Here is a 144,179-nt window from a genome sequence, read left to right as displayed (position 1 = left end):
GAGGCAGGAGAGTTGCTTGAACCCGGGAGGTGGAGGTTGCAGTGAGTCAAGATCATACCATTGCACTCTAGTGTGGGTGACAAAAGTGAAAAGAAAAAGAAAGAGAGGAAGGAAAGAAGGAAGGAAGGAAGGAAGGAAGGAAGGAAGGAAGGAAGGAAGGAAGGAAGGAAGGAAAAGGAAAGAAAGAAAGAGAGAGAGAGAAAGAAAGAAAAAAGAGAGAAAAGAAAGAAAGAAAGAAAGAAAGAAAGAAAGAAAGAAAGAAAGAAAGAAAGAAAGAAAGAAAGAAAGAAAGAAAGAAAGAAAGAGGGAAGGAAGGAAGGAAGGAATGGAGGAAGGGAGGGAGGAAAAGAAAGGCATAGAATAATTAGAGTATCTAAAACTGCAAAATTATAGAGCTGAAATAATTCTAAATATTTTAGTAGTCTTCATAAATGTAAATGCCCCAGCTCTTCAGTGGAAAGACAAGATTGTCAGATTGGAATTTTAGAAAAAGTTAGGCATATACAACACAAAATGGACTTGTAAAATATTGAAATATTAACCAAAAGAAAGTCAATATGGCTATTTTATTCTCAGAAAGGAAATAGACTTAAATGGAAAAAAATACCATGTAACAATAAAAATAAAGAATAATCTTTTAAGAAAGTAAAGGAAATCCACTGAGACTGGGAACAAAGTGAAAGTACAATTTTAGGGAGGTAAGCAAGCCCAGAATCTGTTAGTTTCCATATTAATTTGGGATGGTAAGGACTTTGATAAATCAAATAGATGAAAGCATGCAATTGACTCAGGATACTAGGCCCTGGGCTCATCTAGGATGGGAAGTTGGATCACTGATGCCTTAGGAAGCTGAATAACACAATGGACTGTACATATAGGAGTGAAAGGATAAACTAAAAATATGCTTACCTCAATCTTTGGTCTGAATGGGTGGAAAATAATTTTATCTCCCAGGAATTCCTAACTCAAGAATTAGGGACTCTCACCCCAACCTAATTCAAGATTGAGGCCCAAATTCAATATTTGTGAGATCCTGAAAGCTTCAAACCTGTAACTTAATTTATAATGGATTCACTATGCAGATAGCGGAAGCAAAATATAAATGCTTTCTGGAAGCATATGCTTTCAGCTGGGGTCTCAGAAAAGTCCCACAGATAAAGTTTCAGTGAGCATGCGCTCACAATCAAAAATCACAATAAACATAAGAAAAAGGCTATATAAAAATCAACAAGTGTAGGAAGGCAGAATTATGTCCACATAAACATCAAGGATGAATTAGAAAGTGAACTCTGCATACTCTGGGCATTTAGTTTATGAAATATGTGGCAATTCAGGTGAGTTGGAAATGGATAGACTAGTCAGTGAATTAGTACTTAGGCAATAGTCTGTCTTTAGAAGAAAAATTCAATCTTGTCTTTCATTATATACACAATTTATTCCAAATAGTTTAAAAGCTAAGTATAAAAATCCCAAACTGAAAACTACAAGAAATATTAGAAAAGATATGGGAAATATTTATGACTTCAGAGGAAGAAATATAATATATTAAAGTATTTATAGTATTATGATTGGCACACCTATATTCTTTTTTTTATTATTATTATACTTTAAGTTCTAGGGTACATGTGCATAACATGCAAGTTTGTTACATATGTATACTTGTGCCATGTTGGTGTGCTGCACCCATCAACTCGTCATTTACATCAGGTATAACTCCCAGTGCAATCCCTCCCCGCTCCCCCCTCCCCACAATAGGCCCCAGTGTGTGACGTTTCCGATCCCGAGTCCAAGTGATCTCATTGCTGAGTTCCCACCTATGAGTGAGAACATGCGGTGTTTGGTTTTCTGTTCTTGTGATAGTTTGCTGAGAATGATGGTTTCCAGCTGCATCCATGTCCCTACAAAGGACACAAACTCATCCTTTTTTATGGCTGCATAGTATTCCATGGTGTATATGTGCCACATTTTCTTAATCCAGTCTGTCACTGATGGACATTTGGGTTGATTCCAAGTCTTTGCTGTTGTGAATATGCACACCTATATTCTTAAGAATTGTTAAGCTGTAAAAAGTCAGGTTTAAATGTAGTATTGCAATATAAACTATCATATTAAAATATAGTGATTTAGGCAGTGAAACTAGCCTTTTGTTGGATATTTAATTTCATGTATTTTAGAAATTATTGTTATCTCAATTTCTTTTTAATTTAGTGGAAATTTGCAAGAGACTTGCAAGTTTAAAAATATTAGTGAATAGAGTATTTACGGAAAGGTTAACATAAAATCCTGCAACTTCAAAAATCCTGTTTTGAGATTTAGCTCAATTTAGCATATTTCACCACCTGAAGAGCAAAGTCTAGATTCTTCTACAGGTTTGCAAAGAAATGAATTCAATGTTTGTTCATAGTACTACTAAGCAATCTGTATTGGGTCCCAGTTACCATAGATTTTGCCTGAATTGTTTGCATTCCATCAGGCTTATAGGATGCAATTCAGATATCTTAAGTGATGTTGGAAGTTGTTAATGGCAAAAAGAAGGCTTTTATTAAGTATTAATGGGCTGAATTCCTATGGAGGCCAGGCCATAGAATAGAATAAGAAATAATAGGAAATAAATTCTGGGGCACAAAAAGGCTAAATAAAAGCCCAGACATCCCACTACACAACATATCCATGTAACAAAACTGTACTTTTACCCCCTAGATTTGTTTTTTAAAACACACCAAAAAAAAGATGATAGGAAAATATTCTCTAAGGAGCATAGTCATCTCAATTCTAAGGGAGGATGTTAACACCAGTTATATGTATGGCATTGGCACTGACAATGCAACCATGCATAAAACATCCTCTATGAATTCCCAACTTTTATGGTCTGGCCCAGAGCTGCTCAAATCATCCTCTTAGTATGAATGTTAAAATGCAGATTTCTTAGTGCAAGCTGTAGTTCAAAACGAAAAGAAGCTTACTTCAAAATGTGGTTTCTGCACATATAGGGCTTACGTTCTGGCTAAGAATGCAGACAATAATTACATAAACCTTAATGAAATAGGCAATTGCAAATTGTGGGACTGAAGGAAAAAAACTGGGTGCATGGATGTTGCTATGGGATTACTAGGGACAAAGGAACCATTTCACTATTTTTTTTTTTTTAATTGAATTTCTTACCAGATTTCAAAGGAATTAGCTCTTAAGCCTGACAAGATGTTTTCTGAGCTATTTGTGTGTTAGTAAGGTGTCAAGTGATTGCAGAGGTAATATCAATTCACTTTTTCTGTTGTCAAATTTGTAACTCAACTTCAATAATTCTCGAAGTAAGTTACATGTGACTGGCAGTTCTCTCTGTAAGAGAAATGTCCCAACTGTGTGCTTGGGTTTCAGATGGATTCAGTACATGCTACCCTAACATATGACACCCCAGCATATTGAATATTTTAAGCTGAAGGAATTTGAGAAACAGCATGTGCAGCAAGCATTGTCTGACCTTCTGTTCTGAAATAGGTCATGAAAACTCCACATGAGATGTGTGCTCCCCATACCAAAAGGAGAAGAGCATCCCTTGGAGTCTCCAAAGATACAGGAACACAGAGAGGAATCTAGAACAGATTTTGCTGCCCCCTGCCCCCAGTTTACTGCACTCAGCTTATACCTTTGTGCTGTTAGTTCTCTACAATTTTCCATTCTCCTCAAACCAAGCATAAAAACACTCACATTCAACCAATTCTTTGAGTCTTCATTTCCTTATAAAGTCTCCTGTGTCACATAAAACTTATATTAAATCCATTTGTATGCTTTGCTCATGTTAATATGTCTTTTGTTACAGAGGTCCCAGGCGTGAACCTGGGATAGGTAGAAAGAAAAAAAATATTTACTATCTCTTATTTCCTCAAGACAATAGATTTGATGGCTTTTATACCCAATATAATCCAGACTTGAAGAACAAGAAGATAGACCAAATAATAATTAATCAGGACCAGAAAAACAGTATAACAAAAACCTCAATGCTAGACAGGTGAGCAGTCATTACAATAAGAGAACAGAAGTCCATCGAGAACTGTTCTCCACTTTAACTCCCTGACTCCACCACTCCAAGTAATCAGTGTGAGAAGCACAGGATTCTACAAAATAGAAAATTCTTAGGTGTCTTTTTTAAAAGGTGGGTATTCTGTACCACTGGTATTAAAGTCACAGATAAAATGACCCCACATTTTCCTCTTTGGCTGCTCCCCCAAATGCAAACTTTCCCCTATTTCACAGGCAACTTCTGTGTGTATCTATGTGTTTATTTTGGTATGTTTCACTCTGTGTTATGATTTATTTGTTTGCCTTATTCATAATTACATAGCCATATGTGCCCTCTGTGGAATGTGCTTCAAAATATTTGTTGAATGATTCAATTAATTGATTCATTTTACCACAACCAAGAAAAATACTAAGAATCATTAAGCATAGTTTTAATTTGTGAATATAGCAGAGTATGCACTTTCGTATAGAGACTCAATATGATACTATAGTTGAGTGTGAATTGTGGTGATAGGCAAACCCAAAATTAAATCCTGTATTGAGCATGTACAAGTTATGCAACACTGAAAATGTTACTTAACCACTTTAAGCTTCGGTGTCTCACTCTTTAAAATAGTAAAATTAATGATAGCAACCACTTAGGCATGTTGTGGGCATTACCTGGAATACTGCATGAAAATAACTTATCACACTGCATAGCACTCAAAATGGCACTAGTTTTAACATCAATCTAAAACACAGGTTTAATTTGCCAGCTAGGGAAAGTGCATTCTTAGAACACTTCTGTAAGATATATCTATAGTTAAGGTGAATTATTTTAAAGTATTTATAATGTTTCCAAGTTTTTCAAATTATCAGATGCAAGACAAATTGTACTTGCACACTCAGTGCCTAGTAGACATTCAGTGATTACCATTTGAGTGAATATATGATTTCCCATTTTAACAACAATATAATTGGATACAGATTATGCTTCACAGGCATAAATTTAAATGATAAGCTCTGCAAAACATTGTATCAAATAGAGTTTGCCATATCCTTATTTTTATGACTTGTTGACAGAATACATTTTTAAAATGATTGAGACTTGAAGAGTATGAGAAGCTGACCTATCAACCTGAAATGATAATTGAAGCAAAGTATGAATGGCTTTTTAGTCAGTTAAAAAAATGGATGAGGCAGTAGACACTTTCCAGTCAAACTGCAAGGATAGTTCAGTAGCCTTTTCTGGGTTTCCCTCTTCCAAGCCCCATTGAACTTTGATTTATTTCTTTCATTTTTTTAAAAATCAATTTCAAAATAACCATCTTAAATCATCCTCATACATTTTTCCAGTTCCCACTACAAACTAATGAAATGTTGCTTAGAGATACGTACTATGCTTTTTAAACTTAAAACAATAAAATGCCTTGAGTGCACTAAAATCATGGAAACAAGCATTGTCAATAGACACTCAACACAGTTTATGACATTGAAATAATGTTCTTGAAAGAAGTGGTTGTCATGAGAGAGCTCAGTGTTCTTAGTTATACACTGCTGATTTGTCCCTCACATCCTCTCAATTTTCAGGAATTCATTCATTCAAGCATTCACTTATTTATTTACTAACTGATCTATCTATTTGTTTATGCAGTGTTTCATAAAACAAAGTGCTTTTGATAAAATTCACTATTCTTGCTTGGGATAACATTTGATCCTAGTATGTTCTAGGGATGTTCCTAGATCTCAAAGTCATTATCTGCTTTATACAGATGTTGTTCTTTATTTATATGAACCAGAGGGGAGAAGCATGTGCACTTAAACACTGTATAAGTATGCATGTATAATAGCTTGGAGGCTACCCTTTGTCTCCATTTATTCTAGAACCACCAAATAGATATACACATCACACACACACGCACACACACATGAAGTTCACTAAAAATAAGTGCTTTTAGCAAAAGTATGAGGAATCCAGAATGCTTGCCTTCCTTCCCCCTACAATCAAAGCAGCTTGTGAGGTGTTATCAATTTTATGCACTTACAAAGAAAACAGTGAAGTTCCTTGACAATGCTGCTGGAGATCATTATGAAAAATGTTGCGGTAGGAGGGAAAAACAGTGTATGAGGATACAAGCCCATGCACTGATACAAGAAGAAAAGATTTTATAGCTTCATCTTGGCCATAGCAACACGTTTTAGCTTGATAACTATCTAGAATTTTTGGAGAAAATATTGTAGGAGAGAATATTAAGGGTGAAAAAAAAAAGTCTATGACAGCTGTTCCTCTTCTCCACTGAAAATAAAAGGCATTAAATATGAAGTTATTTATCCACTTTAAAACAGCGTTCTAGTTGTGCCGTAACATTAGCAGAGCTTGCCATCAGAACTTACATTTTGCACTTAAAGATAACAAAAGAAGAATTGAAGTAAATTACATGTGTCTTCTCAGATTACAAAGAGTACATATCCTTACAAAATCCAACTGAAAATAGCTAATTGGAATATCATGCCAAAGTTTTAGCTTCTGAGACTATATGGTTTTATACATATTTTCTATTATTTCTCATTTACAACTAAAAATGTGTTTGAGGGAAGATTCTAGAAAATTTGGGGATGCAATTGAAAGATATTCAGTATATTTTTATCACATAATATTTACATTTTGCAAATTTGAAAACTCTAGATTTTTTATGCAACATTTCGAAATTTAATTCACATGGACTTAAATACAAAAGAGGTAATGTAGATATGTTTATGCATCAGTTAATCAAAACAACATTTATCAAGCCCCTCAAAGAACCAAGCTCCTGTGGGAGGCACTGGCCTCCCAGGAATATTGGGATAGAAATGGCTCCATCTTCACAGAGTTTACCATGTAACTTACCTTTCTACTGTGCTTTCACAGTATAGAAAGCATGTTTACAAACATGGTGTTGCCTCTGGCTTATTATTTGAGATACATGTTATTATTCCTAGCAAATGAAATTATTGAAACTTGTAAATTTTAAGATTGAGATGTTCAATAACCATTTCAAATACATACACATGATATTTAACCATGAAAATAACCATTTAGATTTTATTGCACTTAATAGTTTTATCAGTAAGATTCCAATCTGTAGCCAGGAACCACACAGTTATTTGAACAGGGAAAGTATTTTTAAAATAATTACTAACTATAATAGGAGATTGGAGTAATAGAGTATTGGCTACAAAGGGGTAAAGAAAACTCTAAGGAATACAGAAATAGCAGAGAGAAACATGTGTGTTCCCTCCTCGTTTTTTGTTCTATGGATGTACATGCACGTAAGCATATAGAAATATACATTGTTGAAAACTGGCGTTATACTGATTAACCAGTTTATTAGTCCGCTTTCATGCTGCTAATAAAGACATACCCGAGACTGGCCAATTTACAAAAGAAACAGGTGTAAAACTTACAGTTCCACGTGGTGGGGGAAGTCTCAAAATCATGGCAGACAGTGAAAGGCACATCTCACATGGCAACAGACAAGAGAATGGAGCTTGTGCAGGGAAATTCCTCCCCTTTTTAAAACCATCAGATCTCGTGAGACTCACTATCATGAGAACAGCATAGGAAAGACTTGCCCCCATGATTCAATTGCCTCCCACCTGTTTCCTCTCACACCACATGAGAATTCAAGATGAGATTTGGGTGGGGACATAGCCAAACCATATCATTCCATCCTTGGCCCCACCCAAATCTCATGTCCTCACATTTCAAAACCAATCATGCCTTCCCAACACTTCCCCAAAGTCTTAACTATTTCAACATTAACTCAAAAGTCCACAGTACAAAGTCTCATCTGAGACAAGGCAACTTCCTTCCACCTGTGAGCCTGCAAAATCAAAAGCAAGAGAGTTACTTCCTAGATACAATGGGGGTACAGGTATTGGGTAAATACCGCCATTCCAAATAGGAGAAATTGGCCAAAACAAAGGGGCTATCAGCCCCAGGCAAGTCCAAAATCCAGCAGGGCAGTCAAGTCTTAAAGCTCCAAAAGGATCTCCTTTGACTCCCTGTCTCACATCCAGGTCATGCTGGTGCAAGAGGTAGGTTCCCTTGGTCTTGGGCGGCTCCACATCTGTGGCTTTGCAGGGTACAGCCTCCCTGTCTCACATCCAGGTCATGCTGGTGCAAGAGGTAGGTTCCCTTGGTCTTGGGCGGCTCCACATCTGTGGCTTTGCAGGGTACAGCCTCCCTCCCAGCTGCCTTCACAGGCTGGGATCAAGTGTCTGTGGGTTTTCTAGGCGAACAATGCAAGCTGTCAGTGGATATACCATTCTCGAGTCTGAAGGATGGTGGCCTTCTTCTCACAGCTCCACTAGGTGGTGCTCCAGTAGGGGCTCTCCGTGGGTGCTCTAATCCCACATTTCCCTTCTGCTCTGCCCTAGCAAAGGTTCTGCGTGAGAGCCCTGCCCCTGCAGCAAACTTCTGCCTGGACATCCAGGTGTTTTCATACATCCTCTGAAATCTAGGCAAAGGTTTCCAAACCCAATTCTTGACTTGTGTGCACTGGCAGGCTCAAAACCACATGGAAGCTGCTAAAGCTTGGGACTTGCACCCTCTGAAGCCATGGCCCAGGCTGTACATTGGCCCCTTCCAGCCCCATAGCTGGAGTAGCTGGGACACAGGGCACCAAGCCCCTAGGCTGCACACAGCAGGGGAACTCTGACCCAGGCCCAAGAAACCACTTTTTCCTCCTGCACCTCTGGGGCTGTAAAGGGAAGAGCTGCCTTGAAGACCTCTGACATGTCTTGGAGACATTTGCCCCATTGTTTGGGGATTAACATTTAGTTCCTCATTACTTATGCAAATTTCTGCTGCCAGATTGAACTTCTTCTCAGAAAATGGGATTTTCTTTTCTATTGCATTGTCAGGATGCAAATTTTCCAAACTCTTATGCTCTGCTTTCCTTATAAAATGTAATGCCTTTAACAGCACCCATGTCACCTCTTGAATGGTTTGCTGCTTAGAAATTTCTTCCACCAGATACCCTAAATCATCTCTCTCAAGTTCAAAGTTTCACAAATCTCTAGGACAGGGGCAAAATGCTCCAGTCTCTCTGTTAAATGATAACAAAGGTCACCTTTGCAGCAGTTCCCAACAAGTTTCTCATCTACATCTGAGACCACCTCAGCCTGGATTCATTGTCTATATCATTATCAGCATTTCAGTCAAAGCCATTCAACAAGTCTCTAGGGAGTTCCAAACTTTCCCACATTTTCCTGTCTTCTTCTGAACCCTCCAAACTGTTCCAACCTCTGCCTGTTACCCAGTTCCAAAGTCGCTTCCACATTTTCAGGTATCTACAGCAGCACCCCACTCTACTGGTACCAGTTTGCTGTATTAGTCTATTCTCATGCTGCTGATAAAGACATATCTGAGACCGGGCAATTTACAAAAGAAAGAAGTTTAGTGGACTTATAGTTCCACATGGTTGGGGAAGCCTCACAATCATGGCAGAAGGTAGAAGACATATATCACACGGTGAGAGGCAAGAGAAGAGAGCTTGTGCAGGGAAACTCCCCTTTTAAAAAACATCAGATCTCATGAGACCCATTCACTATCATGAGAACAGCATGGGAAAGGCCTGCCCACATGATTCAAGTATCTCCCACTGGGTCCCTCCCACAGCACATAAGAATTCAAGATGAGATTTGGGTGGGGACACAGCCAAACCATATCAACCAGTTTAATATTCTGCTTTTCGAAAGTATTGGTATTTTCATATATTTTTATTGAGGTATAATTTACACAGAATAAAATACACAACTCTTAAGTATACATTCCCATCTGTGTTGACATCCATCCATGTTCATCACCACAGAGTGCTCCCTTGTTGCCATCCCAGTTAGTCACTCCCAGCCCAGAAGTCCGGAAGTAACCACAATCTGATTGTAACCATATATCTTAGGTTTGCTTATTCTAGAACTTTCTAAAATTCAATCATACACTCTGTACTCTTTTGCTTTCTTCTCCTTTTACTCAGTGTATTTTTTGCAGTTCTTCCATGTTGATAAATATTGTTTATATCAGAAAGTTTTTCTCCCCTTTTTTATGGATGATTACTATTCCATTATGTGAACAATTGCAATTGATACATTTATTATCTTCTTTACAGACAGCTAGGCTATTTCTAGTTTGGGGCTATTAAGACTAAAATTGCTGTAAACCATCTTGCAGAGGCTAATTGTGGACATATAGTTTCACTTTACTGGATGAATACCTGGGAGTGGACCTATGTTAAGTCATTAATTAAACTTTTAAGAAACCATCAAACTGTTTCCCATAGCGTTTTGACCATTTTACACTCTAATCAGCAATGTGTGAGAATTTCAGCTTTTCTGTGTCTTCCCCACAATTTATGATCATCCTTATTTCAATTTCAGCCATTCAAGTGGAGATGAGTTGTATTTCCTTGTAGTTTTAATTAGCATTTTCCTGATGATTGATGATATTGAACATTTTTCATGTGTTTTGGGGCATATTTATCTTATGAAGTGTCTATTCAACTACTTGCCCATTTTTTTAATTGAATGCTTGTCTTTTTATTATCTTGTTGTAGGTGTTCTTTACATATCAAAGGCATAAAAATCCTTTGTCAGTTTACGTGTTGCAAATATTTCTTCCCAGTCTAAGTTTTGCCCATTTATTTTTATTAGTCTTGTTAAATGAGCAGAAGTTGTTAATTTTTATCAAATCCAATTTATCATGTTGTTTTTTTTAATGGTTAAGGCTTTCTGTGATCTCTGAACCTCTTTCTACTCTAGAATTGCAAAGATATTTCTATGCTTTCCTCTTGAAGTGTTACTGTTTTAGGTTTTACGTGTAAATCTATGATCTATGTTGAATTCATTTGTATGTATAATGTAATGTAAAAGTCAAGGTTTTTTTATTTCCATGTGGATGACCAATTGTTCCAGTACCATTTTTTGAAAGGACTTTTTCTTAAAGCATTGCTTTGGTGCTGTTGTCAAAATAATTTCAGCATAAACGTATGGGCATATTTCTGGACCCTGTATTCTGTTTTATTGACTTAATGTTTTATTCTTTCATCAATATCACATTGTCTTGGTTACTATAGCTTTATAGTAAACATTAAAGTCATTTAGAGTATGTCTTCCAAGTGCGATCTCCTTTTCCAAAGTCCTCTTGGCTACAGTGCCAAAAGAATATATTGTTTTCCATATTCCTTTAGAATTAACTTGTGAAGTTTTTAGGAAACCAAGAAATCTTACTAGAGTTTTTATTGTAATATTACAAATTCTATAGATCAATTTGAGGAGAATTGACATCATAGTAACATTAAGTCCTCCAATATTTTAACATGGTGTATCTTCTCTTTTATTGGAGATACCTCAAATTTGCTCCATGAATATTTTATAGTTTTCAGTGTAGAGTTCATGCACACATTTTATTATATTTATCTCCAGTATATTATGCTTTTAGATTTTTAATAGACAATATTTTTAATCAATTTTAGGTTCACAGAAAAATTAAACAGTAGTTATGAAGATTTGCCATACATACCCCTTGCCCTACCAATTCATAGCTTCCCCATTAACAATATTTCCCACCATAGTGGTACATTTGTTACCTAAGTCCATAGATACTCTTTGTAAACCCTAATAGAGTTAGAGTGTTGAACATTTTATGTGTTTGGTCAAATATAAAACAATATCCACAATTGGAGCAACACTGCCCTAAAAATTATTTGTATCCTGCCTGTTTATTCTTCCTTCCTCCCTTCCTCCCAATAACTCCTGTCAACCACTGATGTTTTTATTGCCTCCATAGCTTTGGCTTTTCTAGAATGTCATATAATTAGAATCATACAAAAGGTAGCCTTTTCAGACTAGCTTTTTTCATTTAGTAATATGCATTTAGGTTTCCCCCATGTATTTTCATGCATTGATAGCTCATTTTCTTTTACATTGAATAAACTTCATTGTCTGGATATACCACAGCTTTTTGTCCATTCACCTACTGAAGAACATTTTGGTTGCTTTCAAGTTTTGGCAATCATATGTAAACCTGCTATGAACATCTGCATGTAGGTATTTATGTAGACATTAGTTTTTAACTTTTGGGGGTAAATACCAAGGATAGTGATTGCTCAATCATATGATAAAAGTGTGTTTAGTTTTATAAGACACCACTAGGCAGCCTTCCATGGTGGCTGTACAGTTTTGCATTTCCACCAGCAATGAATGACAGTTCCTGTTGAGCCACATCTCCACCAGCATTTGATGTTGTCGGTTGCTGGAGTTTGACCATTCTATTGGGTGTATAGTGGTCTCTCATTGTTGTTTTAACTTGAACTTCTTTGACGATGATGTGGAGCATCTTTTCAAGTGCTTATTTGCTATCTGCATATCCTTTTTGGTGAGGTGTCTGTTAAAATGTTTGGCCTGTTATTTAGTTGGGTTATTTGTTTTCTTATCGTTGAGTTGGAGGCGTTCTTTGTACATTTTGGATAACAGTCCCTTATCAGATATGTCTTTTGCAAATTATTTTCTCCCAGGCCATGGCTTGCCTTTTTATTCTCTTGATGCTGTCTTTCATGGAGCAGAAATTTCTAATTTTAATGAATTCCAGCTTAGTTGTTCTTTCATGGATTATGTTATTGATGTTATATCTAAAAAGTCATCACTAAACCCTAGGTGATCTAGATTTTGTTTTATCTTATCTTCTAGGAGTTTTGTAGTTTTGCACTTTACATTTAGGTCTATGATCCATTAGAATCTTTTTATAAAACATGTTAGGTTTATGTCTAACTTAATTTTTGTATATGGATGTCCACTTGTTCTGGTACCATTTGTTGAAAAGTCACTCTCCATTGTATTGCCTATGCCTGTTTGTCTAAAATCAGTTGGCTACAAATTTTGATAAGTTGTATTTCTATTTTCATTTAGCTCAAAATATTTTAAATATTTTGAGGTTTTTTCTTTGATGCATGTCACACTTTCTAGTAGTATGTTGCTTAATATCCATATATTTGGGAATTTTCTCATTTTGTTCTGTTATTAATTTCTAGCTTAATTCCATTGTAGTCTAAGGACAGACATTGTATGATTTCTATTCTTTTAAATTTAGAAATGTCTATTTCGTGGTCTAGAATGTGTTCTATCTTACTGAGTGTTCCATGTGAACTTGAAAAGAACGTGTATTGTGCTGTTTTTGCATAAAGTAGTCTATAGATATCCATCATATACAGTTGATTGATGGTTGTGTTCGTCTGTTTTTGGATTGCTATGAAGAAGTTCCTGACCCTGGATAATTTATAAAGAAAAGTGGTTATTTGGGCTTGCACCTGCTTCTGATGAGGCCTCAGGACACTTACAATCATGGCAGAAGGCAAAGAGGGATCAGGCAAGTCACGTGGCAAGAGACAGCAAGGCAGGGAGGTGCGGCACTCTTTTAAACAATCAGATCTCATGTGAACTCACAGCAAGAACTCACTCATCACCAATGGGATGTCACTAAGCCATTCATGAGGGATCTGCCCCGATAATCCAAACACCTCCCATAAGGCCTCAACACCAACATTGAGGATTATGTCTCAACATGAGATTTGGGAGGGACAAACATCCAAATTATATCAATGGTGTTGTTGGATTCAACTATGTTCTTTCTGATTTTCTGCCTGCTGGATCTGTCCATTTGTTACGGGAGTGTTGAAGTTTCCAACCATAAAAATACATGTATCTATTTCTCCTAAGACTTCTATCAGTTTGTGCCTCTCATAGTTTGATGCTCTATTTTTAAGTATATACACATTAAATATTGTTGTATTGGATAAGGATAATTGCATCCTTTGTTAATATGCAATACCCCTCTTATCCCTAATAAATTTCCTTGCTCTCAAGTTTGCTCCATTTGAAAATAATATAGCTATTCCTGCTTTCTTTTAATTAATGTTAACATGGTATACCTTTCTTTACCCATTTACTTTTATTCTATATATCTCTTTGTATTTAAAGTGGGTTTCTACCAGATAAGTCAGGTCTTATTTTTTTGATCTACTCTGACAATCTCTGTATTTAATTGGTATATTGAGACCACTGACATTCAAAGTGATTACTAATATAGTTAGATTAATATTTTTCTTATTTGTTACTTTTTATATCAGTTGCTCCTGTTCTTTGTTTTTGTCTTCCACCATTCCTTTTATGCTTTTTGTTATATTAATTGAGCATTTAGTGTGATTTTATTTTTCTCCAGTCTTAGCATATTGTACTTTTTAAAAACTTTTTTTTATTTGTTGTTCTCAAACTTGCAATATATACTTACAACTAATCCAAATCCACTTTCTAAAAGCTCTGGACCACTTCATGGGTAGTGCAGGTAGTGCAAGTACCTTATAATCCTAATTCCTCCCTCCTGTCCCTTGTATCATTGCTGTCATTTCACTTACATATAGACATACATAAGCATATAGGTACATACATAAGCATATATATAATGAAATACATGATTGCTATTATTATTTTGAATAATTATGTTAGATCAATTAAGAATAAGAAAAATAAAGATTTTTATTTAATTTTCATTCATTCCTTTCTTGGTGCTTATTCTTTCTTATGTAGATCCAACTTTTTGACCTACATCATTTTTCTTCTTTCTAAATGACTTATTTTAACATTTCTTCCAACACAATTCTACTGGCAACAAATTTCCTCATTTTTAAAAAAATCAGAGAAAGTATTTCCTCTTGACTTTTGAAGTACAGGATACATAATTCTAGTTGGTGATATTTTTCTCTCAACACTTGTCTATTTCACTTCACTCTCTTCTTGCTTGCAGGGTTTCTGAAGACAAGTCAAATATAATTCTTATCTATGCTACTCATTAGGTGAGCTTGTCTGTTTCTGTTTTTAATTGCAGCTTCTTTCAGGATTTTTTCTTTAATCTTGATTTTCTGTAGTTTACAAATAATATGACTACGTGTAGACTTTCTGACATTTACCTTGTTCGGTGCTCTCTGCGCTTTCTGGGTTTGTGGTTTGGTATCTAACATTACTTTGGGGGAAATTCTCAGTCATTGTTTCAAATTATTTTTTCTGTTTCTTTCTCTGTCTTCTCCTTCTGAGAGTCCCATTACGTCGTTGTGGTTTTTTTTTTTTTTTTTTTTTTGTAAGTTGTCTTACGGTTCTGGAATAGTCTGTCCTGGTTTTTTGTTTGTTTGTTTGTTTTTTGTTGTTTGTTTTTTTTTAATTTGGGACATTTCTATTGAGATATTCTCAACTGTATTCAGTATTCTGTATTCTTTAAAGAACTGTATTCTTTCCTCAGCTGTATTCAGTCTATTAATAAGCCCATCAAATACATTCTTCAGTTCTGTTATAGTTTTTGAATCTCTAGCATCCCTTTTTGGTTCTTTCTTATTTTTTGTTTGTTTGTTTTTGTTTTTGTTTTTTTGAGACGGAGTCTCACTCTGTCGCCCAAGCTGGAGTGCAGTGGTGCGATCTCCGCTCACTGCAAGCTCCGCCTCCCGGGTTCACGCTGTTCTCTTGCCTCAGCCTCCCGAGTAGCTGGGACTACAGGCGCCCGCCACCACTGCTGGCTAACTTTTTTTTTTTTTTTTTTATACTTTAAGTTCTAGGGTACATGTGCATAACGTGCAGGTTTGTTACATATGTATATTTGTGCCATGTTGGTGTGCTGCACCCATCAACTCGTCAGCACCCATCAACTCGTCATTTACATCAGGTATAACTCCCAGTGCAATCCCTCCCCGCTCCCCCCTCCCCATAATAGGCCCCAGTGTGTGATGTTCCCCTTCCCGAGTCCAGGTGATCTCATTGTTCAGTTCCCACCTATGAGTGAGAACATGCGGTGTTTGGTTTTCTGTTCTTGTGATAGTTTGCTGAGAATGATGGTTTCCAGCTGCATCCATGTCCCTACAAAGGATGCAAACTCATCCTTTTTATGGCTGCATAATATTCCATGGTGTATATGTGCCACATTTTCTTAATCCAGTCTGTCACAGATGGACATTTGGGTTGATTCCAAGTCTTTGCTATTGTGAATAGTGCCGCAATAAACATACGTGTGCAAGTGTCTTTATAGCAGCATGATTTATAATTCTTTGAGTATATACCCAGTAGTGGGATGGCTGGGTCATATGGTACTTCTAGTTGTAGATCCTTGAGGAATTGCCATACTGTTTTCCATAATGGTTGAACTAGTTTACAATCCCACCAACAGTGTAAAAGTGTTCCTATTTCTCCACATCCTCTCCAGCACCTGTTGTTTCCTGACTTTTTAATGATTGCCATTCTAACTGGTGTGAGATGGTATCTCATTGTGGTTTTGATTTGCATTTCTCTGATGGCCAGTGATGATGAGCATTTTTTCATGTGTCTGTTGGCTGTATGAATGTCTTCTTTTGAGAAATGTCTGCTCATATCCTTTGCCCACTTTTTGATGGGGTTGTTTGTTTTTTTCTTGTAAATTTGTTTGAGTTCTTTGTAGATTCTGGATATTAGCCCTTTGTCAGATGAGTAGATTGCAAAAATTTTCTCCCATTCTGTAGGTTGCCTGTTCACTCTGATGGTAGTTTCTTTTGCTGTGCAGAAGCTCTTTAGTTTAATTAGATCCCATTTGTCAATTTTGGCTTTTGTTGCCATTGCTTTTGGTGTTTTAGACATGAAGTCCTTGCCCATGCCTATGTCCTGAATGGTACTACCTAGGTTTTCTTCTAGGGTTTTTATGGTATTAGGTCTAACATTTAAGTCTCTAATCCATCTTGAATTAATTTTCGTAATTTTTTGTATTTTTAATAGAGACGGGGTTTCACTGTGTTGGCCAGGATGATCTCGAACTCCTGACCCTGTGATCTGCCCGCCTCGGCCTCCCAAAGTGCATTACCCATCTGATCTTGCATGCTCTCTTTTTTATCCATTAGGACCCTTAGCATATTAATCACAGTTATTTTAAAGTTCCGGTCGACAATTCCAACATCCCTGCCATATCTGAGTCTGACTTTGAGTTTGTCTCTTCAAACTATATTGTTTGCCTTTTATTCATAGTCAGACATGATATACTAGGTAAAAGGAACTGCTGTAAATGAGCCTTTAGTAGTATAATGGCAAGGTGTGGGGGGAGAGGAAGCCTTTTATAGTCCTATGATTAGGCTCTGGTTAAACAGTTTCTCCTTGACGGCAGACTGTTCAGAACATAATTCTCTAGTTTATTTCAAAATGATTCTTTTTTCCCTCTCTGACACCAAAAACATGAAGTGACTTTTTATTATATTTGTTGTGAAGACCAGGTAGTGCTCCTGAAGGCAAAACTTACAAAAATGTAGGTGCTCTCCTATGACTGGGTTGCCCTGGGGTTTTTACGTCCCAGAGTAGTCCACACTGAGCCTCCAATAACTCTTCAAGTACAGCTCACTTTTGCCTTCCCCAGCACTGGTTCTGGTAGAGGTTACTGTTTAGAGTTTCTGCTCTGGTAAGTTTTGGTTCTCTGTATTTACCTATAAGTATCTCCAATCTTGACAGCAGTTTGCCCTGTGACCTCACTTTTCTGATGGATCTAAAAAGAGTTAATTTTTCAATTAGTGCAGCTTTTGACTTCTTAAGACTGAGTGAGTGGTAAACACCAAGCTTCTTACATATTGGACCGGAAACTGGTAGTCTCCTTTTAAATGCTTTTAAGTGGTAAAGTTTCTTTAATTGTATTTTCTGATTCTTTGCAGCTAGTATTTAGAAACAGTATTAATTTGGGTATGTTGAACACCTTGTGAGCTTGCCGTATCTACTGGATGTATAGCTGTGTTTGTGGTTTTATTAGTTATAGTAATTTTTGGACATTGTTGAATATATGGTTATGACTGAATAATGAGAGCTCTACTTCTTCGTTGCTGATCATTTTGTCTTATATTTATTTTTCTTGCCCTATTATACTTGTAAGGTACTCTAATATACCAAGTGCAAGAGGTGAGAGTAGACATCATCATCTCGTTCTTAATGTAGAAAAAGCATTCATTTGATTGTGTGACATTAGCTTTAAGGAATTTTGTACATGCTCTTTGTTGAGTTTAAAGAGTTTCATATTAGTCTTTGTTGAGAGTGTTAATCATAAGTGAGTATTGAAAGCTGTCAAGTATGTTTCTTCAGATATTGCAGTGATAAAGAACTGTTTTTAAAAATTTTAAGTGATCTCTTTACTATATTGCTATACTTAAGTTTCTAATATGTTGAGATTTTTTAGTTTATGCTCAGGAAAAATATTAGTCTTTAACTTCTCTTTCTTTTAATTCCCTTGCCTGATGTTAGTATCAGGGTTAGGTAGGCTTCAAAAAAGTATGTCAGGAAATGTTTCTTCCCTCTATTTTTTTGAAAAATTTTAGGTAATGTTGGTATTATTTCTTTATTACATCTTTGATAGAATTTACCAATGAAGTAATATATACTTGAAATGTTTTAAGTGTGGAGATAATTTAAATCAAAATTATAATTCATTTACTGAATATAGAGTTATTTGTATATTTTATTTCTTGTGTTGCTTTTGATAAATGGTATCTTTTCAAAGAATTTATTCACATCATCTGAGGTTGTCTATTTACTGACAAAAATTGATTATCAATACTCTCTTATTTTTCCTTTTAAAATCTGCAGTATCTGTAGTGACATTCAGTATTTCAATCCTATGACGGATAATTTCTATTTTCTCCTCTATTTTAAGCAATCTTGCTAGATGTTATCAATTTTATTAATTAATAATACAATTAGTTTTGCTTTATCTTTATGGTATGTTTCTATTATATGGATATCTAATCTTATTTTTCCTGTTTCCATTCTTCAACTTCTTTTCAGTTTATTTTACTCTTCTTTTTCCAGCTGCTAAGGTAAAACTTCTCTTTTTGCCTTTCGTCTTTTTTTTTCTTTTTTTGGGGGGTGGAGAAGAGTCTTGTTCTGTTGCCCAAGCTGGAGTGCAGTGGCATGATCTCAGCTCACTGCACCCTCTGCCTCCAGGGTTCAAGTGATTCTCCTGCCTCAGCCTCCTGAGTAGCTGGGATTACAAGTGCACACTACCACGCCCAGCTAATTTTTGTATTTTTAGTAGAGAGGTAGTTTCGCCATGTTGACCAGGCTGGTCTTGAACTCCTGACCTCAGGTGATCTGTCCACCTCAGCCTCCCAAAGTGCTGGGATTACAGGCCTGAGCCATTGCACCCAGCCTCTTTCTTTATTTTAATAAATGCATTCAGCGCTATAAATGTCTGACTAGTTACTGCTACAACTGCATTCTATAATTTTAACATGTTGTTAGCATTATCATTCACTTAAAATTTTATTTTAATTGTTTTTCTGATTTATTCTTCTACTCATGGGGTACTATGAAATGGTTTGTTTTATTTAGAAATATTTGGAACATTTTTAGGTATCTTATTATTGATTTCTACTTTAATGGAATTGTGCTCAAGGAACATACTGTGTAGGAATTACTAGTTTGCTATATAGAGAGATGGTTTTTTAAATAATTATTTTATGTTCACTTGAGAAGAATATGCATTCTGTTATTAGGTTGGTGTTTTATACATGTCAGCCTAGTCAAACAGATGATAGTGTTTTTGAGTTTTCGACATATTCGCTGACATTAGTCTACTTATTCTGTCAAGTATGGAAAGAGATGTTAAAGCTTCCAACTATGATTGTGAATTTATTTCTTCCTTAGTTTGAATTTTTTAATTCAAGTGTTTAGGAGTTTTATTATTAGGTATATATGGATTTAAGAATCCTATGTCTTCTTCATAAATTGGTTCTTTTTAATTATTGTGGCATGCCCCATTTTACATCCTACACATTCTTAACCTCAAAGTCTACTTTTTCTGACATCAATATAGCCACGTTACTTTTCCCATTCTTAGTGTCTTCATGACACACGTTTTAAATGTACTTTTTATTTTTAATTGTTGTGAGCATAAAATGGATGTATATATTTATTGGGTACATGAGATATTTTGGTACAGGCATGCAATGCGTAGTAATCACATCATGGAAAATTGCGTATCCATTCCCTCAAGCATTTATCCTTTGTGTTACAAACAACCCAATTATGCTCTTTTATTTTCAAATGTACAATTAAATTATTATTGACTACAGTCCCCCTGTTGTGCTATCAAATAGTTCTTATTCATTCTTTCTAACTTATTCTGGACCCATTAACCATCTTCACTTCCCTCTCCCACAATACCACACTATGCCTCTCAGCCTCTGATAACCATCCTTCTACTGTCTATATCCATGAATTCAATGGTTTGGTGTTTAGATCCCACAAACAAGTGACAATATGCGGAGTTTGTCTTTCTGTACCTGGCTTATTTCACTTCACGTAGTGACCTCCATTTTCATCCATGTTGTTGCAAATGACAGAATCTCATTCATTTTCATGGCTGAATACTACTCCATTGTGTGTAAGTACCACATTTTCTTTATCCATTTATCTGTTGATGGACACTTAGATTGCTTCCCAATCTTGGCTATTGTGAAGAGGGCTGCAATAAACATGAGAGTGCAGATATCTCTCCAATACATTGATTTCCCTTTTTTGAGGAAATATACCCAGCAGTGGGATTGTTGGATAGTATGGTAGCTCTATTTTTAGTTTTTCAAGGAACCCAAACTGTTCTCCATAGTAAATATACTAATTTACATATTTACTTACAGTGTACTAGGGTTCTCTTTTCTCCACAACCTCACCAGCATTTATTAATGCCAGGCTTTTGGATAAAAGCCATATTAACTTGGGTGACATGATATCTCATTGTGGTTCTGATTTGCATTTCTCTGATGATCAGTGATGTTGAGCACTTTTTCATATGCCTGTTTGCTATTTGATACGGTTTGGCTGTGTCAACCATACGTTGAACCAGCCTTGCATCCCAGGGATGAAGCCAACTTGATCATAGTGGATAAGCTTTTTGATGTGCTGCTGGATTCGATTTGCCAGTGTTTTGTTGAGGATTTTCATGTCGGTGTTCATCAGGAATATGAGCCTGAAACTTTCGTTTTTGGTTGTTTCTCTGCCAGGTTTCGGCATCAGGATGATTCTGGCATCATAAAATGAGTTAGGGAGGAGTCCCTTTTTTATATTGTTTGCAATAGTTTCAGAAGGAACGGTACCAGCTCCTGTTTGTACCTCTGGTAGAATCTGGCTGTGAATCTGTCTGGTCCTGGGCTTGCTTTGGTTGGTAGGCTATTAGTTACTGCCTCAATTTCAGAATTTGCTTTTGGTCTGTTCAGGGATTCAACTTCTTCCTGGTTTAGTCTTGGGAGGGTGTATGTGTCCAGCAATTTGTCCATTTCTTCTAGATTTTTTTTATTTTGTTTGCCGAGGGATGTTTATAGCATTCTCTGATGGTAGCTTGTATTTCTGTGGGATCAGTGGCGATCTTCCCTTTATCATTTTTTTGTGTGTCTATTTGATTCTTCTCTCTTTTCTTCTTTATTAGGCTGGCTAGCAATCTATCTATTTTGTTAATCTTTTCAAAAAACAAGCTGTTGGATTCATTGATTTTTTGAAGGGTTTTTCGTGTCTCTATCTCCTTCAGTTCTGCTCTGATCTTAGTTATTTCTTGTCTTCTGCTAGCTTTTGAATTTGTTTGCTCTGGCTTCTCTAGTTATTTTAATTGTGATGTTAGGGTATCGACTTTAGTGCTGTAAATTTCCCTCTAAAGACTGCTTTATCTGTGCCCCAGAGATTCTGGTACATTGTGTCTTTGTTCTCATTGGTTTCAAAGAGCTTATTTATCTCTGCCTTAATTTTGTTATATACCCAGTAGTCATTCAGGATCAGGTTGTTCCGTTTCCATGTAGTTGTGTGGTTTTGAGTGAGTTTTTTAATCTTGAGTTCTAATTTGATTGCACTGTGGTCTGACAGACTGTTTGTTATGATTTCCATTCTTTTGCATTTGCTGAGTAGTGTTTTACTTCTAATTATGTGGTCAGTTTCAGAATAAGGGTGATGTGGTGCTGAGAATGTATATACTGTTGATTTGGGGTGGAGAGTTCTGTAGATGTCTATTAGGTCTGCTTTGTCCAGAGTTGAGTTCAAGTCCTGAATATCCTTGTTAACTTTGTGTCTCGTTGATCTGTCTACTATTGACAGTGGGTGCTAAATTCTCCCACTGTTATTGTGTGGGAGTCTAAGACTCTTTAGAACTTCCTTTTTGAGGCCGGGTGTGGTGGCTCAAGCCTGTAATCCCAGCACTTTGGGAGGCCAAGACGGGCAGATCACAAGGTCGGGAGATTGAGACCATCCTGGCTAACCCGGTGAAACCCCATCTCTACTAAAAAATACAAAAAACTAGCCAGGCGAGGTGGCGGGCGCCTGTAGTCCCAGCTACTCAGGAGGCTGAGGCAGGAGAATGGCATAAACCCAGGAGGCAGAGCTTACAGTGAGCTGAGATCCGGCCACTGCACTCCAGCTCCAGCCTGGGCGACAGAGCGAGACTCTGTCTCAAAAAAAAAAAAAAAAAAAGAACTTGCTTTATGAATCTGGGTGCTCCTGTATTGCATTCATACTTGTTTAGGATAGTTAGCTCTTCGATAAGCAACTTCAGCAAAGTCTCAGGATACAAAATTAATGTGCAAAAATCACAAGCATTCTTATACACCAGTAACACAAACAGAGAGCCAAATCATGAATGAACTTCCATTCAGAATTGCTTCAAAGAGAATAAAATACCTAGGAATCCAACTTACAAGGGATGTAAAGGACCTCTTCAAGGAGAACTACAAACCACTGCTCGGTGAAATAAAATAGGACACAAACAAATGGAAGAACATACCATGCTCATGGATAGGAAGAATCAATATCATGAAAATGGCCATACTGCCCAAGGTTATTTATAGATTCAATGCCATCCCCATCAAACTACCAATGAGTTTCTTCACAGAATTGGAAAAAACTGCTTTAAAGTTCATATGCAACCAAAAAAGAGCCCACATTGCCAAGACAATCCTAAGTCAAAAGGACAAAGCTGGAGGCATCACGCTACCTGACTTCAAACTATACTACAAGGCTACAGTAACCAAAACAGCATGGTACTGGTACCAAAACAGAGATATAGACCAATGGAACAGAACAGAGTCCTCAGAAATAATACCACACATCTACAGCCATCTGATCTTTGACAAACCTGAGAGAAACAAGAAATGGGGAAAGGATTCCCTATTTAATAAATGGGGCTGGGAAAATTGGCTAGCCATAAGTAGAAAGCTGAAACTGGATCCTTTCCTTACTCCTTATACGAAGATTAATTCAAGATGGATTAGAGACTTAAATGTTAGACCTAATACCATAAAAACCCTAGAAGAAAACCTAGGTAATACCATTCAGGACATAGGCATGGGCAAGGACTTCATGTCTAAAACACCAAAAGCAACGGCAACAAAAGCCAAAGTTGACAAATGGGATCTCATTAAACTAAAGAGCTTCTGCACAGCAAAAGAAACTACCATCAGAGTGAACAGGCAACCTACAGAATGGGAGAAAATTTTTGCAATCTACTCATCTGACAAAGGGCTAATATCCAGAACGTACAAAGAACTCAAACAAATTTACAAGAAAAAAACAAACAACCCCATCAAAAAATGGGCAAAGGATATGAACAGACATTTCTCAAAAGAAGACATTCATACAGCCAACAGACACATGAAAAAATGCTCATCATCACTCGCCATCAGAGAAATGCAAATCAAAACCACGATGAGATACCATCTCACACCAGTTAGAATGGCAATCATTAAAAAGTCAGGAAACAACAGGTGCTGGAGAGGATGTGGAGAAATAGGAACACTTTTACACTGTTGGTGGGATTGTAAACTAGTTCAACCATTATGGAAAACAGTATGGCAATTCCTCAAGGATCTACAACTAGATGTACCATATGAACCAGCCATCCCACTACTGGGTATATACCCAAAGGATTATAAATCATGCTGCTATAAAGACACATGCACACGTATGTTTATTGCGGCACTATTCACAATAGCAAAGACTTGGAATCAACCCAAATGTCCATCTGTGACAGACTGGATTAAGAAAATGTGGCACATATACACCATGGAATATTATGCAGCCATAAAAAAGGATGAGTTTGCGTCCTTTGTAGGGACATGGATGCAGCTGGAAACCATCATTCTCAGCAAACTATCACAAGAACAGAAAACCAAACACCGCATGTTCTCACTCATAGGTGGGAACTGAACAATGAGATCACTTGGACTCGGGAAGGGGAACATCACACATCGGGGCCTATCATGGGGAGGGAGGAGGGGGGAGGGATTGCATTGGGAGTTATACCTGATATAAATGACGAATTGATGGGTGCTGACGAGTTGATGGGTGCAGCACACCAACATGGCACAAGTATACATATGTAACAAACCTGCACATTATGCACATGTACTCTAGAACTTAAAGTATAATAAAAAATAAATAAATAGCCGGGCGCGGTGGCTCAAGCCTGTAATCCCAGCACTTTGGGAGGCCGAGACGGGCGGATCACGAGGTCAGGAGATCGAGACCACCCTGGCTAATACGGTGAAACCCCGTCTCTACTAAAGAATACAAAAAACTAGCCAGGCGACGAGGCGGGCGCCTGTAGTCCCAGCTACTTGGGAGGCGGAGGCAGGAGAATGGCGTAAACCCGGGAGGCGGAGCTTGCAGTGAGCTGAGATCCGGCCACCGCACTCCAGCCTGGGCGACAGAGCCAGACTCCGTCTCAAAAAAAAATAATAATAAATAAATAAATAAATAAATAAATAAATAAATAAATAAAAGGATAGTTAGCTCTTCTTGTTGAATTGATCCCTTTATCATCATGTAGTGGATGTCCTTTTTGTTGATGTTGATGCTATTTCTTTCTGTTTGTTAGTTTTCCTTCTAACAGTCAGGACCTTCTGCTGCCAGGTGTGCTGGAGTTTGCTGGAGGTCCACTCCAGCCCCGGTTTGCCTAGGTATCACCAGTGGAGGGTGCAGAACAGCAAAGCTGCTTCATCCCAGAGGTGCACCTGCCAGATGCCAGCTGGAGCTATCCTGTATGAGGTGTCTGTCCACCCCTGCTGGGAGGTATCTCCCAGTCAGTAGGCATGGGGTTCAGGGAACCACTTGAAGAGGCAGTCTTTCCCTTAGCAGAGCTCGAACGCTGTCCTGGGAGATCCGCTACTCTCTTCAGAGCCAGCAGTCAGGAGTGTTTAAGTCTGCTGAAGCTGTGCTCCTTCCCCCAGGTGTTCTGTTCCAGGGAGTTAGGGGTTTTATCTGTAAGCCCCTGACTGGGGCTGCTGCCTTTCTTTCAGAAATGCCCTGCCCAGAAAGGAGGAATCTGGAGAGGCAGTCTGGCTACAGCAGCTTTGCCTAGCTGTGGTACCCAGCAGCTTTGTTTACCCTATGAGGGGAAAACCACCTACTCAAGCCTCAGTAATGGTGGACGTCCCTCCCCTTACCAAGCTTGAGCATCCCAAGTTGACTTCAGACTGCTGTGCTGGCAGCAAGAATTTCAAGCCAGTGGATCTTACCTTGCTGGGCTCTGTGGGAGGGGGTTCTGCTGAGCTAGACTACTTGGCTCCCTGGCTTCAGCCCCCTTTCCAGGGGAGTGAACAGTTCTGTCTCGTTGGCATTCCAGGTGCCAACTGGGGCATGAAAATAAAACTCCTGCAGCTAGCTCAGTGTCTGCCCAAACAGCTGCCCAGTTTTATGCTTGAAACCCAGGGCCTTCCCTTGGGTAGGGGAGGGAGTTCCTTGACCCCTTACGCTTCCCAGGTGAGGCAATGCCGCACCCTGCTTCTGCTCACCCTCCATGGGCTGCACCCACTGTCTAACCATTCCCAATGAGATGAGCCAGGTACCTCAGTTGGAAATGCAGAAATCACCTGCCTTCTGCATTGATCTCGCTGGGAGCTGCAGACTGGAGCTGTTCCTATTCAACCATCTTGCCAGCCCCCTCTCTACTCTAAAGTTTCTATTGAATAATTTTAACATCTAAGCCATCTTTGCCTCCAGTGCTATTGACTGTGTTTTCTTTTAGTGGTAGGTCACATGTTCTTGCTTCCTTTGGGGCTTCATGATTTTTTAATTGAGTACTTGGACATTTTGTGTAAAGAACAGAACAAGCTGAAATAAATATTATGCCCTCTCAGAAAAGGGCATATTTATTTTGTAAGGTTGTTAGTGTGGGGTAAGTCAATTTAGTCTATAGATTAGCTGTGTATCAGTTCTATGATTGTCTTTGTTATAATTAGTTCACCAGAGGATTTACATTAGTGAGTGGAACTGAAATCATTGTTTAGCAAGTCCTGGTAGTTGAGTTTCTGAATGGCTTGTCTCAGCTCCCCTGCACTCCTTTCAGACTTCCAGAGAACCCAGTCACCTCTATAGGGGAGGGATGTGTCTGTCTGCTCCTCTGTCCATAATTCATTTGTAGATGGTCACTGCCTTGCACTCAGCATAAGGGACCAGGCTGACTGTGAGGTTTCTCTCTTCAATCCTGCCCCCAGTAGATCTCATTGCAGCTGAGCAAACTTCTATGGGAGACAGTTGATGGGCAGGCATAGATCCTCTTTGTGCCTGGGACTTAAAAGAATTTTTAAATGTCACACTAGCCCAAATCTACTTTTAAGAATAATTAATGGCTCAGCTGTTTTTGTTTTATCTACATCTATGGTAGCTTCCTCCTCCCAGTGATGTGCTAAAGATGAAAACAATAGTTGTCTCTAATCTCATAGATAGAGCGTATCATTTCTTTTTCATTTCAGTTCATTAGTTTTCTCCTATAACCTTGGTTTTCAGATGGACTTAAAACAATACTATAATTTTATATTATATTTATGAATGTAGAGTATTCAGCTCATTGTTATTTTAAGAATGTATTCTCTTGCAATTTCCTGCATCCTAAGGGAAATCTGAAGTCGCATTGACATCTAATGTGAACATTTTTCCATGTTATTAAGTATTCTTCAAAAACATTTTATAAAAAAGTCTGTTTGTAATCATTCTATAATGTATACTAATTTGCTTAACAAATTCTCAATTTGTAGGCATTTAGATTGTTTAGGTTTTTGCCCTTATGAGAAAGATGAGTTTATATTTTTAAGATCAGTTAAATATTCATGTATTGCTTTGCCTCACTCCAAATTAATATATTCATATAAATTTAAATAATGAAACACTACACTTATCTATCAGATATGCAAATATCCAAGTGTTTGACAGTACTCTCATGCCAGTGGTAGAAGATTAAATTGACAATAACTGTAATTTAGCCCTTTAGAGGGACATTTGTCAATATCTCTCATATTTATTAGAAGCATGTAGCCCTTAATATGTCAAGCACACACATGCTTGAGATTATTGATTGCATCATTTTTTCTAATAGAAGAATTCTGGAAGCAACCTAAACAACTATGAATAGGAGACTAACTAAATGGAATATGGTATGTCCATACAATGGCCATTAAGATTAATAAGATTTTCTTATGCTAACAGAAATTGATTTGCAACATTATTCAGTAAAAACAACAAAAAAAGCAAATGTGGAGCATTGAGTATATAATTCTCCCATTTGTAGAAAAGTGAAAAGTATTGTTTCATATATATACATGTTATTTATACTTGCATTTTATGCAAATATGAACACATATATGTGCTTATATACAGAGAACATTTCAGGAGACATGAAAAACTTAACAGCAATCAGTTACCTACATTAAAAAGGATTGGGTGCTTTTGTAGAGAGGATGTTTTATGCATAATTTCTTGTACTGTATAAAATGTTGACTAAACATATAGCTCTGAAAAACACATTTCTATTTCTTATACTTACTAATTGCATTGAAACTAAAGTATTTAATTAGTTTGGAATATATTTTGAAATAAAGTACAATGTGAACTAGAAATAAAAAATAATTTATTTCTAGTTACTTAGTTGGGTTTCCAAAGGCTGTTTGACAAATTTCTTCCATTTTGTTACCTTTACTAAACAGTATTGTTTGATTCAGGATGGTTATTTTTATTCCACTAAAAAAATACTGCTCATTTTTCTGCTAGTTCCACAGCATTTAATTAATACAGCTTTGTAAATAGTGATTTCTGTGGGGGCTAGTGAGCCATATTTGTTCATAAGTTTTTTTACTTCACTCCTTTTTTTCTTTTTGTATTTATTCTCCTGATGAAATTTAAAATTTGATGACCACCTTCAGGTGTTTTTTTCCTCACACCACTAATTTCTTCTCCTTCATAAACTTAACCTGTTTTATACACATATATTTGTGTGTTACTAGGGCCAATGAATGTTTTGTTTATCTGTAAACATCATATCTAACACAGCACTTCACACAGAGGTGTTGAATAAACATTTGAAAACTTTCTCAATGAAAGAATGTATGACTGAATGACTGAGTAAATCATCAAGCTCCAAAAAAATTCAGCTAAATTTTATTTCTCCTGCTTTTCTCCACTCTCATATTAAATGACACAGAATATATTTTAATCTAAGACTAGATCCCTGAATCATTACATTATTAACATAATGTTATATATACTAAAGCTGTGTTCTTTTTATATACATTTTCAAGGAATATTTTAATTTTACATCCAATTTTATAACTGCAGTTACAATATTTGATTTTAATGCAAATGTCTTTTTATACAATAAGCTTCCCATTCTTTTACTCTTAACTTGGAATCTTCTCTTGTGAGCTTGCAGATATATTTTACTCGCTTCCCCAGTGAGGACACATTAATCATTTTCTTTTTGTTTTTTTTTTGTTGTTGTTTTTTGTTTTTTTGAGACAAAGTCTCTCCCTGTCTGGAGTGCAAAGGCGCCATCTTGGCTCATTGCAACCTCTGCCTTCCGAGTTCAAGCAATTCTTCTGCCTCCGCCTCTGAGTAGCTGGGATTACAGGGGAGCACCACCACACCCAGCTAATTTTTTGTATCTTTAGTAGTGGCAGGATTTCACAGTATTAGTCAGGCTGCTGTCGAACTCCTGACCTCATGATCTGCCCACTTTGGCCTCCCAAAGTTCTGGGATTACTGGCGTGAGCCACTGTGCCCAGCCTAATCATTTTCTTTATCTGAGAATTTTCTTTCTTTTCTTTTTCTTTTTCTTTTTTTTTCTTTTTTCTTTTTTTTTTTTTTTTTTTTTTTTTTTTTGAGACAGGGTCTTGCTCTGTTGCCCAAGCTGGAGTGCAGTGGCCTGATCACTACTCACTGCAGCCTTGACTTCAGAGCTCAAGGGATCCTCTAACCTCAGCCTCTGGAGTAGCTGGGACTATAGGCACATGCCACCGCACTGGGCTAAATTTTTTTTTAATGTTTTTGTGGAGACAGGGTCTCCCTATGTTATCTAGGCCCTTCTCAAAGTCCTGGGCTCAGGTCATCCTTTCGCCCCACACACCCAAAGTACTGGATTACAAGCATGGGCCACTGCACCTGATCAGAAATTGTTTATGTATTCTAAAGTATGCCTCTATATTCTTCATACATAAATAACAGAAAGTTGTCTAAAAATAATCTATTCAAATCTATGTCCACTACAAAAACAAACTTGAAACACCTTTCACTTAATATTCCACTGTTTCATAGTGCATATCTTACTGAAGAACTCTGCAATCAGTTGTCTTTTTGCTTTATTCATTATTTTTTAATCTTTAAAATTCAAAAATTTATAAGAGCATATCCAGATGTCTTAAGCCTTTGGTTTTGTCATCTCAGATCTTACTTCACCTCAAAAACTTTTTCTTTCCTTTTAAATTTAATATTTATTTCTATGCTATTTTGCTCTTTCCTCCTCTGAAACAGTTATGTTTCTTTGATCATACCTCTTCCTTCATATTAATCCTTTTCTAGGTCTTCATTTTCATCTCTTTGATTTTGCTCCTGTGTTACGGAAAAATTTCTCAAAATTTTCCCTGTTACATTGATTGAATTTCATCTTTATATGTGCTCTTTTCTGTATCAAGTGCCATTTTAATTTTTGTGTTGAATTTTGCAGTCTATTCTATTCTTCACTGTTTTCATTATTTTATTTCATTTTATTGTCTCCTTAATAACAGCTAATCCACTTTCATAGTAGCTTCTCTCCCTGAATCTTTTTCAGCACATCTAGAACATAGCTTGTATCTTTGTGACTTTTTCAGGTATTTTGGAATAAACTGATAAACTTTATCAGTTCTGTGCCTCATCCAGTCACTGTCCCTTACCATTGTTTAGCAGTGCCTCTTTATTCTACCTTGTCTACTTAACTTCACTTGTATTGGGTCTTCATTGACTGAGATCTGCCATTTCCTTTCAATAAGGTGAGTACGTTTTTCTTATTCTGCCATCACTAAATACTTGGATCCTATAATTTCTCCCATCAATTTTTCTTTTCCTTCAGAATTATATCTAAAATCTTGAATTACTGATACTGTGCAAAGTTGCTGAATAGAATTATGACTTCCATCCTATATCTTATAATCCTACCTTGTGTTTTCAGATACAATGTGTAAACTTCCTTTTGTATGGCACAAACCATGAAATATTACAGAGTTCCACCATCCCTTCTCTAAAGCATTATTCCCTTAAAAACCTAACAACCCATCACCATCTTTTCCTTTTGTCCTGAGAGACATGGTGTGTGCATAGGTATGTAATGACAAAGTAGGGGAGTAGCAGAGGCAGGGCTGTGGCTTGGGCTGGTCTAGAAGATGTTTACGTGGAATTGTTGAGCCCACCTAGTTTCAGTCAAAGCAAAACGAGACTGTGGAGTGAGTCCAAGCCTCTCTCTTTTATTTGGGGAAACTGTTTGTTCCCTTCTGACTCAGAGTTTGCCCTATGCAGTATGTCATCCAAAATTGTGATTCATATTTGTTGCTCACAAAGATAACCACAATTGGAAATTCTGTACAAATTTCAGCATATCTCCTCCAACTTCTCTTCTTCTTTATCTTCTTCAAATTCTTGTTTCTCTTCAACTTCTCACTCTCTCATTATTAGTAATTAATGTTATTTTTTGTTGTTTAAATTATTTTAATTGAAGGTTGACAAGAAACCTATCAAGAACATCTAGACCTCCACCGTTTTTTAACCAGGAAGCTTCCTAATTATACCTTACCTTTTTTCCTCTGGAACAAGTATCATTGATTCTCTCTAGTTCTTTCATTCATTCCTGTCTTTATTATAAGGGATATGTCAATCCAAATTATATTTATAGGACAGAGATGATCCTTTAAACACTGACGTAACTAGTAAAGAACATTTTTACTTTTATTTTTTATATTGGGAGCCAGATCATTAGAAATCCTCCTCATTGTGTGCTCCAATGGTGGGTCAAGAGGGTCCACATTTGGCTCATTGGTCAGGTGTTTATGCATCCCTGTTTCCCCTGGACCATCCCAGCTTATGCCATTACGTTGGCATAGTTATTAATGGTGCTTTCTTCACTCCCAAAAGCCCCCTGGCTTTCATGACAAATTTATCATGGTCACTCTGCTTAACACTATGAGATATGATTTAAATATGAGTCATATGCCCAAAGACCTTATTCATACTTTATTAATACCATGATGTAATTTTAATGGAATTAAACTTGGACAAGTGTATAGTTGATTACTTGTATAGTTGGTTACATTTAGATGCAATTCAATTACTAATACTCTAATTATGCTTACATGACACCTGAATGGATCAATGGGTCATGCTACCTGCAAGGGTCAAAGCAGATTGCCAGATCCTCATTGGTGGGCTAGTATTTTGTGTATACTAGCTAATAATATGAAACTTTCATTTTATATGTTTGCTCTTTAATTCTACAAACCTTAGATGGGCCCCATTGGGTCAGGATTGCATATCAGATGACTGAACTACAGTTGTCCCTGCTTTAAAGTTCCCATACCTCCCCTAATAGTTCACTTTGCTACCATGCACAGACAGGACTTTGCCAGAGCCTACCTATTGCAGGCCTACACTAAGAATTTATTATGGGGAAGAGTTGATCCCTCTCAAAACATATCACCCAACATAGTGCTTGGATAGAACTTTTAGATTAAGGTCAGGATAAATAATATCCCAAATAATCCAAACATACAGAGTCAGCAGAAATGAATCCAATTCCCACTTTTGCTGATTGTTAACTTTTGTCCTTGGAGAAGTTGTTTAACTTCACTTATCCTCAGTTTCTTTCTATAAAATGGTGAAAACACTAATATCTTGGGGTTGCTGACAGAATAAAAGAAAATAATAAAGGCAAATCACCTAATTAAATTCCTGGCACAATTTATTTATAAAATATAAATGGTTCTCTTAAAGGAAAATTAAGGAAAGAAAAAAAACATTTACTACTTTTATTGGAAAGTTTTTATATTAATTAAGGAACAAGAAAATAAATGTGAACCAAATCAATGTTGGTCTTTTATGTCAAAGAGAATAGTCTTCACCTAACAAATGGTAACACCAGCAAAAATAGAAAAGGGAGTGAACTCAAAATGTCTCATAACCTAGAAAAGAAGCGCATAGAATTTTGAAATACCCTAACCAGATCAATTTTATTTCAGGTTATCAAGAACACCTACAATTATGGATTCCTAAGTGGACCTAATGTCATATATCAACTTAACCTAAGAGGGAAGTCTTTAGCAGTAGAAGGGCTTTGTATGTATTAGGGGCTCTGTTCTGTTAAATATTTTTCATGTAGACTAGGATAAGATATAGATTGCAAGTTGTGAAGAAAGCAACTATACTAGATGGCAAAAGCAAGCTGTAGTAATGGGGTGGGACTGTTTTCATTCACTTAGCACAAAATGAACAAACATGAGAGAATGTAGATGTAGCTTGTCAAGAACAAATGCAACAAAGGTTTTAATGGAGTGTAGTTATATGATTCAATAATGTCATACTGCTGCTGAAATCTAATGAGTACTTATTGATATTTAATAAAAAATATCCATACCCAACCTTTCTATTGTTTATCCATTTGTCTTCCAGATTAAAAATTTTATATTTTGCTGTCTCCAATCTGCTGTTAAATCTACCATTGATTTCTTAATTTCTTGTATTGTATTTCTCATTTTTGAATGTCTATTTCATTGTTATTTTTTCATTTTAATTTTCTCATGAAATTCTCTATCTTTTCCTATATTTTGTGTGTTATTTCTTATATTTTCTTAAATATATCAATTGTGATTAAAGTCCTTATCTGCCAATTTAAGTATCTACAACACCTGCTTCCTTGAAAAGTTTTTTTTAGTATCAATGACAATATTCTGTCTCTTTGCATGCCTAGTACTTTTATAATTGAAAGGTAAGCAGTGTGTATTCAAAAACAAAGCTGCAGATTGTGACCTTCATCAGAGAGATTAAATCTTTCTGCTGCTGAGCAGCTAGAATGGAGAGCAGAGAGGCACTGACCACCTTAATTTTTTTTTTTTTTTTTTTTTGAGAATCTGAGATCCTTTTCTCCTCAACATGTAGTCTGCAGGAATCTCTGCTCTGTTTTCTGAGGTTTTTCAGCTTGGCTATTTAGCCTCACACCATGTGAAGCTTCCAAATTTGGCAAATGTCTTGAGGAGATTGGCTGTGTTTGAATATACTCGAATCACCAATTTTATCACTCCAAGCCTGATCAAATGCCCAAACCTTTGCTGGTTCATCTGTCTCCCATCTGCTAGGGCCAAGACAGAATTCTCAGCCTCCAGCTAAACCCAGATTATCAAGTCATTTCTAAAGACAGGCAGTTGTTGCACATTATTTTAGAGTCAGTATCCCTGTTATTTGAAGGCTTTCAACTGTTACCAGCCCTCCTCAGAGATACCTGTTTAAGTATCATGAAAATGTAGGCTATTCCACTTTACTTTTCTGTGTTTGGGCTTATGATTGTATCCTACTATCCTGTGAAATTTTGGAATTTAGGAAACATCTTAGAAAGAAAATAGAATTTGAGATCCTTCGCCTCTCCAGTTTTGTCACTCCAGTCCCATGGAATTGCCAAAGGTTCTGCTGTTTTTCTGTTTCCAGCAGCAGTGTTCTCCTTGGACCAAGCCCAGATTCTCAGGCTCTACCTGCATCCAAAATTGACAAAGACCCCCAGGACAGCCTCAGATCCTCAACTTATATTTGTAAGGTTCTTGTCTTTCTTGAATTGTACTGCTTCTGGGTCTCATTGGTTTGGCTGTCTCTGATGCCTAACATATATGATCTCTGTAATTGATGCCACTTTCTAATTGTCTTCCATGACAGCATTGGCCTGATGCTAATTACTACATCATCCCACTACAAGAACTTAAGTAAGTTTCAGTCAAGTACAATACAGGTTTTAATAGGTAGAGGTATCTAGGCACTATCAATATCAGATTAGATAGGGAGTAAAATTTTCCATTTGAATGTATAAGTTTTGTGATACAAGGGATCACCTTGTGAATCTTTCTGCCTTTATACCTGTCTACTATCACCCATCCATCCATCTACCCATCATTCTTCTATCTTGCTTTCATAGTAGTTTCATAGTAATTGATTAAACTGTTATTAAATGAAGAATGAAATTCAGTGTCTAAAGCCACTGTAATAATGAATGGTCAGAATCTAGGTCCTGATGTTTTCATTGTCTTCATGACTAAAATGAATGAACCAAATTATGTGATCACTAATTAATTTTATGACTGAACATTTTTGCTTAAACTTAGGTCAGTTAATTTATGTGTGCTCCCATAGATTTAACATTTATTGCTCTTCATTATTACCAATTATTATACAGTGTTCCACCAAGGTTTCTTTTCCTGACCATTGTTTATCTTAATGTATAATCATTGGGTTTTTGTACTAATATATACATTAGAAAATTTATTATGAGAAAAAAGTGAAAAAATACTATTTAATGTATATGTATTTTTATCAAATACACTTTTGTCCTGAAAAATCAAAAACAGCAAGCTTGAAGAAAAGTTATCATGAGTGAAACTTAAAGAAATATCAATAAAATGGAGAGAGAAAGCAGTGAGTTTTTAATAAGGAGAGAAAGTGAGGAAGCTAGAAGTCAGATCTTTGAATAATTAACAACCTTTAAAAAGAGTAAAATCACCATAAGCGTCATTAGCAACTATCTGCAAATATAATAATAAAATTGACTACGTTTACATTATAGGATCAATCTCCTCATAATTTAAATTGAATTATTGTGATTTCAGATCCAGTACCATTTTCTTTTGCATATAGCAAAGTAAAGTAATAATTATTTATTATGTAAATATTATGTTGGAGTAATAATGTAAGCATAATAATTAATTTATATATATTATTTCATTTCATCTTCACAACACCAATAGAAAGTTGGTCAACTTAGTCCCATTTAGTCACAGTTGAATAAAATAAAGCTTAGACAACTTATGAAACTTGCCCAGATCACAGAGTATATTATTGTCAAAGCTCTGTTGAAATCCTGTGACTTAAATCAGTATTGTCCAATAGATCTTTCTGCAATGTTGGAAACGTTTTATATCTGCACCAATACATAGCTTCTGTCCACATGTGGAGACTGATTGACTTGAAATGTAGCTGAAGAACTGAATTTTTAATTTTACCTAATTTTGATCAATTAAAATTTAAATGGCTACATGTGCCTAATAGCTATCATACTTGGAAGCACAACTCTAAGTTATTAGTCTATACTGGCCCTGAACACTCTTATGGAGTATATAGAACACTATTTCAGAAAGTTGTTCTTAGAGTTAATATGCTGGAATATCACTCCTTGACCTACTTTTAACAGAAACCAATATTGTATATGGAAAAATGTAATATATGTACTAATTTTATTAATGAATGTTATAGTAAACAGCTTATGAATAGGCATATATATGAAATAGAGTATATAGGTCAGGTGTTTCTTTAAGCCAAAGGGCAATTTGCTTTCTTTATTTGAGTTTGTTGTTAGGCCACACCACATTAGGAAAGTCATAGAAGGGAGGAAAGATAAAGGAAGCTGGTTATTTTCTATGTACTCAGAATGTATGAGATGTTGGCATTTTTGAGCTAAATGGCAGTGCTCGTTAGGTTCTGGGTCAGATTGTCAGCATGTGTTTGGTAAGCCCTGGCAGCAAAGGACATTTAATATGATTCTTTCAGGAGCACGTGAGGTGACTCCTTTTCCCTGCCTGCTCTTCCTCATGCCGAATTAAAGCTAATATTGATGAGAAGGACTCACACGGCAGGGGTGCTCTCTATTCTCTCTAGAATTCCTTTCCACCATTCTTCCTTGGCTTTTTTTTTTTTTTTAAGTAAACCAGCACAGCCTTTACTTAAGTCAACACTAGAGTAGTGTTTTGCTTTATACGTGAACCCTCAAGAAACAAACAAATGTTTTACATATCTAAGAACATTTTGTCAAGGAAAGGCAATGTCTCCTCTTCCCGAGAATCCATGTTAATTATTCCACCAGAATAAATGGAAACTTTTCCCACCTGCTTTATTTTCATATTCTTGAGTCTTAAGAGATTGAAAGTATTAAAACAAATGCAAGTAATTCCAGAACTTTAGTCCCTCCTTTTCCTCATCGACACTGGTTCAATTGTAGACTTTATACAGAAATTCAGAGCTGGCTGGTGGTCGTGGCTGCAGAAGGGAGTTTGATTGACTGCACATGTGTTAGAGCCACGCATACATTACTGAGGACACTATGAAGCAGAGTGGCCTCAGAGACACTCTTCTTAAAAGAGTGGTTGACTCAGGCCCCACCTTTACAGAGCTCAGTTCCTAAAAATAGGTGCCAAGTTGCATCCTTTAGACGCTCTGCTAAAATAAATTCAGCCGTCCCATCTATTTGCTTGATAGACCCTTCAGTGGAGCGGGCCTCCACTGCACCTATTGCTTTCAGGGGACTGGGAAATTTGCTGTGCATGAAACAAAGGAGGAAGCTAGTCTGTGAAGAGCTATAAAGATATATGATATTTCCACAAACTTGGAGTTAAACCTAAATATCATAAAAGGTAAGTGTAAAGTAGTCATTGACTATATGTCTGCTTCCTGAATTGTAAAATGCTCTCACTGGTTACTTAAGGTCAATGAAGACCATAGGTCAAATTGTAATCACTGTAAAAGAAAATATCCAGTTGAATTTGACTTTTATGATAATATTTAGCATTGATTTAATAGGATAAAATTTAGAGCTTCATATGTTAATCTGTTTGCAGAATAGCATTTTTCATACTTAATATTGAAGAATAATGAGTCAAACCTGATAAACAGTCATGAGTTAAAATTATACTTCAACTTACAAATAAGAGGGAAAGCAGAGAAAAAATTCGTTTGTCATTTATGAGCAGAAATGTAATTAATATATTAAAAATATAAATTATATTTCTTGGAATTTGTTGAGAGAAAGGAAGAGTTTGCAACATTTTCAACTGTTACAGCTTTCTCAAAGAAATGCATGAAAATTATTCTTTTTCAGTCTTACTTTGCTTTTGTAGTTCTTGCTCCAGCCAGAGTCTCATCTCCTCTGGGAGTATTACTGGAGTAAGATTAAAGAATCAGGTTCTTACATGTTTTGCAGAATTAAGAAAAGCACTGCCAGTTGGATCTGCCAGTCCTAATTATAGTAACTACAACCTTAAACAGAGAAGACTGAGATTTTACTTTAAAGATATCATGCCCTATATACTGTTTCAAATGGATTTTTCTTCTGTCTTCAATTGCCTGTGAACACTTTAATTTGGTCCTGTTGTGCCTTAAATGTTTAGATGTTAGAGACTGAAGTGATTTGGAAGAGACGTGATAACAGAATCTCTTAAGACACCAACTAAACGCAAGGACACTTTAAGATTACATAATACAGGGTTTAAATTTAGCCAGCTGGTGCTGAACCAAAAGATATTTTATTTTTACCAGTGCTCTATTTGGTCACTGACAAGCTGTAGGTTGTTTGAATTATTTAAAATTTTATGTGCAGTGTGCCAAAGGACAGGCAAAATATTTACCTTGGTGACATTCAGAGCTGTGAATGTTAATATGAAAGAGCACCTGTTTTGAGTTGTAGAAGATAAAAGTATTGAGTGGCAAAACGATTAGGTCCGAAATGAGAAAACCCTGAATTCTATGCCTAAGTATTTCTCTGCTCCTCTGCCTCATCTTTGAGTATTTTTTCTTCTTGCTAGCAACATGTAAACTAACAACTAGATCCATTTCTGAAAGTCAGTCCGCATTTCAGATACCTGCACTATGGCCAAGTGTCAGCTGTTTGGGAAAAATGCAGTCTGGAGTTTGGACTAAATGTTTCTGCTTTCATCTAGTGTTGGGCATCTTTTAAGATTTAGCTTCCCTCAACTACTGAAAAATAAAATGAGACATTCTTTAATGAGCTCAGAGGGCTTTACTTGGGAAAATGTTCATGGAAAAATGTCAGTTCGGGCATCATTTCTTCTGTGATTACAGAGGAAGAGGAGAGTGTTGCCTTTCTTCAGCTTTAATTTGAGGTTAAAAGCCCACAAAGTTTATGGATGATGTACTGTTGTTCACAGTTGATAGCTTCCCACTATTCTATGAGTTCCAGCCTCTCGCTTTACCTTTACCATGTTTGAAAAACCTCTCCAGCTTAGTATTCTTTTCACTTACTTGGTAAAATACTACTTATGATGAGGCAATGTGGAGTTGGACACTCCTGGTAACTTCAATACTGGGAACTGATATATTTCTCTCTCTCTCTTTCTCTCTCTCTCACTCGCTCTCTCACACACATACACAAAACTCTGGGTATTAAAAGAGACCATTTTTTGTAAGACTTGTTTGATAGCTAGGAGTCGTGTCTAGATGTATTAATTTATACAGCAGGGCAGACACTTAATAAGTGCCCAGCAGTGTAATTCCAAGATTTTTGATTGAACAATCTGTGAAGACAGAACTTAACGGACATTATATTGTCTTTTTTATTTGCTTCCCACCTCCTCTTATTGAAGTTACACTTTGAAATTTAATTAAATTGTAATGTGTTTCTTCCTGTTTCTGAAACAAGCACTTGCTCATTCACATCACAGGTTCATCCCTCACAGAATGGTTACTTCACCTTTTCTAATTAATTAATGACTTTTTTAGAACACTGATTTATTCCATATAGGTGCATGTTGTTTATATGACTGTGTGGCATGTTGTATTATCTGTTTTCTGACACTAATTCAGATATTAAGTGTTGTGTCTTTTCCAACACCAACCAATTCTCCAATTTGCTGACACCAACTGGCTGTCCTACAGTTCAATTCAGTTCTGACACTAGGTCTAGGATTCGGCAAAGACTCCACAGGTTGAAGGCTCAGTCCCACGAGGCTGCCCACTTCAGAAGACAGCCACTAATGGAGTGCTCAGGCCACCAATCTTTCTGTCCACATGACTAGAGATTAAGGGGTCCCCATAACCCCCTCCTCAGATGATTGGCTAGAATGGCCCACAGAACTCAAAAAGTGTTCCATTTGTTATAACTGGTATATTACAGAGGCTACACTTCAGGAACAGACAAATGAAAGAGATGCATAGGGCAAGGTATGGCATTGAAGGGCAGAAGCACACAGCTACCTTGCTTTCTTCTAACAAGTCATCCCCAGCACTTGGATGTGTTCGCCAATCTGGCAGCTCACCAAACTCTGTCCTTTAGGAGTTGTTATGGCAGATTCATTACAAAAGGCATGAGTGACTAAATCATTGACAATTGCTGATTGAACTCGATCTCCACCTCTCTCTTCTTTTCAGAGGCCAAAGATGGGGTTGAATGTTTTAACCGTCTAATCACTTATTGCTTTTTCTGGCAACCAGCCCCTATCCTGAAACTACTCCCCACCCCTACCCCCCCAACTCCTGGCTGCCAAGAGTCATCCCATTAGCATAAAAAAAGTCATTCTCAGGAGACTACAGAGTTTCTATGCCAGAGACTGGGGACTAAGACCAAAATATGTATTTCTTATTTAACATATATTATTATGACATATATTATTATGTCCACAATATAGTCTTCTCCTTTGACATGCTACCTATGAACTCCAGAGTAAAAATTTCTTACTATTTATTTTCCTAGCCACTGGAATCCATCTCTTACAAATTTAACTAAAGTATTTTTCCATTTGTATGATATAATCAGTAAGAGCACAAAAAACAATGACAATTAGGCAATGAAAAGAGCAGGTTTAGGTTTCTTTAAAAAGTTGAAAGTCAGCAAATGCAATCAATTACTTGTATGAGTTTTTCACAACAATGACAATGTGGCCATATTTAATGACTCTTGGGGCTTTGTAAGCCTACATAATGGCATAAAAATAACCTCCCAGTGAGCAGCACAGTAGATAATCTGCATTCTTGGTAGAATAGTTTTACTTCTTCAAATGTTCCAAAGATAAAAGAAATGTATTGGCCAGACATGGTGGCTCACGCCTGTAACCCCAGCACTTTGGAAGGTTGAGGCAGGCAGGTCACTTGAGCCCAGGAGTTCGAGACCAACCCCATCTCTACAAAAAATTAGCTGGGCATGGTGACATGCATGCCTGCAGTCTCAGCTACTTGGGAGGCTGAGGTAGAAGGATCACCTGAATCCAGGAGGTTGAGGCTGTGATAAACCATGATTGTGCCACTGCACTCCAGCCTGGGTGACACAGTGAGAACCTGTCTCAAAAATAAATAAATAAATAAATAAATAAATAAATAAATAAATAAATAAATAAGAAGGCAATGAAAAGAAATTTATTACACTGGTAACACAAAGACCTCAGTGACTAGTTCATCTAATGCCTTCAAATTCTAGATTAAGAAAACTGAGGCACAGGAAGACTAACTAGTAACTCATACAAGGTTTAAGCGCAGAGAACTAGAAACTAACTCTCTTGATTTTTTTCTGTACTTCATGTCATTTATGTCATTTTGCAAATCTTTGTGCCAAAAGACATCAACCCAACCCCAGTCCACCCCCATGACTCCGGATACATTTCCAAGTATATCTTGCAAGGCCTTATTTTTCTCACAGTAGCTTTTTGTTGCTTTTCATTTTGCATTTCATGTTTCTCTTGAAATTAGGACAAATAGTGGAAAAGGAGACCTGTCTGCATATTCTGTTAAAACTTGAAAAATGATGACTGGTTTATTTTTAAATTTTACAAGGCATGTAAATTTGTTCATCGTTGTTAGCTGGGATTCTGCCCCAAACTCTCACTCTCATCCCTGGACACAACTTTTCACTACTCTTTTTTTGGCAAGCCTTCAAGTAGATCTTTGTCTTTTACATTTTTTGAATTGTATGCAGATTATATCCTTGTTGCCTGGTGAACCTAATGCCTTACATATGTCTCACTGTTCAAAAGTAAGTAATTGCCAAATTGCTCCAGACATACATATGACTTAAAATAAATGTAATACTGAAAGAGTTTATTGTGGGAAGTTTCTCTGTTATTCAAAGATCCAATGCATCTTCCCCTAACATCTGAATATATCTGCATGTATATTTCTTTTTTTTTTTTTTTTTTGAGACGGAGTCTCGCTCTGTCGCCCAGGCTGGAGTGTAGTGTCCGGATCTCAGCTCACTGCAAGCTCCGCCTCCCGGGTTTACGCCATTCTCCTGCCTCAGCCTCCCGAGTAGCTGGGACTACAGGCGCCCGCCACTTCGCCCGGCTAGTTTTTTTTGTATTTTTAGTAGAGACGGGGTTTCACTGTGTTAGCCAGGATGGTCTCGATCTCCTGACCTCGTGATCCGCCCGTCTCGGCCTCCCAAAGTGCTGGGATTACAGGCTTGAGCCACCGCGCCCGGCCTGCATGTATATTTCTAAATGAGTTAATTTGGTAGTTATCAACATAGAAAAGCTTTTTTAAAAAGCACGTAGTAGCATTAATTTTTAAAGCACAGTCTGTCAATATAGTTTCAAAACATTTTCTTGGTGTTTTCCATTTCAATTTTAATGTGGACTGAATATCAAATAATTTTTGAATAGCAATACTGTATTATGTTATATTATTTTTAATTCATAGGAACTTAATTGCATTGAAATAAATTGTAAATATATCTCACATTATAAAGTTACTGGGTTTTTGAAAACAATAAACATTAAGTTTTCATAAGTAGAGTCACATTTCCCCCCATTTAATTGCATTGTAACTTCATGGGTAATTTATCAATATCTCTGTCGTTGATTTTGTGTTTGTTTGCTTTGAGTCAGCACTGCCCTAATAAGTCACCTTTATATTATCTAACCAGTAAACCATTGTGACAAATAATTAGCAGTTTGTAAACAACAATAGAACTAAGTGCTCCTGGGAAACAGTGAACTACGTTTTTGTAAAGCTAAAGATTACTCTTTGGTTTGTGTCTTGTAAGTTGGAGTTTTTTAATCTGGACTCAAGGGTCATATTATCAGATTGGTATATTCTTGGAAAAGGACATAAATAATCATGTTCATATTATTAAAGTTCTGTCCATTCTAGTGACAAGTTTTATTTAAAATCCACCACCTCTGCTTCGGCGGCATCCAGAGCTATTTTCCTGGGCACTGCATAGGATAGAAGTCAGCTACCAGTGTGGGGTCCAGCTGCAGTTTCCAACTGGAACACAGGGAATAGGAAAAGGGAGGCACCGAGGAAAAGCAACTGGCAGCGATCCACAGCTTGATCCCTTCCAGTTTTCCTCTGTAGCATCTCATTTTGCTCAGAGCAAGCACAGAACTTCATTAGAGCCTTGACGTCGCTAGTAGAAAATATGCTAGTCTTCTGAGTCCTAGAGGACTCAAAAACGTTTATTTATAGGAATGAAACTGTACTAGTGCATGCTGGCTTTCAGTCACTGACTCATTCTGGAATGGAAATTATTTCAAGATTCATCATCCCTTTATCATCCAGATCTGGACAACAGCCACAACTTCTACTCTGCAAAATTTCAGGGAAATGAAATTTGGAAGGCATGAGTTTGCATTTAAGTTACACCCTTTTGTTTCTCAAAAGATCTAGTTCAGCTATAGCAGCTGTCAACTCTAAATTACTATTTATAGTTCCTAACACTCCACCTTGTAAATAGAAGCAATAAGTTGCCTCAAACTTCAATTTTCACCTCTTTCATTTACTTCACAATTTCAATCCAACCAGTCACAGCTTATTGACTTTGTCCTTATGTTATGTTATTGCCATTTCTTTCAATTATCCACATATATACACCAATATGTATGTATGTGAATGTGTATGTGTACACGTATATATTCGTTCCTGTAAAGCATAGTGCTGCCTGTGCTTTTATATTGTTCTCCACTTCTTTCATATTCTTGAAGTCCATTCAGATGTTCAAAGAATGATGAATAACTCTCAAATAACAACGAATAACCACAATATCATCCATAATAACATCTCTTTTTACTCTTTGTTAACCATGAGTAGAGAGGCTAGGCATGGTGCCTCACACCTGAAATCCCAGCACTTTGGGAGGCTGAGGCAGGTGGATCCCTTGAGGCTAGGAGTTCAACATCAGTCTGGCCAACATGGTGAAACCCTATCTCTACTAAAAATACAAAAATTGGCCAGCTGTGGTGGTGTGTGCCTGTAATCCCAGCTACTTGGGAGGCTGAGGCAGGAGAATCGCTTGAACCAGGGAGATGGAGGTTGCAGTGAGCCGAGATCATGCCACTGCACTCCAGCCTGGGTGACAGAGTATGAGACTCTGTCTCAAAAAAAAAAAAAAATTTGAGTGAGATACTGACACAGTATCTTGTAACTATTTATATTGAGGAAATGTCAAACTAAATTATCATAATAATAGCACAATTTTATTCTTCCAGGGGTGGATATATAAAAGGAGTTTCAGGGGTTGATATATACATTTTCATTGTTGGTACCATCTTTCCATTTTCTTTCTTTCTTTCTTTCTTTCTTTTTTTTTTTTTTTTTTTGAGGTGGAGTCTCATTCTGTTGCCCAGGCAATGGCACGAACTTGGGTCACTGCAACCTCCATCTCCCTGGTTCAAATGATTCTCCTGCCTCAGCCTCCCTAGTAGCTGGGATTACAGGCATGAACCACCACACCAGCTAATTTTTGTATTTTTCGTAGAGATGAGGTTTCACCATGTTGGGCAGGCTAGTCTGAAACTCAGGTGATCCACCTGCCTCAGCCTCCCAAAGTGCTGGGATTACAGGCGTGAGCTGCCACACCTGGCCCATGTTTACATTTTGATCAATCATTAAAATCAGATAAATTTCACGAATAATGTGCTATTTTTCTCTTTCTCCCTTTCCCCTTCCTTCTTTTATATTTCATTTCTATTAAAGACCTCTGAATTATTTTCTGTAACCCCAGCATTATAACCAGCCTTGAAATGTATGAAGTGTTCTCAGTTCACCAGAATCACAGAAACATCACCTCCCAGAGCCAGAAGAGTTTCTAAATGAACTCCACATAACACTTTACAGGAAAATAGAAAATACTGTCAGGTTAACCCTAACTGGTTGAATGCAGACTTTGGCACCAGACTGCCTGGGTTTGAATTCCATGTCTTACACTTACCTACTGATTGACCTTGGGCAAATTAACAACTCTGTGCCTCATTTCCTCATCTGAAATCAGAGATACTAGTAGTATCTATCTCATAGTCTTATTTCAAGAATTAAACAAATTTATCTGTGTAAAGTTCTAACGCATCAGTCCATGGCACATAGTAAGTACTGTATAAGCTTTTATTATTAATATTATTACTATTATTATTTACTATATGAGTATAATGTAGCATAATAACTATCATCATTATATTCCAGGGATCAAGATAAGAATGTAAAATACCATGTGACTCTATATGCTGAACACTGAAAACTGCAACACACTAAAAACTGTTTAAGAGAGAAACTTGTCTACCTGATTTAATAGGTTGTTCTGTTGTTAAAAACACCCTTATCTTTCACAGATGCACTCTTCAGCTCAAATTAAATTACTGTCCTTTTCTGGAGTTGTAGAAAGCTATTAAGTGCCCCTTCTTATTATAATCCTTCTGACACTTGAAACAAATATACTTTCTGTTATCCTTGGTGATGTCAACATCATATTACTTCAAAAAACTGAATTCTTCAACCATCTCAACCCTAATGACTCCAGTTTCTTTTCTGACAAGGCTACTCACAGTCACATTTTAAACCTTGTCAGTAATTTGACCTAGTTCATAGACTCAAAATACTCTCTCTGATCACAGTTTTCTTTCTTACATTTCTTCCACTCTTTCTTTTCTTTTCTTTTTTTTATTATACCTTAAGTTCTAGGGTACATGTGCACAACGTGCAGGTTTGTTACCTATGTATACATGTGCCATGTTGGTGTGCTGCACCCATTAACTCGTCATTTACATTAGGTATCTCTCCTAATGCTATCCCTCACCCCTCCCCCCTTCCCACAATAGGCCCCAGTGTGTGATGTTCCCCTTCCCCAGTCCAAGTGATCTCATTGTTCAACTCCCACCTATGAGTGAGAACATGCGGTGTTTGGTTTTCTGTTCTTGCGATAGTTTGCTGAGAATGATGGTTTCCAGCTGCATCCATGTCCCTACAAAGGACACAAACTCATCCATTTTTATGGCTGCATAGTATTCCATGGTGTATATGTGCCACATTTTCTTAATCCAGTCTGTCACTGATGGACATTTGGGTTGATTCCAAGTCTTTGCTATTGGGAATAGTGCTGCAATAAACATATGTGGGCATGTGTCTTTATAGCAGCATGATTTATAATCCTTTGGGTATATCCCCAGTAATGGGATGGATGGGTCAAATAGTATTTCTAGTTCTAGATCCTTGAGGAATCGCCACACTGTCTTCCACAATGGTTGAACTAGTTTACAGTCCCACCAACAGTGTAAAAGTGTTCCTATTTCTCCACATCCTCTCCAGCACCTGTCGTTTCCTGATTTTTTTAATGATTGCCATTCTAACTGGTGTGAGATGGTATCTCATTGTGATTTTGATTTGCATTTTTCTGATGGCGAGTAATGATGAGCATTTTTTTATGTGTCTGTCACTCTTTCTTTTCAACTGCAACTGAGCTTGATCTTCGGCATGGTCTCCACATTCTTAGCATGTCCTGCACAGCAGCCCCTTCCACCTTTATTTACGTCATCTCTCCATGTTTTGAATCCACTCACAGCATCTGTGAAAAGATGGAAGAACTCTCACTCAGGAGCGAGGCACTGAAAGATGGGTCTGTGGAGACCAGACTGTTTATCATGGGAATCTAAAGGAAAGAAGGCAAAGAGAACTCAATAGTTGAAGAGGAAGCAAAAAAATCACAAGCCAGTGAAATGGTGCAGTGAATCAGGAAAATCACAAGATCAGAAATCAGTGGGTATAGGGACAAGAAAAGTTGGAGCCTGCAATGGATGAGGGCACACATTTCAAAACAAAGGCCAGAAACAACTCAGATGTGTTGAAAGCATCTGACTCCAGACTGCAAGAGTAGGTTTGAGAGCTTAATGTGGGGAGGCTAGACCTAATGCCCACTCAGTCTGGGCCCTGCGTTAGCAGCAGAGCTTCCATTGACACCTCATATCACTCTGCCTCCAATTCCGGCTAAATCCATCAAACTGAAAACCAATTCAACATTTTCCCATAATGTGCTACTTTTGCTCCCATTCCCAGGCTGCCGTATGTGTGTGTGTATCTTTATGTGTGTGTGAGAGAGAGGGAGAAAGATTCATAGTTCTGCACATAAGCTAATACTCAACATCATTTATTCACCTTTAACTGACTCGTTATTATTATATATTTGTCATTTTTCCTGACAATCCCAAATATTCTCTATGATAATATACAACTTGAAAATTTAAGACTGGAAATAAGTTTGTGGGTAATATTTTTAAGCCATGTTAAATTTTAAAAGTTTGGGCAACATAAGATTAGAGATGAAATAGCTACTAGAGATGTGCATTGGGTGTAATATGGATGAAGCTGAGATCTGATGGAGTGTGTGTGGTAAGACAAAAAAAGGAAGACTGGGGATGGAACCCTGGAGACTATACATGGTTGGGTGTCAGGAATTGTGTGTGTGTGTGTGTGTGTGTGTACAGACTGACCACGATAGATGAGTGCTATTTGTGTGTCTAGTCACTTAACAAGTCTATGCTCAGGTTTGACACTGTAAAGAACAGCACAGAGTGCTTGCAAAGCATCAGCATTTTGTGTTCCTCCTTCTGTGAGGCTTTCTTTAATGGCAACCTAGTGTCAGGCTTAGTGAGGTTTCTGACATTTCCTGTGACCCTGCAATGCTGGTGAATGGGTCCGAGGGCTTCGTGCCACGTCTGCTTTCCTTGGCAGGCTTCCAACTCGAGTACCCTGGGACATCCTGAAAGTCTACTGAAGTCTTCTTCCTAGATCCCACAAAACTAGGAGGATACTGCTTCCGATTCAAGGGTCCTCCAAAGAAAAATGTGGCTTGGGGTGGGTTGGTTGTGTGTAGGTATGTGTGTGGAGTGGGGTGGGTGTTTTCCTGTCCTGTGTGTACTTAGCTCACTGGGCTGGGGAGGCTAGTTCTTTTCTTCTGGACTGAAATATGATGGAGACATGAATGTATTTGGAATTTTTTAGCCGTAACGTTTCTAATTGCTTTGTGCAGCTATATAATAACGAGAGATTTTGGCAGAAATTACATTTGCCAGAAAGCCCAAAATTGACTGGTTTCACTTTCCAAGCAAACATTTTTACACAGTTCTAATTTTCACCTGCTCATGTGGTGCCCTGCTGAGACTTTTGGGTGAAGAGCTGAATTTCACTGTGGGAGACTCACAGGTTTACATGCAAGATATTTATTTTTGCTCCTTCTTGGAAGCTGTAATCCCAAGTTTCACATAACTTCTCAATGTTGCTTAATAACTTCTATTGCAGAATTTACACTTGTTTTCTACACTTCAAAAAAAAATAGGAGAGAGAAAGTAACAAAATCTGCCAACGAGAACCATGAAAAGACAGACATTAACTTTTGCAATATTATTTCAAGGCAAATTCATTCAACAAATGCTTAATGGGTACCCACTGTTTATATGTCAATATGTTAAATGTTAAATACTTATGAAGTTGACTATTTTAATCTCAACCATCAGTTTACTTCTTGGTGATCTAGAAATTTTAGTTCTAGATAAAAACAGAAATTTAATAACCAGTTCTGCAAAAATATTAGGGAAGGCTCTGCCACTCACTATTAGGGAACATGCAAGCATACTATTTTTGAAAATATTTTCTATTTTTCCCACCATTGCATGTAAGGAGCCTAAAACGAGCATTTCTGGCCACTGTGTGGTGGCCAGTCCTCCATATTCACAACTTCTTTAACACCGTGAAAATCTAGTTTCATATGGAATTTTACAAAGAAACCCAATTGCTTTTTACATCCCATCCCAACTTTCCTCCCCCTTATTGTCTACTTTACTTGAGTTTAAATACCATTGGTGTAGGAAGACTTCTGTTTGCAAGTGTTAAATTCTTTGTTGTTAAATTCATCACTGATGTATCTGTCTTAACATGCACGGGAAAAAGCAGGTTTCAATTTGAATAACATTTAATAAAAATAACTTTGCCCTTTAAAAACAGGAGTAAAACAGCATAAATGAGTTCTTCCATGTATGGTGCATTTATAGGATTAGGTTTTGAATCTGAGGGAAAAAAAAACAAATGCCTATGTCAAATTTTTAAAGATAAATAACTGTAAATAAATTAAGGGATGACAATAATGACTAATTATACACTCCATGTGTATCATAAGCAGGGAAGACTATTGAATTACTTCCACCCTTTGGACTGTTCCTAGTACCAGCATATCATTAGGAATCTGACATCATCTCTTTCTTTTGAAATTACGTGCTGCATTCATGGGTAAAGGGTATTTGTGTCATGTTACTGGTTACAGAGGAGAGTAACCCAGCATCTGGTTGCATCAGAGTTTTGATACATTAAAATTATTATAATTTTAATATGTAAACATTCCTGTTCTAAACTGTTTTAAAAAAACTGTTTAAAATGTATGCAACATTATTCACTGTCCTTTAAAATTATGAAAGAGAGGAATCAAAATGCAGTTGTGAAAGTACAAATATATGAACAAGATGCCAATTACCTTTTCATTTAAAGCACATTAGAAAAGCATAAAGCTTTGTTAAGAAAAATGGTGTCCTACATGGATTCTTAACGTTTCTGCTTAACATTAGCCAGTTAAGTAGAAATTTTGTATTCCTACCCAAGATAAAGTAATTAAAAGTTACATTGCTTTGAAAGTTTTCAAGGTTTGAGATACTACTTTTCAAAGCACATCACTGCTCTGAAAGAGTGAATTTACTTCCAGAAGAGTAGGTTATTCACCAAGCCGTGCTGCATTATTTAAGCATTTTCACTTTTCTTCTTGATTGCTTCATTTTCCCAAATAATGTTCAGTAAAGAAAGTGTGTTGAATTAGTGTGGCTTCCTTTCTTTGATCAATTCTATCAGTCATTTAGTTCAAAAGAAAAAATATCAAAGTATGCTGCTGTTCGTGGACTTAGGCAGAAAAAGCATTTTAAACAAAGACTTAAGATCATTGAAAACAGTTTGTGTAAATTCAGGGATTGATTTTTCTAAGACAAAAATTGGATTGAATTAAATACATTTTGTTATTCAAACAAAAAGTGTGATTAATAGGAGAAAAGCTGCTAGAGTGTCATGTATAAGTTGGTGAGAGTTGGATGTGATGATCTGGGCTTTCTTTTAATATCCTTTGTCAAAATAAATTTCAGATGCTAACCTTAAGAGAGGGGTGAAAGTTTGGATGAAGGTGAAGAGAGGAAATTCCTAAAACACATTCAGATACCTCTAGATCCTACAGAATGCTTTTAGCACAAAAATGATTTAAGGTAATAATCGGTAAATGATTAGCATTCCTACCTCTGCGTACATTCAAACAACTTAAATATAAGCCTGCCAGGAAGATACTTTTCAAAGCCACAAATTATTAAAGTTTCATCTCCATTACATTACCTTGGCATACTTTTTGTTCTGTTGAATGCCAACAGCATACTTGGAATTAAACAAAACAGTTCACTACACATGACCTAGCTTCATATGGAATTTTACAAAATCTATGAAAGAAAGAAGTTGATCATTTTAGGAAAAAGATTTTAAGCTAGTAGGCACGTGTCATCCCCATATACCAATGCACTGCTTTGACCCAGAATTAAATCACTTTCTGTGTATTCTGGAGGCCATGATGGTTTTAGGGGCACCAGTGGATATTTTAACCAGTCCCTTAGAGGCACACACGCTTGCTATTAATCATAGACGGAGCCTGCCTACTGTCTCTCCATGGCTGAGGGGTGAGCACATTTGCTTGCTATTTCAAGTTCTCTTTCTAGCTAAGACAACCAGAAAGAAGATGAAATTCTCCCCACAAGGGCACAGACCCCTAGTAACTAAACCACACATAAAAGGAGGATCTGGAAAGCTGAGAATCACAGGGAAGTTTGGAAAAGGAAAAGCACAAATGAAGCGGTAGCAATGAAAAGGGGATACATTCGAAAATCAGGGTCAGAAATAAAAGTTATGTCACAGAGGTAGCAATTCTGTAAGACAGATAATTATGTATGAAATTTTAGGATTTTCTAAAACAGAGACTTTAGAAATAATAGGATAGCAACTAGTTTAAATAGAATGAGTGCTGAAATTAAATAGAAAGGAGATGCATATTCAAACTGACCAAACATAACAATATTTTTAGGGGTTGTCCTCACAATGTTGAGTTTTTCAACACATGGGTACTTAGCACAGTAGCAGTAGAATGAACCATCAATGAAGGATACAGTTTCCTTCTCTTTACCTTTGGTAGGTAACCACCAAGCAGCAGGGACTGAAAGACTGGCCTAGTAATTACCTGGGCTGGTCTGGGTCATGGCCAGTGTTCACCGTGCCAAGCCCATTTCTCAAAGGCCCCATAGGAAATTTTAAAAGTGAGTAACTTTGAATGACGATTTCATGATTTTACCTAAAAAACACAGAGCAGGAAAAAAAAATGAGGAACCGTTAAGGGAGCGGGGTAGAAAGAGCAGATCTGTCTCTATAGTGTGACGTGCTAGGGTGATTTTCATGAACTTTACATTTTCAGTGGACTTTCATGTTGCTTATCGGTGAAAAATTGGTGGTTCTTGACCTAGTGCCAAAACCACATATAAATTAGCACTTTACATGTCATATACATTCATAAAACCGGTTCTATTTATCATTTTAGAAATAAGGTCAGATCAATACTGTATTTCTTGAGAATCTTTCTAGTGTTATTCTTTTTTTTATCTCTTCAAGTGGAGCATGACTGACTATAATGGTGATTAATTTGTCTCCAGCTCTGACAACCGTGCCTACTCGACAGTGGATGGGAAGTAGATGTTTAGAGAATGCATGACTAAAGCCCTAAGAGGAAAATGTACCATATACCTGCCAGGTGTGGTGGCTCACGCCTGGAATCTCAGCACTTGGGGAGGCCAAGACAGCCGGATTACTTGAGGCCAGGAGTTTGAGACCAGCCTGACCAACATGGTGAAACTCTGTGTCTACTAAAAGTACAAAAATTAGCCGGGTGTGGTGGCGGGTGCCTGTAATCCCAGCTACTCCGAAGGCTGAGGCAGGAGAATTGCTTGAAACCGGGATGGGATGCAGAGGTTGCAGTGAGCTGAGATCATGCCACTGCACTCCAACCTAGGCAACAGAGTGAGGCTTTGTCAAGAAAGAAAGAAAGAGAGGGAGGGAGGGCAGAGGGGGGAAGGAGGGAGGGAGGGAGGGAGGCAAGTCAAGGGAAGGAAGGAAGGAAGGAAGGAAGGAAGGAAGGAAGGAAGGAAGGAAGGAAGGAAGGAAGGAAGGAAGGAAGTGCAGGAATGGTACCATATACCTTCAGTATATAGCTGTGATGAAGATTGAGACAAGGGGACATTTGGATGAAAGTGCAACACCACCTCCCATCCCCTGGAGAATAGTAGATCACTCGAAAATGAGACCAGTGGCCCCTGCTTTGCATTTTCCCTTCCTTACAGTCAAGTTTATTCTCTTCTCTGTTCAGTTGGACCTATCCCTAACCCCTTCTCAAGTCTGATGTCTATGGTGACCAAAGCAATATAGCTGAGGGGTTTGCTTTGATTTCTAATTCTAAACTCAAACTTGTAAGAATGAAAAAGAGTAACTGATAGCTGTGGAAATTCAGCTTATTTGCTTCCCTTTGATTTATCCTTAGATTATGCTGAAGTCAATGTCTAGAAAGGATTTATGTGCATATATTTAAGAAGCAGAAAACAAGTTTCATTCCCTTAATTAAAAATTTACCTTGAAATAAAAATGTTTTATTTTAATGAAAATATATTTACATAAGAGACTGTGTAGAGTTTAAAGTTGTATGCAGAAATACTTGAAATCAACTCCAGGCTCAGCTACTTACTATATGATATCTTCTGAGTGTTACTTCCTCATCACTAAAATGGGAATAAACCACCCATCATATGTGGTTGTTATGAGAATTAATGGGATAATACATGTAAAATAATTAACACATTATATTCATTAACTGATAGCTATCATTATTATAATGTAATATAATTCTGAGAGAAATGTCCAACAAGAGACTTATGCTGTAAAAATATGTACCCTCTACAGGCATTTTTAATGATTCTAATTTATTAGACTATTTCAATGAAATTTAAGTCATTTTATTCAATTATTGATTTTTTTAACTGGTTAAATCTCTAAGCTAACCGATTAATTTAAAAATGTTTAATAGCAGTATGATTAGATTTTCATATATGCCCAAACTAGCAACATTTTTATACTAATGATTACCTAACTTCTGATCAAATTTTCTTAATTCATAACTGCTGTAGTACCAGAAGTACTTCCTATGAGATGATACGAGCTGCAAAAGACACGGGACATGTCTATAGAAAGAGAAGTGACAGCAGTTATAAATAACAGTCATATTATTTAGAGAGATTAGAATCTAAATGGACACTTAAACTGAGTCTTATCAGGAAGGCGGACACTTCTTTTTTTGGAACATGAAGAGTAACTTCAGAGATGGCTCCATCACATAGTGGTTTGTATATTTATGTGTCTGCGCAATTTGGGGAGCAGGAACTGAAATATGCATTTAAAAGTATCCAGTATGTAGCAATTTGTGACTTGGACAGACATATGTATGTGTACAGTGAATGCTTGTATCAGTTTCCTGTTGCTGCTGCAAGAAATTACCAAAAAATGCAACAGATTCCAATAGCGCTCATCTATTTTCTTACAGTTCTGGAGGTCTGAAGTCCAAAATGGGTTTCACTGGGAAAAAAGGAAAGTGTTGGCTGTGCCAACCTTCCTCCAGAAGCTGTAGGGGAGAATCTGCTTCTTTGCCTTTCCCAACTTCCAGAAGCTGCCTGTATTCTTTGATTTGTGGACCTTATTCCCATCTTCAAAGCCAGCAGTGTAGAATCTTCAATCTCTTTTCTCTCCCATTTCTGTCATCACATCTCCTGTCTTAATGCTCCTGACTCCCTCTTTCATTTATGAGGACCCTTGTGATTACATTGAACCCACTTGGTTAACCTGGGATAATCTTCCCATCTCAAAATCCTTAACTTCATTATATCTGCAAAATCTCTTTTGCCATGTAAGGTTACATATTCATAGATCCTGGAGATTAGGATGTGAACATCTTTGGGGGACCAATGTTCTGTCTACGACAATGCTAAATTTTGTCTTCTTCCTCTAATAGGCAACTGGATTTAAAGAATCACTTCCAGTATCTGGTGAACCAGGAGAATACTAGCTAGGACAGACTTAGTAAGAAAGCAAGAACTAACCCTTTTTATTACCATGAGAGATCTTCTTTTGTTAATATATAAAGCCCAAATGATCACATAAATGGATGGATTTTTGGGAAGGTGACAAGTACACATACAATAACACAATGCATTTTGGGGGAATAGGATCACAGGGAAGTTAGTTTGGGAAAATGGAATCTGAGTCACTGTGTTCATTTGCTGGAAAAAAATGCTACAAGATGGTTTTTGTGCTTACTTCCACTCATTTTTGTTCCCTCGCCCTTCTTCTCCATGGTTTTTTAAGAACTCTGAATTAATACAGGACTGTGCTGTACACTTGCTTTCATTTTATTCTCCATCTATTTCTTGGTTTTATAATATTCAAATGAGGATAAGAATATATAAAACTCAAATTGATTACAAATTTTACTTGGCAGTAGCATTCTGAATGCTTAAAAGAGATGAATTTTATTATTAGCTGAGGGATTTGCAAATATTAAGAATTATAGAAAAATTTATTCATGCTAATGGCTCTGAGCCTATGATATGTGTATTGGTATGATATCCTGCACACAAATTCAAGCAGGGTTATAGATCATGTATTTAGGTTTGACAGAATTTATCACTCTCCCAATGTAGTTCTAAATCAAGTTTTTTTCAAGAACTAAACAGTTGACTTCTTTATAATGAGCATCCAGAATAAAGTAGCAAAGCTATTGATGTGTCACCTGAAGTGTACTTGCCTTCTTGAAGCTGGTATCTATGATCACTTCAGCTCTGCAGGCTTCCATGGGACTCACCAGCAAACTTTGCCTGGTTCTTAGGTGGGATTACATTGATTTTAGCATATTTCAAAGAAAAAATAATAAATTCAGTTTTTTCTGCTAAACAGTTTAGATTATTGTTAACCTTAGAATTTCTTTTGTGTCACAATAATACACTGGACTAGCCATCTGGGAATATTATGGATATTTTTATTGTATGTGCGATATGAGTCAGTTCCTAACAGTAAAAGGCATCTCTTTGTTGTTTGACTTTTCCTTCATTTGCTTACTGAGCATAGTGATTTTGTTTGTTGTTGAACACCTGTCTTTCTTAATCGGTAGCATAGGTAGCATCAGAATTGGAGCTGTCACAGAGCCTGGGGCCGGATTGCTGAGCTTCCCTTCCCAGCTGTGAAACTCACCAGCTGTCTGAACTGGCACAGGTTTTAGAAACTGTCTGTGTTTCCTTATCTGTAAAATAGAGATAAAAAATAAAATAGCCTCTATCTCCTAGTGTGATTGAGAGTATTAAATGGATTCATATTCTGACACATAGAAAGCACTTTATAAATATTTGCTATGAAGTTTTCACTTGTAAATCATTCTTTGAAGTTCTTTATCCATTATTCAATATTAGCATTTTTTTTCTGGCCCATCAGTGTTCTTTAATGAAAATAAATATGTGTATTTATTATAATTATCCTTTTCTAATTTTTATTTTCTCTTATAAATTTTGCTGAAAATATTTTTTACTTTGAATTTTTATGCTTATAAAGTCCAGTTGAAGCCATTTTATGAACTACTTGTATTTCTCTAAAGATTCATAATTTTTAAAAATATTTAATTCTTTAGCCATCTGGTATTTCACTTGCAATATGCTGTGAGGTGGGGATCTCTTAATGTTTTCCTCAAATCGTTACCCAGTTTTTCTCAGCAAAGTTTGTTAAGAGTGCTGCAGTTTCATCCCCTTTCTGCATCTTTCTCTCTAACACATATTCACATGGCCAACTCCCTCAGGATTCAGTACACATGTTCTACTTTTCAGATGCCTTTCCTGATACCTGCCTCACTAACATACCCAGGTGGATTATGTCCCTCCAACTCAGCTGGAACAAACCCATTACACACTGGCTATAATACCCTGTCTCTCCAACTATACTGAAAGCCCTGAAAGGTAGTGAAAGTATCTTATGCTTTTTGTAGATAATCAATATTTGTTTAGTGAGAATAAATATAAATAAACCTTATCAATTATATAATTAATTATATAAACTTTGTCAATTATATAATTATATAACTAATTATATAATTCAAAATCATTTATTTCTGAGCTTTCATCTGGCAATATGTAGAAAGATATGGTAAAGTCACCCACAGCTATTATTTTCCCATAAAGGTTTCCTTTTCCTTGTTACTAATGGCCTTTTACTGTTGCTGTACTGTGCTAATTAGCATGTAGTGGTCAACACTTTTTCCAGCTTCATAGTGGGATGGTATCTTTTAGCTATGGAATGGTCCTTTATCTCATTTAATATATGAATAATTTGTTTTTAAGGATACTTTGCCTGAAAATAGCATAGTAATGATGACTTTTCTTCATTTATATTTGCCTGGTAATTTATTGTCCAATATATTTTTTAAATTGTATGGTTTGTTTTGCATCTATTTATTGCACATGGTACATCGTTAGGTTGTTTGTTTTCATCCTTCGATGTGAAATTTGACCTCTGAATATTTCTATGATTAATACTTTTAGTTATAAATAAATAAATACAACTATTTTTATGTCTACCTTATTATATTTTGAGGGCCTTCGTTTTCCTTTGGGCTGCCTTTGTTATTACATGGTCTGTTTTTGACTTTTTGTTGCCTTCTCACATGGTTATCAACTTGGACCTATGTAGACCCTGGTTCACAAAACTAAAATTTCAGTAACCAGTAACTGGTTCTGTAATTCCCTTTAGTGTTCAGCATTGTAAAGGAAATATCTAAGGATATCTGAATTTTGTTTCTTTATTATTCTTTATTTATTACTCTTCATGTATCTGGATAACTACAGAATTTTTCTTTTTCCATGAACTTAAAATGTTCACTAGGATTTGCCAATATGTTGGTATGTTTAAATTAACTTTATTCCTGGCTTGTGGTAAATATTTTCAATCTATGCCCCAAATTTCATTTTTGGCAATTTTTTTTCTTCTAGTATATCTTATTTCTTCTACCTACTTCCCCATCCTCACACTGAAATGCCTGTAGTATGGATTTTCCTCTGTTTTCCATCTTTGCCATATTTCATATTGCTGCTAATATGCTATTGATTTTCTTTTCTATAGCATATATTATCCTATTTACTGCCTTCAATGTGTATTTTAATTTTTCAAAATGCTTGAGTATCTTTAGTTCTTTTCTCATCTTTGGCAAATGTCTTGTCTTCTGATTTCACGTTGGCCAAGTCTCTGCTAAAAATCAGACATGGCTCATATCATATCAGCCTCACAACCCAGACACTATCAAGTAGTCTCTGAAAGAAATAAGGAGTTCAAAGTGCTTTCCATTTTATTCTGCAGACTTTTGCATTGTCCACAATGGGAAGGCACAAGGGAAAATAAATGAGATGACTCACACAAATTTAAGCAATGTTTAAGCCACTTTTAAAGTACCTAGTATTAATATATCTCTCATCCAGTATTGTCAATTGTGTTGTTACACAGTCATCCTTTCCATATGACTATCCACAGCTACAATTTAAGAATGTATCTCTCATATTTTGAAAGTAATAGGAAATATTTACATTTATCTGGCTTTAGAAATAAGATTGTGACAAAGATTGTGTCAAATAAGGTTGTGACAATCACAAAATAAGATTGTGAACCCAGACACAGTAGGTGTCTTCTGCATAGTTTTTTTCAGGATCCGACAGTAATTTAGAGCAACACATTGACCCTAGCTCTATGTATCAAGCCATTGAACTTTATTTCCAAATTGTAACTCTATGAAAATTTTAGGATCATATTTATAACTTATTTCAGATTGTTGGATAATTGCTTAATAGGAAATGAGGATAGATTTTTCACTTCTTAATGTTGTAAGAACATATCATTTTTATAAATCACTGAATTCCAAATTTGAAATTTCCTGTACAGCTAGTTTAGGATGATTCATAACAAATCTATCAATGATCCTTTTGAAATATTTCTATATATTAATCTGTGCATATCCGTAAGAATTCTTTCTCTGATTATATAAATTGTAAAAGTAGGAGAAAATTCTAGAATTTATGTTACATTGACTATTCCTCACTGTTTTCTGTCTCTGACATCTTACCAACTTCAAGGAAACACAAAGGGGTTGCTATTCAATCCTTTCTGTTACAGACTGCGGACATGTGAATAATCGTTCAAGAAAGGAAGAGTGTTCTGCCTTATAAATATTGCACCATTGTGTGTTTTTTAAATGTTTTAAACATGGACTCTCCATAGAAAGTAAAATTCAGAAAGGCATAATGAATTTCTATAACCTGGTCAAATTTTATGAATAGATTTAGTTTGTTTTTAAAAACTGCAGAAGAAAAGCATATGTTTGGTGGTTGGGAAAAAATATCTCTAGTCACACAATTTCTCATGATTTAAGAATGTAGAAATGGGCATAAGTTGGATCTATCTATAGTATATGACTTTTTATATTATATCAAAATTAAAATGTAAATCTTTTTTCTAAGAACCTCAAAACCCTTATAAAAGATATTCTTATCCTTGTTATCTAATAGTTGCCATGATAATAGGTTGTATTTTTTAGTGTTTTATTTTCTTTCAAAATGCTTCTCTATATGTTTTTTCTGCTTTGTGGGATGTATTTTACTACAAAAAGAATGAATGTTTTGAATAGATTATAAATTATTTTCTTATATGTGAATAAATGCATGCTTTCTATGTTTAGTGTGCAATGAATTCTAAGCCCAGCTATACCATTAACTCGAGATTTGGGAGAATTCACTGAACTTCTTTGGATTTTGGATTACTCATCTGTACAATAAATTACCTCTAAGCCTCAGAGACAGAAACTCCAACAAAATGATTTTGTGATATTAATATTTATAATGCTTTCTAACAGAAATAGTCATTTGAAAATTTAACTTTTCCCTTCCTCCTTTTCACAGAGTACTTTAGCCTTTTAGTTTGTTCTTTTCTTGTCCGACTTGCACGCTTAATGGTTTTATCATTCCCTATTTTTCCACAAGTGTTGTATGACAATAAGCATCTTTATTTGTTCCTCTAAGTTTCCTTTTTCTTTAAATAATACCGTCAGCTTATTTATACTGCTCTCTAAACTCAATTGCTTCTAAGACATGTGGAATTGAGTATTATGAGGCCAGGCACCTCATGTTCCTCTCTTCTATCCCCCACATCCCTAAAGAAGGGGCTGACTTACGTACCCTAAAAATTTACATCAGGTGTTATCAGCTGCAGGCGCACTGCATTATAGTAGACTGGGCAGGAAGTATCGCCTAATTTTTCATATGAAGAAATTGATAGATATTGACTTAGAAAGTTAGGAAATAATGTGGATACAGCCTATTGGTTCAAGGTAATTTTTCTAATCCGAGACCCTACCTGAGTATGCAGTTACTGATAGGCTGATGGGGAAAGCAGGGCGGCGGTGGGAGTAGTGACAGAGAGAGAGAAAAAAAGAATGAAAGTCTTTTCTATGATCATCCAAAAAGGCCATGAGCAATGGAATCCAAATATGTCAATACTCAGCCCACTGATTTCTTTTTGACGAATAATGTTGGGCATTTTGTCATTAAAAAATGATAAAAATCAAATATTTGAAAGCTAAATACTATTTGTAAATTTTAGCCAAAAAAAAGCCTGAACTACTATTAAGATTACCAAAAGAATGGCTTCTGTTATGGATAACACACAAAATAAAATTTATATTTTAATGTGGAACAACTTTAGGGTATTATGTTCAATAAAATCTATATGACATTCATTCACATCAAAGTAAGAACAGCACAGTTGAATGTAAACTGAATTCATCTGTGCAGATAGATAATCCACAGGGAAAAATAAAGAGCTTTTCCTCGGCATGTGAAAGACTTTCAGTGATTTGTTGGAATCTCTTTTTATCAGAATCAAGTGGAGGAGTCTTTTGTATGGCTATGAGGTTTTGGATGACAGGTGAATTTCAAAGATAACTGGCATTTGTTGTCAATATAATCAGTGTTGTACAATCAGCATTCATATAATACAATGTCTTATTCCTTTATGCTTTGTATCTTTTTGGTAGCATGTTAAGTATTTTTACTATTTTAATTACAATATATGAAAGTGTTTACTGAATAAGAAGTCTCTATGGAAAACCAAATACTCTAGGAAGGTGTCAAAATGAAAATGATTTTTAATTTTTCTAGGCCACAGAAATTGTTCTCAACTGCTGTTGTGTACATAAATCTTAAAAACGCTAATAGAAAAAGCAAGCAATTCAATAAGATGGTTCAACTTGAGGACTGAGAATTGAGGGAGGAGAGAGGAAGAACGGGGCAGGGAGGGAACAGCTTGGCTGTCTTTTACTAGAGGTTATTTGGGCCTTGGTTGGTAGTGATTAAATTATAACAACCCAAATAAAAAGTACTACAAAAAGCCCTACCCCGTAAGCCCCAGAAACTACCAGCCCTAAGAGTGAAGGCAGGAGATGCATAAATGAGTGATGCATATACATAAACTCATATACAAAAGCACATGTATACATACCTATATCATACCCTTGAAATGATTTTGGAATCATAACCATCTAAGAGTGAATAGTAAACCATCAAGCAGAGGGATAACAACAAAAACCACTAGATTAAATAAGAAAAACTAGTTTTGAGAACAGTTCTGGCATACATAAGCTAAATAGCCTTGGAGAATCACAGAACAATGGAGGGTCCTTATGTTCCTTTCACATAAGGAAACAGTCAGGCATATGTTTTCTTCTGCCTAAAAGGAGTTGATTAGATTGGGTTAGGTTCGATGATCTCTAAGATCATTCTGTTTCTAACAACTGCTATTCTGTGATTGTGCAATCAGTCTTTCACACCGTTTCCAGATAAATAATTCCTCCTACCCTGCATTTTTGCCAAGTAGATGGCTTCATGGGTAAATTATCAGGCTCTCTGAAATGGGTGCCTGACAAAGCTGTTTCTAATGATACTATTTCTTCTTTCTTATGTAATACATTCCCCATATGAAGAAAAGAAAAAAAAATCCACAGCCCATAATATTAACAGTATTTGCATATTTTAGCTGGACGTATCTCCTTAAAGGTTGAGGGGTGAGGAGAGAAGAAAGGAGCAACTCTCAGACTTGTTAAAGATTTTGTCAAACCATATTCAAATCTGCCACTTATTAAAGGTGTGATCCTTGGAAAGTTTTTTAATAGCCGTGACTCTCCATTTTCTTATATAAATTTATAGAAAATAATATTACGGTCGGGTGCGGTGGCTCAAGCCTGTAATCCCAGCACTTTGGGAGGCCGAGACGGGCGGATCACGAGGTCAGGAGATCGAGACCATCCTGGCTAACATGGTGAAACCCCTTCTCTACTAAAAGATACAAAAAACTAGCCGGGCGAGGTGGCGGCCGCCTGTAGTCCCAGCTACTCGGGAGGCTGAGGCAGGAGAATGGCGGGAACCCGGGAGGCAGAGCTTGCAGTGAGCTGAGATCCGGCCACTACACTCCAGCCTGGGCGACAGAGCGAGACTCCGTCTCAAAAAAAAAAAAAAAGAAAGAAAAGAAAATAATATTACCTACCTCACAAGATTGTTAGCAAAGTAAATTTGAAAATGCACGTAGAATTTAGCATAAATTCAAAACATAGTTCTTGAGGAATGTTAATTGTTATTATATATCTGTTACTAAATATTTCTCATCACAATAATTGCAAGAGTAGGAGGGGGGATAAATTTTTACTGTTCACCTAACTTTATGCTGTTATACACACATTTTGTAACTTTGCTTGAAAGCTTGAAGGAGATGACCATGAGACATTGAAAATATTGTGAAATGCTACAGTCCATTTTATGAGCTCAAATGTTTTAAATGCTTCATCATTTATAAGATGATGCTGTTTTCTTCTTAAAGCTTAACACACATACCTAAGCACGCTCCATTTGCTTTCAGCGATTGCTGGCCCTACTAAGCCTGAGAGTGGATTTGCAGAAGACAGTGCTGCTCTGGGCGAGGTTGTGTCAGACCTCCACGAAGTGGTCTCCCTGAAGGAGCGGATGGCAAGGTACCAGGCAGCTGTTTCCAGGAGTGACTGCCACAGCTTCTCTGCTAATGTAAGCTGCTTCTAATGGTTTTGCATTAGGCAGTGTGCTTACTGTCTGTCCCAATTCCCCCTTTATATTTGAAATGTAAGAATACTACTGGACAGGGAGCTAAAGTAGAAAGAGTACAAAAATAGTGTGTGAAATAAATCCAGACTATCTGAATTTAATTTCAACTGTGCTACTTATTACTTGCATGAATTTGACTTTTTTTTTTATTTTATTTGAGATGGAGTCTTGCTCTGTCATCCAGGCTGGAGTGCAATGGCTCCGCTCACTGCACCCTCCGCCTCCTGGGTTCAAGTGATTCTCTTGCCTCAGCCTCCCGAGTAACTGGGATTGCAGGAGCATGCCACTGTACTCAGCTAATTTTTCTATTTTTAGTAGAGACGGGGTTATACAATGTTGGCCAGGATGGTCTCGATCTCTTGACCTCATGATCCTCCCACGTCAGCCTCCCAAAGTGCTGGGATTACAGGCGTGAGCCCCTGCGCCTGGCCTTCAACTACTGTCTTAACTTCTCTCTGAGCTTCAGTTTCCTTGGCTGAAAAATGGGGATCATCATTTACCACACAGAGTCTTGGTGAGGAATCAAAGAGACAATTTACGTGAAAGCCATAAGGCGCTGTATAAATCTGTTATTATTATCATCATTATCACTTAACCTGTAGATATTCTCCTCAGGAAGGTTGGGAATTAATTTCAAATTTTAATAATGTGGGTTTGCATGTCATCTTCCTTGGTCTCATATATGGTTCATTGAAATTCGCTGGCAGTATAATTTCTTTGGCTTTTCTCATTTCTCTGTATGTACTAAATCCATTAGGAAAGGTTTAATCAACATAAAAATGAGAGAGATTAGCAATGTAGACACTCTGCTAAACCAGTTATGATTATAGGAAACTGCAGGATTCAGTAAGATCACCAATATTTAGAGCCAATGCATTATAAAGTCATATTCAAAAGAATTTTTGGGTTCTGTATTCTGTGGCCTTCAACTTAATGGAATATAAGAAAGTTCTTTTATAATTATAATCTCCAAATTAGCCTAGTTGTATATGAGAGAGAGAGAGAGAGAGAGAGAGAGAGAGAGAGAGAGAGGCCAAAAAAAAAAGGTAGTGTATTAAAATAGCTACACTTAACACGCTTCTTTACAAATTATTTAGAGACAAGGCTGATTGTGCCAAATTCATTTAAAAAATGCAATTCTAGATGACATTTAAGTTTTCACATAGTCATTAAAATACATTTTAGACACAGCTTAGATTTGGAATGAATGTGCAGAAGTGACAGAAGTATCTAGATCCCTTCCAAAATAAACAGTGGCACTACAGTACCTCCTGCCAGTCTTCTTCGATGGTACCCCCTGCTGGATCATTGAGGAACTTATTCATGTTCTAAATTAGAGAAATGATTCATGAGGAAACAGCTGATTTTGAAAATGCCTAGTTAAAGACTGGTTATTTAGTAAATAATATTTGATTTAGGAAGATTGATCTTGCTCGTTACTATGAGAATATACATTTAAAAAGTGGTATCAGGGCATGATATATATTTATAATGTGTTTTAAAAGGGACTGTTTATATTGGACGCATAAGGAAACTAAATGATCCCATTATTTAATACAAAAGCAAAAACTTTAGGGCTAATCTGAAAACGTCTACATATAAAGAATTTAGTAATCCTCTCTTCCCTGCACACTTTATAGACAAGAAAACCAAGAGAAAGTTACTTATAGGAGATTATAAAATTAGGTAGTGAGGAGGCCAAGCTAGATTCCTAGTCTCTTGACTCTTGTACACTTCTAACTGAATTCAACTTCCTCCTCTTTCCTAAATAAGAAAGTATTTTTAGCCCCCGAAATATGTATTATACTATATGGTTTGGCCCTAAGCAAATACTGTGAGAAAGAAGAGCACATATATTATCTCAGTGGAATCCTGGTAAATATCTAAAGCAAAGCAAAATAATTGTGTATTTAATCATGTGCATGAAATGCTTGTTCAAGCCACCCCCAACACACCAAAAAGATCATGGAAACTGCCTGTGACTACATCTCTTTTTTTTTTTTTTTTTTTTTTTTTTTTTTTTTGCACCAAAATTTTAAGTGCAAAATCTGGAAGTCACAGAATCAGACCCAAACTGAATCTATATTTCAATCATATTTACACATGTAAAGACAATCTATTTTTCCTTGTCTTAGACTCAATCAGATGGCATTTGGTTGTATCTAAATGAAAGTTATGCCTGTGAAACAGTGGTGGTCTGTAGAAGCCCCCTAAGAGAAAGGGAGAAGTAACACTTGTCGCACAATGAATGAAAATGCCAGATTCATTTTCAAGTCTGTGCAATTTTATTCCCTTTACCTTTTTTAATACTCACAATAAATCTGTGAGAAAAATATTTCTAGGCCCAGTTTATAAGAAAGAAACCCGAGTTCAAGAGCTGTAGCCCAAGATTTTAATTGTCAGGGCTGGAATTAGAAGCACTGTCTGTCCAACCCCAAAAATTATATTATTTCTTTTATGCCCTATAAACCAAGAACCATTTTTGTAAAAAGAACTTGAGGATGGTGTAATATATTTACTTAGATTTAACTGTTAGGTGTTCAAATTAACATATTATTATCAGCATACCCATTAGATTCCAAACCTTATTGCTGAGCCAAATAATAAGAAACACAGAATAATAATAAACAAAAAGTTTCAACACAAAGCAATTTCAGTTATGTGGTCAATGATAATAACATTCATTAGTTGGGACATTTAGAGCATGACACTAAATAATGCAAAGTCACAGGAAAGGTCCCCACCTGAGCAAGGAAGCATTACTCCCGGTTATGGCCACAGACTGCTTCTTGGGCAAGTCCTGCCATCTCTCATGTGTAAACTTTCATCTACACGCTGAGTGGAACAAGGAAGCCTTAGCATCACCACTGAACCGTATTTCAGAAGATTTGTCTCACTTGGGTGAATGAGCAGCTGCAGTAGCGTAATGATAGTACCAGGGGTAGTAGGGATGGTATTAGTACTACTATTAAAAATAATCTGCAGTGGCTCACGCCTACAATCCTAGCATTTTGGGAGGCCAAGGTGGGTGGATCACCTGAGGTCAGCAGTTCAAGACCAGTCTGGCCAACATGATGAAACTCCATCTCTACTAAAATACAAAAAAAAAATTGCCAAGCATGATGGCGGGTGCCAGTAATCCCATCTACTAGGGAGGCTGAGACAGGAGAATCGCTTGAACCCAGGAGAGAGTGGTTGCAGTTAGCCGAGATCGTGCCACTGCACTCCAGCCTGGACTGCTGAGTGAGAAGACTCCATCTCAAAAAAAAAAAAAGAAAAATCAACTGTATGAATTTTTCCTTGTGTAATACAGTCTGTTGCTAAAGTGCAGTGCTAAAGGAAAGTAATGGGTGTATCTGTTTTGTTTTGTTTTTTTGAGACAGAGTCTTGCTCTGTTGCCCAGGCTGGAGTGCAGTGGCACAATCTCGGCTCATTGCAACCTCTGCCTCCTAGGTTCAGGCAATTCTCCTGCCTCAGCCTCCCAAGTAGCTGGAATTACAGGCATGTGCCACCATGCCTGGCTAATTTTTGTACTTTTTTAGTAGAGATGGAGTTTCCCACATGTTAGCCAGGCTTGTCTTAAACTCCTGACCTTGTGATCCGCCCACCTTGGCCTCCCAAAGTGCTAGGATTACAGGCGTGAGACACCGCGCCAGGCTGGTATATCTGTTTTTTAATCCATTTTATAGATGAGAGGCAACCTGTCCAGCATAAGAATTGATCTTTTTGTGAAAATGCATTTACCAGGAGAGCATCCAGTTGTAAGCATAATACTAAGGCTTGCCAGATTAATTTGCACATGATTCGGACATCATAATAGTTGTTTGAAACAGCAAGGTTCTTCTTAATAATTACCTTAATGTCTATAATTTAATACTTATATATTATCTATATATACTTTATCCAGGAAAGCCACTTATATAAATTAAATGGCAGAAGGGGTAAAATAAATATTGTGGCCTTAATTCACCCTTCCTGTTTTTCTCTGTATCTTAAATTTCAAAAGGGGTGCTATACATTTGTATGACCTTAACATACATCAACTAGAAGTAATTGATTATGATTTACATTTGAAGTTTGTTGCAGAATTCGATATGATATATACGTAGTTCATAGAAGAGTACAATCATCTCTTCTCAAAGGGCTAGCAGGCATATTCTGAAATATTTGATAGTCCACATAAATGAGGAAACGTTATTAACTTAGTAAGGCAACCACTTGAGTATTTGCTAGTAATTTAGATAATCCTGAATATTAGTTTATAATATTCGGGAGTATGGGAAACCCAAACCTCAAGATAGGCACTACGTTTTTAATATCTATTTGAAAAACTACTTATTTGGGTAAATATCCAGGACCCCAAAGTCCCCAGTCCTTATAGAAATCTCTCAGATCCTGGGCCCTCAGTTACTTTCGAGGTCTTAAGGCATTGAGGGTTATGTCCGGACTGGGTCAGACCTCAGGAGACCTGCTCTGACTTGAAGTGTTGCCAAGTCTTCCAGTTGCAAGGAGACCTAGAATCTTCCTGGAGGAGGGAAGGCTGGCATGGGGCCTGTTTGCTTGAGAGGTATCCCATCTGGGCTTGACTGCCTGCTGGGCTCTGGAGTGTGCTGAATCATCAAAACCAATGAGCCTGAGCTACTTCTGCACTTCCTGAAGGGGTATAGGTCTTACAGGACTACTAAGGTGCTTTTTAAATTGCTTCCAATGATACCTATTGAAATTAGTTTTCTCATTTGTGAAATGACAGTGGTAGACTAGAACCCTTCTAATGTTAAAGTCCCCTGATTCTGACATGCCAGTGCTCAGAGCTGATGCCTGGGGTGTGCTAATCCTGGAGTAGAATAGCTGCTGGTTTTCTGCCTATTCTTTGAGGCCAGTGATGAAGACAGACAGATGTGGATTGAAATTCCAGTGCCAGCACTTCTGTTCTAGCTGTGAGAACATAATAAGCTGTCTTACTTCTCTAAGTCTCAATTTCCTTATTTTAAAATGTGGGTAATAGGTGTCCATATCTCACAGAATATGGAGAAGCATTAAATGACAAAATATGTCATTTAATACATACAAAATCACTTAGGTAGTCTCATTACTCATATTAATATTTTTACATAAGGAATATTCTGAGGCTATTTTGTTCATCCTTAATAATTTAAAAAATTTGGAGTAAAAATGATTTTAAAATTATTCTTAATAATGTGTTCCCTATATAGATGTTTGGGATTTTAATGACAACTTTATTGTGGGTTAAAATTGAGTCCATTATTCTAATATCCACTAGTCTGTATATTACAGGAGAAATACTGTGCAATCTAATAGGTCTTATCTGCAGACATCAAAATTTATCTGAGATTAGGAGAATTACCTAAATACTTTGAAGATTCTTCTGACTTCATATCAAAAGACTGATAAATGAGAAAACAACCCAGGAAGAATATATTTATTAAGGTTTTTGTTAAAGGCATACTGAAATAATGGTGTATGTGAATATCTTTTTAAGATACTGCCTATCAATAAATGTCAACTATTTTAAAAATAGCTTGAGAATCCCATCCTGCACAGCTGTAAAGCTGAATATTCCTTTTTCTTAAATCATCCTAGATGATAGAAGAATCAGAAATGTGCACAGTGCCTGGTGGTTTGGCCAAGGTGAAGAAACAATTTGAGGATGAAATTACTTCTTCCCGTAATACCTTTGCTCAATACCAATATCAACTTCAGAACAGATCTGAGCAGGTAATACTACTACAGGTGATGGGTAAATCAGGCATGGTTGAAATGCTCTCATTTTGGTGCCAATGTAGAAATCTCCTTTCTTTAGTGATACATTTATTTTCATTGCTCATTAACAAACACTGTAACTTTGAAATGTTTTAGAAAATCATCTTTAAGACATATATATGTATTTATTTACTTGAAGTATTTTTGCCAAATTTCTAGAGATCATGCTGGAATATTCTACCTCTCATCTTCTAATGTTTCAGACATAAATGAAAATTAAATAGTCTAGGTTAGTCAACAGGTAAATTGAACTGTTAAGAGCAATGTTTATACTGAGTCTCTGCTTCTAGGTTATAATTCATAATAAACTAGCTGCTGGTTGCTTGCATAGATAAAGTCGGAAGCATTATTCAGCTGTTTATTGTGGTGGGGAGTTTTCTGTTTTCTTTAAAATCCTCAAACACTGAATAGTAGAGCACAGATGTTACATAAAACCACATAATCTGACCTCTAAATGTTATCTTATACGAAAATTTTTCCCATTTCATTGATTTCATTATTTCATTATTATATATTACAAAATACTGTCATGAGATTTAATGATTTTTGAATGTGAGAATCTTAGTAATAAACCTCATCAGACTTGAAAATTTTTAATAGTTGTTACACTGTAAACAGCTGTACGTAGGCCCATGTTTTCCATGAGGAAGGAGACAACTGAGGTATTTCTTAAATTTTGTAGTGAGAAATGAAGTGGATGTATTTTTTTTAATCCGTAGGACATACAGAGTTGCCTAAATTTTTGTTTTGTTTGTTTTGTTTTGTTGTCATTCTACTGTTTTTTTTTTTTAATTATTATTATTATACTTTAAATTCTAGGGTACATGTGAATAACATGCAGGTTTGTTACGTATGTATACTTGTGCCACGTTGGTGTGCTGCACCCATCAACTCATCAGCACCCATCAACTCATCATTTACATCAGGTTTAACTCCCAATGCGATCCCTCCCCTCTCCCCTCTCCCCTCTCCCCTCTCCCCATAATAGGCCCCGGTGTGTGATGTTCCCCTTCCCGAGTCCAGGTGATCTCATTGTTCAGTTCCCACCTGTGAGTGAGAACATGTGGTGTTTGGTTTTCTGTTCTTGCGATAGTTTGCTGAGAATGATGGTTTCCAGCTGCATCCATGTCCCTACAAAGGACACAAACTCATCCTTTTTTATAGCTGCATTGTATTCCATGGTGTATATATGCCACATTTTCTTAATCCAGTCTGTCACTGATGGACATTTGGGTTGAGATTCCAAGTCTTTGCTATTGTGAATAGTGCCACAATGAACATACGTGTGCATGTGTCTTTATAGCAGCATGATTTATAATCCTTTGGGTATATACCCAGTAATGGATGGCTGGGTCATATGGTACTTCTAGTTCTAGATCCTTGAGGAATTGCCATACTGTTTTCCATAATGGTTGAACTAGTTAACATCCCACCAACGGTGTAAAAGTGTTCCTATTTCTCCACATCCTCTCCAGCACCTGTTGGTTCCTGACTTTTTGATGATTGCCATTCTAACTGGTGTGAGATGGTATCTCATTGTGGTTTTGATTTGCATTTCTCTGATGGCCAGTGATGACGAGCATTTATTCATGTGTCTGTAGGCTGTATGCATGTCTTCTTTTGAAAGATGTCTGTTCATATCCTTTGCCCACTTTTTGATGGGCTTGTTTGTTTTTTTCTTGTTAATTTGTTTGAGTTCTTTGTAGATTCTGGATATTAGCCCTTTGTCAGATGAGTAGATTGCAAAAATTTTCTCCATTCTGTAGGTTGCCTGTTCACTCTGATGGTAGTTTCTTTTGCTGTGCAGAAGCTCTTTAGTTTAATTAGGTCCCATTTGTCAATTTTGGCTTTTGTTGCCGTTGCTTTTGGTGTTTTAGACATGAAGTCCTTGCCCATGCCTATGTCCTGAATGGTATTACCTAGGTTTTCTTCTAGGGTTTTTATGGTATTAGGTCTAACATTTAAGTCTCTACTCCATCTTGAATTAATCTTCGTATAAGGAGTAAGGAAAGGATCCAGTTTCAGCTTTCTACTTATGGCTAGCCAATTTTCCCAGCCCCATTTATTAAATAGGGAATCCTTTCCCCATTTCTTGTTTCTCTCAGGTTTGTCAAAGATCAGATGGCTGTAGATGTGTGGTATTATTTCTGAGGACTCTGTTCTGTTCCATTGGTCTATATCTCTGTTTTGGTACCAGTACCATGCTGTTTTGGTTACTGTAGCCTTGCAGTATAGTTTGAAGTCAGGTAGCGTGATGCCTCCAGCTTTGTTCTTTAGACTTAGGATTGTCTTGGCAATGCAGGCTCTTTTTTGGTTCCATATGAACTTTAAAGCAGTTTTTTCCAATTCTGTGAAGAAACTCCTTGGTAGATTGATGAGGATGGCATTGAATCTATAAATTACCTTGGGCAGTATGGTCATTTTCACGATATTGATTCTTCCTGTCCATGAGCATGGTATGTTCTTCCATTTGTTTGTGTCCTCTTTGATTTCACTGAGCAGTGGTTTGTAGTTGTCCTTGAAGAGGTCCTTGACATCCCTTGTAAGTTGGATTCCTAGGTATTTTATTCTCTTTGAAGCAGTTGTGAATGGAAGTTCATTCCTGATTTGGCTCTCTGTTTGTCTGTACTGATGTATAAGAATGCTTGTGATTTTTGCACATTAATTTTGTATCCTGAGACTTTGCTGAAGTTGCTTTTCAGCTTAAGGAGATTTTGGGCTGAGATGATGGGGTTTTGTAAATATACAATCATATCATCTGCAAACAGGGACAGTTTGACTTCTTCTTTTCCTAACTGAATACCCTTGATTTCTTTCTCTTGCCTGATTGCCCTAGCCAGAACTCCCAACACTATGTTGAATAGGAGTGGTGAGAGGGGACATCCCTGTCTTGTGCCAGTTTTCAAAGGGAATGCTTCCAGTTTTTGCCCATTCAGTATGATATTGGCTGTGGGTTTGTCATAAATAGCTCTTATTATTTTGAAATACGTTCCATCAATACCGAATTTATTGAGTGTTTTTAGCATGAAGGGCTGTTGAATTCTGTCAAAGGCCTTTTCTGCATCTATTGAGATAATCATGTGGTTTTTGTGTTTGGTGCTGTTTATATGCTGGATTATGTTTATTGATTTGCACATGTTGAACCAGCCTTGCATCCCAGGGATGAAGCCCACTTGATCATGGTGGATGAGCTTTTTGATGTGCTGCTGGATCCGGTTTGCCAGTATTTTATTGAGGATTTTTGCATCGATGTTCATCGGGGATATTGGTCTAAAATTCTCTTTTTTTGTTGTGTCTCTGCCAGGCTTTGGTATCAGGATGATGTTGGCCTCATAAAATGAGTGAGGGAGGATTCCCTCTTTTTCTATTGATGGGAATAGTTTCAGAAGGAATGGTACCAGCTCCTCCTTGTACCTCTGGTAGAATTCAGCTGTGAATCAATCTGGTCCTGGACTTTTTTTGGTTGGTAAGCTATTAATTATTGCCTCAATTTCAGAGCCTGCTATTGGTCTATTCAGGGATTCAACTTCTTCCTGGTTTAGTCTTGGGAGAGTGTAAGTGTCCAGGAAATTATCCATTTCTTCTAGATTTTCTAGTTGATTTGCATAGAGGTGTTTATAGTATTCTCTGATGGTAGTTTGTATTTCTGTGGGGTCGATGGTGATATCCCCTTTACCATTTTTTATTGCGTCTATTTGATTCTTCTCTCTTTTCTTCTTTATTAGTCTTGCTCGCAGTCTATCCATTTTGTTGATCTTTTCAAAAATCCAACTCCTGGATTCATTGATTTTTTGGAGGGCTTTTTGTGTCTCTATCTCCTTCAGTTCTGCTCTGATCTTAGTTATTTCTTGCCTTCTGCTAGCTTTTGAATATGTTTGCTCTTGCTTCTCTAGTTCTTTTAATTGTGATGTTAGAGTGTCAATTTTAGATCTTTCCAGTTTTCTCTTGTGGGCATTTAGTGCTATAAATTTCCCCCTACACACTGCTTTAAATGTGTCCCAGAGATTCTGGTATGCTGTATCTTTGTTCTCATTGGTTTCAAAGAACATCTTTATTTCTGCCTTCATTTCATTATGTACCCAGTAGTCATACAGGAGCAGGTTATTCAGTTTCCATGTAGTTGAGCAGTTTTGATTGAGTTTCTTAGTCCTGAGTTCTACTTTGATTGCACTGTGGTCTGAGAGACAGTTTTTTATAATTTCTGTTCTTGTACATTTGCTGAGGAGTGCTTTCCTTCCAATTATGTGGTCAATTTTGGAATAAGTGCGATGTGGTGCTGAGAAGAATGTATATTCTGTTGATTTGGGGTGGAGAGTTCTGTAGATGTCTATTAGGTCCGCTTGGTGCAGAGTTGAGTTCACTTCCTGGATATCCTTGTTAACTTTCTGTCTCGTTGATCTGTCTAATGTTGACAGTGGGGTGTTGAAGTCTCCCATTATTATTGTGTGGGAGTCTAAGTCTCTTTGTAAGTCTGTAAGGACTTGCTTTATGAATCTGGGTGCTCCTGTATTGCGTGCATATATATTTAGGATGGTTAGCTCTTCCTGTTGAATTGATCCCTTTACCATTATGTAATGGCCTTCTTTGTCTCTTTCGATCTTTGATGGTTTAAAGTCTGTTTTATCAGAGACTAGGATTGTAACCCCTGCTTTTTTTTGTTCTCCATTTGCTTGGTAGATCTTCCTCCATCCGTTTATTTTGAGCCTATGTGTGTCTCTGCATGTGAGATGGGTCTCCTGAATACAGCAGACTGATGGGTCTTGACTCTTTATCCAGTTTGCCAGTCTGTGTCTTTTAATTGGACCATTTAGTCCATTTACATTTAAGGTTAATATTGTTATGTGTGAACTTGATCCTGCCATTATGATATTAACTGGTTATTTTGCTCATTAGTTGATGCAGTTTCTTCCTAGCATCGATGGTCTTTACATTTTGGCATGTTTTTGCAATGGCTGGTGCCGGTTGTTCCTTTCCATGTGTAGTACTTCCTTCAAGGTCTCTTGTAAGGCAGGCCTCATGGTGACAAAATCTCTAAGCATTTGCTTATCTGTAAGGATTTTATTTCTCCTTCACTTATGAAACTTAGTTTGGCTGGATATGAAATTCTGGGTTGAAAATTCTTTTCTTTAAGAATGTAGAATATTGGCCCCCACTCTCTTCTGGCTTGTAGAGTTTCTGCTGAGAGATCTGCTGTTAGTCTGATGGGCTTCCCTTTGTGGGTAACCTGACCTTTCTCTCTGGCTGCCCTTAACAGTTTTTCCTTCATTTCAACTTTGGTGAATCTGACAATTATGTGTCTTGGAGTTGCTCTTCTTGAGGAGTGTCTTTGTGGTGTTCTCTGTATTTCCTGAATTTGAATGTTGGCCTGCCTTACTAGGTTGGGGAGGTTCTCCTGGATGATATCCTGAAGAGTGTTTTCCAACTTGGTTCCATTTTCCCCCTCACTTTCAGGCACCCCAATCAGACGTAGATTTGGTCTTTTCACATAATCCCATACTTCTTGAAGGCTTTGTTCATTTCTTTTTCCTCTTTTTTCTTTATACTTCTCTTCTCACTTCATTTCATTCGTTTGATCCTCAATCGCTGATACTCTTTCTTCCAGTTGCTCGAGTCAGTTACTGAAGCTTGTTCATTTGTCACGTATTTCTCGTGTCATGGTTTTCATCTCTGTCAGTTCGTTTATGGCCTTGTCTGCATTGATTATTCTAGTTATCCATTCTTCCATTCTTTTTTCAAGATTTTTAGTTTCTTTGCACTGGGTATGTAATTCCTCCTTTAGCTCTGAGACATTTGATGGACTGAAGCCTTCTTCTCTCAACTCGTCAAAGTCATTCTCCGTCCAGCTTTGATCCATTGCTGGCGATGAGCTACGTTCCTTTGGAGGGGGAGATGTGCTCTTATTTTTTGAATTTCCAGCTTTTCTGCCCTGCTTTTTCACCATCTTTGTGGTTTTATCTGCCTCTGGTCTTTGGTGATGGTGACATACTGATGGGGTTTTGGTGTGAGTGTCCTTCTTGTTTGTTAGTTTTCCTTCTAACAGTCAGGACCCTCAGCTGTAGGGCTGTTGGAGATTGCCTGAGGTCCACTCCAGACCCTGTTTGCCTGGGTATCAGCAGCAGAGGCTGCAGAAGATAGAATATTGCTGAACAGCAAGTGTACCTGTCTGATTCTTGCTTTGGAAGCTTCATCTCAGGGGTGTACCCCGCCGTGTGAGGTATGGGGTGTCGGTCTGCCCCTAGTGGGGGATGTCTCCCAGTTAGGCTACTCAGGGGTCAGGGACCCACTTGAGGAGGCAGTCTGTCCATTCTCAGATCTCAACCTCCGTGTTGGGAGATCCACTGCTCTCTTCAAAGCTGTCAGACAGGGTCGTTTGCGTCTGCAGAGGTTTCTGCTGCTTCTTTTTTTTGTTTAGCTGTGCCCTGCCCCCAGAGGTGGAGTCTACAGAGACAGGCAGGCCTCCTTGAGCTGCTGTGGGCTCCACCCAGTTCGAGCTTCCCAGTGGCTTTGTTTACCTACTTAAGCCTCAGCAATGGCGGGCGGCCCTCCCCCAGCCTCACTGCTGCCTTGCCATCAGATCGCAGACTGCTGTGCTAGCAATGAGGGAGGCTCTGCGGATGTGGGACCCTTCTGGCCAGGTGTGGGATATAATCTCCTGGTGTGCCATTTGCTAAGACCCTTGGTAAAGCACAGTATTGGGGTGAGAGTTACCCGATTTTCCAGGTGTTGTGTGTCTCAGTTCCCCTGGCTGGGAAAAGGGATTCCCTTCCCCCTCGCACTTCCCAGGTGAGGCGATGCCTCGCCCTGCTTCAGCACTCTCTGGGCGGGCTGCAGCAGCTGACCAGCACCAATTGTCCTGCACTCCCTAGTGAGATGAACCCGGTACCTCAGTTGAAAATGCAGAAATCACCCGTCTTCTGTGCCGCTCACCCTGGGAGCTGGAGACTGGAGCTGTTCCTATTCGGTCATCTTGCTCCGCAAATAAAAGGCCAACTAAATTTTTTTAAATGAAGCAAGCTATGTGTGGCAGGGGATGAGGTGGCATATCAGGTAGACTGATTAGAAATCTCATATGTGAAATATTATTTGTTTCCTTTTTCTGGCTCTGGTTGCAAAGTTAAAAATGTACAATATAGGTAGCTCAATAAATTTATGGCAAGATTGATTTTTAATATTGTCTAAAGGAAATTTAATGTAAATAAGAAATTTAGATTAAGCATACTTGTGATCTAATATATAACTGTTGCAATGTAGGAGTCTTTGAGTGTAGATGTTGTGTTTAAACTAGTCAACAATACAAAATATTATTAAATGGTTTAAATAACAAATTCTACATAGAAATATCAGTAATTAATTTACAGATCCTTCACTTTGAAGGGAAGCAGTGGGGACTATGGGCAATGAAACTTGTGGATCTGGATTTACATGCCACCTCTGCTACTTTTCAGGGTTACAGAGACCCAGGGCCACCTTCATGGATGTGTGACTTGTGCAGTTGCACAGGGTCCCGTACTCCATGCACTTCGTTTAACATTCTTCTGTCTCCATTTTAAAATTCTCAGCAACTTTTGAACAAGGGACCCTATGTTTTCATTTTGCACTGGGTCTGGCATACTATGTAACCAGTACTGCACAGACCAAATTCATAAGCCCCTCAATCTTCAGTTTCTGATGAGTAAGATGGGAAAACTATTGAGTGATTTGCCTATTTCATTAGGTTACTATGGAGGTTTAATGTGACAAAGAGCAATTGATGTGAAACTATTTCCATATCTGTGAAGCTTGATATTAGTTAAGACTCTTTAATACCACAAAAGACAGAAAACCCCCAAAAAGTGACTTAAACCAAAAGAAACATTACAGGTTTACAAAAAAAGTCTTGTGGAAGGGAGATTTGATGTAAGCCCCAGTGGAGTACCAGAGCTGGCTTGTATCAACTCTCCAATTATTAAATTTGGGGGAGTTTTGGAAACCAGACACCATCTTGCTAACAGCTTGAAATCAGCCATAGTGAGAATATTTACACCAGGGAAATTGGCAAATGCAACAAATCCTTCCTACCTTCCTTTTTTTCCCTTTATTTCAATAACACTGTCAAATATATATCACCTTACCATTAATGTAGGGGCTTGAAGTATGGTCCTAGCAAAGTGGCTAAGAGCACAGATATTGGAGCCAGGTCATTTGGGCTCAAATTCCTGCTCCTTTGTGTTTTAACTCTTTGACATTAGACAAGTTTCTTAACATCTTTGTCTCTCAGTTTCCCTAATTATAAAGTCAATATTATGACAGTACCCACCCATGGGTTTGTTTAGAAGAATAAATGAGTTAGTATTTGTAAAGTGCTTAAAACATTGCCTGTTCCATTGTAAGCTCCACACAAGCATTTGTTCAAACAGTAAACAAAGTATCACCTTTATCTGATTTTTTCTTCTTAACCTGTCAGCATCACTTCCACTGGTTTGGCCCCATTCTCATCCAAGTTTTCCCCAGGTTGTAGCAAAAGGAGTGCAGAGAAAGTAAGAATCGTTTTCCCAGACGTCCCAAGAAAAAGGCTTATAGCATCTTGTTGGCTCTGAATGGAATATACATGCTCCTTACACATCTAATTGCTGTAGCAAGAAGATGCTGATTGGCTTAGACCTGTGTACCTTGTTTACCTAAGTAGAAGTTCTCAGCGTATGGTTTTCAATGAAGAATATATTGTGGGTAAAAACAAAATCAAACAAAAATATATATCTACTATACGCTCCTTGCAAATATAGTTTATTATTATAGTATACGTAGTCCCTGCTCTGTGAATGTGTATGAAAGTAATAAAAATCATGCACTAGAATTCTGAATATTTGCAGGAGTCTGGAACTGTAGTGACTTCTCTAAACTTCAATTTCATTATCTACTTTTAGATAATGTTAATAATATTCAATAATTCCATGAGGAATGAATAAGCCTAAGCCATAATTCAAGGCAATATAAATACAATGTAAAAGAAACACAGGTAAGAATAAACTAGTAAACACCATTTGTGGAACGAAGACCATATGCAGAAGTCTGTAGGAAAGTGAAAGAAAAAGTCGTTTGTGGTGGGGCATGGTGGCTCACGCCTGTAATCCCAGCACTTTGGGAGGCCGAGGTGGGCGGATCACCTGAGGTTGGGAGTTCAATACCAGCCTGGCCAACATTGAGAAACCCCATCTCTACTAAAAATACAAAATTAGCTGGGTGTGGTGGCGCATGCCTATAATCCCAGCTACTGGGAGGCTGAGGCAGGAGAATAGCTTGAGCCCAGGAGTTGAAGGTAGCGGTGAGCCGAGTTGGCACCATTGCACTCCAGCCTGGGTAACAAGAGTGAAACTCTGTCTCAAAAAAAAAAAAAAGGAAAAAGTCATTTGTGTCTTATTTTAAATGGCCTTAATTTGTAATCCTTATTGGAAAATTGAGATAAATGTCAAATTTGGCTATAGCAGGGAAAATGTAGAAAAACTGTGTCTTAGATAGTCAAACTTGTAATGCTATCTAAATGCATTCTAAATATCACTTCTTTTATCAGCAGGGATTGCGGACAAGATGTTTTCTGGTAAACACAGGTAGTTAATTCTGTCTTTACCTAAGATGTTGTCAACTCTGATAGTGATTTCAATCTCTTTGCTGTTGAAAGTGCTTGAGATTTATTTCCCTGCTATTTTCCCCTGGCCAAAAAGTATTTATTTTTTTGACATATAGTAATTAATATTAATTTGGAAATCAAGTTTAATTAGAGTTAAAAGTAAGAACATTTGTTCTGGATTTCTGACAATATTTAATGCCACAATTAGTAATGACTTAATAAGGTATAATAATGAAGTCCAATTTGCCTGTTTGCTTCCTAATGTATTGAAGTCAGATGTTTCAGGGTAATTAGCTGACTATTTGGTAACAGTTTGTCTGGGAGATCAGCAATTGGCCTAAACAGATTTTTATAATTTATCTATCTGTGAAATTAAAGATCCCTAGATCCCTTCTTTTGCTGATAGATGTTTTACATCTAATAGAAGGGCAATTCTGAAATAGAAAAAAAGGGGTGCACAATATAGTAACATTTATTTATGCCAGACATTTTAAACTTAGGATGATGTCCCATTTAGGTATTCTAGACTTGCCATGCTTTTGTAGTTCTGCCTGTTAAACAGTTAGCCATATTCCTGCTAGCCTGCAGAGTATGCTTATGAAAATTAGGAAAAGGAGCCACTCTGGGTCTCTGAAGGAGAGAGTTAAGTGGTGGGAAGGGTTGAGCTTCTTCAAAGAATATGTTGGGGAACCTTTATTAGGTTGCCTTTGCAGTTAATACTAACCATTTTTAACATTACCCATTTGGATTTTGTTTTTCAAAATGACCATTAATGCTTCCAGTAGATATAAATTAAACCCAACCCTCTTTAAGGGATTATAAGTCACGCAGCATATCTCCTGCTTTTTATGCTAGTGAAAATCAGTAGGCCCTTAATGCTAGAATGAAAAGGACAAGTTGAGAGGGGTGTCTATTTATCCACTCACTACAACGGTCTCCATTTGGGAAGAACATTCCAAATAATCGTCTACTCAACTTTAAAAGAGTATCTCTAGATATGCTGGAACAGATGTTAGAACAAATGTGCTATTGATGTAAAATTGCCATTGCCTCTCTCCTGAGTTAATTTTCACTTGCCCATTCTATGATTTCTGTGTGGTTATTCTTAGGACTTTCTTCTTCTTTTATTTTTCTTTTTCCTTATTTATCAGCTTTGTTAAGATATAATTTGCATACCATAACTTTCACCCATTTTATGAATACAGTTCAATGACTGTTTAGAATATTTACAGAGTTGTGCAGTGTCACCACAACCTAATTTTAAAACATTCCCATCCTTCCAGAAAGAAACCTTGTACCTATTAGCAGTCTAGGGCTTTCTTTGTGCCACATTCTCACACTTAGCGTTTGACTTTCATCTTCTTAAGTGAATTTCTTTTTCCTTTTCTTTCCTCCATATTTATGCAGTACTGAGGAGCTCTTTGTATATTATTCTGTGAAGCCCCAGAAGCTGCTTCTTTCCTCAAGTTGCTTTTTCTTTTTCCTAAGTAGCATAAGTAGGAAAGAGCAGATGGAGCTCCAAAAATTTTGGACGTAATCAGTGCAATCCAGTGCTAAGGTATTTGCTTTCATGTGAAATTGCTGCACTGAATCTATATCAAGAAGAAAAAGCATTCCTGACCTTTGCCTTGCCACTAACTCTGATGCGATGAGTGACAGTATATATCTTTCCTCATGTATCTGCTATGGCAATAATTAAAATGTAAACATTAGGATTCTGTAAGGTTATGTGGATTTAGAACAATCTCTAGACAATTTTAGGTCAATAAAAAACATTTTTGACAGCTTGCGACAGATATAATCTGACTACTGTGTGTTTTACACTCTTTAAAGGTGACCTATAATTGTTTTCCAGCAAACTAAATATATTTTTATCAGCTAAATGTCCACATTGCAAAGCATTTCTCATCTAAGTGCTTTAAACCTGCCTTTAGCTCCCTGCCACATACGTAATTTTTCAAGGTCATAGATTACTATTAACAGCCCCAACCTAACCTAGATCTCTATTAACATGCAAGGTTGTGACCAAGAATGTATCTTGTATTGTCTTTTAATTATGAGCACTATTTTAAAGTGACTATTATAACTTAAAGTACCAGCACTCAAAATGAGGCAATCTGGAGTAGTAATTAGGGCTGCTGGCTCTAGAGTCAGATAGACTGGGTTATAATCCCCCAAGTTACCCATCTATCTTAGTCCACTTTGTGCTGCTATGACAGAATACCACAGACTGGTTAATTTGTTATAAAAAGAAATTTGTTGGCTTTCATTCCTGCAGGATGAACAGTCCAATGTCAAGGTGCTGGCATCTTGTTAAGGACCTTCTTGCTATGTCATAATGTGGCAGAAAGTGAGAGGGTGAGAAGGAGCAAGAACAAGAAGGGGGAACTCGCTCTCACTCCTATGATAATGACACTAGTTCACTCACGAGGTGGTGCCCTCATGACTGACTACCTCTTAGAGTTCTCACCTCCTAATACTATCACAAAGGCAAATACATTTTTTTGATTTTTTGAGACTGGGTCTTGCTCTGTCGCCCAGGTGGTAGTGCAGTGGTGCTATCTCGGCTCACTGCAACCCCCACCTCCCAGGCTCAAGTAATATTCCCACCTCAGCCTCCTGAGTAGTTGGGACCACAGGCATATGCCACCACGCCCAGCTAATTTTTGTTTTTGTTTTTTAAGAGATGGGGTTTCCCCATTTTTCTCAGACTGGTCTCAAACTCCTAAGCTCAAGTGATTCACCTACTTGGCCTCCCAAAGTGCTGGAATTACAGTCATGAGCCACTGTGCGCGGCTGGCAATTACATTTCAACATGAATTTTGAAGGGGATAAACCTTCAAACCATAGTACCACTTAATTTCTTCTAAAATAATAACAGGTCATTTTAAGAATAAAATGTTCATATAAATCTTTTAGTATATTGCCTAGCATATATTAGTTGATTACTAAACCCCAGCTATTATCAAAAGAAATATTGATCCTTAAGCCAAAAGGGGACATAATCAAGTGGCAATTATTCTCAAAATAGAATATGATTCACAATTTATGTACATGTAAAAAGACAAAGAAGGACTATCATGTTCTGTGCCTCACACCTTGGCTTTCTTTCCAGTTCTTTAGCCCTGGGAGATAATAGTTTTTTAGGAGCTCCATTATCCAAAGATTAGCTTGAAATGAGCATACCTGTACATGTTTTGAGCATACATCATTGTGGAGTAATCAGTAACTCTAGTGCATGTTTTAAAAATTATAATAGCAAGCCTTCTTTTGAAGAAAAAGTGTTTAACCCCAAGTATAATAAATGACAAGATAAGGTGGACCAAGAAAGAAATATGCTTCAAACACTCTATATAGGTACATTGGAGCCTCACAATAAATAAAAATTTGTTTTTTTAAGTGGGAACAAATAAATAGCATAGCATTGCTTTTGAAGACTGCTTTATTTGTAGTATAGTGGCAAGGTACTACTGAGAGGAAAACAATATAATTAAGATACAAATTCAATTAGATAGGAGAGGAAAGGCTGTGCTGTTTGAACAGAAGAGAAAAAGAGGAAGAGTTGAAGGGATGTTGATTTTCTCAATGTTTACAAGTGTGAGTGTTGTGTATGTGGTTTCTCAGCACATTTTAGTTGATGTATGGAAGGGAAAGAAAAGGTGGAGGAAAAATCTACCTTGTAACATTTTCTGGTTTGTGCAATTGGAAAAATGAAAGTAAATATATTTCTATAACAGTATTAATAGAATGAAGCCAGTGTCTGATCAACATGCTTAGAAATAAGGACCCATATTTGCCAGAGAACTGTTCCTTTTTATTCGGCACAGGTGATGGAATCACATAGACCTTTCTGCAGATAGGCCAGCGAATACTCATGAACCTTCCACAGGCTGAGTGATCATAGCAGGGTCTCAACTTGATCTCAAGAAAACAAAGAACAAAAACAGCACAAACATTGTTCTCAAGAGTCACATAAATAAGGTTCATAGACAGATTAGATTCAGCAGTCTTACTCTGTTAAAAATTAAAACTCTCATAACAAATCTTTCACTGATTTTTCCTTCCAAATCCAGGCCCTTTAATCTGTTTATCCTCTACAGCTCTTTCTTCATGACTGTGGCTGAGTGGGCTTTGATGATGAAAATAACACAATAAGATTAACTTTTTAATGCTGAAGCAGAATTGGAAGACCAAGAGTTTGCTAAATAGAGCAAAATAGCCTCAACCAGTTATCATTAGTAATATTCATGCGGCCAGATCTGCACAAGCTGGTTGATGCAGAATTCAGTTGACTGAAATTATCTATTAATGGGACATCTCAGTTCCTGACTATGCCATACAACAAATCAGCTTTGCTCTATACTAGTAATTCGGTTTTCCTTTCAATTCTGCAAGAAGTGGAAATGCAAACGCAGATCCAGTTATGGGTTTGGAGATGCATATTTCATGAATTGACTTTTTTTCTCTACTCTTGCATTCAAAATTATCTTTGCCATGCTCGCGATTGCCCATTTTATTACCACTTTTCAAAACTGTGTCCATGGTGCTGCTTCCTTGCCATTTTGCAGCTGGTTTTCTCCTACTACTCAATCTGTGTCTCTTCTCTTCCTACCCACATCCACCTTCCTATAGCTCTGTAAATTGTGTCAGGATCCCATGCTCTTTTTTATAGAAACTGAATCAACAGAATTATATTCTGTGAAGAAGATTCTTGCTCAAGTTGTGAAGTAAATTAACTGCATTTAGAACTGCCTAGATCAACTATGAGGAAAACAAAAGCAAAAACACAAAGCAACCGCATGAAGACTTGCATTTCTCTCTTTTTTTTTTTTTTTTTTTTTTTTTTTTGAGGCAGAGTCTCGCTCTGTCGCCCAGGCTAGAGTGCAGTGGCCGGATCTCAGCTCACTGCAAGCTCCGCCTCCCGGGTTTACGCCATTCTCCTGCCTCAGCCTCCCGAGTAGCTGGGACTACAGGCACCCGCCACCTCACCCGGCTAGATTTTTTTTTGTATTTTTTAGTAGAGACGGGGTTTCACCGTGTTAGCCAGGATGGTCTCGATCTCCTGACCTCGTGATCCACCCGTCTCGGCCTCCCATTTCTCAAGATGAAAGATAGAAAAGCCTTTTCTTCAAACCCCAACAAACCATTACTTTTTCCCTTGCCCTCATAAAGGCCTGCATGAGGCTGATCTCTCTAACATGCACCCCACGCTCCTTCACAAAGCCCTACTCCCCACTCTACCCAGGCTTCTTTGGGTTATGCTACAGGGATGTAGTGGTAGCAAGTTTCGATGAGTCCTCTGTCTGTAGGTTCCCAAATCTCTCTGGGCCTGAACCAGGGCATCTTTTCCAAGCTTCTGAAACATCACCTTCTACCCCTACCATGACTCTACAAAGATCTGGAATCAAACCATCCTCCTTGTTCAGCTTGGGCATGGAATCCCAGTGGGAACTTTGAGCATTTAAGCCCTCTTTATGCTGGGTTGTACACTGGAATTCCCCGGGCAGCCCACGTAATTGATTTAATTGTTCTGGAGAATGCTCAAGGAGCAGAGGAATTTGATAGCTCTCTAGGTGATTCTAATGTGCAGCAATGACTATGACAGTGCAAACGTAAGGCAAGATTTGCTATCCCAGGGTTGACCTCTCCCTTCTTGATTTCTGATCTGAGGCTTATTGCCTGCCCATGTCATTCTGTTCACACTCTGATAGCAGGGGCCTTCTTCTTATGTTGACATTTCTCTTGAGATAACTATTGCTGTCAAAAAATAGAATAGGAGACTGAAGAATCCAGAGAAAGCAAAGGCTTAAATAAATCATGGTGAAAATAATAAATATTAGCCAGCCAAACAACCAATTTACTGATACCCTAATCCCAGGTAATTCCTTTGTTGGTGGTAGACTATATTGAAATAGTAATTTCTGCATATGTATGATATATTCGGATATTAAAAATAAACTAGCCTGTAATCCCAGCACTTTGGGAGGCCAAAGTGGGAGGCCAAGGTGGGAGGATCGTTTGAGGTCAGGAATTAGAGACCAGCCTGGGCAACATAGCAAAACCCCATCTCTGCAAAAGAAAAAATATTTTTTAATTAGCCAAACATGGTGGCATGTGCTTGTAGTCCAAGCTACTCAAGAGGCTGAAGTGGAAGGATGGCTTGAGCCCAGGAGTTCAAAGCCACAGTAAGCCATGATCACACCACTGCACTCCAGCCTGGGAGACAGATAATAAATGATAGAATGATATAAATTAACTGAAGGAAAATATATTAAAACATTAAAAGTAAATAAGACAATCAGAACAAAAATAAATTAAGGAATTTTTTAAATTTATTAGATTGATACACCAATAATTAAGACTGAAACTTTGCTTCATTATAATTTCTTTTTGCAATCTTTCATTAAAAATTTATTTTCAAAGGATGATGCAACCTATACATCTAATGTGTCTTGGGTTTGTATCTTTGGTATTTCTGTATCAATAATACTGTTTTGTGAAAGACAGAGCTTTACTTAATTATAAAGTGAAAAACCTTATTAAATTATGTAGTGAAACTGCCTATAGTTTTTTAGATCTTAACATAACTAAACCACTGTGTGGACTTTTCCTAGGATTGAAGGTGTGCCCATAAAATATAATCAGACTGTCTTCCGTGTTCTACTAACATGAATCACATTATGTTATAGCCACACACTATAACTCTCAACCTCTGCTAGTCCCAAATGAAGCCGATGGTAATTGCTGTCTGCTGAGGCATGACCATAAAGTTTCAGTCACAGTCCCTTTGCAAGTTGAAAGAAGCCATTTCAGCTTCTTTCTGCAGAACCTATTGGTATATGAGTTACACTGCTAATGCGTAGAGGGATTCACTGCTCCCTCCCCTGTGGGAGCATGGCAGCCATTCCAGTACAGCATCATAAAGGGAAACTCATTCCCAGTCCACACTGTGAAGACACAGGTAGAATGTCTTTCTGTGTCTTTTGCGGAACATCTTCTTGGGGAAATGCTGCAGTCTGTATAGTGTGTCCATTCAGCTGGGTTCTTTTACTTTGCTGAACAAAGCTAAGTACACTAATCTTCCTGGTGACTTGGCAGGTGGTTAGAAACATTAACATGTAGAGGGTGCCCTGGCCCTTTTTCTCAGGAAGTCAGGGCCACGGTGGATAGCACAGATATCCATTAGTAAGACTGAGTTGCAAGCACAGATCCAATTGCTTTTTAAAAATCATCATTGGTTTCTTTTCTTTCTACGATTCATTTTACTCATTTTCCAAAATAGGATTTGTAGAAACAGCATTTACCCCAATTATTCAAGTACCAATACCACAACTTTTCTTCGTAATAGTATCGTGGGCCTTCTGTTTCTATAATCCTATTTGTTCCTATAGAACCTATTTTCAATTTCATTTAGAAAAGAAATGTACACTTACAGATATATCCTTCACTCCTTTAAAGTAAAATAAATTGGGGTTGCTTTGGGGAAAAAGGAGTGCTGCTGTTCTCATCACAAGGCCCTGAGTTGTTGAGGAAATGGCACCTAGACCCTTTCCCCCAAAGACAAAAGGTCACAGCAAGAGTTTCCTCCAAACTTAATTAGGTGATCTCAAGAAGTATTTGATGTTAATAAAGATGTAAAATACAGATCTTTTGACATAATGGAATTTTACATTTTCTTTGATCAGAGGGAGTGTACATCTAGGGAAAGTTGAAATAGAAGAGACATTTTTCTATTGCCCCTTCTGTCTGAAGGCTCCTATTAGCTTAACAATGTAAAAGCAGATCTTTTTGTATAACTATATTAAATAGAATTCTCAAGTGTTTAGACAATATATTCTAATATGCTAATTAAATTTACTTTATTTTCAAATTGCTATAATGAAATGGCAAGCCACAAAATTTTAACTTCTTAGATTTTGCTAGTTTGTCGGTGTCAAGGAAAGATAATAACAACAGAAGAAATCATTAATGTTATAGACTTATTATGCTTGTAGAACTTAGTGAAGTCTGCAAAATGCTTTTTCCACATAGTTACTTTTATGAAAATGGGTGCTTTTTGTTAGTACTTGACAGAAGATATTATTAGCTCTTTCTGCTTCTTCTGGGTCTGTATTTCTCAAAATAAACCCATCTTCGTGGGTCTTTGAAAATGATTGGTTTGAATCAAGCTTCTCTATTCTTTCTGATGTTCATTTAGTTATTAATTTGCATAATTACAAACAAATTATCATGCTAAAAAAAAACTGGAAGAACACAAGGCTTGGGAAAAGTAAGAGGCATTAAGAAGTTCTGTCCTTAGAGCCATGCTATTGTAGACATATGTTAGGGTAACTTCATTTTTGCCTAGCTTCATCATAGATCTTAACAACACAGAATAAGGAATGAGGTTACATCTTCTTCTAGGAGCTTTTTCTTGGACTTGTTCTTTATCCTTCGCTCCTGGGTATCTATTTAGGCATGGAAAGGAGGAAATTGTTCACCTCTTCAGGAACGAGTGGAGGCCACTTCGTTTCTCACTCTTTGAGAAGGACAGTACACATTATGTACCTACCACTAGATGGATACCAGATGGGGAGCCAAGAGCTCAGTCAAACTTGCTTACCCTTGGGTGAATATCAGTGCCCTCTAGAGATATTGGTATACCCTTCTGTAGCATTTGAAATTTATTCCTTTTCCTCAGAGTACAAATTACAATAATCTAATAGCAATTCAACATATAGCAGTGCTTAAAAACATTGAGAGAGATTGTTGAGACTTCAATGAAGTCAGTACTTTAGGCTGGGGTTCATTTTGTGAATCTTTTTACCATAAACATTTTGTATCAGCATTCTAACACTGTAAACAAATACCGCCCCCCCATCATAGTTTCTTTTTCTTTTTTCATTTTTGAGATCAAGAAAGAAGTTTTCATGGCTTCCCTGAACTCCTTTTCCTTCCTTTCCTCAAAACGTAGGCCTTTCATTTCTACATAAGGAATTATGATAATAAGAAATAGTACCATCAAGTCTATATGCTAAGTACCTCACAAATGCATGTTGAATGCATCACTTATTGACTTTAGGTGTAAAAATATTAATTCAAAATATCTTGTTGATGGGATTCTAGTACACCATATTCACGATGTATCTTTGATATTTTAAAAACTTACATAGCATTCTTCCCTAAACCACTTTTACTGGTTAAATTCATTTGAAATCAACATGTAGAATGCTAGCATGGAAAAGCCTTAAAGAAATTTGACGTTATTCAACTGTAAAGGGCCTTGTACTCTACTTTTCCTGAGACTTAACAACACTTGATCAATGGTAGCCCTTCCTGTCTCCTTCAGTGCTCCCCCAGCCTCTGTCCCAGCAGTTTACTAGTGAAGACACTGAGACTGAAATTAGTTATGACTTATTTACATGATTTCTTACTTGAACCGATAATGAATTTTGGCCATAACCCAACAGTCCTACCACTCCAATCTCTTTTCACTCCCCTAGTTGCTCGTAGATACAATCATTAGTGCAATTATAAATTATTATCTTTTCAGTTTTCCTCATTTTCTTTATTTTAAAGAAAACACAAGTTATCATTTTTGTCATAATTAATAATTGCCCTGTGATGCCATGTTTGTGCAGATAACCTTGCAATGCTTGGATCCAAGCCAGATCTGTTTTATTAATTTTCTTCCTTCTTGTTTGGATTTTATATAAGGATTTAAAATGTCATCTCTCCCACTGTAAAGGACTGATGGCCATAAAGACTCAGAGGGACAGTGAAAGAGAGAGGGAGGTCTGTATAATTCAGTATAACAGCAGCTCTTTATGATACCCTTAACAGGAAAACTGCACTGACTCAAAGTCTTCCTAGATGTCCTTGTAACATCTCATGGACATACGTTACCAAAAAATAAGCCTAAATCAGTTTTTTTAGTAAGATTTGGATAGTGCTTTCTACTATGTTATCTATTGTCAAAAATGAGTGGCACCCCTTTTCTTGTGCTTTTAACTGGTTTCCATTTGGTTAAGAAGATCTCAGTGTTCATAAATAATATTTCTTAGGAAGGCTAATGGACAGTTTTCTTTTTTTTTACATCAAAACTATTTTCTATTCTATCACCCAATGAGAGAAATTGCAAATTTCTCTCCACCACTAAGAGAAATTGCAAATACCACCACTAAGAGAAATTGCAAATACCATACACTCACTCTCCTAGCTTTGCTAATGTCTAGGACCCAGGTGTGCGAACAAGACTATACTGATCACCTCCATCTCAGGTTTTGCATGAGTTAGTGACATGAGAAGCAGGGACCATAGACAATCAATTTTGGTGATGGCTGGTGGCAGGAGATTACTGCAATTTCAATAAGTTTGTAAGTATTTCAGAAGCAACATCCAGTACACACTCTTGGTGGCATTGTCAGTGAATGAGTCTAAGGCCGGTGGCAGCAACCAGGGTATGTTTACCAGATGTCTCTGCAACTATATTCTGTACTGTTACTGGGTACAAACCCTCCAAGTCTTATTCTCCAGTTTCCTGGAGATTTCTTGAGATACACTCTCCACCCGTACCACCCATACGACCCAATGCCTCTTCAATACATTCCCTTTTCTGTTTAAATCAGTCAGGCTCCAGTGCTTGAATTTGGGAGCTGTGACTGATATAAAGATAAATTATCTACAAATCTTAATGTTTTTTACTGTCAAAATGGGAATCATACAACAGTACCTTTCAGGCAAAGAAGAATCCTGTAAAGAATTGTGTAATAATAGATTAAATCATTATGAACTGACTGTTCACTAGGTATGAGTTCATGAAAGATGAAGTGTAAATAAATTGGATAGGTGATCACAAACCCGCTCTCTGGCTATATCTCTACAGAATATTTCCATGTGTCAGGAGCCAGAATGGTTTGGAAATGTCACAATACATAAAGGCTCCTTTTTCCTTCTCCCTTTGAGTAACCCCCCTAAATCTGTTCCTTCTCTGGTGGAGAAAAAAAAATGTACCTATTGGGAGATTTGCTTCTTGTTTAGTTTCTGAACTTAATTCTACAGTGAAATTCTCCAGTAAAATTCATTAATGTAGCTGAACTCCAGTTTTACTCATTCTTTTGGAGGGCCTTGCTTACTACCAAATCCTGAATTACTAAGAAAATGTCTGACACGAGTGTGCAATAAATATTTGTTAAGTAAAGATACCAAACACTTTGGTATTTGTAGCACTTGTGAGCCAGGTTTTTAAAAATATGTCAACTTATTGCTTCTTCACAACAACCTTCTGAGATAGGCAGTATTATTATTTGGTTATTTGAACAAGAAATGGATGCATGGGAGGCCTAAGTAACTTTTCCAAGAAAAGTGAGCAAATGTGATACTAACCCAGGAAGCCTGACTCTAGAGGCTGGGCCTTATATTTATGTACTTTTCTAAGCAGCTGATAATCATTAGGCACCTACCATATGTTAGACACAAAAGATTCAGTTATGTGTATGACATTATTTTGCACTCAAAGAACTGACTCTATTAGAGAGACAGATCGAGAACAAATAATTACAAGTGCAATGTGTCCAATTCTATGACAGAAAATATAAATGAGGGTCATTGGAACCCCAGGAAGTTGTGATAGACTTTAGTTCAGGTGAAAGAGGATCAAGAAAGACATCTGAGAAGGGAGAATGCTTTAGCTGAGACTTGAAATAATTTTTCATGCATATAGAATGCATTCTAGGCAAAGGGACAATTTGTGTAAAAGGTAAAACAGCATGATATATTTGTGAGTGTAGTGAGGAATAACTGAGGCATAAAGCTGGAGATTTTGGCAAAGGTCAGATAATACACAAAATTTTATGTCATGTTAAAGAATTTTTACTTTCTTCTAAGGCAATCAAGAGCCATTGAAGCAATTTAAACAGGAGAGTAAGATGAATAGGTATGTCTTTAACAAAGATTATTCTGGCTTTATAAGATTGATACAAACAGGTTAAGGTGAGATGGAAGAAGATAAATTAGGAGACTACTGAAATAGTCCAGATTAAATATGTGAGGACTTAAATGGGTCAGAAATTCTAGGGTAAAGAGGGCACAGACTCAAGGGTTATTTAAATCACAATAGACAGCATTGGTAGGGCATAGAAATCAGTTGGATATTGGTGAGGAAGGGATGGTAATCAAGAGGTAGAGTTCTGTTTCTCAATTTTGGTTGGTGTTAGTTAGCATAGGACACATGTTACCTCTATTTTTTTTTTCTTTAGAATATTTTATTCTTTCTGTAAACTTTTTATCTGTAATTTCACTTCCCTGTAAGACTCTAAGTTTCAGCCTCTTGTTGGACATTTATATTTATTTATATCTTAGTGTCTCTGGTTTTAAGATTCTTTGTGTCTATGTTGGATTGAAATATTATATACATATATCTTTAATATACATCTTCATAAAACTTCTGAAATGCATTCTTTATTGTGAATTGAATGTCTTTATGTAAGCTGCATTTTTAGTTTGTCAAATAAATATTGTTATTTATATGACTAATATGTTTGACGACTCAGTTGAGAGTGCATCTTTTATATGTTCCTTTTATGAATCTTCAGCGTTTTGGGCCTCTGGAATACGGCTCTATAAATAATACTTTTAGAGCAGGAGAAGACAGTCAGAGTTCTAGCCGCTAAAACTAGCCTTGCTTATTCAGAATCCTCCCTTTTATGACAGCAAAATTTTGTACTTTTAAACCAATTATTTTCTTTATTAAAAATGATTCTTTGCTCTTTCTAGCTAAATATTACCAAAGCATAATTGTTTTTAGTCAAGGAAGAGTTAAAATTAATGGAATGATAACACTTCTCTCAGAAATTTATGCAATAAATCTGCATAATTCATGCTTTGGTATATATTTAGCATTCTTGTTTCAAGGGAATTGCAAGCTAACTGAGCCTTTTTGTATCCTTAAATATATATATATATATTTACATATATTGCATAGATAGAGATACGATCACAGAAATGTATTAAACAATACTGACAGTGCCTAGCCCAATGCCATTGAGATAGCCAATGTTCAGTAACTGTTGTTTGAATAAATAAATGCATGAGTGAAGCTCTACAAGGTCACTCGTGTTTAAAAATTTAGCGCTTTCAAAGAAAAAAATCACTGCATTAAAATGTTTTGAATGTTTAGAGCTAATAATCCAACTAGCATACTCCCATAACTTTAGCAGAGCTACTATTGAATTAAGTAAAACTGGAGCCTTCATTGCTGAGTATATTGAGTCACATAAAGACTTAGGACTTGGAATTGCGTTAACTCTTCTTTTCCCTTAATGTTATTTTCTTATTTTTATAAATTATAAAATGAGGATGAATCATTGTCTTTCAGTGTCATCATAAATATCTCAGCATAGTTATTCAATGTCATAGTAATTCTGCCCAATGCATCCCACTGCAGTTTCTACATGATCTTTGACAACATGTCAGATCCATTAACTCAGTGAATAACAATTCACAAAAAAAACATACAAACTCGTTTGTTTAGCATCATGAATATCTTTTTATTGTCCTATGTTGAAAGAATCCTTACCTCTGTGTGTGTGTTTGCTCTCTTTGTATACATATTTTTTATTTTAGATTCAGGAGGGTACATGTACATGTTTTGTTACATGAATATATTGCATAATGGTGGGATCTGGGCTTCTAGTGTATTTATTGCTGTCTTGGTACAGACTGCTCCTTTCTCTGATGGTGTCAGCTACCCTTTACAGTATCACAGCATTGCACATATTTTTCCATAGATGTTCTGATCACATCTATGAACATCTGTGAAGAGACTCCTCTTTCTGAGTGCACTTTGTAAAGTGACTGACATATTATTGCTAGTATCAAAGGGATGAACAACCAAAACGACAACAAAATGAAATCATAGGGTTATGTGGAAGAATTTGGAATCTCAATTTTCAAAGCAGATTAAAAGTTGTAAAATTTTCACACTACTAAAAAAAAGTGACTACTGTGTTTGCCCATGTGTTTACCCCTTGATGTTTTACTGGATATCTACTGTGTGCATGGAAGCTAATCATTGGGATTTGAGGATGTATGTGATAGACACAGTTCAGTTAAAGGAGAGGATCATATTAGCAAATGATGACTGTGAAATGTGATAGGTAGATAATGCAGATGTGTGCTAATATCACAGGAATAGAAAAAGCAAGAATAGTGCATCCTGTGTAGAAGTCAGGAAAGGTTTCAAAAAGAAAGTAATTTTTGAGCTTGGTCTTTAAGAGGGTATAATGAATGTGGAAAAGCCTTTATATAAAGCTCACACCTTAGAGATGTCAAGTTGTATATTGTAATTTTTAAGGGAAAATTAATAAAAATAAAAAGAGAAACCTCAGAGAAAAAGGAAAAAATTCAATGTTTGAATTTTAATATATTTAAATCCAGACAAATACAATGGTCACCCACAAATTGTTATGCTCATCACTTAAAAGAAAAATAAACTGATTATTCTTTCAAAGCTTGAATCCACTGACATTTTTGCTAAGATGAACAGTCTGTTTTTGGTATTGTTTATGTCTGTTTGACAAAGATGTAAATAACATGAATGTATCATAACTTTTTCTAGTTTTAGAGATTAGTAAAAATGCTATATTACTGGCATTGAACATGAACTTCTGCTTTTTCCACACTAGTGAGGCAGTTACCATCTACTATTCTGCCAGTCTTTCCCCATGTGTTTTTCTATTGGATATACTTCCAAGAGTCACAATAATAGTGAGTCGCCATAAAAAAAAAAAAAAAAAAAAAAACTTTAAAAAAAATCTGTCCTTTTTCCTTACTCATTGCACTATAATGAGTTTGCAATTTTATTGGGAAATGTACAATGTCTTTCCCTATAATGATATAAAAATGAAAAGTTGAATAGGCAGGATACGAACAGTTTCCTGTGCAAGATAAATCTCCTTAGAAGATGTGCATATCAACAATAGATTTTTGTTATATAGTTGGTTAATATATAAGCTCACATCAGACTGATGTGAGCTATGCAGACACCATAATATTGTCTTGCTGTTGTACTGCATTTTCTTTTTTAGATTTCAAAGTTAGAGCACATAGATTATCTATTTTCCTTTCCTTTAATGCCTCATGAGATGAAAGACCTGAGTTTAAGTATGATTTCATGATTTTCCCAAGAATACAACATACCTAGTAAAGGAGAGGTTTAGGATTAATCTCCCATTCCTGACTACTGGTTAACTGACCTGTGAACAAAATAGCATTTGTCTCATGCAGACTGGTCTATATTTAAATTTAATTTTCAGTAACCAATTTTATGAATTATTGGTGTAAATTTATGCATGGTGATCTGACCAGAGTTGTTTAAAACATTTTATTTAATTTGATTTCTGCCTGAGCATTATGATGATGCAACTTTTTACCTAACCCTATACTCTATAGACACCAACATTTAGAAAGAAAGTCAGGTTTTAAATCCAAACTAAACTAGTTGCAAAATATGAAACAGTAAATGGTAGAAACAAAAGCTTGGGATATTTTAAGGTGTATTTTATGTAAGATACAGCAACCAGGGGGCAGTAAAATTGATGCATTGATGCTAACATACCAAACTAGTGTGGCAATTACAGTTCTATCTAGAAATAGCACATAAATGCTGAAGTAGAAACTTACGACTTTAAACAAAATTTATGTACATTTGTACTTTTATTTTGTGTCATTTCCTACAAGAAAATATATTTATAGATGATAGACATAGATTGTTTTTACTCAAGTAGATACACATTAACTATAAAGTGTTTGTCCCAGAAAATAACTTTCAAAATGTGTGTCAAAATTACATTTATTTACAGTTTTTCTATTCCAAATATTTTGCAATTCCTCTCAATACAGAGATTTATGTCACTAACTCTGCTCTTTCAGATTGGTGACAGGTATCTGAAACTCAAATTTCCGTGGGTACCAGACAAGTTTTGTTGCTTTTTTTTTAAAATGTCAACTTGCTCTTAAATATTAGCTAATAATAGTGATGGTGGCCAGCTAAAAGGTATATGCCCAATTAAAAGCCCGACTCTGCCATGTTGGAATATGAACTCAGTGTTAACCAAGTCTTCAGAGTTTTTAAAAGCAGAAAGAATTTTTTATTTTTGTAGATGTTACCTAATTCAAAACTTTAAAATCACTGTGTAGGCCAAATAAAGCATGTCCCCAGGCCACAGCGGGCATGTAGGCCTCTAGGCGGAGACATGATTCTACAGAAATGATCACGGTGCCCCTCACAGGGACCTTGGTTCTAATCAGGTGTGCATTCTCCTTTGCTACTTCACTGTGTTTCATTGGTACTTCCTAATTCTCAGTGTGTGCATGAGAAAGCCATAGAATATTCCCATTATATGCCTAATAGATGGAAAGACTTGTCACAGATGTAAAGAGCTGTCATTAGTGCCCATGCATTTTTTTTTATATCTGCAGTTGTCAATGATTGTTATTGCTCTCTCCAGCACAATGCTATTTGTAGCCTCAAATAAAACTTGATTATGCAAGGCATCTTGTTGTATGGAATTCTGATTCTTTGAACTTGAAGGAATGAATATGGATTATTCATTTTCTATGCTCCTTCTCAAGAAACTAAAGCATTTTGTTCATAGTTCTATCCTCAATTTTGAGAACATTCCTCGCAAGTAGGTGTTTGAATAGAATTAATGTATTGCTGAAAGTTTGCTATCTTATTCATGCGTACTCTCCTCACTTATTCATTATGTGAACTTTTCCTTAACACAAACAGTGTGTTAAACATGTTACCAAATATCATTTGAAATATATGGATTATTAACTAGGCCTAGAAAGCATTCTGCTTGGAAAAGAAATTACAGTGGTCTTCAATTTAATGAGATACAATCAACATTTAAAAGTGTAAGTCCATATTTTGTCTTTGGTTTTATGTAGGACTTCTAGGAAGCCCTCAACTTTTTTTTCTTAATTCTCCTTCCTAGAAAAGTATAATAAGATTAGATTATACTGTAACATCTCTAACTACATGACTAACTGCTCCTTGGTTGATGAGACTTTAAACCCTGTATAACAAATACCCTTGAGGCGAAAAGTCTCATACATCTACTGGCATTAATTTTATACTTATTATTAGTTGAAGAGATTGGGATTTGATAGTATAAAGTTTTTTAACTTACTGCAAAAAACATTTTAGTAATACTATTTTAATTAATAATGATAATATACCCTTGCTCACTCGACTATTCTGTATTAAGACAAATTTTTAAAAGTCAAATCTCAAAAATAGTATTTACTATTCATTTGGATATCAAGATAAAAGTGAAGTCCCACCTTCAGGCACATTCAAAAATATGTTATTGTAAAGAGTCATCTGTCTGTATCCTTATTTTTGGATGTTAAGATTTTTAGCAGTATGCTAACTGCTTCATCATATCAATCAATCATATACTTGTGTCAGAATCACATTCTGTAGTAAAAGCAGGACTGGATCACCAAAATTAATAGGAGCTCCGAGTTTGCAATTCATTAAGGGTCAACCGTTCTAACTTCACCAAAATCAAGAGTAGTTCCACATGTGAAGATAGGGAGACATAAACTAGCATAATAATCTATATTGGATACATTTAATGGTTATATTCTTCAACTGAACTCCGGATATGTCATCATACTGGATGGCCAATTTGAAGACTAGTATGTCTTTTTGTAACATAAAAATGTGACTTGTAAACAACAACAAAAATACATATATATTTTTTCAGGCTCATCTTTCTCATACTGGGTAATGCATCATTAACACTTTTGCTTGCTGAGGGTAGCAGGCAGAATAATGGTCTCCAGATATAACTATGTCCCAATCCCCAGAATTTGTGAATACATTAAATTACATGGCAAAGGAGAATTAAGATGCAGATGGAATTAAGGCTGCTAATTAGATGATTTTATGATGATGAGATAATATTCACTTATCTGGGTTGGTCCAATGTAATCATAAGGGTCCTTAAAAGTGGAAGACAGTATCAGATAGATGGCAGTATGAGAAGTTCTCAGTCTGATAGAGGCAAGGGCCGTTAGCCCAGGAAAGTGGGCAGCCTCTAGAAGCTGCAAAAGGCAAGGAAATGGATTGTCCCCTCCAGCTTGCAGAACAGAATGCATACTTTCTGATACTGGCCAACACCCAGGAAGACTCATTCAGGGCTTCTGACCTATAGAAGTATAAGATCCTAAGATTATGCCGTTTTAAGCCACTAAACTTGTGGTAATTTGTTATAGCAAGAAAACCAATATACTAAAGAATCTCAATTTTTTTTCCAAAAATTGTCACTGAAATTGCACAAATAAAAAAAGTTAAAATTTTTACTTTTCTTAAGGCATTGTCTGTCTGTCTGTTTGCTTTCAGGAGGCAATTCATAGCAGCCAGGTTGGCACTTCAAAAAGCAGCCAGGAAATGGCAAGAAATGAACAAGAAGGGTCCAAAGTGCAGAAAATTGATGTTCATGGAACAGAAATGGTAACTATTTAGAAAGGCAGTACTTTCAAACACTTCCCAGTACTGTATGGAAATTACAACTTTGTTGTAAGCATTTGTATTTATTGTTACTTATGTATCTAGTATCAATACCTATCAGTGTTTCTTTCTCCACTTTCAAGTTCGAATTCTTTTAAAAGTAAAATAGGGCCTGGTGCGGTGGCTCACACCTGCAATCCCAACACTTTGGGAGGCCGAGGCAGGCAGATCATGAGCTCAGGTGTTCGAGAGCAGTCTGGCCAACATAGTGAAACCCCATCTCTACTAAAAATCCAAAAACCTTAGCCAGATATACTGGTATGTGCCTGTAATCCCAGCTACTCAGGAGGCTGAGGCAGGAGAATCACATGAACCCAGGAGGCGAAGGTTGCAGCGAGCTGAGTTCGCACCATTGCACTCCAGCCCAGGTGACAGTGCGAGACTCCATCTCAGAAAATAAATGAATAAATAAATGTAAAATAGGCAACCTATAAAAGTATGATTGCACTTTAGATGTCAGTTCAAATATATTTTATTATAAGTGAATCCATGTGTTAAAATAAATGATAGAGGCTTAATTAGCATCTTTCAATGTACACTAAAGTATTGGGTGAAAATCACTGTAAAATGACGAGTATTATTTGTAAATAATAATACTTCTTAAAATAATTGACTTCTTAAAAAATATTTATTTTCAAATTATCTTTAAATACAGGTCTCTCATCTTGAAAAGCACACCAAGGAAATAAACCAAGCATCTCAGTTTCATCAATATGTTCAGGAAACAGGTAAGAGTCTGGTATTATTGACTCCAATACTCCTTTCTCCTATTGATGTGTTTGAGTTTGAATGGATGACTTCCAAAGCACAATCCTCCCCTCTGAGTAACTTTAGTAACTATGACTCATGGTTCCAGGGAATGCTGAATAGGATTTCTACAAATAATTAGATTTTGCCTGTGGTCATAGGTGCAATAAGTTTCTAAATTAGTTTATTGGCCATCAATCCTATGATATATCCATTCTAAACCTTAAAGCTAACCACCTCTGAATTCCTTTTTGCCTCAGGGACCTGCAGTAAAACTTGATGTTTATCAAGCTCCCTGAGAATAGAGTTGTTATCTAGACTGAATTAATTTTAATACCAGATTTAAGCACTATTAAGTCCAGCTCTCCAATCTGTAGATATGAGATTAGACTACAGCCAAATTTGTGCAAGTTTGCACAAGGCTGGACATAGTTTGTCTTGTCTGTAAAAATGGAATGAGCTTTGCTACCCTGAAGAACTAAAAAAAAAAAAAAAAAAAAAAAAAATTTAAGCCAACTGTGACCAAAACTTTACTTGATGACATGACTATATCTTTATTTTGGTTTTATTGCTTAAGAAAGTAGGTCTTCTGCAATTTATTTTCTTGTTTTATACATTTTATTATTTTTTCCTGAGCATAAAAGTAGAATATGCTTGTAGAAAATTTGGAAAATCCAGAGATAACCAACATTTTTCTTCCTGTATTTACTATAGTTCTTCCTATATTCCTAAATTACATAATGAAATAATGACATATGTATGCTTGTACCTTGAATCTTTTTACTTAATGTACATTGTGAGAAGTTTCCCATAGCATTATAATTTTATCTTTTTTAATTTTTGTAGAGACAGGGTCTGGCTATGATGCCCAGGCTGGTCTCACACTCTTGGGCTGAAGTAATCTTCGCACCTCAGCCTCCCAAAGTATTGGGATTACAGGCATGAACCACCATGCCCAGCCGTAATTTCTTCTTAAACATAATTTTTAGTAATTACATAGTATCCCTGGTGTGTTTTTCTGTTTATAGTCATTGATACACCTGAGGATGAAGAAATTCCAAAGGTTTCGACTAAGTTGTTAAAAGAGCAGTTTGAAAAGTCTGCCCAGGAAAAGATCCTTTACTCTGACAAAGAGATGACAACTCCAGCAAAGCAGATTAAGGTAAAGTCATTTCTTTACACAGAAACATATTAAGTGTAAGACCAAGCTTAAATGTATAACATTTTCAAATTACTGAAATTTGAAGTGGCTTTTCAACAAAAACAAAAATTCTGAACTAGCATTTATTCAGTTCTATAAGGAGAATATTGACCTGCATGCAAAAGGAGGTAGAGTAAAAACTTTTCTCACTAGAGGAAAATAAGGGAAGAAAAAGTTATGTATGTTCTAAAGTCTAATAATTAACATTAAAGTAATTAAATCAATTTTAAATGCCAGATGCTTGCTCTGTTCTGTTTTAAATTCCAAGGAAAAGGAAACAACCCTCAAAAGTACTTTAAGACTTTTACTGTTTCCCTCTAGATTACTCTGCATACCACATTAAGTAAAGGGAAAAAAAATCACAATTATATGTAAATTTTAAAATATTGAGTCCTTGATGCATTGAATGGCAAATATAACTTTACAAGTAAAAATGGATTATAGGAAAGATAGTGACAAATATTGACTATTATTCCTAAGTAGGTCTCTAAATGAGTACATCACATATTGTTCCCAATGGAGATATCATAGTAGGGTCCAGGTTACAGACCAATGAAGGGCAGTGCCTAGGAAGTCTCTGCCACTACACTCACCTTTATAAGATTTGATTTTCTCTCCCCTAAAGATTGAATGTGAATGTGAAGAGACTTTAAAGCCATCATCAGTTGTGAGTACCTCTTCCACTTCTTGCATTTCAACCAGCCAGAGAAAGGAAACATCAACCACAAGATATGGTGATCACAGTATCACTTCCTCAACTCTGGCACAAATTAATGCTACTTCTTCAGGAATGACAGAATTTCCTCCTCCCCCACCTGACGTACTTCAAACTTCAATAGATGTGACAGCATTTTCCCAGTCCCCTGAACTACCCAGTCCTCCTAGAAGACTACCAGTCCCCAAAGATGTATATTCCAAGCAAAGAAATTTGTATGAATTAAACCGTTTATATAAACACATCCATCCTGAGTTAAGAAAAAACTTAGAAAAAGATTATATCAGTGAGGTTTCTGAGATTGTTTCTAGTCAAATGAACTCAGGGAGTTCAGTCTCAGCAGATGTGCAACAAACCCGTTATGTTTTTGAAAACACAAATGACAGTTCTCAAAAAGATCTGAACTCAGAAAGAGAATACTTGGAATGGGATGAAATTCTGAAGGGAGAGGTGCAGTCCATTAGATGGATCTTTGAGAATCAACCATTGGATTCCATTAACAATGGCTCTCCTGATGAAGGTGACATTTCCAGGGGTGTTGCTGATCAAGAAATCATTGCTGGTGGCAATGTGAAATATACTACATGGATGTTTGAAACCCAACCCATTGACACACTTGGGGCTCATTCTTCTGACACTGTAGAAAATGCAGAGAAAATTCCTGAGCTAGCCAGAGGAGATGTCTGCACAGCTCGGTGGATGTTTGAAACAAGGCCATTGGACTCAATGAATAAAATGCATCAAAGTCAAGAAGAATCAGCGGTAACTATCAGTAAGGACATAACTGGGGGGGATGTCAAGACTGTCAGATACATGTTTGAAACTCAACATCTAGATCAACTTGGACAGCTTCATTCAGTGGATGAGGTTCACTTACTGCAGCTTAGGTCTGAGCTCAAAGAAATTAAGGGAAATGTTAAAAGAAGTATAAAATGTTTTGAAACTCAACCATTATATGTTATTAGAGATGGTTCAGGTCAAATGCTGGAAATTAAAACTGTTCACAGGGAAGATGTTGAAAAAGGAGATGTAAGAACAGCACGGTGGATGTTTGAAACACAGCCGTTGGACACAATTAACAAAGATATCACAGAAATTAAAATTGTCCGAGGAATATCCATGGAAGAAAATGTCAAAGGTGGGGTGAGTAAGGCAAAGTGGTTGTTTGAAACCCAACCTTTGGAGAAAATCAAAGAGTCAGAAGAGGTCATCATTGAAAAGGAAACAATAATAGGTACAGATGTCTCCAGAAAGTGTTGGATGTTTGAAACACAGCCATTAGACATTTTAAAAGAAGTTCCTGATGCAGATCCTCTACAACATGAGGAGATAATAGGGGGTGATGTACAAACTACTAAGCATCTCTTTGAAACACTTCCAATTGAGGCATTAAAAGACAGTCCTGATATAGGAAAGCTTCAAAAAATCACTGCCTCTGAAGAAGAAAAAGGGGATGTTAGGCATCAAAAATGGATTTTTGAAACCCAACCTCTGGAAGACATTAGAAAAGATAAAAAGGAGTACACACGAACAGTGAAACTTGAAGAAGTTGACAGAGGAGATGTGAAAAACTACACACATATCTTTGAATCAAACAATTTAATTAAATTTGATGCATCACATAAAATAGAGGTGGAAGGAGTCACAAGAGGTGCTGTAGAGTTAAATAAATCTCTCTTCGAGACAACACCACTGTATGCCATTCAAGATCCCCTTGGAAAATATCATCAAGTAAAGACAGTCCAGCAAGAAGAAATCATAAGAGGTGATGTAAGAAGCTGTAGGTGGCTTTTTGAAACAAGGCCCATTGACCAGTTTGATGAAAGCATTCATAAATTTCAAATAATTAGAGGAATATCTGCTCAAGAAATACAGACTGGAAATGTGAAATCTGCCAAATGGTTGTTTGAAACCCAACCTCTTGATTCAATTAAATATTTTAGTGATGTGGAAGAAACAGAAAGTAAAACTGAACAAGCTAGAGATATTATTAAAGGGGATGTCAAAACCTGTAAATGGCTTTTTGAGACCCAGCCAATGGAGTCTCTTTATGAAAAAGTTTCGTTAATGACCAGCAGTGAAGAAATTCATAAGGGAGATGTCAAAACCTGTACTTGGCTCTTTGAAACTCAGCCACTTGATACCATAAAAGATGACTCTGAAACAACAGTCAAATTGCAAACTGTAAAACAGGAGGAGATCCAAGGTGGGGATGTTCGTACAGCATGTTTTCTTTTTGAGACAGAAAATTTGGACAGCATACAAGGAGAAGAAGTGAAGGAAATCAAGCCTGTTGAAATGGATATACAAGCTGGAGATGTTTCTAGCATGAGGTATAAATTTGAAAATCAGTCCTTAGATTCCATAAGTTCCAGTTCAGAGGAAGTTTTGAAAAAGATCAAAACCTTAAAAACTGAAGATATTCAAAAAGGCAATGTTTTAAATTGTAGGTGGCTTTTTGAAAACCAACCAATTGATAAGATAAAAGAAAGCCAAGAAGGTGATGAATGTGTTAAGACGGTGACAGACATACAAGGTGGCGATGTAAGAAAGGGGTGCTTTATTTTTGAGACTTTTTCTTTAGATGAGATTAAAGAAGAATCTGACTATATCAGCACCAAGAAAACAATTACTGAAGAAGTAATGCAGGGTGATGTAAAAAGCTACAGAATGCTCTTTGAAACCCAGCCACTCTATGCAATTCAAGACCGAGAAGGGTCCTATCACGAAGTAACCACAGTTAAAAAAGAAGAGGTAATTCATGGAGATGTGAGAGGAACAAGGTGGCTTTTTGAAACAAAGCCATTAGACTCTATTAATAAATCAGAAACTGTGTACGTTATTAAAGCTGTCACACAAGAAGACATTCAGAAGGGAGATGTTAGTTCTGTCAGATACAGGTTTGAAACTCAGCCACTGGATCAGATTTCTGAAGAATCACATAATATTGTGCCCACTGTTGACCATATACAAGGTGGCAATGTAAAGACAAGTAAACAATTCTTTGAGTCTGAAAATTTTGATAAGAATAACTATATACGAACAGTAAGTGTCAATGAAATACAAAAGGGCAACGTCAAAACATCTACTTGGCTATTCGAAACCCACACTCTAGATGAACTGAGAGGAGAAGGGTTAGAATATGAAAATATCAAGACAGTCACCCAGGAAGATGTGCAGAAAGGTGATGTTAAGCAGGCTGTGTGGCTTTTTGAAAATCAAACTTTTGATTCTATTATGGAAGCACATAAAGGTGTCACAAAAATGACCAAGGAAGAAATCCCTCCTTCTGATGTCAAAACAACTACATGGCTCTTTGAAACAACACCACTTCCTGAATTTAATGAAAATAGAATAGAAAAGATAGAAATTATTGGCAAGAGCATTAAAGAAACCTTAGAAGATCTCTTCTCTCAAAAAGTTATCCAGGCTCCTGGAATCATCATTGAAGCTGATGAAGTTGGGGATGTTCGAATGGCAAAATACAAGCTAATGAACCAAGCATCTCCTGAGATACAGAAAGAAGAAATTATCAGGGCTGATCTCAGAAATATAATGGTGAACCTACTTTCCAAAAGGGACTGTACTAAAAGAGAGATTTTGGTTAGTGAAGAAGAGAAGGGAAATGTTAATTTGACTAAAACTCAATTATTAAACAAATCAACTGAATTTCATGCTGAAAAAGAAGAGATAGTGAAAGGTGATGTACAACAAGCAATAAAAAACCTGTTCTCTGAGGAAAGATCTGTAAAGAAAGGCATCTTAATTCAGGAAGATGAAAGAGGAGATATTAACATGACTATCTATTGTCTTCTTCATGAAAATGATGGTGACACAAATGAGCGTGAAGAAGTAATAGGGGGTGATGTCAGACGTACCATTCATAATTTATTGTCTTCCACATCAAACAATAAAATATCTGAAAGGGCTAAAATTGATGCCTCTGAGAGGGGAAATGTTCAGTTTTTCACAACCTGCATAGAAGCTGGAGCTTTGGATTATCTCAAACAACTCCACACAGAGTCAAATGAGACACTGACAGCTAAGCAACAAGAAGGAGAGAAAGAAATTATTGGTGGTGATGTTGAAGGCACAAAACTGTTACTGAAGAAAAGGCAGTCTCTGGTTGAACGTACTGTTAGTGAAACTGACATCATCCCTGGAGATGTGCATAATACAGTTAAGGTTTTTATGACCGAGCCTCAGAGTACACTTGGTAAGATACCCAAAGAAGAGATTATAAAAGGTGATTTGGCATCAACCCTAAAATCCCTCAGCCAGGCTGTAAATCAGAAAACAGTGACAAAAACAGAAGAAATTATAAAAGGTAACATGCTAGCCACACTCAAGTCACTTAAAGAATCTAGCCATCGATGGAAAGAATCTCAACAGCCTGATGGCATCCCTAGTGATATTGAGAAAGCTATTGAATGTCTTGAAAAAGCTACAAATACAAGGACAGAAATTCTGAAAAAGGAGCTTCTCAAAGATGACCTGGAAACATCATTAAGGTCTTTGAAAGAAGCACAAAGAAGTTTCAAAGAGGTAGATAAAGAAGGTGTAATCAAAAAAGATGCTCAAGTTGTGATGGCAGGATCCTCAGGAGAACAGAAAACAGATATTCATCAGGTTGCTGTCCAGAGGAACAAAAATAGTCTTCTTCAGCCAAAGCCAGCACCCTTTGAGCCAGCAGCCAAGTGGCAAGGGGGAGCAGATACTCTCAGTCAAACTATGGGAAAATCTTGTCATGGCAATTTAGAAGAAAGAACTGAGGTTAATCTTCCAAAAGCCCCCAAAGCCAGTGTAAAGATTGTCATAGATCGTGAACAAAACAATGATGCTCTAGAGAAAAGCCTTAGAAGACCATCTAATTCACACCATAAATCTATTAAAAATATTTTGGAATCAGGAGACAAAATGGGTGTCTGGACTGATATCACAGGAGAACAGCATCTTAGAGATGAATATATGAGCAGACAATTAACCTCAACTGTATCAGTTAAGAATAATCTAAAAACTAAAGAATCAGACAGGGAAGTGAGAGAGCTGAAGAAGGATGATGCCTTTAATTCCATCCAATCTGCTGATAAAACCATTGGAAAGCAAGAGACATATGAATGGAGAAATGACCACCAGAAAACGGAGGCTTTTCATATAAAGAGTCCTAAAAAGACCGAAAATATTAAAATATTAACTGATACACAAAACTCCAAGCCCAGTCCCACCCAGCATCCAGTCAGCATGCCAGTTGGAGGAACTTACGACATTTCAGGGGACTTTCAGAAGCAAACTTTGTTAAAGCAAGAAACAAAATATTCTAATAAGAATATAAAGCAAAAGAATATAAACCTTCAACCAATGTGGCAGCCTTTGCCTGTAGAGCAAGACACAACCAATGTAACAGAAGTGAAAGTCTCTGAAAAAAATCACAATACATTTAAGACAACCAACAAAAAGCAGGAGACTGATGTTCACTTGAAAAGCCAGGACTTTCTAATGAAGACAAATACTTCCACAGACTTAAAAACGGCAATGGAAAGGTCCTTGAATCCAATCAACTTTAACCCTGAGAATAATGTAAAAGAAAGTGAGTGCCCCCTTCCACCTCCATCTCCACCTCCTCCACCACCTTCTAATGCATCATCTGAAATTGAATTTCCTCTTCCTCCTCCACCTCCTTTCATGATGTTTCCTGAAAAAAATGGGTTTCTTCCCTCACTGTCCACAGAGAAGATAAAGGCTGAATTTGAAAGCTTTCCGGGCCTGCCTCTTCCTCCACCTCCAGTAGATGAGAAATTTGAAAGAGAAAGTCCATCGGTGTTTCTGCCGCCTCCTCCTCCTCCAACTCCGTCTCAAAACTCAGCACATCTCCTTTCCTCCTCTGCTCCAGAAAAGCACAGTGGAGCCTTCATGCAACAATATTCCCAAAAAGAAGCCTCAAACTCTCAGAATTCTCAGACTAAAATCGTAACAGGAAAATCAGGTGTGTTGCCACCTCCCACATTGCCCAAACCCAAACTTCCCAAGCATATAAAAGATAATAAGAACCATTTCTCCCCCAAAGTTGAATTGACAAACTCCCTGTCAGATATGGAATGTAAAATTACTACCTCAAAGGATCAGAAAAAAGTAATGATGATGACCAGCAGCGAACACACAGAGACAAAGCAGAACGTTATTAGTAGGAGTCTTGATGAAAGAAAACAATTATTTGTTGACTCTGCAAACTGTCTCTCACACACAGTTCCAGGAACTTCAGCACCCAAGAAAAAACAGATTGCACCTCTTATAAAATCTCATTCATTTCCAGAGAGTTCAGGACAACAAAGTCCAAAACCTTATATGAGAAAATTTAAGACACCTTTAATGATTGCTGAAGAAAAATATAGACAACAAAAAGAAGAACTTGAAAAACAGAAACAGGAGAGTTCTTACTACAACATTGTTAAAACTGAAAGCCAAAATCAACACATATCAGAGGTGGAAAAGGAAATGCCATTACGAAAAACCAATGAGGAGGTTTCCGTATCTGGAATTGATTCAGAGCACACCGTGGTTCAACCCAACCCAGGCTCTCAAAGTAATGCTCTGGTACTAGGAGTGTGTTCTGATAACCAGCTCTCCACAACATCGCCAGTGACAGTCGCTGCCAAGAGGCTCCACCATGTTTTAGCAGCCTCAGAAGACAAAGATAAGATGAAAAAGGAAGTTTTACAAAGCGCAAGGGATATTATGCAATCCAAATCAGCTTGTGAAATTAAACAAAGTCACCAAGAATGTAGTGCCCAACAAACACAACAGAATAAGTATTTGGAGCAGTTGCACTTGCCCCAAAGCAAACCAATTTCCCCAAATTTCAAAGTTAAAACCATCAAGCTTCCAACTCTAGATCATACATTAAATGAAACAGACCACAGCTATGAAAGTCATAAACAGCAATCTGAGGTTGATGTTCAAACCTTTACCAAACAACAATATCTGGAAACCCAGAAAACTGAAGCAAGCACTGAATGTAGTCATAAGCAATCTCTGGCTGAAAGACATTACCAGCTACCTAAGAAGGAGAAAAGAGTGACAATAAAATTGCCTACAGAATCCATTCAGAAGAACCATGAAGATAAGCTCAAGATAGTTCCTGGGAAGCAAAGAGAATTTGGGGGATCTGACAGAGGGAAACTTCCAGGAAGCGAAGAAAAAAATAAGGGACCATCAATGATTAGTCGAAAAGAAGAGAGATTAATAACTGAAAGAAAACAAGAACTTTTGAAGAATAAATCAGCACCAAAGGCCGTCAGGCAAAAGGTTATTGATGCACATCTTGATTCACAGACTCAAAATTTTCAGCAAACACAAATACAGACCTCTGAAAGTAAAGTTGAACATAAAAAATGGCCCCAGCCATATAATAGTCTGCAGGAAGAAAAATGTCTCGAAGTCAAGGGCATACAACAGAAACAAGTCTTCTCTAATACTAAAGATTCAAAGCAAGAGATTACACAGAACAAATCATTCTTTTCTGCTGTGAAAGAATCCCAGCAGGACGATGGAAAATGTGCCGTAAATATAGTGGAATTCTTGAGAAAACGTGAAGAACTACAAGAGATTTTGTCTAGAGTAAAGCAGTTTGAAGCAGAGCCAAGTAAAAGTGGCCTTAAAACATTTCAGACACTGTTAAATACTATCCCAGGATGGCTGATAAGTGAAGAAAAGAGAGAATATGCAGTTCACATTGCCATGGAGAATAATTTAGAAAAAGTAAAAGAAGAAATAACACATATTAAAACTCAAGCAGAAGATATGCTTGTGTTCTATGAAAATATAATTCAGACAGCCATGATGTCCTCCAAAACAGGAAAATCGGGAAGTAAACCCACTAGTCTTGAAACATCATCCAAAGTATCTAATGTTCATGTCAGCAATAATAAAAATAGTGAACAGAAAGAAAATAAAATTGCCAAAGAGAAAACAGGACAGCACCAAGTAGCAGCTCATCGTGAAGCAGCTGTTCATAGTCACGTGACAACCCATCAGGAAATTAAACTCGATGAGAGCAACATTCCTCCTCCCTCTTTAAAAACACGCCCACCGTCACCAACTTTTATCACAATAGAATCTACTGCCCGACGAACGGAAACGCCTACTAAGGACGAGCTTTCTCAGTCCCCTAAAAAGGACAGTTATGTTGAACCCCCACCAAGAAGGCCCATGTCGCAAACATCTGAAATTCACAGAGCAAACACTTCCCCTACTCCACCCAGGAGTCACTCTGAACAACTCGTCAGACTCAAAGACACCACTGCAAAGTTATCCAAAGGGGCCATCCCATGTCCAGCGGTCACCCCGGTTCCAATTGTAGAGAAGAGGTCTGAAATCATCATGTCTCCTGCAACACTTCGTCGTCAAATTAAGATAGAAACTCGTGGTAGGGACTCTCCACCTACAATCACAATACCAGTAAATATACATCATACTGCTAGTGGTTCCTCCAGAGAATCTATGGAAGCTCAAGAGGAAATCAGGAAAGTGGAGAAAAGGGCTACTTACGTTCACAATGGTGGACTCAATTCCACTGATCCCATAGTGCCCGACACTGAAAGCTATGATGCAGTTGAAATCATCCGCAAGGTTGAAGTGCCTCCTCGCCTGTCAGAGCACACGCAGAGATATGAAGCAGCCAACCGCACTGTTCCAATGGCTGAAAATTTCGTGAATGACCGTGAAAATGAAATAAACAGATGGTTCAGGGAATTTGAGCATGGCCCAGTTTCTGAAGCAAAGTTAAACAGAAGAGTTTATGCAAATGGAGAAACAAACCATAATATCCAGCAAGAAAGTCGTACTTTTTGTCAGGAGGAATTTGGATTAACGTCTTTAGGAAACACGAGTTTTACAGATTTTTCTTGCAAACATCCTAGAGAGCTGCAAGAAAAGATTCCTATTAAACAGCCCAGGATCTGCTCTGAAACAAGGTCCCTAAGTGAACATGTCTCAGGCATGGATGCATTTGAGAGTCAAATTGTTGAGTCAAAGATGAAAACCTCTTCATCACATAGCTCAGAAGCTGGCAAATCTGGCTGTGACTTCAAGCATGCCCCACCAACCTACGAGGATGTCATTGCTGGACATATTTTAGATATCTCTGATTCACCCAAAGAAGTCAGAAAAAATTTTCAAAAGACGTGGCAGGAGAGCGGAAGAGTTTTTAAAAGCCTGGGATATGCAACTTCAGATTCTTCTGCAACTGAGATAAAAACTGCCTTCCAAGAGGAATCTGCATTTATAAGTGGTAAATGAGCTTGCAACGTGTTAAAGAAGATTAACCATTTAAAGCTATGTGTTCCATAGCCAAAACGATGTGCAGTTAAAGAGTGTGTGGAAACAACCAAACACTATAACCTGAAACTAACAGCTTCCCATGTATGCTTGTATACTCTTTATATGCTTGCTTTTACAACTTTATTTTCACAAAAGCATATATTATGATTTACTTGCACTGTGTGAGAATAACAAATACTATTATACAGATTACTGAGACATATTTGTCAAGGTAAATAAGGCTTTGGATAAAGCAACAGGTATAGCAATAATGTTATTTCATGCAATTATACTAGACAAAAATAATATCCCTTGACCTAATATTGACATATTTTTAACTGCCAGGTTTAAATGATGTTTGCACTGAGTCCAGTACAGACTGGTAGAAGTCCAAGACACAATTTACATTCTTCATGTGTGCTTTAGTATTTTTATTGGTCTGTATCTCTGACAAAAGTGTAAGTGTGGAATTAGACCTTTTATATATTCAACTATTGTTACTGAATTGAATAGAGTTAGTTTTCTCTGATGCCACATTTTTTAACTGATTTTTTCACTTTTCTGAAGAATAAACTCTGAATCACGCTCAATCAACCTCATTCACAAATGAGCATAAACAATACATTTTAAAAATTTGATTTTATTTGGAAAGAGGGAAGTTTAAATCATATGAACTTAGTACATAATTTTTAACATCAAAGAACAGCTCATTTCCCTACTTCTTGCAATTAATGAGGCTTCATGATAGAAGAATTTTATATAATTAATGTGCATCATGAGTTTAGTCCATTCTTTTAGACAGATTGAAAGAAATAGCAAGCTTAAAAATAAAAACTGCTGAAACTAATAATTATGCATCCATCATATTTGCAACATATGTGTCTAGTTTATCAGGTTAATATCGTTCTTAATGTGCTTGCTTCTGGCATAATTAAGCAAAGCTGTCTAATTAATTTCAAATGCTCAGCTTCTGTTAAGATAGCTCAAAAACACATAGAACATACAAAGAAACTTGTGATAAACATAAAAATGTGTCCTCTACTAGAACCAAATAAGCAAAGGAGTTCTCTTAGTGGCCCAGATTGACCATCTAGGCACTAAAGTAGGTACAATTATTTGTATAATGGACCCTGAGCATATTTGCTCTTATAAATAACTAATACCAAAGCTTAGTCATTCTCACAGGTTCGCTGGGAGGACAAAAAGCAGTTGTGAAGTGAAAGTTCTGTGTTAGTTTTAAACCACTATACAAACACTGGTTAGTAATAGAACCACTGTTATTCACAGGGGCTAACATTTACATGAAAGCCACAGGAAGTGAGCATAGGTGCTTTAGAGGAGCAAGAAAAGATGTAGGAAAACTATACAAGCAGATGCAAGAATCCAGAAAGCTCCACAATCTAAAGCCAGTTAGATTGAGGACAAATGACCCTGAGCATTTTAATGTATTCAGGAGTCTCATTGCATTACAGTTAAGAGTTGGTATCTTACAGTCAACTCTAAGTCATCAAGAAAATATTGAAGCAAATACAATGTCCTTGGCTTAAAAAACGTATGTATATATTTTAGAAAGATCTATCTAAAATGTTTTAAGAAGTAAAAACTTTTGACTAGGTTAGGTACAAGCCTTTATATATAGGGAAAACTCAATTATCTAGAATGGTAAGTTCTCTCAGAGCTACCCATTGCTGAGTATTATATATAGATGTATATTATATACTCACATATATGCACATATATCTTTTTGATGTACTTATATGTCTAATGAACATATTTTACTCATGTATTTTTTTTAATTATAAATGTCTACTCGTACAATCTATAAATGGTAGAGGCACTAGAGTAATGTAGACTATCCTACCAGACCCTTAAACCTGATGATAGGTTAGTCTCTGTCCAGAGAAGCACCATAAGGACAATAGTCTTAGAGCTTTTCCACTTTAACCGCATGGCCAGTTAATATGTTGTTTTGTTTTATTATATTTTTACAATATGATTGAAGATAACACTACAGAAGCCTTTTTAAATTTTAATTTTAGAAACTGCTGCTCCAAGACAAGGAAATATGTATACTTTGTCAAAAGACAGTTTATCCAATGGAGTGCCTAGTGGCAGACAAGCAGAATTTTCATAAGTCCTGCTTCCGATGCCACCATTGCAACAGTAAACTGAGGTAAAATGTTTAATTGTCTTTGCCACAAACATTCCAGGAGACTGCAGTATACGTATAACCTCGTATCTCTAGGAAGATGCACATTTTTCCAGATCTTGCTGATGCATCGGTTAACACAAACCACACAGGGGGATTTGCTCATGTTCTGTTAGGTATTTCTGTGACCTTTTTCCTTTAGGAATTTTACTTTTCTAATCAAATCTAAAGGATCCCTTTTGTCCAAACACAAAAATCACACAAATGAATAAAATTAAGAGTTATTCTGCAAATCAAGATTTTTAAGTTAGTGTGTTAGTCCAAAGTCTAGACTCAGGAGGTAGCAAACATTTTCTGTTAAGAGCTAGATCATAAGTAATTTTGGCTTTGCAGGCCATACTGCTTCTGTCACTACTCACTTTCTATTAGTGTGCAAGAGCAGCCACAGATAACTAAACAAATGGGTGTGGTTGTAAATAAATGGGCTTGGCTGTGTTCTAATAAAACTTCATATACCAAAACAAGTGGTGGGTAGGTTAGAATTTACCTGTCTTTGAGCTAGACTAAGTTTTTAAAAATGAAATTGAAATTTAGAAAAATATCAGTGACAGGTAAGAGAAAAACTCTGTTTTTTCTCTGGAGCAAACAGAAACACCCTATCCACACAGTTAAAATGCATTCATTTTCCAAAACTCTTGAAGTAAATGCATTTAACTGAATGTGACATTTGGTGTGACTGTAGTCTGAGATGCTAAAATTGATTTTTTTTTTTTTTTTGCTAAATCTAATGTGCATCTCTCAGACTATATTTTTTCTGACTTTAATTGACAATGTCTAACACCCTCATGGCAACATTCTTTTCCCTTGGTTTCCATGACAACAGAGTATAATGGCTTTCCCCCTACTCTTTGGGTGCTCCTTCTCAGGCACCTGTGCGGGGGACTCTCTGTCCATTACCAAGATGTAAGAGGTCCTCACAATTATGTTATGGGAATTTATTCTTCTCAACGTTTCTCTTCTTTCTAGTGAATCACATCCACTCCCATTATTTAAATAATCTATGTGGTAATGACTCTGAAGTCTGTACTGCTAGGCCAAATCTCTCTGTGCATCAGATGCTTATATCTCAATGACTGATATACTTCTCCAACGAGATTTCTCATAAGTACAGCAAACTCAATATGCCCCTTTTTCTTCTATCTAAATTCCTTCTTTAATTGTACAGTCTTTATGCTACTGTATCAGTGAATGCCATTAACATTAACTCAGTGACCAAAGCATGAAGTTATCTTTGACTCCTTCCACTCCTTCATTCCCTACATTCAAGCCATCACCAAGTCCTGCAATTTCTGCCCCATAAATACCTCTTAAGCTATATACTTTTCTCCATTCCTATAGCAAGTATCATCCATTAGCACCACTAATTTCATTATCAAAACATTTAAAAATTACATTTGCCCTCCTCATTTTATAAATTATTGTACCACACCTTCAATTTCAGATCATATAGCCACTACATACCATGTTATGTCCCTTTTTGCTCTAATTTCATGTTAGTTTTCTGGTTGCAAGATATTAATGCCCATCAACCAATGCTTACCTTGATGTTTCTGCAGTTGTTCTGATATTAAAGCTTGGTTTCTAGTGGACTCGTCAAAAAAAGCTCTCATGGAAACAGTATTCACTGAATTCTTACATGCTGATAACAATTTGTCTGTGACCTTTATAACAAAAAGTCAGTTTTGCTGAAATTAAAATCTTTGGCTTACACTTTCTTTCATTGTATTCTTTGATACATTATTTTATTTTCTTCTGGAATAAAGTATTGGAATAGCCTGATAACAATCTAATTTTCTGTTCCTTATAAGACCTATGTTTTTTCTTAAAGATACCCATGGATTTTTTTATTTTTTCTCTCTCTCTCTTTTTTTTTTTTTTTTTTTTTTTTTTTTGAGACAGAGTCTCGCTCTGTCGCCCAGGCTGGAGTGCGGTGGCGCGATCTCGGCTTACTGCAAGCTCCACCTCCCGGGTTCACGCCATTCTCCTGCCTCAGCCTCCCAAGTAGCTGGGACTACAGGTGCCTGCCACCACACCCAGCTAATTTTTTGTATTTTTAGTAGAGATGCGGTTTCTCCATGTTGGCCAGGATGGTCTCCATCTCCTGACCTCATGATCCACCTGCCTCGGCCTCCTGAAGTGCTGGGATTACAGGTGTGAGCCACCGCGTCCAGCCTTTTTTCTTTTTATTATTTAAAATCTAGCAATTTTACTAGACTAGTTCTTGGCATTGGTCATTCTTCACTAGTGTCAGTTACCCAGTGTGCTCTTTCCGTATGTTGTTGCATACTTTTTGTATGCAAGAAAGTTTGTTTTAATTATAACTATTTAATATTTAATCTGTTTCATTATATAATTTTTTTCTTCAGGAATTCCTATTATCTATACCTTGAATGTTTTTTGCCTATTTTTAATATCTGTCTCTTTCTCTCAAATTCTTCTTATATTTCTTTCTTTCTTTCTGATTGTTGAAAAGGTTATGTTTTCATTCTTCTGTTTCTCTTAAGTCACTTTTTATTGTGTTTATTTGCTCTTGTATTTCTTTTAGTTTAGTTTTGTTGCTGATATTTTTATCTTTTATTTCTATTTTTTCCTGATTTCTGGCACCTGACTTATGAGATTTTAAATTCTGATTCATGATGTTCTTTCAGGTCTTTTTATCATGTTCTTAATGTCTTTTAACTCATTTTGAAGTCATAGGTTACATTTTTGATATATTTTTAGAGCATGTTTTTCTGGCATGTTTTCATTATTTACAGGGATATTATAATGCCCTTTGCATTTTTATTTTATTTTAGTAACTTCGTATATTATTTACCTTGGTACATTTCTGTTGCTGATTTTTATGTAAAATTAGTATTCCAAAACCTTAGAAGGATAAAAATCAGGATGGTTTTTCTAACTTCACAGAGCTACCTCTTTTAGTTTTCATATACTGATCATGAAAATAAGGCAGCTTGATTTCTAGAATTCCCTGGCTTGGCTGCTCTTCTCCATATTTATCAGAACCTTCTCTTTCATTTCTGTAATCATTATCCTGCTCAATCTTGGTTCCACTCTCCTATTTTTTCTCACTTTGGGATTCTGTTTAAAAGGGGAGCCCAGTCTTGAGAGTTCAACCTCACTAGCCTCATTGTCTATTGGAGAGGACAAATCTCCTCGCAGTTTCAGCTGCTGTTCTCTGATTGGCATGTGATACTTTCCAGGAAATATTAGTTGGTTATTTTGTGGTCTCATATTTTCAGGTCCATCAGACATCTTCCTTGCTCCCTCTGCTATCACCAATACAGATGAGACCATCATGCTGGTCTTGTGTCTGTTGGTGTTTTCTCCTTAGTTCTTTGTATATTGAAGCTGAGGGGGCTACCTTGTCACTTCACTTTGTTGTAAATGTTACTCATGGGTTTTAAGTTTTGCTCTCTTGTTGATGTATCTATTTTTATGTGTAGATTCATAGATATTCAAAACTATGCTCCTGCCTCTGACTAGAGTTCATTTTAATTGTAAATCACTCAATTTGTTAATTGCCTTAAAGAAGCCACATAAGCAATTGTTAGGCACGCCTTCCAGCTCATTCAAAATCCAGTTAACAAAGAAGCTCATATAGTTGATTTGTATGTGTTTGCTACTCAGGATTTATTGGAAATTGCAACCCCTCACATAAATCATTGAATTAGCACGAGTTCAGTCCTATCATTCTGCACCTTCTATAACTATATGTGCATTACCCTATAATACCTATCATGCCATTACCTGACACACAAAGTAAAATTCTAAACACTGCAAGACATACACCATACAAAGTATTGGTGGTAATATTATCTAACAGAAATGTTCAACTAATAGGGTCATTCCCATTGCTAGTAACTGAAGTTTACTAGTCTGTAACTCATTGAAATGATCCCCAATTCCCTATGAACTTACAATAAATACAAAGTGCTAAGTGTTCTTTTCTTTTTGGCAGTTTGGGAAATTATGCATCACTTCATGGACAAATATACTGCAAACCTCACTTTAAACAACTTTTCAAATCTAAAGGAAATTATGATGAAGGTTTTGGACACAAGCAGCATAAAGAGAGATGGAACTGCAAAACCCAAAGCAGAGCAGTGGACTTTATTCCTAATGAAGAACCAAATACGTGTAAAAATACTGCAGAAAACACCCTTGTACCTGGAGATCGTAATGAACATTTAGATGCTGGTAAGAGTGAAGGGCAAAGGAATGATTTGAGAAAATTAGGGGAAAGGGGAAAATTAAAAGTCATTTGGCCTCCTTCCAAGGAGATCCCTAAGAAAACCTTTCCCTTTGAGGAAGAGCTCAAAATGAGTAAACCTAAATGGCCGCCTGAAATGACAACCCCTCTATCCGCTGAATTTAAAAGTGAATCTCTGCTAGAAGATGTTAGAACTCCAGAAAATAAAGGACAAGGACAAGATCACCTTCCTTTTTTGCAGCCTTATCTACAGTCCACCCATGTTTGTCAGAAAGAAGATGTTATAGGAATCAAAGAAATGAAAATACATGAAGTAAGAAAAGATGAAAAGAAGGAAGGAAGGAAGAATGTGCAAGATAGGGTGAGTGAAGCTGAAGATACAAAGAGTAACAGGAAAAGTGAAATGGATCTTAATGACAACAATAATGTGGTTGTGCAGAGTGCTGAAAAGGAGAAAAATGAAAAAACTAACCAAACCAATGGTGCAGAAGTTTTACAGGTTACTAACACTGATGATGAGGTGATGCCAGAAAATCATAAAGAGAATTTGAATAAGAATAATAATAACAATTATGTAGCAGTCTCACATCTGAATAATAGCGGGCAGAAGACATCTATTTTAGAATTTCCTGATCTATTACCCTTGTCGAGTGAAGCAAATGACACTGCAAATGAATATCAAATCGAGAAGTTAGCAAATACATCTAGAATCTCAGAGTTACTTGATATATTTGAATCTGAGAAGACTTACTCGAGGAATGCACTAGGAATGGCTCTGAAGAAACAGACTGACAGAGCAGCTGCTGGCAGTCCTGTGCAGCCTGCTCCAAAACCAAGCCTCAGCAGGGGCCTTATGGTAAAGGGAGGAAGTTCAATCATCTTTCCTGATACAAATCTGTTAAACATTAAAGGAAGCCATTCAAAGAACAAAAATTTACACTTTATCTTTTCTAACACTGTGAAAATCACCGCATTTACCAAGGAAAATGAGAACATTTTCGATTGTGATTTAATAGATTCTGTAGATCAAATTAAAAATATGGCATGCTTGGATTTAAGGGAATTTGGAAAGGATGTTAAACATTGGCATGGTGAAACAAAAGAAGCTGCCCACAATAATGGAAACACAGGTTTTGATGCCCTGAGCCATGAATGTCCAGCTAAGCCTTTGTTTCCCAGAGTAGAGGTGCAGTCAGAACAACTCACGGTGGAAGAGCAGATTAAAAGAAATAGGTGCTACAGTGACACTGAGTAAAATATCTCGGCCACTGACCGTCCACACTTGGGCACTGAGAGATTTTGATGTTCTGAAATAAGATTTTATGAATTTGGATACCCTTTTGAGGAACTTGATGTAAACATAATGTTCAGAAATCTCATGTCTGTCTCAATGGGATATTTCTTGTATTACACCTTGTCATTTTTTTCATAATTTATTTACATCTACTTTTGTTTTAAATGGAATGAAGAGGTGTGAAACACTATGGATATGTTTTCCATTCAAATGGCACTTTAGTATATTGTTCTGTTTTCCTATAAAACATCATGGGTGTGATTTTTGTACTGCTGATACTTGTCACAATTATACCTTCTCTGTAATTTCCTCTGAAATAAAATTGAATCACCTGAGGTGCAAACCAAAATACTTCTGTAACTTTTTTCGATATATACTGTCATTCTAAGTACATATACTCTTTATGACTTGGGAAGTATTTGTCTTGAGGCAAGTATTTACCACACACACTAAAATAATGCTGGAAAAAATAAAATAGTAAACTGAAGGCACAGTATTATTAGAAAGCATAACATTTTCATTTTCTTTTTTACTCTACATTTTAAAGATATGAGGGCTATTGTTCTTGAAATAATTACCTATATTAAATTTTCACAGAATATATCTATAAACATTTAATGAACAATGTTGATTTTCCTCCATAATAATGTGAAGTCCATACTCAGAAATTAACTGGAAAGGTTATAGACGTTACTTAAATAAATTATGCACATTACATTTGTATTGCTTACTCTGTGTGATTGATAAGTATAACAATCGTATCACTACAGTTTGTCAGGTTTTCTTCTTATCATATTTGATGAATATTAAGTTTTTCTGTCATGAAAATATATTCCTTTAAAATTTGGCTTCTAAATTTTCTACTGCCTTTGTTCTTCCTCAAATAAATTTTATGATTCTGAAAAAAAAATGAGCATAAATAAGTGGCTTTGCATAAATTTGGAGTGCACATATATGAAACAGGCCTTATCCCATATTCTCCTACATAAACACAAACCATTGACATTCTATAAGTATAAAACCAAAATGCAGTGTTGAAAACTATTTCTTTTTAGAAAGACTTACAAATTCCCTCTTGCTAGTATATTCTTAATAGATACCTAAGACTTACATTGCATTAGTTCCCTAGGGCTTCCATAATTAAATATCACAGATTGGGTAGCTTAAGCAACAAAAATATATTTTCTCACAGTTCAGAAAGCTGGAAGTACAGGGTCAAGTTGAAGGCAGGGTTGGTTTCTCCTGAGACCTCTCTCCTTGGCTTGCCAATGGTCACCTTGTTGAGGTCCACACATGGTCTTTCCTCTGTGCACTCATGCTCCTGGTGTCTCTTTCTCTTCTTATAAGAGTACCAGTCCTTTTGGACTAGGAACCACTCATTGGACTTCATTTAACCTTACTTGCCTTTTTAATGAATATATTTCCAAATACAGTCACCTTGGGGCTTAGGACTTCAAGATATGAGCTTCATGAGAACACAATTCAGTTCATAACATATACTTTTACCCAATTAAATGAAATACTATGAAAGTCTGGCAAGGAAATGGCCAGAGCTACAACAGCAAATTTTTTGTTTAAAATGAATTATTGCACTTTACACTACCCTTCAAATATTCTGCATGACACAGCATTATTTCTATAATCATTTATGCTAAGATAACACAATAGTTTCCATGGAGAAAGAAATAATTCGTGAAAACTCATGACATAGTATCTTACTGTATAGTATAGTTTCTTAGTGTCAGTGATCCTTATAAAGAATGTACTCTTGCTTTACAAAATTCCTCTTGTTGGATTCTTCCCACTTAATCTTGGTAGCCTAGTTCTCTCTTCAGTTATGGTAAAATTTAAGATTAAAAGTAGCTGATGTGCACACCAGGGAAAACAATGAAAATAACGATTGTTCTGATTTTTCATTTAATCAACAAGCAATTTTGTGCCCTCATCTTTAAAAAAAAAATTGTGTGGGTAAATAGTAGGTCTGTATATATGTACGCGGTATGTACATGAAATGTGAAATAAACACATCACGAAAAATGGCATATCCATCCCCTCAAGTATTTATCCATAGAGTTTCAAATAATCCAAGTATACTCCTTAAATTATTTTAAAATGTACAGTTAAGTTATTATTGACTATAGTCACCCCGTTGTACTATCAAATAGTAGGTCTTACTCATTTTTTCTAATTTTTAATACCCATTAATCATCCCCCTTTCCCCCTACTACCCTTCCCAGCCTCTGGTAACTATCTTCTACTCTCTGTGTCAGTAAATTCAATTGTTTGATTTTAGATCCCACAAATAAGTGAGAACATGTGATGTTTGTCTTTCTGTGCCTGGCTTATTTCACTTAACCTAACAACCTCCAGTTCCATCCATGTTGTTGCAAATGACTGGATATCATGCTTTTTTATGGCTAAATAATACTCCATTGTGTATATGTACCACATTTTCTTTCAAGAAAACTTTTTTTTTAATTTTTCATCAGAAAGGGGCATTGTATTATAATTATTGGCTGCATCACCTTTCTTGAATAACATGTAGGTGTTTACAAATTCAAATATGCAAACACAATTTTATTTAGTAATGATTTCACTCTAATTATAACAAAATCTTGCAGCTAAATAGCAAGCTTTAAGAACTAAAATGTAGCTAAACACACAAATCAAAAATTCAGTGAAGTTTTCTTATTGTTGCAATCAGTGTATTATTTTTCTACAGTTTCCATAACTAAGTACCACAGACTGAGTGACTAAACAGAAATTTATTTTCTCACAATTCTGGAAGTTAGAAAAGTCTGATATCAAGGTGTCGGCCAGCTTGGTTTCTTCTGAGGCCTCTCTACTTGACTTGTAGATGGTCATCTTCTTTCTGTGTCTTCACATGGTCTTCCTCTATATGTGTCTATGTTCCAGTTTCTTCTTATAATGTTCCAACTCATATTGGAGTAGGGCCTAGCCTCATGACCTCATTTTACTTTAACTACTTCTTGAAAGACCCTATCTCCATAAAGAGCTGCATTCTGAGGTGCAGGGTCTTAGGATTTCACCATATGAATTTGCGGGGAACACAATTCAGTCCATAACTGGTAGTAACCAGGTTTAATCTTTAGGGTTTTTAAAAAAATACTTGGCTATTAATATTATTTAACAAATTCCCATAATCTTTACTTGGGATTTACATCACAGAACTATGTAATACATAAATTTATGTTGTAAAAACTAATATTTCCATAAACAAAATTCTGTTATAAAGGAATGAAGATGGATCCATGATTGACCAAAAGCTGTTCCAGAGGAGGCTGTGTGCCATCAGAGCATAACATGTAAGGGGTTTTGCATTATTTAATCAAAACTGGACCTTCCAATGAATCTTGTAAAAATGTTCTATTCCCCAGAAAATTGTGCTGAATTGTCTTTTTTGCAGCTTCCACACAATCAATTCTTGCAACACATTTGGGGTTCTGGGCAACACATTCTTTGGATTGGGACAATGGTTTTCTCAAATTACAATAAAACTGACAAATGCAAACTTACCACCCATTCCCTAATGCACAACCATTTTATGCATTGGGAATATTTTCTCCCAAGCTAACAATTTTCTATAAACATCTCTAGAATAATTTCTAAAGACACATTAATTTTTCAAGAAACTGAAAAATATAAAAACAATACTTTCTCTGCTGTGTTTTGATAGTTACTGACTACTGGTTACTATCCAATTGGGAAATGTAAAATTTTTTCATTGCCAAGAAAATGAACTTATAGAAAGATAATCACAGATGTTAAAGTAAAAGAGAAGTGCAATACATTTTTTTCTTCCTGGAAATGTTACTGAGAACTGAGAGTGATTTCTAAATCTAATGTAAAAGTTTTGAATTCTGAAGGTATTAATGATAATATGAAATATTAGGTTAAAAACATCAAATGTAATGGATAATAGAAATAGGCAGCAGATACAATATTTATATTCAAAATAAGAGCCATGAGAACATATGAGAAGTGCTGAAGAGTACTAAGCCTCAACCCTCTAGAAATTAACTTTAATAGAAGACGTGAAATATTTTTTGGTAAACATAGTCTAAAAATAATTTAACCTCAACAATGATGGAGTCCTTTAAAAGTCTAATTTAAGCTACCTGACATTTGCTGTGGATGTTTTTCCCAAAAGACATTATGAGAAATTTTAAAACTTTATATATTTGTATGCAAATGAAGTGGCAGGGGGAAGATAACCTAGAATATCTACAGTGTGGTCATTTTCCTCAACATAATACCAATTTATAGAAAATAAAATGGATGGAAAATGGATAGAAAGGCTGACAAATAAATACTATGGCATCACCCAGTCAACAGCCATTCCACAAACATTTATGGGACCATTTGAATGCATTGGAAGAGTGATTAAGAAAACAATAGATAAATTATGGTATTTTTTGTGTAAAGCCCTCAGACAAGGAAGAGGCATTCAAAACATAAAATGAAATAACCCAGTACGATTAATGCTTATGAATGTAGGAAACCCAAGAAAATGGATAGCCACCGAGTCTTGTTAAATTGGAAGACAGCAGAATAATAGTAAACAGGTGGAAAAGTGTTTTAGGTTTAAATAAGCAGTCTTCACTTTATCATAATTTACTTAGTTGTAATTAAGTGATTGTGGATTCTATGATACACAATCAAGATTCCTCTTCAGGAATGATTTACTTCCACAAATGATCAAAGTGCTGGCCCCAGAAGGGCATTAACTGTCAGCTCTCTGCCAAGATTGCTTTAGCTAAAATAACTGACTTTCCAAAGTGGACTGTTTTCGTTTTTTTTTTTTTGTTTTTTTTTTTTTTTTGAGACTGAGTCTCGCTCTGTCGCCCGGGCTGGAGTGCAGTGGCCGGATCTCAGCTCACTGCAAGCTCCGCTTCCCAGGTTCGCGCCATTCTCCTGCCTCAGCCTCCCAAGTAGCTGGGATACAGGTGCCCGCCACCTCGCCCGGCTAGTTTTTTTTGTATTTTTTAGTAGAGACGGGGTTTCGCCGTGTTAGCCAGGATGGTCTCGATCTCCTGACCTCGTGATCCGCCCGTCTCGGTCTCCCAAAGTGCTGGGATTACAGGCTTGAGCCACCGCGCCCGGCCTGTTTTCGTTTTTTATCAATGGAAGGACAACTCAGCACAATTCTTAAGGCTCACTCTCGCTCCAGCTCAGAACTCCCTATAGAATTGACTGAGGCCTCCCTTGAGGGTGCATCTCAGGTCAGCTTCTGTCCAGTCATGCTTCTTTCCCTTCCCTTTCTTTCCGTTGATACCAACAGCATTCTCTGATAAACCTCCGACACATTAATCTCTGGTTCAGAATCTACTTCTTGGATAACCCAACCTGGATCAACTGGTATTAGGAGTGACCCAAAAAGCAGAGACTGGAATGGTATCTTGGAGCTGAATTCTTTTCTGCCTGGCTGGCAATGGGCACAAGGTGGCAGTGCGATTGTTAAAATTCTCAGCAGTGGTACACTAGCATGACTTTACTGGGTGAAGCAAATGCCTAACTGGTACCATGTATCAAATATCTGAGACATGTAGGGAAAATAGCGATTACGAAGAAAGTGGAACTCGAAAGTCATTGCTAAATGCTGAGAAAAAAATTAACAAAAAGACAAGTAATTAAATCAACAATTAAAAGTAAGAGTGGCTGAGCTCCATGGAAAGTTAAACTCCCTAACAGTCAGGGACTTTTTTGGGAAAAAATGGGATTTTGAACGTGGATGGTTATATGTTGGCTGATACAACCAAAAATATTAAAACAGTGGATTCCTCTGAACCTTCAGAAGTGGCCTATTCCTCTCTTTATTATTATTATTGTTGGTGGTGGTGTACTGCAGCATTATCACCTACACTTTTACTTAAAGATGTTAAGATGCATCTCCCCAAATCAACTGGGTAGTTCTGCTGGTCTTTGTGGGCCTCACACAGGCATCAGCATGTCTGCTGGGAACTGTGTTCTAGGCTCTACTTGGTTGGGGCACCTTACCTGGGACAGCTCTACCCTAGGTAATTTCATCATCGTCCTGTGACCTGTAAGCTATTCTGAGCATGCTCTTTTCATGGCAATAGAAGTAAAGGAGAAGAGGGGTGACACACCAGGCTCAGAACTGGCACACAGTTTACTGCTGCCTCATTCTAATGGCCAAAGCAAGTCTTATACTCAAAGAAGCAAAGTGAGACAGCACTTCCAATGTGTGTGAATGCAGGGAGTGGTAAAGAATTGAGGCCATCAGGGCAATATACATCATAATTATTTAAAATCGTCGTGTTTTATTACAAATATTAGTTCAATATGCAGTTAACTTTTTGTCTGTTTCACAAGATGGCCAGGTTGTGCTCTAGGATAGAATTTCACATAGGTGCAGCCCATGTTAAAAGGCAGATAAAGCCCAACTAGGAAGAGATCAGTAAATGATTCAAAGTTCCTGAAAACAGATAACATGCACACCAAGTTCGGGTGCTAGAGTATTTACTTACAGCAAGAGAAAGTATACAAGATTCAGGCCCTTGCAATGTTAAGGCCAGCAGGTCCATTTTGAAGATGACAGTGGCCCTTTGGCTGCGTGCACCCACTTCTTACTGCAGTAGATGGATCCAAACCCTTTTCCTGTTGTGTCTGAAATACAGGATTTGGGGGAAGAGGAGGAATATGCCAAAGGGACACTGATGAATACATAACTAAGCAGTTCTGAGAAAGGTTTTCAGACAACTGCCTACTTGATAGTTTCTTATGGCTATTTCAAAGGAACCTTAAATCCAACATGTCCTGATCAGAGTGTCACCCACCTCTAACCTCAAATTTGGTTCTCTGTGAGATTTTCTCAGACAATATTCTCCATCTAGTTGCTAAAACCAGAAAACCAAAAGTCATATTTTATACCCTAATTTCTTTCATTTATTTGCAACTTAAATCTTGTACCAAACCCAGTTGATTTTTACTACTTAAACATCTCTGACTCTCACTTTTCCTTCCTAGCACATAGTACATTTGTAATTACATATGGTCTTGCAAATTACTCAATTAATACCAGTGACCTCCCCTTACCCCTGATATGGTTTGGCTCTGTGTCCCCACCCAAATCTCATCTTGTAGCTCCCATAATTCCCACATATTGTGGGAGGGATGCAGTGGGAGATAATTGAATCATGGGGGTGGGTCTTTCCTGTGCTGCTGTCATGACAGTGAATAAGTCTCACGAAATCTGATGGTTTTAAAGAGGGGAGTTTCCCTGCACAAGCACTATTCTCTTGTCTGCCATCCATGTGAGAGGTGTCTTTCACCTCTTGCCATGATTGTGAGGCCTCCTCAGCCACATGGAAATGTAAGTCCAATAAACCTCTTCATTTTGTAAATTGCCCAGTCTCGTGTGTGTCTTTATTGGCAGTGTGAAAATGGACTAATACAGTAAATTGGCACCAGTAGAGTGGGACACTGCTGAAAAGATACCTGAAAAGGTGGAAGCAACTTTGGAACTGGGTACCAGGAAGAGGTTGGAACAGTTTGGAGGGCTCAGAAGAAGACAGGAAAATGTGGGAAAGTTTGGAACTTCCTAAAGACTTGTTGAATGACTTTGACCAAAATGCTGATAATGATATGGGCAATGAAATCTAGGCTGAGGTGATCTCAGATGGAGATGAGGAACTTGTTGGGAACTAGAGCAAAGGTGACTCTTGCTATGAGTCACCGTCACCTTTTTAGCAAAGAGACTGATGGCATTTTACCCCTGCCTGAGAGATGTGTGGAACTTTGAACTTGGGAGAGATGATTTAGGGCAACTGGTGGAAGACATTTCTAAGCAGCAAAGTGTTTGAGATTTGACTTGGGTGCTCTTAAAAGCATTCATTTATATTCATTTACAAAGATGTGGTTTAGAATTGAAACTTATGTTTAAAAGGGAAGCAGAGCATAAAAGTTCAGAAAATTTGCAGCCTGACAATGCAATAGAAAAGAAAATCCCATTTTCTGAGGAGAAATTCAAGCTGGCTGCAGAAATTTGCATAAGTAATGAGGAGCCAAATGTTAATCCCCAAGACAATGGGCATAATGTCTCCAGGTATGTCAGAGGGCTTTACAGCAGCCCCTCCCATCACAGGCCCAGAGGCCTAGGAGGAAAAAAATGGTTTCATGGGCAGGGGCCAGGGTCCCCCTGCTTAATGCAGCCAAGGGACTTGGTGTCCTGCATCCCAACTGCTCCAGCCCTGACTGAAAGGGGACAAAGTACAGCTCAGGCTGTGGCTCCAGAGGGTGCAAGCCCCAAGCCTTGGCAGCTTCCACGTGGTGTTGAGCCAGAGAGTGCCCGAAAGTCATGAATTTGGGTTTGGGAACCTCCACCTAGATTTCAGAGGATGTATGGAAATGCCTGGATGTCCAGGCAGAAGTTTGTTGAAGGGCAGGGCTCTCATGGAGAACCTCTGCTAGAGCAATGTGGAAGGGAAATGTGGGTGGAAGCCCCCTCACAGAGTCCCTACTGGAGCACCACCTCGTGAAGCTGTGGGAAGAGGGCCACCATTCTCCAGACCGCAGAAGGGTACATCCACTGACAGCTTGCACTGTGTTCTTGGAAAAGCCACAGACACTCTACATCAGCCCATGAATGCAGCCAGGAGGGAGGCTGTTCTCTGCTGAGTCACAGGGCAGAGCTGCCCAGGACCAAGGGAACCCACCTCTTGGATCAGCATGACCCAGATGCAAGACATGGAGTCAAAGGAGATCATTCTGGAGCTTTAAGATTTGACTGCTCTGCTGGATTTTGGACTTGCATGGGGCTTGCAGCCCCTTTATTTTGGCCAATTTCTCCCATAGAATGGCTGTATTTACCCAATGCCTGTTCCCCCTTTGTATCTAGGAAGTAACTAACTTGCTTTTGATTTTACAGGCTTATAGGTGGAAGAGATTTGCCTTGTCTCAGATGAGACATTGGACTGTGGACTTTTGAGTTAATGCTGAAGTGAGTTAAGACTTTGGGGGACTGTTGGGAAGGTTTTGAAATGTGAAGACATGAGATTTGGGAGGGACAAGGAGTGGAATGATGCTGTTTGGTTCTGTGTCCTCACTGAAATCTCATCTTGTAGCTCCCATAATTCCCATTTGTTGTGGATGGGACCTGGTGGGAGATGACTGAATCACATGGTTGGGTCTTTCATGTGCTGTTCTTGTGATTGTGAATAAGTCTCACGATATCTGTTGGTTTTTAAAAGGGGAGTTTCCCTGACCATGCACTCTTCTCTTGTCTGCCACCATGTGAGATGTGCCTTTCTCCTTTTGCCGTGATTGTGAAGCCTCCCCAGCAATGTGGAACTGCAAGTCCAATAAGCCTTTCTTTTGTACATTGCCCAGTCTCACGTATGTCTTTATCGGCAGCATGAAAACAGATTAATAAACCCCCATACTAACTTGAAGCTTTACAAAGACAGGCACTGGATCTGATTTTACTCTCCAAATTTCCCCAATTATTAGCAAAAAGTTTGGCAGGTGGTAGGCATTTGATAAATTTTGTTGGAAGAGTCAATCAACATATAAATCTAAAACTTGAAACACAATACACACTGTCTTAGAGTAACATATGGAAATGGGTAAGAATATCTTCTGGATTTTTTTTAGATTACTGTATATGCAAAGTGGCACACAGACCATGCCAATATGTCTAAACAATAACTCCAAGAGAACTAACTGCAGTTCTACTCCCAGATTGCATATCTAGATGCCAATGGCATCCTTGGGCTGATTTCTAGAAGAAAGGCTGAATGGGTAGATTTCATTATTACAAATAAGGATAGGCAGATTTTACAGAAAAATATGTTTATTATCATAAAATTGCCAAAATAAATTCATTAACTAAGAATAGACAAATTCATATATATATAATATACATATATACACACATTTATGAAATTTGTATTAATATTCATTACAATATCCTTTAAAGTGTACATTTCCCCACATATTGGAAGTTAAGACTTTCTGCACATTAACTTGTATATACAGCACATTTAGGATGGATAGTCAAAGGATGTAATGATGGTAAGTTTTTATTTAGACATCACATTTCAAAAGACATACCTGTATATAAATATAATGGTATTATAGATAGAATTTTAAAGTATAAGAACTTCTTTCAATTTTTTAAAATATAAGAACCTATATGGTAACAACTGTATTTTTAGTGGCTGCAGAAGTTTAAATAATTATAGTTTATATCTCATGGTAACATGACTTATGTCCCTTAATCTTCACAACCCTACATTGTAGGTAAATCTTTACGTCAGTTAAAATATGAGAAGACTAAGGCTCAGACAGCATAAGTATTTAACCCAAGATAACCCAGTAAATTATACATAGAAGAGATGTTACTATCTCTAGTTTATATTCAAGAAAAACAAGATTCAGAGATATTGAGTTGTCTAAGATTAAATGTATAGTAAGTACTGAGACACAACAAGACCTGAAAAACAGCTATTGTTTGAAGTTCCATAGTCTTTCCTCCAATTAAGCAACCTCTGTGGAAAATAGTGTAATTTTCTGTCATGCATTTAATTTTATTCACAGGCTTTATTTGTATGCTCTTGCATTTATAATTGCATATAATTGTGCTATATACATACGCATATATTTCACTTATGGATATATGTATATATGTGTGTTTGTAGACATGTAAATGTATTTACATGAATGTTCTAGAACTGTATGAAACATCCAATGCTTAATCAAAGTCTTATTCGTAATTTGGCTGAAAAATGACATAATTTATATGTTTTTGGACACATGTAAAAGCAATATATTTAGAAATGTAGCATATTGATAATTTTAATGAATTTAGAAAACCCATGAAGTCCATAAGTTTGATAATACTCTTAACAACAATTAAAAATGGGGAAAAAAACAGGCCTGGATACATGTCCATAAATTAGTAGTATGTATTCATCTTTGCTGTGTTCCAAGCTCACAGCAAGGACAAACAATATGGGCCTTGATCTCACTTAATCCTCACAAATATCACACAAGTATGGTATGAGATAAGGTTTTATTATTTCTGGTGAAGAGTCTGTGGATTAGAGAGACTGAGTTACTTGACTAAGTTTACCTACCTTCTAAGTGCTGAGATACAGACTGAAATTAGTCATAGCTGACCAATAAATTCCATTATATATGGGATTTTCAATATACATCTGTCTTCTCAATACTTTACCATGTGTGAAAACGCATTATATATAAAAAATGTTCACCTATATTAAAATATGTTTGCAGCAGTAGCATGCCTATGAATATATATATTTATATATTATTCTAAAGACCCATATATATATATGCTGTATATACACATTGCATTTGGTGTGTTTGCATGTGTATGAAAGGGTATCTATGTGTATATGTGTTTTTGTATATACACACACACACATATATAGTACCGTGAGTATAACCAGGTGCCTATGCCTATACATTCCAAAGATGTATTTATAATGAGAAGTAGAGACAAAAAAAGTAAGATAACTTATTGAAAATGTCATCAACTGCCGGGAATGGAATGAAAGAAATACATCAATCCTCCTAACCTTAAAGGCAAGCAGAAAGTAGAACTGCTCTTTTCAAATCGATGAAATTAACAAAAGCAATTGAACGTGGCAAAAAGAAGATGTCAGGTAAGAATCAGCATATGTGAGAACAGAATAGTGTGAATAACTTAGAGAAAGACATCAATGTCTCTGCTGCTAGTGATGACCTCACTCTCCATGAAGCTATAAAACATGGCAGCGGTTGTCCCTGCGCCAGGAAATGCCAGGACTTCAAAGGTTCAGCCCTGGTTATGTGAAACAGGGCAGGCACTATTTGCCCTAAATACTAAACCTTTTAATTTTAAAAGTTTTGAAATATTTAAACTAGAAATACTTCCAACACTGGATGATGTTTAAATGGTTACTTTATAAAGAAGAAAAGAGTGAGTGCCTATTTTTTAATTCATAAGAAAATTATTAAATCACTAGCATTTCAAAGAACCCATTTTCAATTACCGAGAGAGAGATTGCCTACAGAAAATGTTCAATTCCAGGCTGGCGTCTCCAACCTGCCCAGACCACTGCCTCCTTTCCACCTTCACCTGTGTCCTCAGGGAATAGTGAACTTCAATATCAGCAGAAGTAAAACATAATGGCCACATTTATAGAATAATTTCCACTGATATTTTTATTCCAAGGAAGAAGGAAAAGAGTATGCTTGTGCCAGCAAGTATATCTGGCACACTGTGTGTTTCTGCTGCTCCTGCAGTCAATTGCAGTTTTTACTGAGACCCAGTTAAAGGTTTCCTCTATAGTCCTCCTTTTCAGCTTTCTCCTGCCCTCAGGGCCTGCAACCACCTACTCCCGTGCCAGCTTGTTTCATTAGTTACATCATCTTGCCTTCGTCTACCTTAACACTAGCATGTGACGAGTACTGAATGAATGAATGTCATAGGTTTCCATGGGCAGCAAATAGCAGCACTATGCAGAAGATTCTTCAATCCTTGTGCCCAAATATAGCGACTAATAGAAGGTACTAATAGAAGGTAATGGGATAAGGAAGACAGGGAGAAGGAAGAAATATTTATGGAATGCCTACCTTTTGCCAAAGTTCATGTTTTTGAAAATAGTGATGTATTAATAACCACTTGATATGTACTCACGTTAAAACATATGGGATCTATTTTAGTATTATTTTGTAATTGAGGTAACTGATGTTCATTTACTTTTGACAAGAGACTTCTGAGATAAGGTGTTTTTATCTCGACGCAAAAAAAACTTGTCTTGAAGAGGTTAAATTACTTTACCAAGGTCACCCACCTAGGAAGTGGTGAGCACAGTAAGATACAAGACCACTGGGAAACTAGCTAAAAATTAGTATACCTTTACCCAATCTGGGGGATCTGGGATGTAGAGATGTGTGGAAAATGGTAAAAGAGAAAATTATCCAGCGTAAAAGTAGGTTGTTTTTTGTTTTCATTTAAATGAGGGTGGTAATGAATAGATAGAGGAAAAGTAAATTGAGTAGCAACATAAATACAGGGCTCCATTACTGACAACAGGTAAAAACAGATGGGTTCAGATTCTGGGATTGAAACCCCAGAAACAAAGATGATAAAGAACATACAGGTTAGATTCAGTAGCCTCAGTTGTAACAAATAAACCCTGAAAGCTCAATAACTTCAGATGAGACTATTTTAATGCTTGCTCATATCCAAATTTAACAAGGGTTGGTGAGGAAGAGGCTCTGCTTCATAAACTCCTTCAGGAACCAGTTGTTCCAAATAGTGGAAATTCTGTCCTCCTCTGGGGCCCTGGAGTCTTCTCAATTGATAGGCAGAGGGTAAAATGAATGAGTCTCACCTGTGGGAGGATTCTGTGGGCTAGGCCTGGAAGTAGCATACATCACTTTTGCCTGCATTTCATTGGCCAGAACTGAGTGATGTGACCACACCTACCTGTAAGGGAGCCTGGGCAAGGCAGTCAATCTCAGGCCCAGGAAGAAAACAAAAGCATCCATATAAGTGAATCTCTGCCACAAAGAGACAAAAGGAAGGCAAGGTTTGGTATCTTTTAACTGAATATTTATTATTCTTTAAAATTTGTAATTGTCTGGCTTATAGTCTTTCATTTAGTAAGACTTCATAGATACTTTTATATGTATGAATGAATCTAAGTGAAAGTGAACATGCGGATAACAACTGCAAGGTTGAGCAATATGCACCAGAAGGATATTCTAGAAGAGCAGCCGTACGCAGCTTCAGGAGTTTCAGGAGTTAGCAACAGGTGGAGTCAAAACCAGGCAGGCAGGTACTTTATATTACAGAACTGAAAGTAGGAGATCAGGCAGGGGAGTTTCAATCAAACCTAAATCTGTAGAAGACTTAGGAGTTCAAAGCAGCCCCCAGCTGTAGAAGGGTTGGGAGCTGCTCAATAGGATACACACGGCAAGAGAGAGGCTCCAATAAGGACTCAGTTACACAGTTATGCGAGCAAAGATCCAAAGCACAGTATTGCTCCTTTGGAACAAGTGAGGATCCCAGGTGTGAGACCCGAGGATATGACTGACTTAGTTACTCTTCTCAGCCTTTGATAAATTCAGGAGTTTATCAAAACACCCTACCAGAGACTAGAGAATTCCTCCTAAACCTACAAGAATGAGGAAAGCAGAACAATGATGAGAATAGAAATTATTAATGGGTTGGCAAAAATATGGCTCCAGCTTCAACTTCTAAGGGGAGAACGGATAAGTTGCAAAGTCGATAATTAGTGTTTTCAGATAAATGTGCTGGGGGAAAAGCATTCTAAATTCAAACACAAATGGGTTTAGCATTGGCATTTTCTGCTTTGCATTATCTGTGAACTCTGTCTCTTTGCTGGAGCAGAAGATGGGAAATTCCATGTTTTTGGAGCCGGGCGATGGCATGCAACAGACCCATGGATTACATAACATTATAGCTGCCATTGCTACCACCGCTACTACTCTGCTGCCTCTTCTCCCTCTGCAGGGACAACTGTTGGTGTGTGGCCATCTAAGACAATTTACCCCTGCAGTTTTCTCAGTATTTTGCATATTCTCTTATGTTCTTCCTGGCAATTATTCAAATTGGGTGCCTATTTAAGCTTTAGAGATGCAAAAATTTGGGAATACTTTGGCAGTTGTGGTCTTTACTTTCAATCCATGTCTTTGTATTATCAAAAGATGCATATTGTGTTCTTGTTAAGAGAACAGAAAAGTGGTCTTTAGGGCTTGGATCCATGGAGTGGAAAGTAGATATTGTTACTATACAAATGGGTATATATTTTGTCTTTCAAGTTTTAAAATGCAATTTTTAGAGATACCTAGCTTTGATGTCTAATCAGACACAGATGCTTTCTAAAGTCTGTTTGAATTCTAATTGTTGAAATACACTTCAAACATATTAACTAACAAGTTAATTCAATTATATTAGATATAACATTACTAGTGCCTACAGTGAATAGTATGTTGAATGATTAGGGAAAACAGACGAATGGTTTCTGGCTGTGGAAGAGAAACTAGAGGTTTGTTTATTTTCCCTATCAAGTACATGATTTATTGTGCACTAACCAGGAACATAATTAATAGATTCTGGTGTTATCTTATTAGAGTTGACTTTTTCAGTATTAATTTTTAAAATACACTGTTGGTCTGTTATACAAAATGAACTTATACTTTTGAACATTTTGTTAGACTATATCTAGAGGTATAAATGTGTTGTGCATAAACCCCTCTAAATTGTATGACAAGGGTCTCCTACTATGCTTTTAAATTTTACTTCATTTTATCATTATTCCGGGCAAAATACAGGGGTCTCAGAAGCTAAGTTGTGGTTAAATTTGCCTCATCTTTTCTGATTTCCATCCTACTGCCTGTTTAGGGACCTTGTTTATCAATTACGCTTCTTGTCTCCTAGAACTTCCACCCATTCCTTTTGTCTTTCTTGTTCCCATCACTTTTATTTTGAAGGAAAACAATAATCTCTAGATAAAGTATCCTCCTTTAGCTACACTGTGTCTGCTCTCCTTCCCAAGGAAGCAGCCTGAACACATATTTTTTTTGCAACTGATTCCTCCTCATTTTTCATACACAACTCCACCAACTACAAACTGGAATAGCCCAACCTTTACCAGTGGCATCCTAATTATTGAACCCAGCAATCACTTTTCAATCTATTTGTCTCTGGCCCTTTAAGTTTCCTTCAATACCACTCTGTTTCCAGGTCCCATGAGTATTTTCCCTTGTTCTCGTGATTCTAAATTGAATTTTCATACACTCTACTGACCTCCCCAGACTTGATGATCTTTCTCATTCTCCTCTTGGCATTTGGAACTTCTGTGTTTTCTGTGGTCCTTAACAGTACCTACCCTTTTGTCCAGGGGATCTTGGGCATCTTCCTGCATGCTGGAATCCCTCAAACTGTGGAGACTCTTTTTAAAGTTGGTCACCTGGAAGTAGCCCCAGAAATGGGAGGACTGGTTCATTTCAATTCTATTTTCTGCCATGTCTGACATCATTGATACTACCACTGTGAAACCATCTTCTGCCTTGGTTTCTATGACACACGCCTCTCCTGGGTCTCTTTCGATTTTCTAGTTGCTCATTCTTTGCCTTTCCCATGTGCTGCTTTTCCTCTGTCCCTACCTGAAATGTCTATTCCCCAGATGTTTCTTTTCAACTGTCTCTCATTCAGTCATTACACATTCTACCTGGGCAATTTCATCTACATGCATACTCACTTTGTATAAAGAAATCCTATTATCATGTAACTGACTCTCAGGGCTGGACTCTTGAACTCTGGCTGTTTTCCAATTGTTTAACTCTTCCAAACACAGACACACACACACACACAAAACATCACAATATGTTGAAGGGTTCTCCACAAACATTCATCTTGTGTGTGTGTGTGTGTGTGTGTGTATCTGCATGTTATGGTGTGTTAATCTCTCTCTCTCTCTCTCTCTCTCTCTCTGTCCTTTCTCCCTAGAGGCTTTGTCTTTTGCTTTGACAAGGTTAACTCATATCTCATATGTGTCTCTCAACATCAATTTAAGCATATTTTCTCACCACCCTAGACTGACTTAGGTGCCTATCTTCTACACTTCCCAACAAATTGTAAAACATGTTGAGGTTGCAAAATGTGTTATCATGTCTATATCCTCATTTACAGGAATAAAGAAAGACAAGGATAGAAAGCTAGAGGTGTGGACTTGGGATTCAGTCATACAAATGGATGTGGATGTGAATGAAGTTTTCTAGACAGAATATATATGGACTGATGAATTGAAAGCAACAGAATTGTACATGAGCATTATAATATGTTAGGTTTGCAGAATATTGAACTTTTTATGTGGTACCAATGAGTTTGGGATTTAAGACAGAAAACATTGGATGCTGACAAACTAATGAACAACACAACAAATGAAAGAGAAGCAGGAAAATACTTGCTCAATGAGTAACATAAGTCAAAAAGGTAAGAGCAGCCCAAGAGGCTTTCAGAGATTACTACTCTAGTTTCACACTGACAAAATAAGCAGCAGAATTTGAGGAACTATTTAAATATCAACAACAAAAAAGAACTGGGTAAAATATTGGAGAGGAGGTGTAATGCCAAGAATAGGATTGTGCTTATGGAAATTGAAGTAGGATAATCAGATAAAGAATAAATGTGCTCAAGTAGATGTGCCAGAGGCATGTGGGATGGGGATTAAGACTGGAAGAAACAAATGTCTGAATAAGAAAGAAAAGATATTGCCAGTGGCATATTTCCTTTTTATCTTTAATGTTTAGACTCTGAATGAGTTATGAGGATGTATCAGTATCCTATCGCTGCTGTAACAACTTACCATAAACTTAGTGGCTTAAAACAACACAAATTTGTAATCTTACATTTCTGAGAGAAAAACTCCTTAAATCCAGATCTCCACAGGACTGTGTTCCTTGTGGTGCCCCTGGGAGATAATCAGTGTCCTTGCCTTTTCCAGCTTCTTGATGCCTCCTGCAATCCTTGGCTTATGTTTGCTAGCAAAGTAGCAATCCAGGATAGTCACACTATTTCACCATATTTATCTTAATCACATCTGCAAAGTTCCTTCAGCCATGCAAGTATTAATTGTATATTCACAGATTCTGGAGGTGATATATATCTTTGGGAAGGGCATTATTCTGTCTACCACAGAGAGTCAAAAGGTAATAAAAATTAGACAAATATCTAAATTTCATTAATTCATTCATTTAGCATTGGAGAGACTCTTGTACATTTAAAACCCATCCTTTATAAGAAGAGGTTCATGCTAAGATTTTCATACTCATAATCATACTTGAGTCTTAACCCTGTGAAAGAGGGAAAAGATATATCCATTTTATAGATGTTTACACGTGTTTATAAGAATTTAGTGACTTACCCAAAGTTGCAAGGCTAGTGAATACCAGATCTAAAACAAAGCCATGTCTTCTAACTACAAATCAAGTGTTCTTTCTATAACTGTAAAACATTTCCTTGTGATTAGAAAAGACATAAAAAAATTGGATTCACCAGAAGTTTGACAACAGAAATAAATGAAAAGGTAATTTTGATATTAATCCATCATTATATCTTTTCTAAATACGTACTTCATATTGAATGAAAGTGAAAAAGTTGAACACGTTTACATTTATTTCAAATCTTGTATTTAAGTCAGATGCTCAGAGTGGTCTAGGAAGCAGAGGACATAGAAACTGCTATAGTCTTGGTTCACTACTTGTCTCTTCCCTTCAGGTTTGAAAATACACATTACAAGGTAGCAAGCACAAATGCCCAGAGAGTCAAGCAGGGTCTCCAAATGAGATAAGCAGATTGGCTATTAGAACACAAGCTCAATCATAAATAGTAGCTAATATTCATCTTCCAGAACAGAGAACAAAGTGGGGTGGCAAGCCTGTGGCAAACTAGAGTGTGCTTAGCTGATCACAAGGGGATGGCTTTTTCTCAGCACTAGGTGCAATATTGTTGCTTTGTAGAATGTGGACACAGTGTTGGCAGATAATCATCTTTTTTAAAAAGGGATAAGCCAGAAATTTAAATTTTTATATTGAAGCACCCAGATTTTAATGGTTAGTATTTTAAATTGTTTCAAGACACTAAATGGCCAGAGAAAACACATATGAAGACCAGATTCCACAGTGTGTTGCAAATTTATAATTTCTAGCATAAGAACATTGATTGTACTAGACTTGTTCATCGAAAAAAGTATTGAAATAAAAGAATGAGGAGGCATTGAGAGGTAGCCAATGAGAGGTTGAGAATGAAATATTGTTTATACTGTCCTTTCAACATTCCAAAAAATGGCATCTGTTCCTTCAATATCCTTTTTAAAATTTATTGATGGCAATTTTGATGCCATCAATAACTATTATTATTTCAAAAGAAAGCAAACAAATGGAAAGAAAACAGAGTGAGGAATAGATGCAGTAATAAGGCAAATATTCTTCTTTGATTTTTTTTCTAAAAACTACACCCACACAAAAAAGTCAAAATCACCAAAAACAAAACAAAACAAAAAACATGTTTTAATCTTCAAGATGTGATGGGAGAATCTGGGACAATCTATCCTTCAGTATTGTGGGAGGACATTCTAACACTCCAACAAAAGAGCTACATCATTTTTAAGAGATGACAGCAAAATAGAAGAAAAATCAAATGAATCCTGTGTCCTGTAAGCCAAGCTAAGAGGACATGTAGGATTAAGTGAGGAACCTCTCTGCCAAAAGCTGCTGGGCGGTCAGCGCAGATCAGGGTGGGGAGAGGTCCAGCAGCTCTGGTGCCAGTGAAAGCTTGGATGGCTTTGGCAACAGAAATTTGCTACTGTGCAGCAGAAGAAGCTGCGATCCTGATAAGCATTTACTTACTAGGCTGGAGGGAGGGACAATGGTTTCAGTGAGGGCAAGCTGGCAACAGATGCAGGAAGACCACTGTATTAGTCCATTCTCATGCTGCTACAAAGAACTGCTCAAGACTGAGTAATTTGTAAAGGAAAGAGGTTTAATTGACTTACAGTTCAGCATGGCTGGGTAGGCCTTAGGAAACATGGTGGAAAGGGAAGCAAACACAGCCTTCTTCACATGGCGGCAGAAAGAAGTGCCAAGCAAAAGGGGGACAATTCCTTTACAAAACCACCAGATCTCCTGAGAACTCATTCACTATCACAAGAACAGCATGGAGGTAACCAGCCCTGTGATTCAATTACCTCCCACTGGGTCCCTCTCATGACACACAGGGATTATGGGAACTACAAGATGAGATCTGGATGGTGACACTGCCAAACCATATCAATCATTTCCTGGTTTGTAACTTCTGACAATGTAGACAGAAATGAGTGAGGAGTGCAGTGGCTCTAATGGGGGAAACTCACTTTGAGTGTGTTGGTCTTCTTGGTGAGGAAGGCCACACTGAGTGGTCAAAGGCTTGGATGTTCGTGGGGTTGGGGTAGTCTCCACAAGCCAGAATATTCAGTGGTAGAAGTTGTGTCAGCCAAGAAGTGCTTCAACCATGGTTTGTAATTTGTATAATAGTGCCCATTCCTCCTATTTTGATATAATTTAAACAACTTTCATAGAAAATCAATGTAATCCCATCATCAAGAGATAATCACTGCTACTTACAGATTATATATAAAATATATATTATATACATACATACTGTAAATCTTAATATACTATGTATAAGTTTTATTTGAAATGTGTAATATATGTGTAGTTTTATTTATATAAAACATCCATAAGTATATATAAATATAACTTTCATATATATTTTCATATATATCTTATAATATATATTACATATCCTATTATATATTGTATATATATCATATATAAACAAATCTTTCCTTCTGAGATTCGCTGACATCTGAAATGATTTCTTTTTGGTTTGCATATATTGTTTCACTCTTTCTGCTGTAAATTTATAGATTTGAGAAATGCACTATGTCATGTAACCACCATCGTAGTATCATGTAGAATATTGTCACTGTCCTGAGAAATCCATTCTGCTTCAGTCATTCAGTAACTCCAACTTGAACTCCTGGGAACCACTGTTCGTTTATTATCTCTGTAGTTTTGTGTTGTCTTGAATGTCATACAAATGGAATAGCACAGTATATAACCTTTACAGACTGGCTTCTTTCATTTAGCAGTATATATTTTAAGATTCATCTATGTCTTTGTGTAGCTTGTTAGCTTATGACTTTCACTTTTCATTGTTGAATAATATCCCATTGTATGAATATACTATGGTTTGTTTATTGATTTGCCTATTGAAAGACATCTTGGTCACTTTCAGTTTTTGTGATTATGAATAAAGTTATTATAAACATTTTCATGAAGACATAAATATTTTGGGCAAACATAACCTTTCAAATCAATTGGGCTGATACTGAGGAGCATAACTGTTAAATCATATGGTGAGACTGTTTAACTTTGTAAGAAACTGCCAAACTGCCTTCCAATGTGACTGTACTGTTCTGATTCCCATCAGTAATGAGAGTTCCTGTTGCCCTGCACCTTCACCAGCAGTAACTATTGTCAGTATTTTGGATTTAATATGTATGTCATGGCATCTCGTTGTTGTGTTAATTTGAATTCCCTAACGATGTATGACGTTGAACATATTTTCACATGCTTGTTTGCTACCTGTATATCTTCTTTGGTGAGATCTTTTGTTTCTTCAGATCTTTTGTTCATTTAAAATTTTTTTTAATTGTTGAGTTTTAAGAGCTCTGCATAGTTGGGATACAATGCCTTTATTAGATATGTGTTTGGAATGTATTTTCTCCCAGTTTATGCCATGTTTTAAAATTCTTTTTTAACTGGGTGTTTCACAAAGCAGGGTTTTTAATTTCAGTAAAGTTCAACTTATTAATTTTTCACTGCCATGGAACAAGTTTGTTTTTAACTTGCTGTTTCCACTTAACAACGTTTTAAACATATTTCTTGCTAGTAAATATACATTTATAGTATCGAAAAGCAGAAAAAATACTTTCAGACAGAGAAAAACAAGGGAGAAAGAAATGTTTTCTAAGTTTATTAAGCATGAAAGTACAAAAAAAAATTTTTTAGTTTATGAGTGAATAAATGTGTTATTTAAAATTCAACCTATATTATACTCTCTATATTTTTGATTATCTCTTTTTAATTTAATTTCTGTTCTGCTATCACTATTGCAATGTCAAGGTGAATGTTGAAAACTGATCAGAATGTCAACATGTCTTTAGTTATGCTACTTAAAGTATAGCCTAGTTCTTTGCAATATAAAATAAAAAGCTTTAAAACCTAAGAATAGACTCTAGATAGAAAATGCATAGTGTGGAAGTGAATTTGAATCACAGAATCCCTGAATTTAAAGATAAAATTTAAAAGCAAGTTCAAGACTCTGGGTTGTTTTAGTCCTTTGGATCACCCTAGATTGATAATAATCAAGACATGGAGGCTTATTACTAATAAAAAGGTTGCATTTAGTGTTCTGTTCTAGAATTTGTATACAAACTGTCCTTCATTTTCAGTAATGTTAATCAAGTAAATTAGTATGTAATATGCACCCAACAAAAAAGATCCCTTGCCTTATGCCATTATCTCTTTAATCTTCTCAGTTTCCCTTCAAAGGAACTATTATTAACCTAATTTTACAAATGAGAAGACTAATGCTCTGAGAAGTTAAGTAATCCAACATAATACAGCTAATAGGTGATGGAGCTGGGGTTTTAACCAAGGACTGACTGATTCAAGAGCTGGAGCTTTCTCAGCTACTCATACACAAATAATTATCATGCAAACCAAGTGTGTCATATATTTGACACAAACAGTTCTCATTTGGGTGGAAGATAAGGCAGAATAGACACAAATATAGTGCCTGCTATGTGATGAAAAATAATCTCATATGGTATGATAATGAGTGTAATGAGAGATCAGTAAGAACTGAAATAAATTGGTGAGACAGAACTAGTAAGCTGATCAACAAGTCAACTTTCCTTTCCTTCTGGACAGCCAGAGTTCATTTTTCAGCATACTTTCTAGTTATTCTGGTCATTACTATATATCATTTCCAGACCTGGCGCATAAGAATCACCTGTATAATCTTTACAATCTTATAATACAAGCGGATAGATATGCTTCTATCAGCCTGTATCCTTGAATGATTGAGTATGGTAACAACTACCTATCCTCAATTAGATTTTATGAGTTCAAGAAATAAAGAAATGGACTTTAAAAATAAAGTCCATTATACTGAATTAATGCTATTTCTAAGTTTATCTGTCACAATCAGCTAGTAGTCTTTTGACTAACACATAAATTGGTACCAGAATTGGGGTGCTACAAAACAAAAACCTAACATAGGTAGCACTGCTTAGAAAATGGGCAGCAGGCTGCAAGCAAATTAATCTTATGAGTTGAAAAAATGTAGAATAACTATACCATGCACAGGCAAAATGATGGAAAAACTGTCTGCAATAAAATTTAGGTGCCCACTGAGCATTTAGAATTAGGAGAAAAAGTTGAAAAACACAATCATAATACTGTACATTATTTGTTAATAGCTAAATTTAGGAAGGTATTTGTAAACAGAGAGAGGAGTTCTAAGAATTGGTCAGTTTATAAGCAGTAATGAAAGAGAATAGTGAAAGTCCAAAAAATGGGAGGTAAAAGTGTTAAAAAAAAATCATACTGGTTCTAGTCTTCACATATCAGGGATTACAATTTAAAAATAGAATGAGCAACTTGGGCCACTAAATTAGTTTAAAAGTGTTTACCCCACCCATTTATGTTGACCTCAAGGAACCTTCCACTGGGTTAAAAGCTAAGGGCAGAAGGGTAAGGATAAAAACATACAAACAAGGCTTGAGGATTATGTCTAAGAAGAAAACTTCAAGTGTGAATACTAACACACACAACTGTCTGGAAACAACAGCACAAAAGCCTATTACATTTTTGATAAGTTGTATCGTCAAAGAAATCAGAAGCTCACACTTCTGAAACAACTACAACAACAACAAAACTTTGAGGCTTTAGTTTTTAAACAACCATCAAGCTCCCAAACCTGCACCAGCAAGAAGCAGGCTGCAAAAACAGGACAGACATATGCAGCATCACCAGCTTCAAATGGGATCATAGAGAATAATTTACAAGGAAGAACTTCCTGCAGGTGGAAGCAGCGCCATAGAGAAATATGCACAAGAGAGTTCCTCCCAGAAAGTAGAACCAGGGCCTCATTAAGGAACTTCCCCTCACCCAGTATCAGGAATTTCACAAGGTCCACAATAAAGTTTTCTTGACTGCTATGCACCAGTATCTCCTTAGTATATCCCATTATTCCCATTTCTAAAAAGATAGTTTTCGATTGCTACTTTATATTCCATTGTTCATTGAGTATTCATGTCAGATAACTTGTCTTTTAGTTTATAGTTAATGAGGAGGCACATTAGATTCTGGTAGATAATAATGTGCACATCTTGATTTTGAGCCAGATGCAGTATCTAGTTGGGAACTGGTTTGTATCTGACCATAGAAGGCTTTCTTTCCTCTTGGGTGCATAGCTAGTCTGTCACCCCCAAATTCTCTTGCAGTTGATGTGGCCATGTCTATGAGTTCTGGCCAATGAAATGTCAGTGTAAATGACACATATCACACCTAAATGATCCTTCTTGCTCTTGCACGCCTTTTTCATCAGTATATTGAGTTCTAGAATGAGTCTGAAAATTGCATGTTGAAGATGAAAATGCCTACATGACTGTGTGGAGCAAACCCCTTTGTCCTTTCTCCTCATATTAATAGAACAAGAATGAGTTAAAAACATTCCCTCGTGTTACACCATTGGCATATTATAGTTTACGTGTTGCAAGATAGCTACACTGATGAATACTTTAGAAAAGAGTTTTTGAGGAAAGAATGTGGTGAAATGAGCCACGAAATTTACTTGCAATGAAGAAACATACCTGCTTCAGTGGGCAACACATGAACAGAAGTCTCAGACTCCATTGAGCTTTGAAAGACTATATGGAGGCCGGGCGCAGTGGCTCAAGCCTGTAATCCCAGCACTTTGGGAGGCCGAGACGGGTGGATCACGAGGTCAGGAGATCGAGACCATCCTGGCTAACACGGTGAAACCCCGTCTCTACTAAAAAATACAAAAAACTAGCCGGGCGAGGTGGCGGGCGCCTGTAGTCCCAGCTACTCGGGAGGCTGAGGCAGGAGAGTGGCGCGAACCCGGGAGGCGGAGCTTGCAGTGAGCTGAGATCCGGCCACTGCACTCCAGCCTGGGTGACAGAGCGAGACTCCATCTCAAAAAAAAAAAAAAAAAAAAAAGAAAGACTATATGGAAATTGAGGCAAGTTAACCACTTCAACTTTATAATTACTGCTACTCTAATATATTAATTAATAATAGTGTTTATCTACAAAACTAATGTATACTGAACATTAATCTTCCAGATACTGAACTAAGCACTTTGTACATATTATCTCATTTAAATTCCAAAGTACCTCTAAGAACTAGATATTATTATTATCTTTATTTATACACGTGAGGAAATGGAGACATAAGACATAAGATACGTGCCTAAATTTCACATTTCATAAGAGGTAGACCTAGAATTTTATCTCAGGTTGATCTGTCCCCAGAACCTACATTTTAAATTCATTCTATTGCTTAGAAAGCAAAACACTTTAAAACTTCCCTATAAATACTCATTTGATATAAATAAAAACGTGCATGGAATGGTTGAGGTTTTGAGGTTGAGTATTCCAAAATGATCTAAATCATGTTTCTGTTAAACATATTGTCAGTTGATCACCAAAACCAGGATTCATATTATTGTAGCTCTATCACGTGTTTATTGTCTAGATAACCTCAAAAACATATCTCACCTGTGTTTGTATCAATTTATACTAACCACTTAAGTGACTTAGACATAACACATTAATAACCCAATGGTTAATTTTCATTAATTTCTCATTAAAAGTCAAGCAGAAAACTGTACTTTCATATATTTTAGTTATTTTATTTCCTTCTTTTGACTAATCTGAAATTGTGCCTAATTCAATTACTGTGTTACTCTCTAGAAAATTGTGATGTTCTTGCTTCCAAAAGCTAAAGCCCAACAAAGAGGATCTATGGTCCAGTACCAATATCAGCTATTGGAAATTATCTTCTAGCTCTAATGCAATTATTTCTTCTAGATTTCAAAGATTCCTATTCACTTCCCAGAAATAAAAATATTTAAGGCCAAAAAGACATTAATTAGTTACATTAAAGTACCTGATTCAATGTACTATTAAGAGATTTCTAGGTTGCTACAACCACTTGAGATTTCCTATAACATCTAATGGATACCACTGTTATAACATCTTTGGTAAACTTGACTGTGGGATGTAAACCTGGGGGTGCTGTTGGCTTAGCACTGGATTTATTCAAGGAAAATTACACAAAAGACTTAAAAAATCACAGGGTAGTGGCTCTCTTGAGAGCTGACCAAGCAGGCTGGAGGAGATAAACACAAGCAAAGTAAAATACATTGTCATCTTTCTTATATAAAATAACATTAATTATAATATAACATATTTCTAGTACCTAAAACCTAATAGAGATGTTAAAAATGTATCATGCTGGGAAGCTGACTTATCTTACCCTCTGCAGCCATGTTTTGTAATGCCCTTGTTATAAATATTTATAATTAATGTCTTAATCGAACCGTGCCTGATAATAATCAGAACTGCTTTTCTAAGAATGAAGTACTCAAGTCAAGTACTATATAGATTTAGCTGGTGAGTATAATTTTTAAAAACTGAATATGGTATATACAAAGAAAAAATCTCAACCGAAACAGTGAATAATACAAAAATAGAAGCCAGTATTACTAAATTTTTAAAAATTAAAGAAACTAACGGTTTTTGTATTTGGATACTCACATAATATTATTAAGAATTCACACCTCAGCCGGGCGCGGTGGCTCACGCCTGTAATCACAGCACTTTGGGAAGCGGAGGCGGGTAGATCACGTGGTCAGGAGATCGAGACCACGGTGAAACCCCGTCTCTACTAAAAATACAAAAAATTAGCCAGGCGCGATGGCGGGCACCTGTAGTTCCAGCTACTCGGGAGGCTGAGGCAGGAGAATGGCGTGAACCCGGGAGGCGGAGCTTGCAGTGAGCAGAGATCGCGCCACCGCACTCCTGCCTGGGTGACAGAGCAAGACTCCGTCTCAAAAAAAAAAAAAAAGAATTTATATCTCTTGGGAGATAAGAATAATCTATAAAGGAATAGAATTGTAATTAATTTCAGAAAGGACTGCAAACCTTGGACATAAAGATGTGGACTGTAAGATTTTCAATGTTCACATAATCTAGATTTTTAAAAAATTTTGAAGTGTGAAACTGTATTTTCACTTTATAATTAAATGAATATTAATAAGGAGATAAATTTTTTCTACCATTAAAAAAATCCACTTTTTCTAATAACTGCTAAAAATCCTTTCTGTTAACAGATAAAGGCAATTAGGCATGTTTGAGTCTACATGCAATATAACTGGTACTTTATATGGTATTAAGCTCATAAACATTTGCTGTTAACTTTCTGATTTCTTTTAATGGGTCAAAAATTCTTGACATAGCAAGTGTATAAAATATTTTTTGAGCATTTTAGTTTAAGGACTTCAACAGGGAGATGTACAAGTCTGTTATTTTTTTCCTTGTGAATGTGAAAGTGTTCTATGGTGCTCACTGGGTTTCTGCGTAGCCAGCAGGCAATAAAACAGAAGCAACAATGGACTTGCATGCTTCACTTACCAACTAAACAATATAGCCTATGTCCCCCCTAGCATCACCAGGTCAACAACCAGTACTAACCAACTACATTATAGGTAGTGAAATATTCTTGGCGACTTGATGTTACAGACATTTAGAGAAGTGGATTTAAAATATCAATCCTGTTATGAAATATGATCCGCTGTTAAATAGACACCAAAGGTTACTGAATATAAAATATGCGTGCAGCTAACCTCCATTAATAATATGACAAACAACAAAAAAAGAAATTGCTAAAGGAAAATACTATAGGTTTATCTTCCAGACAGTACAAAGACTAATGCAGACTTTCAGAGCAGATAATATTTTTTTTAAGAAACAAAAAGCTTGGCAAACTTAATTTCTAGAAAGTAATTATCAAGCTGCATGGTAGCATAAAGTCCTATTGATCCAAATTTCTCTTTCTGTATGAACTTCAGAGACTTGCATGACTTGGCATCAGTAAAAGCTAATGATGATTCATGCTATTAGCTTCAGTAGCCCCAGTCGCTAGGAACTCAGCTTTGACCTTTTATTAGCACTTTTCTCCCAAGGCAAGTAGGATTACTCTCTAGGCTCACTTCCTAATCACCCTAAAACACCTGGAGAATTTGTTAAAAGCCAGACTGAGTGAGGGTCTGGGATGGTAAAAGAAAGTGAAGATTCAGTCTAAGGGAAGAACGCACTTGCCCGAGTAATCTGACAGCAATCCTGGGATACCATAGAAAATAAAATTACTGTTAGAATTTAACTTATGTAAAGTTAAAATAGTCATAATTGCAAACATTCATGTTAAATATTATAGTTTGGTTTCAACTTTTAGCATCATTTCTCCCTGCTCTTCCCCACAAAACCCCATGTAACATTTATACATTCATTTTTCCTCGATCAAACATTTATTGAGCTCCTATCACTATGCTAGACACTTAAATAGCATTCTGTTATGGTAATACAGAAGTCATTAATTTTTTAAAATTAATTTTATAGTGTCCTATGCTTTAAGTGGCTTCAGAACCAAGTATTGACTAATGAAGCCATAGAGAATGCTGCACAAATAACTTGAAAGTTCTGTTCCTTTTCTCTTTCCTTACTCCTTCTTGCTCCCACTTCTTCCTCACTCCCCCTTCCTGGACACACACAAACACACACATACACAAGCACACGCCTTCCTTTTACTTTTCCATGTCATGCTGCACCAATGTCATATGTAGCACCTCTTAAGTAATCACAGCTTAAAGAAAAAAAAGTTCATTATTAATAGAG

At 36.8% G+C, this 144,179-nt stretch overlaps 1 protein-coding gene across 3 annotated transcripts; it reads left to right on the top strand.

The window, feature by feature from the left end:
- Positions 1 to 36,744: 36,744 nt before the first annotated feature.
- Positions 36,745 to 115,918, top strand: XIRP2 (xin actin binding repeat containing 2). 3 transcript variants are annotated; one of them, XM_010367857.2, is made up of 9 exons: positions 36,745 to 36,992; positions 61,711 to 61,871; positions 67,530 to 67,664; positions 95,708 to 95,818; positions 96,531 to 96,603; positions 97,651 to 97,784; positions 98,449 to 107,824; positions 109,893 to 110,026; positions 114,024 to 115,918. In XM_010367857.2, exons 2-8 carry the CDS (start codon positions 61,815 to 61,817, stop codon positions 109,985 to 109,987), a joined length of 9,981 nt encoding a protein of 3,326 aa, XP_010366159.2. In that variant the 5' UTR covers positions 36,745 to 36,992; positions 61,711 to 61,814; the 3' UTR covers positions 109,988 to 110,026; positions 114,024 to 115,918. The 3 variants fall into 3 exon arrangements, with proteins under 3 accessions (XP_010366159.2, XP_030772616.1, XP_010366160.2); XM_030916756.1 differs by having other exon boundaries at positions 36,829 to 36,992; positions 61,711 to 61,822; XM_010367858.2 differs by lacking the exons at positions 36,745 to 36,992; positions 98,449 to 107,824.
- Positions 115,919 to 144,179: the final 28,261 nt, after the last annotated feature.

This window comes from Rhinopithecus roxellana, chromosome 14, assembly GCF_007565055.1.
Source record: "Rhinopithecus roxellana isolate Shanxi Qingling chromosome 14, ASM756505v1, whole genome shotgun sequence".
In the NCBI taxonomy this organism is placed as follows: domain Eukaryota; kingdom Metazoa; phylum Chordata; class Mammalia; order Primates; family Cercopithecidae; genus Rhinopithecus; species Rhinopithecus roxellana.
The sequence above is the reverse complement of the archived record's forward strand: the minus strand, read 5'-3'. Positions and strand labels throughout refer to the sequence as shown.

What these genes read in the sequence shown, in the direction of transcription:
- XIRP2 (XM_010367857.2), top strand. Translation starts at nt 61,815, where the DNA reads ATGGCAAGGTACCAGGCAGCTGTTTCCAGGAGTGACTGCCACAGCTTC. An exon ending in GCCACAGCTTCTCTGCTAAT is followed by an intron (nt 61,872 to 67,529) that starts GTAAGCTGCTTC and finishes AAATCATCCTAG; the next exon opens with ATGATAGAAGAATCAGAAAT. An exon ending in TTCAGAACAGATCTGAGCAG is followed by an intron (nt 67,665 to 95,707) that starts GTAATACTACTA and finishes GTTTGCTTTCAG; the next exon opens with GAGGCAATTCATAGCAGCCA.